The sequence below is a fragment of the Rana temporaria genome, chromosome 3 (assembly GCF_905171775.1).
Source record: "Rana temporaria chromosome 3, aRanTem1.1, whole genome shotgun sequence".
NCBI lineage: Eukaryota > Metazoa > Chordata > Amphibia > Anura > Ranidae > Rana > Rana temporaria.
In genome coordinates this window covers 167,701,325-167,845,503 of record NC_053491.1, presented here as the reverse complement: position 1 = coordinate 167,845,503, position 144,179 = coordinate 167,701,325, and the positions used below count along the sequence as shown (strand labels likewise).

Genomic DNA, 144,179 nt, shown 5'->3' with positions numbered 1-144,179 from the left:
GACAGGCATAGTAATTTTTGCAAGGGTAAAAACCCTTCCCTTCCCTTCCCTAAAGGTTTTCATCGAAGGAGGGTCTAACAGATTCTTTGCTATGAGGTCTCTGAGTATAGGAGCTCTTCTGTATATTAATCTAGGGAATGTAGGTGGCAACTGGGTTAGATGACGATCACCTGTCAGAAAATTCCAATGTTTTCGAATTTATTTATATATATATATATATATATATATATATATATATATATATATATATATATATAAAGAAGAAGGTGTGCATGAGCAGATATGCATATTGTAGGCAAGGCCATGGCCAAAGTCTTATTCTGATTCCTCTGAACAGGTCTTCAGTGATAATTACTTTACAATACTGCCTTGTTTTACTGTGACAGGTTGGCGTACAGTTTTTTTTTACATGCCTTTTTACTTGGCACATGGACATTTCATTGCTTAACTAGTTGGTCGCATTTGTCTTTAGGATTTTGTTTGTTATCATTTGGATGTTCACTTCACTCAACAATTAGATGGCCTTCACCAAATAGTGACAGGAGACAGACGAGGTTGTATCTATAAGTTGTTGTGTCACTACATTGTAAGCCTGCACCTATTCTACTGCACCTACGATACAAAATTAGCATCCTAGTTGTAGTGCTCTATTGTGTTTTATGACTATTTGAGCCTAATCTGATCTGAAAGGATAAGTTTACCTCCAGTAACATGTTACATGTTCCACGTTTTCACGATGGAACAAGTAACATGTTCACAATCCTGCAGCCACTTCCGAATCCCCGCACTCCCTGTGGCAGCAGGCCCGGGATCTTCTCCTTGTACCCACTATCACTATTTGAATAGAGTGCAGCTGTGCGGGGCTCCGCCTTCACAGCTACGTCATTCATGCACAGAGTTCTGTTCATAAATTAACTACAAGTACCGACCATCTTTGTGACTGTCGGGACTAGGGCCGTGTTGAGGGCACTAGTAGTTTGTTGATTCTTCCTGTCTTTGTGAAGCTGCCTGCCCAGATAATGTGCAAGTAGACAGCTGACACTGACAGCCTGCAGGAGTCCTGCATGGGTGCAATGCTTTCCAGGCTCCTAAAAAATTTTTTTTACCAGCACCTGCACTTTAAAACGTGAACTTATCATTTAACTTTTACATGTATGAAGGAGTCTAAGTCTGCTTGGCTGTTAGCAATAGATTTAAAGCATAAGTAAGCAGAGGTAATGTGCCTCAAATATAAGCATCATTTATCCTCCCAAAGTTTTTATCTACAGGATTTGTGGATGGTTATAGCATTTCAATTGTGCGAAACATAAAGGAGAACAGTAATAATGCTGTCCCTTACGTATAATTTTCAGTAACAAATGGCTGCTGGGCCATTAAAGGAATAAAATGCTGTTTGAAAGACAGCCATGGAAATATTAAGCATGCAAATATAACTTCAGCTGGAAGTAGAATTATATAGCATTGCAGCTAAGCTATGCATAATAATATAAAAAGTGCATCTTATTTTGAGTCCTACACACTTGTTCAACAATGCAGTTATTATACTTGATTTTCAAAATTTTGAAGTGAGGGAAGGTGAACCGAAGTAATGTGTACCTGTACAATTCTGGCATCCATATATGTGCAGAAGCATAGGAATAAAATATAGAAATATAGAATCATACTTATGTTACTGATAGCTTGAAGTGAACATAGATTCACTTCACCTCACTTAACATTTTCTTTGTGTGTTTATTTGGCCTTGAGGCATTTGAACTATTCTCTTGGAACTGCATATGCAATACACATTTTCATAGTCAGGAATACAGAGTGCACCAAATATCCATGGTACTGTCTATGCTTCTGAAAAATGTATGTCTATAGAGCTTACAGCCCCTATTTTAATTTGTAGTTAAGAAAAAATTGAAAAAATGCTGCCTATTGATAGAGCATAATAGCGATGTGTCATTTGTTATTTAATTTTTTTACCTGATTACCTATGTATTGTAACTATTTTATTTAGTGCTATCACAGTGTTGCACAATGACCATGCTACATAGTAAGGGTCCTGCTACAGGTTTTATAGGACTGATCATTTTGTCCAAGCATTTGTCAGGCTTTGTTGATATTTCCCCACAGTTTAATTCTGTAGGGAATCTGCCTTCAGCTGGAGTGTCTCTACTAAATTTAGTATTTGTACCTAGGCTTTATATATTTTTTTTATCTGTGTTTGTTGGGTGTCTTCTACTCTCAGGATATATATTGTGTTCCTACTTGCTGATGTTGAGTTGTCTCCAGTAGTTAGTGTAAGGCCTCGTACACACGGCCGAGGAACTCGACGTGCCAAACACATCGAGTTCCTCGGCCAGTTCAGCACTGAAGCCGCCGAGGAGCTCGGCGGGACGAGAGCTCCCATAGAGCAACAAGGAAATAGAGAACATGTTCTCTATTTCCTCGCCGAGCTCCTCGTCGGCTTCCTCGGCCAAAAGTGTACACACGGCCGGGTTTCTCGGCAGAATTCAGCCAGAAACTCGGTCGGAAGCTGAATTCTGCCGAGGAAACTGGTCGTGTGTACGGGGCCTGAGAAGTAACAAAGTAATATGAAGATGCATCTGTTTTGGCCAATCACAGAGGGTTTTATTTCAGTGATGTGGGCTGAAGGGAGAGGTTAAATATGTGGAGCCACCTTCTAGAAGAGACTTCCCAGGCAGGTTTTTGCCTGGAAAGGAAACCAGTGGGAGGTCTTTTTCTGGGCTAGTTCGAGTTGGAGATCTGAGCCAAGACACAAGGAAGGAAGATGACTGACTGTTTGGTGCATCTTTGATAGGGTCTGCTATGTAGAATAATTTAAAGAGTAATATTCCACTTTTGTTGAGAAAAAAGCAAACCTCTCTGGGTGAATATTTTACATTGCAGAGATTTTAACAAATTTTGATTCAGATTCCTACCTGTTCTGCTCTGAAGGAAAAGCTGTTGGTTGTGCACAAAGTTATCTGCATAGAAGTGACTTTTTCATTATTAATCAGCTGATGCACTTTCAGAGTTCTAGTGTTTAGAGTTTTAGGGTCTTGATTTCTTTAGAAGTTATTAACCATTTGGAATTTTCCCACCGATAAATACAATTTTTGTTGCAAAGAATGGCTTAATCGGACATGTATCTTAGTGCAGACTTTTGGAAAAATCAGTGAGCCAATCACACTTGTGGGAAACTACATTTCTGAAGAAGTTCTTTGCACTGAATTTTTTCAGAAATTTACAACTCTGCAGCTTGAGGCTGGGTTCATGATCCGCATGTGGCTCACAGCAGGGAGCGTCCTGGTTCACCATTTCAGGTCCAATTTCAGCCAGAATCTTGGGCTGAATTCGAACCTGAAATGCACTAAAAGACACCATTTTGTGCAAATCGCACCGGACCCGCTGTGGAGATGTGTGAACTGGCTCCATAGGGAGCCGTTCAAAATCTCCTGTTATTGCAAATTAATAAGCAATGGTGTGAACCCAGCCTGAAAGGGAAAGGTTGTGGGAAGTTGCAGTTCCAGTTTCTATCAGCAGGTGTCTCACAGCAGCCAGTAGTCTCCAGCTGATGCTGGTTGCTGGGAGGGTATATATGTCCTCCTCTGCTATTAAACTGTGAGTCAGTGTTTTGATTTTTCTCGTCTAATAGCCTGATTTTGCTGTTGCCAGTAATCCTGATCTTGCTCATGCCCTGTACCTTGTATCCTGCTGCCTTGTACCTTCTCTCCTTTTTTCCTGGACCCTAGTTTTGGTTCCTCTTTCCCATCTGCTCCCTCCACCTCCAATGTTCCCTGTTTCTTTCTGTTCCCCATGTTGTATGTATTGTATATATATTTAGTGATTGGTTAGGATTCCTGTTCGTTTACCATATTATTTTATATAGGTATTACAGGGATTCACCCTATACACAACATATATATATATATATATATATATATATATATATATATATATATATATGAAGACCATCTACATATACTAGTAGAATACAGTATATATTCTTACATATCACCAATGCATATCTATGAAAAGAAAAGTGAAAAAATGGCAGAGAAAGAGAGGGAAAAAAGAAAGGGGTACTCCACTTTAGCTTATAATACCGATCGGGTAACATTCCAAGCAAGAGAGAGGAAAAAAAAAACAGGGGAAAAATTGTAAAAACATTAATAATTATAATCACTCCAACGTAGCTAAACACTGGTAAGATTTCCTTTAACTCAGATTAGAAACTCAGCTGACTGTCGAAACTTGGACCAAACGGACCAAGTATGGGAGAACTGTTCTTCTCTTCCCATTACCTGTGCCAGCAGACCTTCTAGATCTCTAGTAAAGTCCATTTCAATTGTCCATTCCCCCAGGGAGGGTACTGTTGTTGATTTCCAGTGTCATGGGATAACTGCTCTGGCTGCAGCGAGGAAGTGTCTAAGCACATCCTCCTTTGCTTTCTTTAAAGATCCTGGAATCATGGTTAAGAGAGCCACTCTGGGTGATGCGTGGATTGTTATATCCACTAGTTTTCCATATAGGTCAAAGATATATTTCCAAAACCTTCTCACAGGGGGACAGTCCCACCAGATATGGATCATATTTTCCTTTGACTCATGACAACGCCAACAGATATCAGATATATCCTGGTTAATTTGATGGATGGAAAGGGATTTCTCTGTGTAAACAGAAAAAAACACTGCGCTAACGTGTAAGATCAGTTAAATGTCAAACCATGTGAAATGAAAATAAGAAGCTGCCAGTATTAATTACTAAATACCATAGTAAACAAGAAAGCAAAAAAAACTAAATAATACAGCGCTACTAACTTGACCTGTGACAAATTTGTGTGTGAAACAAATATTAATTGTGAACGTAATAAGTGAGTTATAAAATTCAGAATGTAAGACCCATCCAAATAAATAAATGAGTATAGTATATAGAATAGTCCATAAAAAAATCAGTGAATTGAGTCCATCTAAGTAACCACCAGTATCTGCGTTTAAAAAGATCCTCCACCGGAAATGAAGAAGAAAGACACCCAATGTGTGGGAATTGAAATCTCCTTACCAGAGAAAAAGACCGGGCTTTCAACGGTCTTATAAGATGTAAGGATGTTTAAAGTCTTCCCTGAAAAGACTACTCCAGATACTGCTACTACACCAGCACAAGAACTCCAAAGGACAAGATCCTAATCAAATCCACTTTTCCCACTTCCTTTCCTGGTTCAGTAAAATAACGACCAATTTTGGATGCATCTGGTATCCATCTTCGCTAAATGAGAGGTTTCGACCCTCAAATGTTACATTCATCAAGTACTGAGCCTTGTAGTCCTCCAGAAATCTGGTCCCCAGACATGCACACCAGCTCCTCACAGACCTTAAATAGGTCTCTACAGTGGCCTCCAGCTTTCCAGTATAAAATAAACCTTTTCACGAAAAAACAGGCTTTCTGTGCCCTGTAGTTCCTCGGCAGGCTCCAGGCATGTCGCTGAGCATCCATCACTAATTTGATGGATGGTAGAGGGACACCTGTACCATCTACTCACCAGTTTATATATATGCCTTCTCTTGCGTTCTTGTAGCTATTGACATTTTATGGGTCAAAATGAAGCTTTTTTGCCAGTCCGATAAAGTTACAGTCTCTTGGAGGTCTTTTTCCCATTTCCGTGTATACGGGAGGAGATCTGAATGATATGATAGCAAAAGAATAGAGTATAATACAGGGACCGAGTGTGATATTGGTTCCTCTTGCAGGAGCAAAGATTCAAATGCAGTTGGTTTAGCATAGATATCTTGTTTTGATGGGATCGATCGTATATAACATAAAGCTTGATGTCTCTGTAGCCACTGCGCAGGGTTATGAGAGATCGTTGTAGATGAAGAGTCTACCATTAAAATGAATCTGACTGGAGAACTTGAGCAATTCTTCTATGTTACTGTTTGTACCAGGGACCAAACATAGTTGAGTGTAAGGCTGGTAAAAAGTCTGGCGTTCCAAAGAAGGAAGTCATGGGGCTCAATTGTTTTGATATTCTATAGATGGGTATCATACGATCCCATATGTATAGTGTTTGCCTAGTGAGATCTGCTGGAATTGAAAGGCCCTTTCGTAGAATAGACAAAGTCCACGGAAGGGCACAGAGATCTATAGGATTTATGTGACCTTCCAATTGTACCCATAACTTGGATGAGGAGTGGTGAAACCAATCAATAATACGTGTTAATATGGTTGCTTTATGATAGATAGAAACATCTGGTACCCTTACTCCACCTTTGTTTTTCGGAAGGGGTAATGTCCCAAAGCTAATTCTAGACTGGGTTGAGTTCCATATAAACTTAGAAAATAACCGGTGTATTTTACGGAAGTACACGGCCGGGAGATGAATTGGGATTGTTTGAAACAAGTATAAAAGACAAGGGAGTATATTCATCTTAAGGGTATTAATTCTACCAAACCATGAAAGTCTCTTAAATGCATAAGATGTCAAAGTCATTTGAATTTTTGGAGCATCGGGAGAAAATTTAGAGAGTATAATTGTGATGTTGAGGCTGGGATATTAATCCCTAGATATCGAATCGACTTCAGACAGGTCCTGAAAGAAAAGTTCTTTGATATTCGCTTAGGATTCCTGTTTGTTAGGTTAACTAGTCAGGTATTCTGTTACTGGGGTTTTTGTGCACATTATTTTTATGTTTGCTGATGGATTTTATTTCATTGTAAATAAATCTCACCTAAAGCATATGCTGCCTGGTCCCAGTTTTCTGGGTGTAGCCACACAGATCTGGTCCTCTCTGCTGCTGAATTCTGACAAAAATATTGCTTGTGTAGAAATGTTATATGCTACATTGTTTATTTGCTATATTTTTTCACACAAACGTGGAGCTACTCTCTAAGGAAAGCTGCTGATGCAATGATGTTACATAGATACCTCATTACTAAGCTATTCACATATGAAACATATGGCTACTCTTCTAGAGTCTGAGTGCCTATTTATATTGGCTGCTACTGTTAAAATTTGCTCCAGGAAAATGCCTTCCTGATCTCCCAAGAGGTTCCTGATCCCCCAAGAGGCAATCAGATATTCCCTGGATGAACTTTACCTAGAAATATTAGTTTCCAGTTATATTATGTGCATCTAGGAAAGAATCCATACCTTTTTTAACCACTTCAGCCCTGGAAAGTTTTACCCCTTTAACGACCATGCCATTTTTTGCGATACAGCACTGCATTACTTTAACTGACAATTGTGCGACTCTGTACCCAAAATAAAAGTGATGTCCCTTTTTCTCACAAATAGAGCTTTAATTTGGTGGTATTTGATCACATCTGTGTTTTTTATTTTTTGCGCTATAAACAAAAAAAGACAGACAATTTAATATATATATATATATATATATATATATATATATATTTTTTTTTTTTTTTTTTTTTTGCTATAATATATATCAAAAAAATAAAATAAAATGTCCTCATCAATTTAGGCCAATATGTATTCCTCCACATATTTTTGGTATAAAAAAATGCAATAAACGTATATTGATTGGTTTGCTCAAAAGTTATAGCATCTACAAACTATTTCAAACAACACCCCAGGACACCATACACATACTATTATGCTACAGACCACAGGAACCAAAGACACACCTCCTCACACCTTTCACCAAATGTATCTCTACACACACCTTGAAAACCAAAAACCTCCTGCTACTCGGGGACTTCAACCTCTGGGCTAACTCCTCCCAGGACCCCATCGCCACCGCCTGCATCAACCTATTGGAAGAACTAGGTCTGCACCAACTGATAAATGCTTCCATGCATGTTTTGGGCCACACCCTCGACCTCATTTTTAAACAAAACATTGACATTAACACTAGACAACACGCCACTGCCATGGACTGACCACCATGCCATCAAATTCAAAATAACTACCAACATCATTTGCCAAAAACCAACACTCTTAACAGCAACACACTGGACAAGATCACGGAAGAAACTACACTCACAACTCTTCAAAACCACACTATCCAACAAAATAACGATGCTAACTTAAAACTACTCAACTGAAGACACACTGAACTCCCTTAACACAGCACTATTACAGACAGCAGACACAGTCACACAATACGCAGAGCACACACCTGCAAAAACAATTCGGGCTGGTTCAACGACTCTCTTACATTACTGAAACAAGGACGCAGAAGAGCTGAAGGAGCCTGGAGAAGGAATTCAACAACGGAAAACCACACAAACTATAAATCACTCACCACAAAATACCACAAAGCCATCTTCATAGCAAAAAAAGAACACTTTTCCAACACCATCTCAAAAGACATAAACCGCCCCATGCGAACTCTTCAAACTACAAACCAGTCGCTCAGACTATGAACCCCACCTGTCTAGAGCCTCCAGCAAACGAAACACAAGAATTCTGCAATGAGCAATCTGATTTTTTCATTGATAAAATCACAAACAATCATCAAATAATTCAGCAGAACATAGCAAGCAACCCCACTTGGCCAGAGAAAGAGGCCTCCGAGACAGCACATCGGCAAACAACATTATTACCACAAAACTTCTGAAAGAATGTACCGACATTTTGGCACCCACCATTACACACCTCATTAAACCTATCATTTAAAGAAGGAATCGTTCCGATCTCCCTTAAGCAAGACATAATCAAACCCCCCCTAAAGAAGTCCAACCTCGATCCCAAAGACCCAAACTGCCGCAGACCTGTCACAAGCCTTAACACCATCTCCAAGATCATTGAGAAAGCAGTAGTACAACAGCTACAACCCTATTTGGACACCCACAAACTCCTGGACCCACTACAATATGGTTACCACCTTGGCCACGGGAAAGAAACTGCACTTCTCAAAATCTGGGATGCCCTCGAAACAGCAGATGAAGGAGAATCGTGTCTCATGGTGCTTCTGGACCTCAGCGCAGCTTTCAACACAGTAGACCACAAAGCCCTGCTCACTTGTCTCGCAGAAGTAGCCGGAGTCGCAGACTCAGATCTACTCTGGCTCACATCCTTCCTAGAGAACCAATCCCAGAAAGTGAAACTAGGAGCTTTCACTTTAGAAGCACGTAAAATTACATGCAATCAATACAATCACCCCATCCCTGAGGACCTTCCATTGGCTAGCCATGAAGGATCATGTTACATTTAAGACTCTTTGCCTCACTCACAAATGTACACAAGGAAAAGCCCTGCAATACCTCTGCAAAAAAATAAAGCACTACACCCCAAGTCGCCCTCTCTGGTTAACTAACCAGAACCTCCTCCACATTCCCAAGACCCACTACAAATCAAAAGGCGAACAAAGATTTGCAGTCCAAAGACTCCAGCTGTGGAATGTTTGGAAGAAAACCATCTGGCCTTCAGCAAGAAGCTTAAGACCCATATTTTCTGAAGACACAGGCGGACACTGGCTACAAAAGCGCCTTGAGGGGATTTAGTTCATGTTTGTAGTGCTATACAAGTTACTCATTCATTCAACTATGGGATATATTAATGGACTTTTACATTTTTTATTGTTTTTACTGGTAATGGTGGCAATCAGCAATTTTTAACATGACTGCGACATTGCGGCGTACAAATCTCACATTGTGACACTTTTTGGGCACTAGTGACGCCAATACAGTGATCAGTGCTAAAAAAATCATGAAGAAATTGAATTTTTTCAATTTATTTATTGGTTATGTTTTGTAGCAGAAAGTAAAAAATATATATTTTTTTCTAAATTGTCAGACTTTTTTGTTTATAGCGTAAAGAATAAAAACCTCAGAGGTGATCAAATACCATCAAAAGAAAGCTCTATTTGTGGGGAAAAAATACATACATTTTGTTCAGGTAAAGCGTTGCATAACCATGCAATTGTCAGTTATATTAACACAGTACTGTATAGCAAAAATGGCAGGAAGGAGGGTAAACCTTACAGAGGTCAAGTGGTTAAAAAAAAATTCCTGCAAAAAATCATCTATGTGGTCTTTTAATAAACTCTCCAGTATCTTCTACAGTATATTCTCAACTATAGAAGTTAAACTAATAGGTCTATAGTACCAGTCCCTAAAAATGGAAATAGAAACAATGGCATTGAAATGATAGAGCTCAATCCCTTTAGGATCTGTGGTTGTATGCCATTTGGTCCAGGTGCTTTACTCACCTTTATTCTGTCTAAATATTTCTATCAGTTTTGAGCCATAATTGTTCATTTGGGGCTGTGCCAATATCATCCCCATTGTGGAAGGAGCTCCCCCATGCTCCATTCTATACACAGAGTTGAAGACTGTATTTAATAAATTTGACTTCCAATGGCTGGAAAAAAACAGTATGCCACCCCAAAAACCTCCCCCGTCGGTTTGTCAGTCGGTAGCACTTACTCCATCGCCGGCGATTTCCCCCTGCTTGGCAGCAGCGGTCCCCATTGGCTCCCGTGGATGTCAATCAAAGTCAGTGAGTCCATCAGGGGGAAAAGGGGCGGGGCAGGTCAGAGCTCAATGTCTGAATGGATACACGGAGGTCTGACCTGGCGCAGGTGCCCCCATAGAAAGCTGCTGGCTGTGGGTGCACTAGGTAGGAGGGAGGGGCCAGGAGAAGGACCTGAGAAGAGGAGGATCCAGACTGCTCAGTACAAAACCACTGCACGAATATGTTTGTTATATATTTTTTATTTTTTAAAGGAGACTTTACAATCACTTTAATCACTAACAGGGGCACTGACAACGGACAGTTTTTATTTATTTATGTAACACCTTAACCCCTATAACTGCTTATAAGTTTTAAGCTTTAATGTTATAGTCAAGTCCATTTAAATCTTCTAGTGCATCTAATACTACCGTCTCCACAGGTTTCTCCTCCATTCAGAGTGGAGATACCCTAAAATATGGAGTGTGTTACTGCCCAGATCACTATTTGAAAATAAAAGGAAAAATAAACCTAAAAAATAAAACTAAGCAAAGTAAATGCAGTAAAGAAGAACTTGACATGAAAATATTTTAACCTGCTATGTCACCCCCTGGATATACACTTTTTGTACACTTTCATTGAGCTTCATTAGTATAGCTTTTGCTATACTTATGCCTCGTTTCCACTGAGCGGATCGGTTCGGTTCGGTACGGTTCGGTACGGTACGCTATTTTGGGTGTTTCCATTATGAAAGCGTGCCATAAAACCAAACCGTACGGCACCATTCAGGGTCCTGCTTCAGATGTGGGGCCATAGAAAATGGAACAGTATGGTTAGAGCGGAGCTACTGGCATCACACGGTACCTTCCACTGATTGGTGGACAGAAAACATCAATGCTGACGTCAAAGCAAAGCGCCAAACAAACACCATGTCGCCTTTCAGTCCATATAAAGGAGAAGGATGCCGGCAAACAACAGCAGGGTCTGGTTATCTCAGGAACTATCTACTTTCTTAGCAATAATTGGTGATAGCGTTATTCAGAGTAAGCTTGATGGATCAGTGAGAAATTAAAAAAGGTGTATAAAGATATTTCTCAGCGGATGACAGCCGAGGGATTTGAACGGGTCAGTGTAGGGCAACTGCAATTCTCGAATCCATGGTAGACCCCTTTGGTAAGGCCCCGTACACACGACCAAACATGTATGCTGAAACTGGTCCGCGGGCCAGTTTCAGCATACATGTTCGGTCGTGTGTGGGCGCGAGCGGGCCGAATTCCAGCAAACATTTGCCCGCCGGGCCTTTTCCCAGCGGACAAATATTCCTGGACGTGTTTTAAAACCGTTCCCTGGAATCCTGCCCGCTCGGACATGTACGGTCGTCAGTACAGACCTACCGTACATGTCCAGGCGCCCGCCGTCCCTCGCATGCGTCGAATGACTTTGACGCATGCGTGGAAGCCTTTAAATGGCAGGCCCGCCCACGTCTCCGCGTCATCGCCGCGTCATCGTCGCGGCGACGACGCGGACACGCCCCGCGTATTGTTTACGCGCGGACTTCTGTACGATGGTGTGTACAACCATCGTACAGAAGCCCTCTGGCAGACATGTAAGGTGAAAACGGTCCGACGGACCGCTTTCACCGTACATGTTTGTTCGTGAGTACCCAGCCTTAGTGTTTTTTTTTTAAACTTGGCATAGGATATCGCTCTGCTAACCATTTGAAAAAAATATAATTGCCTGTGCTACACTGAAATGCCACGCAGTGTTGTCAGCCCAGCCCAGCCCAGTTCTCTCCTGATGTACTACAAACACATCCATTTTACAGTATGTTATGGAGAGTGTGCACCTATATTGTTATAAAAGGAAGACTGAGCGGGGTTGACAGCACTCTTTAGTGCAGCAGAGGCACTGGATTTATGACAGATCAACTGCTATTTTTCTGAACGTACAGAATTTCTGTAAGCACAAAATTGGAATATATGCAAATAATGAGATGTATGGAATATGTTTTTTATTTCTTCAAAGACATACACTTTAAGATAGGAGGAAAACTGATTGCTAATTTAGTGTCCGCTCAATGTAGTTGTTAAAGTGGATGTAAACCTGATTCATGAAATTTGAGTGGGGCACATCTATTTGCTGTGTTTTGTTATCTCTCTTCAAAGCACTTAGTCTTGTTGCTTTGTCCCGTTACGTTCCTCTGTTATCAGCCTGATAACTTTTGATAAGCTCTCCGAGAAGGGAGATCGAAGTGTATGTTGGGGGAGGTTGCTATAAATAGATTAGCAGACTGCTGCACAAATTGGAGGCAAGTTCTGCATGTGTGTGGAGGGGGTGTGTGCCTTTCATCCAATCAGCTGTCTTACAGTGTCTAACAATAATCCACTCCAATGGGGGAATGAGTAAGTGAAAATTCTAACAGGAGATTCACTTTCTAAACAGTATATAAATGTGAAGATGGCAGATATAGATGTACAACTTATGTAGGAGGATTTTTTTCATCCATGTGTATCATCTGAGGCTGTTCACTGGATATGTGAGGGTTTACATCCACTTTAATCTACAAATCTCTACGTGAAATACAATAACATAACTATAGAAGAGCAAGCTTGTAAAAATGTGATTGTCACAATTTATTGCATACAATCCTTTTGAAAACTCTTCTTGCAAAATGGAAAGAATCCATGCTGGGGCATCCAAGAACAACAGGAAGGGGATCTCATCACTGAAGCCTTAAAAAGACATGCAATGCCAATATGCTATTCAACCTACAAACATTTATCCATAGCATAAATATCAACAAAGCATATATTCTATAAACCAATGCATGTGTCACCATTTACAACAAAGCTCTGTAAGCAAGATCAAATAAAATGAAGAGTCATTTTCACATAAAAGTGGATGTCCTTGAAAGCTAGAATGTCTGTGTGATTGAATTGGATGTACCATATTAACTGTTTTTAAAGTATGCTATTATCCACTGCATTGTCTAGTAACATTTAACCTTGACCTTCAGGGAAAAAAAATGTCTCACAATGGATTATACATTCAGTGTTTAATGTTCATGTTACAGTCACATTTTGTTTCATAGGACAATACACTGCATACAGTTTAATATTAGAGGTAATTTAAGGGATCTATTGGCGTCATAAATCAGGAAAGGTCTGCTGAAGCACTTTATGAATAGTAGTAAAACTCTGAACCTGAACTGCATCATTATAATCAGGTGACACATATTGTTATTTATAATTGTCTCTACCAAATGTCTATTAAATGTTACTGCTTACAGGGTATTCTATTTTGATGATAAAAGATGATCAGTTTAGTCCTTGTAATATTATATGATGGGTAGTATTTCATATAAAAAAAAAATACAAGACCAAATCCTGGGTCTGAAATAGTGTTAATGCCATGTTTTGTAAAAGTACACAGTTATGTAGAATTGAAAAAAAATCTGAAGACTTGTGAAATATTACAGGAAGATGTTGACAAAATGGCAACACAGACAGTAATATTTTTACATGTAATATTGAAAATTATAACATTATACATCTAGGTCTGGGGAATAGCATAATCACTATATCATAAATGCAATTCAGACAATCAAAACAGATGTAGAGATAGACATATAAATACTTTTTAACAATAAGCTTAACGGCATCACTCAATGCCATGTGGCAGCTGCAAAATCAAAGAAAATATCAGATATAAGTATAACAATAGAAATAGAACAGTGTGATTATAGTTTAAAGTGTACTCTGTATCAAAAATGTGTAAGGTTCCATCTAGAATATAGGGACCTGTTTTAAATATATTTAAAAAAAAGGTTAACAGAGTTTTAAAGCAGCTTTAGATGTAGGCAACTAAATTAATAAATGGGGTACTTAAAAAGTGTACTTAACTAATATGTCTAAATATATCCAAGGCCAGTATAAAGACTGGGCAAATTAACCTTTTATATTCAAATGACTTTACAAGGGACAAGGAAATGTTAGTTGTGTTGAGAAGAATGTTTCCATCAGTTTAAGAAGGGGTCTTTACATTAGGAGTTTGTCCACTTTGTGAACTAACATTTTACACAAACCATCTCCTTATTCACAACAAATTTAACGGCACCCATTCCTGCACTCTGATGCTTTATATGAGCATTCAGTAATAGGAAATGTGTTTTCTGGGCTAGAGTTGATGCTAGAGACAATGAGGAGGCCAGATGATAACACAACAAATATATACTTTGAAATAAAAGGATGAAAATTGTAGTGGCAGGGGACAAATAAGCATGCCATCATCTGCTCCATCCAAAATATTCTTGGCTTCTAAGAATTCTGGTTTAAGGAATAGGTTCACCTTCTGGATGTGTTACACATGTCATTTGTATTTAGGGTGTAACATGTAACATGTTAAGCATCCCCCACCTCACCCCCACTTCACTGTGACAGTGAGTGGGAGTTCTTTTCCCAACACCCTAAAATTCCTAAAAAATGCCTAAAATTCCACACAAGATCTACTGATAGCGAGTGCAATGCTTACTAAAGGTGAACTTGGCCTTTAAGAAGATATTTATTATTATTCAGGATTTTTATAGAGCCAACAGCTTGTGCCCTGCTTTACAACATGAGCTTACAATCTAAAAGGAGGGTCAAAAGGTAGTAGCTGTGGAGGATGAGCTGATGCAGAAAATAAAAGTACAGTTGTTAAGTGGAGGCAGGATAGATTTCTCTAATGAGTAGGGTTTGCAGGTATTGTCTAAATGTAGACAGAGTAGGAGATAGTCAGACAAATGTGGGCAGGAAGTTTGATAGTATGGGAGGAGGTAACAATGGAGATAGAGGGCAGAAGGTCTTGGGAGCGGAACAAAGTGAAATATTTGGTTGGTATTTTGAAACTAAGTTAGTGATGTAGCTGGGGACTGAGTTGTGGATGGCTTTGTAAGTTGCTGTTAGTATTTTGAATTACATTTGTTGGGTGAGGCGGAAGTCAGTGGATGGATTGGCAGAGAGAAGTAGCAGACACTGAACGGCTGGTAAGGTGGATGAATCTGACAACAGAATTCATGGTGGACTGAAGGGAGAACTAGCCTATGTAAAGGTATGCCAATGAGAAGTAAATTGCAGGATGAATTGACCAGGGAGTGAATTAGATGCTTTGTAGTATCATTGGTTAGGAACATTTTTTATAGATGTTGTGTAGGTTGAGGCGGCAAGCTTTTGACAGTGATTAGATGTGGGGCCATAATGATAGTTCAGAGTCTAGGATAACACTTGGATAGAGAAGAAAATCCTGGACTGCCGCACTCCTTAAAACAATGTCTTTATTGTATAAATAAAATCCAAAAAATAACCAAAGCGATACAGTCAAAATGAAGTGAACAACAGGAAAAAGGTGGCTGACATGTTTCACATCATGTGATGCTTACTCGTAGCTTAGGATAACACTTAGCATCTTGGCATGCGGGGATGGGTTGATAGTTGTGCCATTGATCTTGACAGAAAAGTCAGCACGGGCAAGGAAATATTAAGAGCTTAGTTTTGGATAGATTGAGTTTGAGGAAACGGTGTGATATCCAGGCTGATAGTTCTTTTAGTAAATTAGTGATACATGTGGAGACTAATTGAGTGAGCTGACAGGTAAAGGGAGAGATTTGGGTGTCATCTGCATAGAATTTCTATTGGAAGTCATGGGAGACTATCAACTGATCCAGAGTGGAAGTGTATATCAAGAATAAAAGAGGTCCAAGAACAGAACCTAGGGGGACCCTAATTAAGAAAGGAAGAGGAGAAGAGAAACTAGAATTGTAAGTGATGCTGAGGGTGCGGTGGGATAATTAGAGAACCAGAGCAGAGTACAGTCATGGGGACAAAAGGAGTGGAGTTGTTTGAGGAGGAGGGAGTGGTCTACTGTGTCATCGCTATTAGTAAAGAGACAGAGCCAATGTATTAAATACAAAGCATAAAATATTAAACACATGAGCCTTAGGCTGTATCCTTTGATAGTCAAGAAATCACCATATGTAGCCATTGGCGGAGTCTAGTTAGGATGTACTAGCATCATGGATTGTGTATTTTGTTTGTGGAGCTCTTTGGCACTATGAGCCTCAATGGAGCTGAGTTCCTCCTCCTGGTAGTACGGTATTACAGATAAGTACATATAATAGGATTTTGTCCCCTTCACCATCCTACCCAACTGCACTTGCTGGAGCATGTTTAACCACTTAAGCCCCGGACCAATACGCTGTCTAAAGACCCAAGGTGTTTTTACAATTTGTCACTGTGCTGCTTTAACTGGTAATTGCGCGGTCATGCAATGTTGTACCGAAACGAAATTTGCGTCCTTTTCTTCCCACAAATAGAGCTTTCTTTTGATGGTATTTGATTGCCTATGCGATTTTTATTTTTTGCGATATAAACGGAAAAAGACCGAAAATTTAGAAAACAAAAGATTTTTCTTATAACAAAAAGTAAAAAATATCGAATAAACTAAATTTTAGTCAAACATTTAGGCCAAAATGTATTCAGCCACATGTCTTTTGTAAAAAAAATCGCAATAAGCGTATATTTATTGGTTTTCGCAAAAATTATAGCGTCTACAAACTAGGGTACATTTTCTGGAATTTACACAACTTTTATTTTATGACTGCCTATCGCATTTCTTGAGGTGCTAAAATGTCAAGGCAGTACAAAACCCCCCCAAATGACCCCATTTTGGAAAGTAGACACCCCAGGGAAACTGCTGAGAGGCATGTTGAGTCCATTGAATATTTTTTTTTTTGTCCCAAGTGATTGAATAATGACAAAAAAATAAAAATAAAAAAAAAATTACAAAAAGTTGTCACTAAATGATATATTGCTCACACATGCCATGGTTATATGTGGAATTGCACCCCAAAATACATTCTGCTGCTTCTTCTGAGTACGGGGATACCACATGTGTGGGACTTTTTGGGAGCCTAGCCACGTACGGGACCCCGAAAACCAAGCACCGCCTTCAGCATTTCTAAGGGCGCAAATTTTTGATTTCACTCCTCACTACCTATCACAGTTTCGAAGGCCATAAAATGCCAAAATAGCACAAAACCCCCCCAAATGACCCCATTTTGGAAAGTAGACACCCCAAGCTATTTGCTGAGAGGCATGTCGAGTCCATGGAATATTTTATATTTTGACACAAGTTGCGGGAATATGACAAACTGATTTTTTTTTGCACAAAGTTGTCACTAAATGATATATTTCTCACACATGCCATGGTTATATGTGGAATTGCACCCCAAAATACATTCTGCTGCTTCTCCTGAGTACGGGGATACCACATGTGTGGGACTTTTTGGGAGCCTAGCCGCGTACGGGACCCCGAAAACCAATCACCACCTTCAAGATTTCTAAGGGCATAAATTTTTGATTTCACTCCTCACTACCTATCATAGTTTTGAAGGCCATACAATGCCAAGATGGCACACAACCCCCCCAAATGACCCCATTTTGGAAAGAAGACACCCCAAGCTATTTGCTGAGAGGCATGTTGAGTCCATGGAATATTTAATTTTTTTTGCCCCAAGTGATTGAATATTGACCAAAAAAATAAATAAAAAATAAATTACAAAACGTTGTCACTAAATGATATATTTCTCACACATGCCATGGTTATATGTGGTATTGCACCCCAAAATACATTCTGCTGCTTCTCCTGAGTACGGGGATACCACATGTGTGGGACTTTTTGGGAGCTTAGCCGCGTACGGGACCCCGAAAACCAATCACCACCTTCAAGATTTCTAAGGACATACATTTTTGATTTCACTCACACAAATCTTGAAGGCGGTGATTGGTTTTCGGGGTCCCGTACTTGGCTAGGCTCCCAAAAAGTCCCACACATGTGGTATCTCCGTACTCAGGAGAAGCAGCAGAATGTATTTTGGGGTGCAATTCCACATATAACCATGGCATGTGTGAGAAATATATCATTTAGTGACAACGTTTTGTAATTTTTTTTTTTTTTTTGGTCAATATTCAATCACTTGGGGCAAAAAAATGTAATATTCCATGGACTTAACATGCCTCTCAGCAAATAGCTTGGGGTGTCTTCTTTACAAAATGGGGTCATTTGGGGGGGTTGTGTGCCATCTTGGCATTTTATGGCCTTCAAAACTATGATAGGTAGTGAGGAGTGAAATCAAAAATGTATGCCCTTAGAAATCTTGAAGATGGTGATTGGTTTTCGGGGCCCCGTACGTGGCTAGGCTCCCAAAAAGTCCCACACATGTGGTATCCCCGTACTCAGGAGAAGCAGCAGAATGTATTTTGGGGTGCAATTCCACATATAACCATGGCATGTGTGAGAAATATATCATTTAGTGACAACTTTGTGCAAAAAAAAATCAGTTTATCATATTCCCGCAACTTGTGTCAAAATATAAAATATTCCATGGACTCGACATCCCTCTCAGAAAATAGCTTGGGGTGTCTACTTTCCAAAATGGGGTCATTTGGGGGGTTTTTGTGCTATTTTGGCATTTTATGGCCTTCGAAACTGTGATAGGTAGTGAGGAGTGAAATCAAAAATTTACACCCTTAGAAAGCCTGAAGGCGGTGATTGTTTTTTGGGGTCCCGTATGCGGCTAGGCTCCCAAAAAGTCTCACACATGTGGTAGCCCCGTACTCAGGAGAAGCAGCAGAATGTATTTTGGGGTGTAATTCCACATATGGGGGGAGTATGTTTTGCGCGTAGGTGTAAGCGTTACTGGCACTAACTAGCTACCTAGCGGCACCAGCGACACTAATACAGCGATCAGAAAAATGATCGCTTAGTGATGCTGGCAATAGGGGGGTGAAAGGGTTAACTCTAGGGGCAATCAGGGGTTAAAACCTTTATTAGAAAATGTATGGGGGGTACCTAACGCTATAAAAACCTAGCGGGCGAACCTCAAAAAATAACTAGCTACCTAGCGGCACTAATACAGCGATCAGAAAAATGATTGCTTAGTGACGCTGGTAATAGGGGGTAAAAGGGTTAACTCTAGGGGCAATCAGGGGTTAAAACCTTTATTAGAAAATGTATGGGGGTACCTAACGCTATAAAAACCTGGCGGGCGAACCTCAAAAAATAACTAGCTACCTAGCGGCACCAGCGACACTAATACAGCGATCAGAAAAAAACGATCGCTTAGTGACGCTGGCAATAGGGGGTGAAAGGGTTAACTCTAGGGGCAATCAGGGGTTAAAAACCTTTATTAGAAAATGTATGGGGGTACCTAACGCTATAAAAACCTGGCGGGCGAACCTCAAAAAATAACTAGCTACCTAGCGGCACCAGCGACACTAATACAGCGATCAGAAAAACGTTCGCTTAGTGACGCTGGCAGTAGGGGGTGAAAGAGTTAACTCTAGGGGCAATCAGGGGTTAAAACCTTTATTAGAAAATGTATGGGGGTACCTAACGCTATAAAAACCTGGCGGGCGAACCTCAAAAAATAACTAGCTACCTAGCGGCACCAGCGGCACTAATACAGCGATCAGAAAAACGATCGCTTAGTGACGCTGGCAATAGGGGGGTGAAAGGGTTAACTCTAGGGGCAATCAGGGGTTAAAACCTTTATTAGAAAATGTATGGGGGTACCTAACGCTATAAAAACCTGGCGGGCGAACCTCAAAAACTAACTAGCTACCTAGCGGCACGAGCGACACTAATACAGCGATCAGAAAAACGATCGCTTAGTGACGCTGGCAAAAGGGGGGTGAAAGGGTTAACTAGGGGGTGATCAAGGGGTTAAAAGTGTTAGGTCCAGTGTAGCCCCCTACCCCCCCCCAATAAAGGTTTTAACCTCTTGATCACCCCCTAGTTAACCCTTTCACCCCCCTTTTGCCAGCGTCACTAAGCGATCGTTTTTCTGATCGCTGTATTAGTGTCGCTCGTGCCACTAGGTAGCTAGTTTTTTTTTTGAGGTTCGCCGCCATGTTTTTATAGCGTTAGGTACCCCCATAAATTTTCTAACGCTATAAAAACATGGCGGCGAACCTCAAAAAAAAACTAGCTACCTAGTGGCACGAGCGACACTAATACAGCGATCAGAAAAACAATCGCTTAGTGACGCTGGCAAAAGGGGGGTGAAAGGGTTAACTAGGGGGTGATCAAGGGGTTAAAAGTGTTAGGTCCAGGGTAGCCCCCTACCCCCCCCCCCAATAAAGGTTTTAACCCCTTGATCACCCCCCTAGTTAACCCTTTCACCCCCCTTTTGCCAGCGTCACTAAGCGATCGTTTTTCTGATCGCTGTATTAGTGTCGCTCGTGCCGCTAGGTAGCTAGTTTTTTTTGAGGTTCGCCGCCATGTTTTTATAGCGTTAGGTACCCCCATAAATTTTCTAACGCTAAAAAAAACATGGCGGCGAACCTAAACAAAAACTAGCTACCTAGCGGCACGAGCGACACTAGTACAGCGATCAGAAAAACGATCGCTTAGTGACGCTGGCAAAAGGGGGGTGAAAGGGTTAACTAGGGGGTGATCAAGGGGTTAAAAGTGTTAGGTCCAGTGTAGCCCCCTACCCCCCCCCCAATAAAGGTTTTAACCCCTTGATCACCCCCTAGTTAACCCTTTCACCCCCCTTTTGCCAGCGTCACTAAGCGATCGTTTTTCTGATCGCTGTATTAGTGTCGCTCGTGCCGCTAGGTAGCTAGTTTTTTTTGAGGTTCGCCGCCATGTTTTTATAGCGTTAGGTACCCCCATAAATTTTCTAACGCTATAAAAACATGGCGGCGAACCTCAAAAAAAAACTAGCTACCTAGCGGCACGAGCGACACTAATACAGCGATCAGAAAAACGATCGCTTAGTGACGCTGGCAAAAGGGGGGTGAAAGGGTTAACTAGGGGGTGATCAAGGGGTTAAAAGTGTTAGGTCCAGTGTAGCCCCCTACCCCCCCCCAATAAAGGTTTTAACCTCTTGATCACCCCCTAGTTAACCCTTTCACCCCCCTTTTGCCAGCGTCACTAAGCGATCGTTTTTCTGATCGCTGTATTAGTGTCGCTCGTGCCACTAGGTAGCTAGTTTTTTTTTTGAGGTTCGCCGCCATGTTTTTATAGCGTTAGGTACCCCCATAAATTTTCTAACGCTATAAAAACATGGCGGCGAACCTCAAAAAAAAACTAGCTACCTAGTGGCACGAGCGACACTAATACAGCGATCAGAAAAACAATCGCTTAGTGACGCTGGCAAAAGGGGGGTGAAAGGGTTAACTAGGGGGTGATCAAGGGGTTAAAAGTGTTAGGTCCAGGGTAGCCCCCTACCCCCCCCCCCAATAAAGGTTTTAACCCCTTGATCACCCCCCTAGTTAACCCTTTCACCCCCCTTTTGCCAGCGTCACTAAGCGATCGTTTTTCTGATCGCTGTATTAGTGTCGCTCGTGCCGCTAGGTAGCTAGTTTTTTTTGAGGTTCGCCGCCATGTTTTTATAGCGTTAGGTACCCCCATAAATTTTCTAACGCTAAAAAAAACATGGCGGCGAACCTAAACAAAAACTAGCTACCTAGCGGCACGAGCGACACTAGTACAGCGATCAGAAAAACGATCGCTTAGTGACGCTGGCAAAAGGGGGGTGAAAGGGTTAACTAGGGGGTGATCAAGGGGTTAAAAGTGTTAGGTCCAGTGTAGCCCCCTACCCCCCCCCCAATAAAGGTTTTAACCCCTTGATCACCCCCTAGTTAACCCTTTCACCCCCCTTTTGCCAGCGTCACTAAGCGATCGTTTTTCTGATCGCTGTATTAGTGTCGCTCGTGCCGCTAGGTAGCTAGTTTTTTTTGAGGTTCGCCGCCATGTTTTTATAGCGTTAGGTACCCCCATAAATTTTCTAACGCTATAAAAACATGGCGGCGAACCTCAAAAAAAAACTAGCTACCTAGTGGCACGAGCGACACTAATACAGCGATCAGAAAAACGATCGCTTAGTGACGCTGGAAAAAGGGGGGTGAAAGGGTTAACTAGGGGGTGATCAAGGGGTTAAAACCTTTATTGGGGGGGGGGGGGCTATCCTGGACCTAACACTAACTGCCTGACACTAACTGCCTGTCACACTGAAACTAAATGCAGTGATCAGTAAATGATCACTGCAATTTAGTGACAGTGTGACAGGGGGGGGGCTGGTGGGGGCAATCGGGGGGTGACCGGGGGGGGATCGTAAGCCTATGTGTACAGGTGTCAGTGTAGTGCTTGTGTACTCACTGTGTGATGTCTCCGCTCCTCCGCCGGACGAAAATACCGGCGGGAGGAGCGGTGACATCACTTCCTCCTCTGCCTGTGTTTACAATGCAGGCAGAGGAGGGCGGGGGAGGAAGCTGATTGGCTGGGGAGCGATCCGGAGGGGGCGGACAAAAACGAACTGCCGCCCCCGCATCCCGGATCGCTCCTGAAGATTACCGACCCGCGCCATGTACCGGGGGGGGTCCCGATCGGACCCCCCACCGCCGTCAAGCAGAGGACGTACAGGTACGTACATGTGCCTGTCCGTGCCATTCTGCTGACGTATATGTACATGAGCAGGTCGGCAAGTAGTTAACTACTAACCTAAGCAAGACATCTAAAAAAAAAATCTTATAGCAATCCAATGTACATTAGAACATGCTTAATTAGAACATGCTTAAAGAATGCCATCTTCGCAAAACTGATTCAGCTGTTCAAAAGAATGATCAATTCCTTACAGCTCAAACCATCATAGAGTAAACCTGTTGCTTTATTTTCATATTCTCAAAAAGTCGTAAATGAATATTAAAGCTCACGGACCTCTGTAGTTGCAGGCACTGTGGAGCAGTACATTTTAAAATTTCATAGCAGAGGCACTGACTTTGATTTCTCACAGGGCTTGTTTTAAAACTCATTTACTGAATATTTAAATGCTTAATTTTGCATGGCCTTGATGCACCCTCAATTTGTATGCCTCCCTCTCAACTCTTTTGTTATCCTTTCTTATCCATTTTAATATATATATATATATATATATATATATATATATATATATATATATATATATATATTAGGACCTGCCATGAACATAAAAATAAAAACGATCAAGCTTTGAGGGTCGTAACTCAGAGACCTGGGGTGAGCTACTTTCTGCATACTTTGATTATAAAACAAAACACAATAAAATAATGTTTTCTTACAATCATTTTAATACCAATGCCAAATCATCAGTTTACATAGACAGTGTAAAAAAAAGTTTGGTTTAGATTTAAAAAATGTAATAGATCAATGGACAATATAGACAATACAGATGTCGCCTTAAAAAAATAAAAAAACATTGCAATGAATATTTTCACATAAAGGTCTATGGTAAAAGTTTTTACCTAATTTCTAAAGCAACCTTTGCATTAGCTTTTTTTTATTTACAAGCAACATCATATATTTACTGTACAAAACAAAACAAAAAATAAAATGAGCCCCTTTAAAAGAAAAAAATAAACAAAGCACAAAGGCATTAAAAAAAACAACATAACAATAAAGTACATATATAATTAAAATAAAACTGAAGAAATATAAAACTGCATGGAATAATCAAATTATAATTTTAGAGAAAATCTGATCATATATGTACATTGTAATGATTTATGGTTTGTAAATCAGTATTTAAGGCAATTAGTTCATGTGTATTTATTGGAAAATCTAGAAATACATTTCACAAACAGGTTGTAAGAAAGTCATACAAAAACCTCAAAGCACTTTAATCAGATTTTTGAGTTAGGTTTATGTACCACTTCTCAAGCATGTAGCACTCTGCACATGCCATAGGATGAAAAATAATAATGATGACCAAGTATCTGGTCATTAAAAGTTGAACATCAAAACATTTTGTACCACTCCAGATGTAAACTTGTTCACAATGTATCTAAATAGATTTTACAACCCTTTGTTCAGATTTAGTATTTATTATAACATTTTTAAGTAAAGAAAACCAATAAATACTAAAACATATTTACTGCAATCCTTGACATCATAAAAGAAGACACACCTATTTCTTAAAAACAGTCTACTGTAACAGCATAACTTAATAGCAATTGCATATATGAAGCATAATGATTATAAGGGTTAATTATTGCTTGAATACATCTAATTTCTAAAAAGTGTTTTACTTACTTAACAGTAAGGATGAGCTCCGGCAGGAAGTCGGCACTGCGCTAATCACAGGCAGTGAGACATTATCCCGATGCGTGACTGCAGAGATCGGGAAATGTCTCACTGCCTGTGATTAGCGTAGTGCCGACCTCTAGGTGGGCTCTGTGAACACACAGGAGCTCATCCTTACTGAACAGTACATGCATAATATGGCTTATAGCACATCCTCACACATAATGTCTACAACATTTCTGTTTTCGACAGTTTGAAAGATTTTACTTTAATTCCTTTTACAATGATTAAAGTATAACTAAAGGCACCATTATCACTGGAAGTGAAAAGAAAAGAAAATCACAAATTGTGGGTGGTCCCCAATAAAATAGTAGAGGGAAAATCTTCCAATGGGACACTAGTTCTGGTGACCTGGGAGTCGCCAAGGATTTCCCTGATTTGCAGGGATTTCTTCTCACTTCCTGTTTGGCGATGGGACAGGATGTGAAGGGAAGTCTCCACAATAGAAACACAGATGTTGAAAAAAAATCTGAAAGATTTTGCCAAAATAAAAAAAGTTATGCCTAAAATTCTTCTTTAACCGTATTCTGCTCCAATGGATTTTTGGTACCTTTTTGGCAGTTATACTCATAAACACTATTTTACATCAGGTTTACTGATCTCCATTTTCATCCCACAAGTTTTTTTTAGCCTTTGTGGATTCATGTTATTACTGTGCAAGAGCTTTCTTGCTTCACTATAAGTTCTAATAAATTCTTTTAACTTCTGATTAATGTCTTGATGTTATCTTGAGCTTTTTGGAAACACATAAACAAAGCACTCTTGCCAGTACATGTAACAAGGTTAACTTAATAAGTTAACCATTCGATGTTCGTCAGCGGCTTGGGATTGCAGCGAGGAGAGGCAGAACAGGGAGATGTCTATGTAAAAAGGCATGTCTCTGTTCTGCCTAGCAACATGACAGGGAGCTACTGCTCCCTGTCATCAGGAGCAGTGATCTATGTCATGTTCTAGTGAGACCATCCCCCTTACAGTTAGAATCACTCCCTAGGACAAACTTAACCCTTTGATCGCCCCCCCTTTTCTGCCAGTGTCATTTACACAGTAATCAATCGCTAGTTGTAGCTCTGAGCGCTCTATAAATGACTATGGTCCCAAAATAGTGTCAAAAGTGTCTGATGTGTCCGCCATAATGTCGCAGTCACAATGAAAATTGCAGATTGCCGCCATTACTAATGATAATAAAAAAATGCCATAAATCTATCCCCTATATTGTAGATGCTATAACTTTTGTGCAAACCAATCAATCATACACTTATTGCAATTTTTTTACCAAAAAAATGTAGAAGAATATATATCAGCCTAAACGGAGGAAAAATTATGTTTTTTATATTTTTTGGAGGATATTTATTATAGCAAATAAAATATTGTTTTTTTTCAAAATGGTTGCTCTTTTTTTGTTTATAGCACACAAACTAAAAACCGCAGAGGTGATCAAATACCACCAAAAGAAAGCTCTATCTGTGGGAAAAAGGATGTAAATTTTGTTTGGGTGCAACGTGGCACGACCGCGCAATTGTCAGTTAAATCCTTCTGGGGCTGAAGTGGTTAAAGAGAAAAGCTCTCTTGCAATTAGAGGGATGAAACAGACAGACCCTTTAACACTGACAGTGATGCTTAAAACATTTATCTCAAAAGGGAAAACTGATTATAAAGTATTAGCTTATTAGCTGGGGTTGAGCTTCAATTTGTTACTGTATTTATATCTGATAGTACTTCTAACACTCCCCTCCCCCAGACTGACAATGCTGTTGTCATATTCTGCCTCCTATTCTCCTTTATCCAGAGTGGTATCTGTTTAATACAGTAGGAGTGTTACTGGCCAGATCACCAGGGGAAAATAGAGGGAAGAAAACCCTGGAAAAAAGCTAACACAGCCCTTACATCTAATGAGTGGTAAGCTGCAATATATTACATTTTGGCTTTGGGTTTAATATAATTTTAGATATTGACAAAGCTATTGCAGAAAAAAAAAGCCCACAGTGGGAATGTAAAAACTTCTCTGGTCCATAAGAGGGTTAAATATGTGAAAGCTAATGTATTAAGGTCCATCTTTTGTAAGTTTAGTAAGGTTAATTCTGGTTGCTGCATTTAGCTTGTCATTATAAGTAAGTGCCATTGTGTGTCAAAAGCATGATTAATTGTTTTCAATAATAGAAAACATGACATGTTTGATATTGGTTAATTGAAAATAATGAGATAAAAGAAGCAAAACTACAAACATGGACTATCCATTGATGTGCTCAAAGTTTAGTGTTGAATGCAAATGTTCATGATTGTTGAAATGATGTCTTTTGTTCTCTATATAATTCCATGCTTTTTTCTTTTAATTCTACATGCTGACCTTGAAAAAAGGACGGATAAATTAGACCTTCACTGAATTAGATCATCTCAGAAAAGAATTGTAATTTAATTAATGATGAAACATTCAAATAAGCACTCATGATGACCTATGAAAAAGTATTGTAACAGTACAAGTGTTTACTAAGCTGTAAGTTACCCTTGCTTCTGGGCTATATTCTAATTTGTAGATACATATTTAAATTCGTACTTTGGATGTGATGGATAACTGAATATAGGTAATTGAACTTGTCAAACTTTTACTGAAAATTACATAATATGTACTGCTGCTTCATTTAATTCTCTGAGCAGAAAAAAAAAAATATAGGTGTTCATGAATATGTTTAGGTCACATAAGTTTTCATATTATATAAAAAAAAATGGAATCCTAATTTTTCTGTAGGCTGTCTCTAAGACCCCTTTCACACTGGGGCCGTGCGTGCAATCATGGTAAAGTGGCACTCGTTTTAGCGGCAATTTACTGCTGTTTAAGTGACACTTTCATGCAGCTTTTTGGCCGCTAGCGGGGCACTTTTAACCCCAAAAAAGTGGTCAATAACTTCCGTATTGCGCCGCTTAAGAAGCACATTTTATGCGCTTTGGAAGCACTGTCCATTCATTGCAATGGGCAGGGAAGTTTTGTGATTGTTGTATAAATCACTCCCGAACCGCCCCAAAGATGCTGCTTGCAGGACTTTTTCTAATGTCCTCCGCAAACACACTACCCAGGTGCGAAGGCACCCATTGAAATGAATAGGATGCAGTTTACAGGCGCTATTTCTAGCGCTAAAATGCCTGAAAACTCAGTGTGAAAGGGGTTTAAATCTCAGGTTAAAAATCTTCTTCTTGAGCAGACCCCTAATGGGATTGATATTAGGATTTCCAGTTTCAAGGCTATATTTTTTACCTCCAGCCCCCAATGCTGCCTGCCCTTCCCCGTGGTCTTACCCCAACTGAATAACTAGCCCCTAATATGGCCATACACCAGTAAAACTTCATTTGAAACCATTTGTTTTTTAATGCTCTGACAAAGGATTATTCATAATTTGCATTTGAACATTCAAACCAAATACTACTGGCTTATGGCCACCTTTATTATCACAGTAACATAATTGGGTATCTTAGCCACTAAAGTCACAGGTAAGTTCAATTTTGTGAGATTGAAAGCACTAATTTACCATTCTCGTGTCGGTACACCTAGAAAAGGGGAGAAACAGCCACCCTACTCATTAAGCATTTGTTTCCAAATGCATAGATTCAAAGTGGTAAGATTGTATACTAATATACAGTATACTATTCAATAAACAAATATATCCAACAATTTATACATAAATAGATAGTATTTTATTTACACAGAAATGGGTTCCTGACAGTCATTAACAGGATTTGTGTCTACTGCCACTGGGGGCCATAGCCACAAACCAATTACTTATTATGGTGAAACAGCAGTCATAGTGATTGATTTACTAAAGGATTGTTTTATGATCCTTTTGAAAAGAACATGTGTTCATGCCAAACACCCAATCATGTGAAGGCAAATTTTATTTACCATACTTTTTCTTTTTCTTGGTTTAGGAGATGAGCTTTTTGAATATTGTTAGCTAGGCAACTTAAACACATTTCACTGGTTATATAGAGAAACCAGAACAATGAAACACTGAGATCTTGTATTGTATGAATATCAAAACTATGCAGTATTGTTTTTTTATTAATAATTAATTAATATTAAAGTGTAATGCTGGACCATTCCTGCTTTTTGTAGTTTTGGCTTGAGTGGGAAGAGGTTAGGAACCTCTGTCAGCTTTTTTTACTGTCTCTGTCCCAAAAAATTCTAAATTTGGTCGTTATCATCAGTATGTGAATTGAGAGGAAATCTTCCAATGGGCACACATTTTCCAGTAATAACTGTTAAATGTGAGATTTCTTCCCATGGGATGCTGTCATGTGTTCTTGATGAAAAGTGTTGGTGTCACAGACAGTAAAAAAAAACATGATAGACATGATAACTCTTACTATTCTATCCAAAATTAGAAAGAAATATATGTTTTTTGTTGAAAATATAAATGTAGCCAATTTCATATCTCTGTTCTGGTTTATATGCTATACATTATTCTGTGAAGTGCTTATTAAAAAAAAATATTTAAAATTAAATATATTCTTTTCCTGTATCTTATAAACTTTCTTTTTGATTTCGGTATGAACATATACTGTATTTAAGTTCTCTTTTCTTGAACCAAACAATTACATGGCTACTGAAAAACACATGATTGCTCACAACATTTCAGAAATAAAAATTGTTCCTTAAAACACATGTGAAATTATTTTAGCATTTTAAATGCTGCAATAAATTGCAATGTATTCTCTATTTAAAAGCAGCACGTGTCTACTGTGTACATGCTTGATTAGCTAAACTATTTTTTTTTTTTTTTGTAAAGGTAAGACACATTTGCCGAAGTAGAGAAAAGAAAATTTAAAGTGTATCTATACCCAAAACCTTTTTTATTTTTTTTGGATAAGGGTAAGGATTGTCAGGCTTTACTGCCACCTGAAGCTCCATTGTAGAGACTACTTCACTTCCCATCTATATATATAATTATTTTGTTTCCCTGATTTCCCCTTACTTTTTCCCTCACAAAACAGAAAGTGTGAATAAATATCTCGAATGGAGCCATGGGTGGCAATAAAATCTGCCTGGGTTTCTAACCTTTACCCTTTCTATCCAAAATTAAAATAAAACATTTCAGGAATAGGAGCACATTTAATACAAATGTGAAATAGAGATGTCTATTATAATATACAAAGAGTAATTGAGATTTTTTTAGCATGCCATGTGATTTTAGAGGCCGGTAAACAGTGTGATCACTATTCACTAATTAGATAAAAGCACTTAGGGTCCCTTTAACGGAATGGGTATATGATATATGTTATCAAACCTGCTATTATAAAACAGATGCTTTCTTTAACTGGAGTGGTTCAGCGCGTGTTCGAAAATCACTGGTCAAAACTGTCCATAGTCTTTTAGTGAGGAAGCAAAAAACACAACAGATTAATGTCTCTTAGAAACCAGTCATTGTACTTATAGATCATCGTCATCATCTGTGCTGAAACTGCTCCTTCTGCTGCTTCCTTTGGAAAAATCTGGTGATGTCGCCGACAGGAAGGGGTCTGTTCCAAATGGAGACATCTCTTCTAGCATCTGTTCTTTTAAAGCAGCACTAAATGATAAATCTGTAAAGTGTGAGAGTGGATCTGAAAATCCCGTTGATCCATCACACAGGTCATTTGTTTTCCCAACAGACAGAGGAAACTGGTGAGCATAATCTTCTGGCATATTTTCTCCATATGCCTGCTGTTTAATAACTTGTGAGGCTAATTCCACGGTGCACATTGTTGGCATTGGCAGGCCGTGTGCTCGGGCCTGTATTTCAAGTTCCTACAATAGAATAATGGGAGTAAAATAAATAAATAAATAAATATTACCTTTTAAATAAACTGCTGCATTTAAATTAGCAACACTGCACTTAATCTTTTTTTTTTTTTTTTTTTTTTTTAAGTAAAGGCCTGTAATGGACCCTCAAAGATCATATACACAGTTAGTGCCTATGCTCTAGCAGGATTTGTCCTCATATGTCACTGAACCAGCAGGGATGTACTGAATTTGATCAGGAAAATATGCTGTTCATTTATCAAAATGAATGTTTATTTAGCTTAGTAAAAACGGTAGCACTGTTTTCACTTTAAATAACCAATTGTCTTCAAGGCAAAACGGGTATGTTGCATCTAGTATGGTGGAAGGGGCTTTTAAACAGGTCACAGCATCGTGCCCCAGATATTTTTCAAAAGCATCATATGAAAGAACACATCCCTTGGATCTGCCCGCTGGCAACTGGGTGCTGTGCAGTCTGCTAATTGGTTGCTTTTGAACATGCACATTTAAATGGATGCTGGGATGTGTTTTTTTTTTCACATAAAGCTCCAGAACAAAATTATTGATGGCAAATAAAGATAATAGCTTTCAAAGGAGGGCGATGACACATGGATCACGCAGACAAGTGATTGATGAATGAATGAAGTTGTTCAGACAAGAAATTAAGGTGGGCGCAAAATAGCTTCTTTAGCTTCAAAGTGTTATATTGTGGAGATGCAAGTTTGCAGGGAATTGAAGTGCAATAATAACTCACATATACACTATAGTAGTAAACAGTCGTAAAATAAACATTTTTCAGACTTCTGTGTATCAAATCAAAAATTATTGCTGAATAATTTGAAAAGAAGAGCGGCTCGGGGATCAGGATACTTCAAACGATAGCAAATAATAACAAGAGAACAGATTCTCACTAATCTTCTCTAAGTAATGTTTCCTGGAGGTAACAGGGGATGGCTAGTATACCTAATACTCTGTAGGAGCAGTTCCAGTCCATATAGCATCCTCTGACAATTAGTACACTTCCAGTACATGCACACCCAAAAGTCCACAGCAAGGTCTTCAAAGATAATGTCCCTGTAGCTGTCTGACACCCAGCATCCACAGCTGTCTGTCTCCAGCTAGGGAGACAAAATATCCTTCACCAGACCAGGACTCATGGATGATGCCCTCCTGTAAATAATCATTTAGCAATCTTTTCCAGGCCCTTATCCCAGACTGCAATTTCTTGTCTCAGTAGCTATCTCCCAGGGAAGTAATTCCAGAAGAATTGGAACCTCCTTGGAGTGGAAAAAGCACCCTGTACAGGTCTCCCAAACATTTATCACCTCTCCAGCCACCTTCTAGACTCCTCCTTCCAGAGATTGGCTGGGGCATGATGAATATTCACACTTGATATTTGACTTTCCCTGCCCTATATTTTGGAATCTTCTCCCAGAATGAGTTGAGCGAAATCAAACACCCAGTTGGGCAAGCTTGACCAGACAAGAATAATAGGTCACTGCTCCACTGACTGAAGTGAAACCAAAAACAACATTTCGCCTAGCGTCCCAACTAGAGTAGGACACTACATCAAGGTATCCTTTAATTGCCATTTTAACCTGTGTGTGATTTCTGTTATCATTATGATTTAAAAAGGATAACTGGCTTCAAGTGATTACTATCCTTAAAGCAGTTGTATACCCGCAATATTTTTTTTTTCTTTTACACCTGCAAGGCAAAAGGCATAATGAGCTAGTATGTACTGCATACTAGCTCATTATGAAATACTTACCTTGGAACGAGGTGTAGAGAACTTACCTGGTCCACGCCGAGCAAGATGTCATCTTGCCTCGGCGTGTCTTCCGGGTATCGCCGCTCCAGCGCTGTGATTGGCTGGAGCGGCGATGTCGTCACTCCCGCGCAAGCGCGTGGGTGACTTTATTCCGACAAGGTCCGGCGGCTGCCGGCCCTTTAGCTGAGGATCCACGCTGCACATGCGCCGCTGCAATCAGCGGCGCATTGTGAGGGGAATATCTCCTAAACCGTACAGGTTTAGGAGATATTTTTTTATACCTACAGGTAAGCCTTATTATAGGCTTACCTGTAGGTAAAAGTGGTAGTAAAGAGTTTACTACCACTTTAAATACATTTTCAATATTAATGACTGTATATGTATTAAATTGCCATCTGTTTACACTGAATAGTTTAAATGAGCATAGCAGACTTTGGGGACAAATAAAAATGGACAAAGGTATTTTTATTTTATATGCTAAAGATTCTTTTTATTCCTGTCTGGCACTGCAAAAAACTATGTTATCTGCCCCATTTTGAATTCTACATGTATTCCCTTTTAACTTCCAGAAAGGGGAGATAACATCAGTGCTTGTAATAAAATAAATGTTAGGCCCCCGTACACACGTCCGAGGAACTCGACGGGCAAAACTCATCGTTTTGCTCGTCGAGTTCTGTGTGAAGCCGCCGAGGTTCTCGGCGAGCCAACTTTCCTCATTGAACAACGAGGAAATAGAGAACATGTTCTCTATTTGGCTCAACGAGGAACTCGTCGGCTTCCTCGGCCGAAAGTGTACACACGCCGGGTTTCTCGGCAGAATTCAGCTCCGATCGAGTTTCTGGCTGAATTCTGCCGAGAAACTCGGTCGTGTGTACGGGGCCTAAGATGTGCCATCCTGTTTGCAGCCAGTTAGTGGTGTGAATCTTTTACCACTTTTTCCAGCATTTACTTCAACATCCATAGGCCATTGGCGCTGAGTGTGGGTCCGATGTGTAATGTCCATCCAAAACATTATTGTTGCTAGAATTATTACTGTAAAATCAAAGCAACATAATGCTAATCTGCATATTGGCTAAAATAAATGTATGTATATATACTAAAATTGCTATCATTGTTTACACATAACAATTGACAAATAAAGAAGATTGCAAAAATTATTTACTTTTTCTCAATGCAAATAATATCTATATGCCAAGGCTAGAATTATAAGTTAAAAACAAACCATTTAATAGAAATAGAGATAGACAGATGTCTATCTAGCTAGTCACGTTTTTACAACTACAAGGTGACAGCTAAGGTATGAAAAAGTTTTAGCTAATGTACTTTTGTATGATCATTTCTGAACAACCTTAAGTAAATTGTTTCCCATGATAATAATTATGTAATTATTTATCAAATGTGTGGTCCTGACAAATGTGGTTTTCAATTTTCAGATTCAGTGTTTCATAATACCCTAGGGCAGCATTTTTCAACTCAAGAAGTATCCTAAAAACTTGTCTTTAGTCTCCCCTAAAAAAAAGCAATGAAATTTCTGGCACGTGACTGTGCCTAGGTACTCATGTGCCAAAGCTTCATATGGGCTGTGTGAGAAACACTGCTTCCTCTGACTGCTGGTCTCACACGATTTGGAGACATGATATCATTACTGTATTGCTCACTTTTTTCCTTGCTTCACAAAAAAACTGCACCTGAGGACCTGCTTCTGCTTCGTTTATTTGTGCTTCCTATACCTTTCCTGCCGCTTCTTAAATTCAGCCCCCCTCAATTTAATAGATCCCCAGCCACCAGGAGTCAGGACAGAAGCTCTGACATAAGGATGCAAATCCCTGTTCCTCTATCAAGATGGCTGTCTCCACATTGACACAGTGTGGAACAAAGACATAATAGGACCATCATGGGCATAAGATAAGCAACTTGGTAACTAGCTGTTTGTCCTTTTCTTGAAATTGGGCACACCCTCCACAATACAGGTCCTCTTTAAAATATGTTTATAAGTGCAAATATTTAAAGTGCACCCCCTGGTGTGGGTCACATTATCTCAAGAGCCCTTAGATATTTTTATTAACTCAATACCGGTAGCTTTGATTTTGAGTAAGGGTTACCAAATAATTCATTAACAGTTTTAAATAACTGAACATATTTACTCACATACATTTTGTATAATACTTGGTATTTGCTTAAACTCCAACTATTGTAATGAATTTATATTACATTTTAGTATGTAAGCTACCCCATATGCCATATGCTTATGGCTTTACCTTCAGAACTATGTCATTGAAGAAAGTGTCACATGAAATTTAAGAAAACACTAAGTACTGCAAGTTTTTATACCATAATCCTCCACACCTTAAATCATTTGCGAATATATTCATCTAACTGATCTTTTTAAAAGGTTAAGCACATTTTGGAGTTGCAAAATGGCTCCAGTGCGCGATGAGAATAATAAATAAAATATCATCTGATAGAATTGATGGGGATGATTTCTGGAACTTTTTTTTTAAATATTTAACCAACCTGAATACGAAGCAGCAGTCTCCTGTTGGCCTGCTCTAATTTTTTCTGTCTGTGTTCTAATTCTCTGCCTCTTTGTTGTTCTTTTTGTAGCCATTTGATGTATTCCACTGAAGCCTTTAAAATAGTTCCTTTGTTCCAGCGCATATCACTGCAAAATGGAGAAATAACCTTTTCACAACTGTGCACATCAGCAGAATTCCTAAGAACTTACAAAATCTTTTACATTAACCTGAAATAATGATTTACATGACTATTATTCACTGTTAGATATTATTGCTTCTGAATGGAAATTTTAATAGAATAGTTAAGAAGTCCTTATATAGTAAAATTGATCCTGGAATGAAAATATGTGTCAAAAGAAACTAATAGAGAGACTTTTTTGTGAGAAAGCTAAATGTATTATCATGATTCCACCATTACAGTTTTTAAATTTTAAGTGAAAATTGCTTTTATTATTAACTCTCAGATTAAAATCTATGTTCAGTACTTATACATTAATGGAGAAGAAAATGTACATTGCCAAGGACTTCAGATTACATTTTAAAGATCATTTCAAGAATAATATTCTTTATATGTGGCTCTTTTCAGGAAGAGGAGATGGTTCCTTTGTTCGGAATAAAATAAACTAAGTTAGGAATAGTGATTGTTATTTAAATTATTACATTATATGAAATTAAAATCTTGTCTGTCTATTTTATTTTTCACCAGGGATTACCAAACCTGTTTGGCTGTGTTTAATTGTATCTGTAAAATTAAAGAAACACCTAGTATGAATATATCTCACATCTGTTTCAATAAAATAAAAGCAAAAACTGGTGCTTGCTGATGCATCTTTTTTTTTCCCTGATATATATAATAATAATAATATAATATTATATATATAGTTTTCCCTTACTACCTGGTTTGATACTTGTTTTCTTTATACACTCACCGGCCACTTTATTAGGCACATTTTGCTAATACCTGATGGGACCACCTTTTGCCTTCAAAACTGCCTTAATTCTTCATGGCATAGATTCTACAAGGTGGAAACATTCCTCAGAGATTTTGGTCTATATTGACATGAGAGCATCACGCAGTTAAAAATGGGTGTACTTGCAGGCTGCTATGTTATGCTGTTAAGTGCTATGAGACTACAAAACATACTCAGTGGATCACTCAAACCTATACACACTCTTTAAATGTATATCAATGTGCAAAATTATATTCAAAAAGTGGTGCCGCGCTCCCTAACACTAATGTCTTAGTATCCCTTTAAATCTGCTTGCATAGCAATTTCCACAGTTTGAATTAGTGGCAAGGATGGGAAGTGTCATCATAATGGGGGATTGTTATTAGCAAGACATAGACTGGGTGGAAGGAACCGTGGATTTGTCTAAGACTCGCCAGTTCTTAAATGTCTTGCTGGACAATTTAATGCGTCAGATGACAGATGCACCAACTAGAAAGAAAGCATCACTAGATCTACTGATTACCAACAATACAGACCTGATCATCAGACCTGATGAAGCTATGAATAAGCACTGTATGGTAGTGTGAAATGTGTTAGCTCTTTTCCTGATTTTTTGCTGTGACATATTCATGTTGTGACCAGTTTTTATTAAAAGGAACACATTTTTATTTTTGGAGTGCGGTCATCCCGGTTTTTCTCTACACATTTTTACAGACCTGATCACGGTTGTGGAAATACTGGGCAATTTGGGAAACAGTGATCACAGGTCAATTAGTTTCAGTATAAATCACACAAATGGGAAACATAAGGGGAATTCAAAGACACTGAATTTCAAAAGAGCCAACTTCCCTAAACTACAAACCTTGCTAGAAGATATTAAGTGGGATAAAATCGTAGGAACAAAGAACATGGAGGAGAGATGGTTTTGATTTAAGAGCATATTAAAAAAGGGCATTAGCCAGTGCATCCCACCGGAAAATAAATTTAAAAGAGCGAACAAAAGTTCTGGGTGGCTTAACGCCAATGTAAAAATGCATATAAAGGCAAAGGAAAAGGCCTTCAAAAAATACAAGGCTGAAGGATCATCATCAACATTCAATCTTTACAAAGAATGCAACAATAAATGTAAGGGTACAATTAGGGTGGCTAAGATAGAACAGGAAAGACACCTAACAGAGGAGAGCTAAAAAAATTCAAGAAATTCTTTAAGTTTATAAACAGTAAAAGAGGGAGGACAAACCATATTGGCCTCATAAAGAATGAGGAAGGGAATTTGGTTACAAAGGTTGGTGAGATGGCAAAGGTAATTAATTTATTCTTCTCCTTAATCTTCACAAGGGAATCGGGGGGCTTCAGTAACCAAAATTGCAGTGTTTATCCTTATGCCACATCACAGGAAAAGAGACTTGAAAAACTTAACATCAATAAGTAACTGGGACCAGATGGCTTGCACTCGAGAGTCCTTAGGTAACTCAGTCAAGTAATTGCCAGACCATTGTTCCTAATTTTTACTGACAGTCTACTGACTGGAATGGTACCAGCTGATTGGAGAAAAGCCAACGTAGCACCAATATTTAAAAAAGGGCCAAAATATATCCCTAAGAATTACAGACCAGTTAGCCTAATATCAATAGTATGCAAGCTCTTGGAGGGGATGATAAGAGACTATACTCTATATAAGATTTTAGTAATACAAACTGTATCATTAGCAGTAATCATCATGGATTCATGAAGAATCATTCTTGCCAAACCAATCTATTAACCTTCTGTGAGGAGGTGAGCTGCCATCTAGATAAAGGGAGGCCCGTAGACATGGTGTATCTGAATCCATGCTTGTTACTGCTAATGATACCATTTTCATTACTAAAATCTTGTATATGAGCCTGCCCCCCCCCTTTGTCCCCACTGGCATCGCTAGGAGGGTTCCTCTGGTTCCAAAACTGGGAGAACAAGCGAGCTTCTTTGGAGCTTGGGCAGATGACAGGAATAACTGTTGGCGCTGTATAATAAAATCCTGTTTAATAATAATAATAATAATAATTCCAGCTGTGGTAAACTGCTGAGAGATGGCAAAATGATACCCTTTGAATCTCTGGAGGGTAGGACTGGGAGACCTCAGTTGAACTTATGGTGATACAGACAGTTGCACCACTATTTTGAGGTACATGGTAGCCCCATAAGAGATATTAAACTGCTTACACCTTTTGAGGGGCTGTTCACAGCGGAGGAACCAATCCTGCTAATGATTTTGGAGCTCTACCTGCTGCTGGGGTCCTCGGCCCCGGCCTCCAAACCCAACACTGATTCACTCAGACCAACCTAGGCGATAGTCAACAATATGCACCCCCAGACCGGAGCATAGACTGCGTGCATTGCACATTCACTTTTTACAGGAGGGGTGGCTGCCTGGCGGCTGATGGTCCGGAGCGGGCCATGTCAAATCCTCATAAACTCAAGGTGAGATCCTGTCTTTTTTCCTCCAATCCTCTGCCCCATCCTCCCTTTTTTTTTTCTCTTCTTCTCCCTCACACTCTTTCTCCTTCTCCTCCTTTTCTGCTTATTAGTTGTTGCCGCTAGAGGGTTTTGACATTAAAAGGCCTGATGCCAGGCACCCTAAGATGACTAGGATAACGTGAAGCGGTAAAGGTCATTGACCAGCATGTCCGTCACATGGGGCCCCGGGAGCTTGGGTGCAGCATGAGGTCGGGTAAAGCGCTGGAGGAGGTTAGCAGGAGGCTCTGGTTGCCCCCCTCTTCCGGTGTGGAGCCCGGGCAGGGGTGTTCTAGGGCAGACCCTGCACCACATTCTCCCCCAGTGGGTGGGATGGACACAGTGTAGGTGATGGGTTAAATAAAGGGACAGTGGGCCTAGTTGGCTACTGCGCCATAGGTAACCAAGTCCTTATGCCAGCAACAATTAGATGACAGGAGCGCTAGGGCCCTGTACTCTGAATATATGCATAACCTTCATAATGTTATATTCTACTCTGTTTCCATATGTTTCGCCTTCTATTATTGTTGCTGAACAATGAAAATGTTGTCACCGTTGAGCACATAATGTTCCATGTTCATAAAGCTGTGACCGTGTCTAATAAAAAAAGTTTATACAAAAAAAAATCTTGTATACAGTATAGTTCCTTATCATCCCCTCCAAGAGCTTGCATATTATTGATGTTAGGGTAACTGGTTTGTAATTGCCAGGGATGTATCTTGGCCCTTTTTTAAATAAGGGAAAGAGAAATTACCACTCCAGGTGGGTCTGCTGGACAATCAGTAGCTGCTCAGGAGACCAGGAGTGCCGGCAATGCACAAGGCAAAATTTAGAAACTGAAATGATGGACAGCCACACCTCCAAAAAAAACCTTAGGTTGTCTTTATTTTAAAAAATTGGATGAAAAATGCACTACAAATAACAGCAAAGGGTGAAATACAGCCTACGCGTTTTGCACTGCGATCAGTGCTTAGTCATGGCTGACACTGATCGCAGTGTGAAACGCATAGGCTGTATTCCACCCTTTGGTGTTATTTGTAGTGCTTTTTTATCCAATTTTTTTAAACTAAAGACAACCTAAGGTTTTTTTTGGAGGCGCGGCTGTTGATCCTTTCAGTTTCTACATTTTGCGCTTTTTTAAATATTGGTGCTACATTGGCTTTTCTCCAATCAGCCGGTACCATTCCAGTCATTAGGCTGTTCGTAAAAATAAGGACCCTCGGGTGCAAGCCATCTGGTCCAGGTGATTTATTAATGTTACGTTTTTCAAGTCTATTTTTAATTCTGCGAAAAATGGCATACATTCACCATTTATACACACATTGATACCAACCTGGCACATTAGGCATGCAGGCTGGTATTTCCATATCAAAATGGCTATGAATGACTCAGCCAACAACCTGCTCTATTACTGCTTGCCTGTATGCTCTTAAGCAGGTTTAAAAAAAAAAGATACAAGTATTGGAGTTACCCTTTTAAGTTGGGGCAGCCAGTTTTTTGTGTGAGGGGTACAGATTTTTTCCTGGAGGAAAGTGTGAGCAGTTTAAAAGGACATCTTGTAAACAAAACACAAAGTCCATCAATTAAAGATAATGCATGGTGGTTTGAAAATTCTTGTTTTCAAGAGTTTAAAACATTTATGGATTAAAAAAGAATATAGTATGAAAACCACTTGAAGGAATGATAAGGGACTGTATTCAAAAATGTGATGATGAAATAACATTAGAAGTAACCAACATGGATTTATGAAAGATCATTCTTGCCAGACCAATATTTAACATTCTATGAGGAGGTAAGCTGTAATTTGGATAGAGAAAGGAATGTGGATGTAGTTGTGATTAGGGAACCCCAGGTCTCTGTCCCGGGACCAATTCTGTTCAAATCGTTCATAAATAATTTTAATGTTTGTATAAATAGTTTTATCTCAGTGTTTGCTGATGATATAAAACTAGGCAGCACAATAACTTCACAACAGGATGTAACAACTTTACAAGAAGGTGTGGGCAGCTATATGGCAAACCAGGTTTAATGTTAAATTTTTTTTAAATATACATGCAAGTTACTCACTAGGGCGAGATACTCTGGGGGATTTGAGGATAGAAAGGGATCTGGGGGTCCTAGTAGATCACTGACGAAGCAATACCATGCACAGCACTACCTGCCTGGAGTTTGTATGTTCTCACTGTGCCTGCATGAGTTTCCTCCGGGTACTCTGGTTTGCTGGTAGGTTAATTGGCTCCTGTCTAAATTGGCCCTAGTATGTGTATGTATGAATGTGAGTTAGGGCCCTCAGATTGTAAGCTCCTTAAGAGCGTGGTCTGATGTGAATGTACAATATGTGTAAAGTCAAGTGCTGTGTAAATTGATGGCTCTATATTAGTACCTGCAATAAATAAATAAAATACAATTTGTGATCAATGTAAAAAAATGCACACAGAACTCAATGAATCGGAGAAATAACTTATTGCTTTGTTTAGTAGATGGCTCAATCAGAGGTTTCAGTGAAAGACAGTTGTGACTAAGTAGGAGTTACTTTAATTTTATATGACATGTTTGAAGGACCTAGGAGAAACTGAGCTATTTTCAAGGAAACATTTCTTTCTCTACTTGGCAGACCTCCAAAGAATGCAGGAAATGTGATCCAAGTATATCGTACATCGGCGCATGCGCAGAAGAAATCCTTGTATGGGCAATTGTAAATATCTCCTAAACCGTGTAGGTTTAGGAGATATTTGCAGCACCTACATGTAAGCCTTAATCTAGGCTTACCTGAAGGTGAAAGTGTGTTGTAAGGGTTTACAAGCACTTTAAGTTGTCAAAATAAAGCAAAACAACAATTAATATCATACATTTGTAGATAGAGCATCCTCTGTTTCAGAGAGTAAACTAACCTCTGAAAAACTCCCCTAAGTTACACACTTTGGCCCGGATTCACAAAGCACTTACGCCGACGTATCTCGAGATACGCCGCATAAGTGCAAATATGCGCCGTCGTATCTGTGCGCCGTGCCCACAAACTAAGATACGCCAGAAAATAGGCTTCATCCGTCCGACGTAACTTGCCTACGCCGGCGTATCGTGGGCGCATATTTAGGCTGGGCGTATTTGCCGCTCCCATTGATTTTCTAGGCACATATGCAAATGAGGGAGATACGGCAATTCACGAACGTACTTGCGCCTGGTGCATAATATACGCGGTTTGCGTAAGTCGTACTTCCGACGTTAAGTTATTCCCCATATATGAGGCGCAAAGGTATGGACCAGGGAACACAAGCCGTCGTATTTTACATTGTTTACATTGTACGTAAATATGGCTGGGCGTAGGTTACGTTCACACCGTAGGCAGTGATCCGTTGTATCTTAGGCATTCGTTCCGACGTGATTCTGAGCATGCGCACTGGGATGCGTCCACGGGACGACGCATGCGCCGTTCGTTATTCGTAGCTATCTGGCGCTTGGCCCATCATTTGCATGGGGTCACGCCTCATTAGCATGGCTCACGCCCACTTCCACTTATGACGACTTACGCCTAAGAAACCCAGCGCAGATTTGGCAGTACTGGCTTTGTGAATCCAGTGCTTGCCTCTCTGCACTGCGCCAGCGTAGCATAAAAAAGATACGCTACGGCGGCATAAATATGCGCCGATGTATGTGAATCCGGGCCTTTTTGTTTATTCAATTATAGGGTTCAGCTGGGCTTAAAGCAGGGAATGAAATTGTTTGAGTTCAGCTGTCAGTCCCGACTTCTGGGCGATTTCAGAGACATCTCTGTGGGTTGCTGCACAGATGTCAATGTAAATCGCACCCCAAACTACTTTTGGGAATCGCAAATGCAGTGTCGCACCGATTCGGACGTGCCATTGCAGGCAATTGCCGCAGATTTGACATGCGTTTTGACATGTCAAATTACATGCCAAATCTCTCCAATGTGAACCAGGGCTAAAGATATAAAAATACTTTCGATAATTATATACTGTATATACATATACACAGTTCACTTGAGCGACTAAAGTAGGGATGATGTTTATTTCCCCTATGTTTCACAGTAAGCTTTGGCAAGAAAATATAGGAAATATGTTATGTATTTTAGGGCCAAATACATACAGAAGACTGCAGGTCCATACCTACAGCTGCCTCAGTCCAGTGGAGAACCTCAGGGAGAGAGTAAAGCATCCTCAATATTATATTCCAAGGTACCTGTCTTGTATGTATAGTATCACAACCAGATCAAGCTTCTGAATGTACCCAGTTCTTGTTCCAATTTGCCTAACTTCTTGAGACCTCCCCAGCACATTTCTCTGCTATGGATTAAAGGGGTTGTAAAGGTAAAAAAAAAATCCCTAAATAGCTTCCTTTACCTTAATGCAGTCCTCCTTCACTTACCTCATCCTTCGATTTTGCTTTTAAATGTCCTTATTTCTTCTGAGAAATCCTCACTTCCTGTCCTTTTGTCTGTAACTACACACAGTAATGCGGCACTTTCTCCCTGGTGTGGGGAAAGCCTCTTGAGGAGGGAGGGGGCAAGCAGGATTGTCAGGACGCTATCTACTTTGCAGATAGAGAAAGGAGCTGTGTGTTAGTGGGTGTCCTGACACTCCTGCTCACCCTCTCAAGAGGCTTTCTCCACACCAGGGAGAAAGTGTTGCATTACCGTGTTTTGTTACAGACAGAAGAACAGGAAGTGAGGATTTCTCAGAAGAAAAATAAGAACATTTAAAAGCAAAATCAAAGGATGAGGTAAGTAAAGGAGGACTGCACTAAGGTAAAGGAAGCTATTTAGGGAAAACATTTTTACCTTTACAACCCTTTTAACACACCTTTTTGAGGTGGACTAAGGAAGAGAGACAGCTTAGAATAAAGAAGCACTATTAATTAATTTATATTATACTCTACTTGCTTATGACCACCAACAGACATATCATTGATTTAGTGATTTAAGGCATCCTTTGAAATTATACAGTGACTGTAACAGAGATGAGATTGCAGATGTCTATGGATAAATAGTGAGTTCCCATAAATGTGCTCTATTTAGGGTATCAATACCTCGGAACACAATATTGGGAACTCTTTACTCTCCTCCTGCGCTCCCCCACTGGACCGAGCGAGATGTGGGTATGGGCTTGTAGTATCCTGTATGTATTGGGTTTTAAACTACATAATATCGTACCTCTATCTTCCTGGCAAAGCTCACTGCAAAATGCAATGAAGAAACAGAAACAACCTTTACTTGAGTCACTGAAGCTAGCTGGGCAGATAAGCAAATATCCTGAAGTTTTATAGACTCTCATTTACAAATAAAATTGAGCAAGTTTACTTTGCACAGTAAATTTTTACTTTGCAAGGAAATTTTAACTTACAATAGCTTAATTAATAAAGAGAAACATCTAATAACATGCAAGCAAAAAGTCTGCTTTAGTTGGGTATTGTTTTGAAAGTCAATTATCACCATGGCTGATCCTCCCTATAGGCTCACTATGCAAGCCGCTTAGGGCCCCGCAAATCTGCAAAGGGCCCCCCAAATTACTAGAGGCCCCGCCTGGTGAGAAGTCATTTTTGCCCCCTCACCCCGTTTCTAAACTCGCTGGCTGAGTCATTTCCGACAGCAGAACACCCCCTCCCCCGCTTCTCAACTTTCTTTAATGTGACATGTCACTGTCGTCAGCGCCCCCTGCTTCTCATTTTTAATGTGCCATGTCATTTTGCTTAGGGCCCCAGGGAGGTCAGGATCGGCACTGATTATCACCACAAGGAGAAAATTTCCTTGCAAGGTGAACATGCTTTCTTTCTTCAGTAAATCAGGGTCGACGTGTGATGGCAGATAAAGGGGGTTGATTTATTAACCGTTTAACGACCGCCGCATGTACATATACGTCGGCAAAATGGCACGGACAGGCAGAATGACGTGCCCGCAGACGTGGGTCGGAGGTCCGATCGGGACACCCCCAGTACATGCGGCGGTCGGAAATCGTCGGGAAGCGATCCGGGATGAGGGGGCGGCTATTGGTTTCTAGCCACCCCCTCGCGATCGCTCCCCAGAGCTGAAGAACGGGGAGAGCTGTATGTAAACACGGCTTCCCTGTGCTTCACTGTGGCGGCTGCATCGATCGTGTCATCCCTTTTATAGGGAGACACAATCGATGACGTCAGAGCTACAGCCACACCCCCCTACAGTTGTAAACACACACTAGGTGAAACATAACTCCTGCAACTGTCATTTTCACAATAAACAATGCAATTTAAATGCATTTTTTGCTGTGAAAATGACAATGGTCCCAAAAATTTGTCAAAATTGTCCGAAGTGTCCGCCATAATGTCGCAGTCACGGAAAAAAATCGCTGATCGCCGCCATTAGTAGTAAAAAAAGAATAGTTAATAAAAATGCAATAAAACAATCCCCTATTTTGTAAACGCTATAAATTTTGCGCAAACCAACCGATAAACGCTTATTGCGATTTTTTTTTACCAAAAATATGTAGAAAAATACGTATCGGCCTAAACTGAGGAAAAATTTTTTTTTTATATATATTTTTGGGGGATATTTATTATAGAAAAAAGTAAAAAATATTGTATTTTTTTCTAAATTGTCGCTCTATTTTTGTTTACAGCACAACAAAATAAATACCGCAGAGGTGATCAAATACCACCAAAAGAAAGCTCTATTTGTGGGAAGAAAAGGACGCAAATTTCGTTTCGGTACAACATTGCATGACCGCGCAATTACCAGTTAAAGCAGCGCAGTGCCAAATTGTAAAAACACCTCTGGGCATTTAGCTGCATATTGGTCGGGGCTTAAGTGGTTAAAGGCAAACATATTTTTACAAGGGATGTTGAACTTTGCAAGGGAGTGTGCCCTAGAGCTTAGTGAACGAGGTGAAACTCTGCTGACTTCCATCTTCCAATCAGTGCAAGCAAACATTCGTTGTTGTTTTTTTCTTCAATGCGTTTGGGTATTCTTTGCAAAACTGAAATCTCACCACATTAACTAAGCTCTGGGGAAAATTCCCTTGCAAAGTGACCAGACTCTATTTCTTTATTAAATTGATTCAGTAGGTAAGAGCAAGGAAAAAATTAAAATAATTGAAGGTTCTAAGTTTGCAATCTTTACAATTTGCTTAGACAAAACTTCTAGAAAATGTATAACCTCCATGCTAAGAATACAAGTTATAAATTAAAACATGTATCTTCTATTTTCTTCAGCTGCAGACACATTAAAACTTTGTACTCACGGATCATTTGACTTTGGGATCATTGTTCCAAGTTCTTTAATCCTGTAGTTAATGTTATAGCGTCGTCGTCGTTCAACTGTTGAAACAATACATTTTAATAATGGTTTGTTAATCGATATTAGTACATTGAGCATTTATCTATCTATGAATATGGTTTTGTCCAGTTCAGCAGGAACCAGCTGAATTTTGATCTGTGTATAGCCCTCTCTGTTAAACAGAAGCCAATCGTTAGATCAGTTTCTGTTGAAGAGAGTTGGGCAAATGATTTGGCTCGGGCTCGAGTCCTCCCAAACATCGCCTGTTCACCCATTTGGCAAACACCCACATTTGCGGGGCACTCGGAGGGATGTTTGCCCATTGAGCGCCCCACAATGCACTGCGCACTTCACAGTGCATTCTATGGCCCTAAATGGATGAAGCAATGAACCTGGCCTCTGGGCTTTGCTCAATCAGGACACAGAGCACTGTCATGATGACTTTGCCCAATCATGGCTCAGTGCTCATAGTCCCACCCCACACTATAAAAAATGTCTTCCCACAGGAAACTTTTGCAGTGTGATGGTGGACTGGAGATGTGTTCTGCAGCAACAGCCACCTGGAAACTGGTAACATCACAAACCAGCCAACGCTGTAACCTGGCCTAGGCCAACAAGGCCCAGGCCTAGAGCAGCACTTTGCAGTGGGCAGCACGGAAAGAGTACCCGCCGGCTTGTGATACACTGTTAGTGTAGCGCCAGTCATATGGGGCGGACTGGGCTGAGAGGGGCAAATTAGTTTAGTGCCCCCATAAAGTGGCTTCACTGCTTCCGGTATGCGGGCAGCCATAATTCCACAACCCTCTGCTTCTGATTTTGACTGTTCTATCATCCTGGACCACAAACCTTCCTCACTGTGCTATATGTTTTCTGCTGCACCAATGGCATGGTTATATCTTCTTAGTCCGCTCCATCAAATTATCAGAAATGTGTGCTTAAAGTAGAACTATAGGCAACACTTTTTTTTTCATTTTGGATAGAGTAAGGGAGGGTTATAGCCCCTGTCGGTTTATTTTTTACCATCCCTGTCCAATTGCAGAGATTTCTCTTCACTTCCTGCCCCATAGCCAAACAGGAAGTGAGAGGAAATCTATGCAAATTAAGGGAATTCATTGCCCCCCCAAGCCCTCAGAACTAGTGTACCCACTCTCAAACAAATCAAATTGTGAATTTTAAAACGCCAAACGTACTACACCAAGAGGCCCCCCCATCCCGCATCCACATATTACTGGAAATGCTGGAGAAGGAAGGACCCTCCCCCACTTCGAAGGACCTAGCATTCCACCATATCTTTCAATGCTGCTTACCTTACAGCAGTAAGGTAAGAAGGTAGTACACCCACGGGTGTTACTTACACCGAAGAGCCACCTCTCACAGAAGTCACAGTGCCATCTGTGAGGCCTCGTACACACGACCAGTTTCCTCGGCAGAAGGAGGAAACCGGTCGTGTGTACATTTTTCAGCGAGGAAACTGTCGAGGAACTCGTCTTGCCAAAAAGAGAGCATGTTCTCTTTTTCCTCGACGGGAATGGAGAAAATTGGTTCGTCGAGTTTCTCGACAAGCCTAACAAGAACTCGACGAGGAAAACGATGTGTTTCCCCCGCCGAGTTCCTCGGTCGTGTGTACGAGGCCTCACTGTTACAGAGTACCAGCAACACTACACTCTGCACCCTGGATCCAGAGGAATTGATTTTCCCCTTCTGAGATTCACCAGCACTACACTCACAATGGACTTTATTTCCATGTGTTTCTAATTCTACACGCATTGTTTTTTATTCGAATTATTATCAATTTTTGAATATTTATTATCATTGCACTTTATATCATTGCACCTGTAGTCACTTGTTTGCAGCACAGCAGCACTTTATATATTTATTTATATAATTTTATATAATTTATTCTCTCTGCATTCATATATCTAGGTTTATATGTTATTTCATGAGGGAGCGCAACACCACGATTTGTTTTTTTTTGTGATTGTTTCGTGGGTAGTGTTTGACCCTTACTGTGTTTGCGGCACCCTTGAGAAACTCTTTTTACCCATAATAGTGCAGGAATACTCCCGTTTTACACTCAAAACTTTTTAGGGTGGGTCTTAAAAATCAAGGGGTGTGGCCTTGACAGAAAGGGGTGGGTCATATTTAAATTAGGGAGTGCATGAGTTTAGTCAGGCCTAGGGCAGCACAAAACCTAAATACACTACTGAGACCAGCATACATATTTTCTAGGGTTGTCCTGATACCGATACTAGTATCGGTATCGGGACCGATACTGAGCATTTGCGTGAGTACTTGTACTCGCGCAAATGCTCCCGATGCTTTCCCCCCCGAGAGCGGGTGGAGAGGGGGTGGAGAGTGGGTGAAGAGCGGGCGGAGAGCGGAGAAGAGCAGTCCTCGGGTATGGAGGAGAGGAGAGCTGCTGCCGCTGCCACCTAGTCCCCAAAGAGAAAGCCAAGCCCCCCCGCCGCTGTCGTCTAGTTGAATGGCGCTCGGGGAACATAACAGCTTTCATTTGAATAGCTGTGTGTTCCCCGCCGCACCTCATCATATATAGCCCCTCCCCCTTGTCCGGGCACTTTGATAGACAGATCACCCTTCCCAGGATTGGATGGGTGATCTGTCTATCAAAGTGCCCGAGCAAAGGGGAGTGTCTATATATGACGAGGCGCGGCGAGGAACACACAGCTATTCAAATGAAAGCTGTTATGTTCCCCGAGCGCCGATCAACTAGACGGCAGCGGCGGGGGCAGGGGGCTTGGCTTTCTCTTTGGGGACAGAAGGCTGCATTTAGGGACACAGGGCTTCATTTAGGGACATGGCTGCATTTAGGGACATGGCTGAATTTGGGGACACAAGGCTGCATTTAGGGACATGGCTGCATTTAGAGACATGGCTGCTTTTAGGGACATGGTTGCATCTAGGAACATGGCTGCATTTAGGGACATGGCTGCATTTAGGGACAAGGCTGCATTTAGGGACATGGCTGCATTTAGGCACATGGCTGCATTTGGGGACACAAGGCTGCATTTCGGGACATGGCTGCATTTAGGGACATGGTTGCATTTAGGGAAAATGCTGCATTTAGGGACATGGCTGCATTTAGGGACAAGGCTGCATTTAGGGACATGGCTGCATTTGGGGACACAAGGCTGCATTTAGGGACAAGGCTGCATTGGGGGACACAAGGCTGCATTTAGGGACATGGCTGCATTTAGGGACAAGGCTGCATTTGGGGACACATGGCTACATTTTTTTAAAAAAGTATCGGTAATCGGTATTGGCGAGTACATGAAAAAAAGTACCGGTACTTGTACTCGGTCCTAAAAAAGTGGTATCGGGGAAAACCCTAATATTTTCCAAAAGGATCTTCAAGTAACCTCCAAAAGTTTTTACTCAAGGAGTGCAATGTTTAAAGGCCACGCAGGACCACTTCCTCAGGCATGTGATCCTTGAATAAAAACTTTTGGATGTTATTCAAAGATCCCTGGTGTTCTGCCAAATATGTACATTGATTTGTTCAAATATTTCACCCTTAGTCTGTGGGTTCATGCACTAACTAAACCTGTTAGATTTTTAAAACACAAACCGCATAATAACCAAATGTATTCCATAATACAGATACCAGATTAACCCCTTATTTCAGTACATTCTACATTTTATAACAAAGATATGGTGAACAGAGACAAGTAATTTGCCACAGGGTTTATGACTGATACCTGTTTCTGACATTTGTCTCTGTCACCATAGAAGTTGGTCCTTTCTATCTCTGCCACTCATCTGCTGCAATCTAGCTCAAACTCTCTTGTCAGATGACATTAACTATTCCTTATGACAAATTCTGTTGACCTTTTTTAAAAGCCCAAAGGCCAGATAAAAGATTTGATAGTTTCAAGTCATAAACATATTTCTGTTTAACTATAAGCAGTTTAAATATTAATGCATAATCATTATATTTTCAGATGAGCTATCAACAAGTTATGATTGTCACTGAATTATTCCTGCAATTGGAGATAGACATGCAATACTTACTAAGATTATGATTGTCTTTTTTCTGCCTCTCTTTGGCCATTGTTCTTGTATCTGTTTCTAACAAAAATGTCAGCATTAATACAGGAAGCTTACGCATGTGTAACAAATAAAATACACAATATGATTGGTATATCAAATATTATCTCAGATTTTGCTTAACAGTGGTCCTCCAAATGTATTTGACCAAACAGTCAGAACTGAGTTTAGTGAAAGGTAAATTGTATTGGCTACTTTTGGTTTCTGAGCTTTCCTCTTTTTGAATAAGCTTGCTAATTTGTCAACGCAGCTGTGCCTGGCCAAAAAATTATATATATATTTTTTTTATTATTACATTAATTTCCCAGTTGATCTTATTGAAGAGAAATAAGGAATGATTTGCCGAATAGTAAAATATGGAAAAAACTTTTCTTTGTGCAATCTAAAATCAATTTGGTGTACAAGTAAAGCTGCTGGTTTACTCCTGGCTTTGCCCAGCTTCCTCCCTTCACATTACAGTAATGGAACTGCCAACAAGCAAGTGTTACAGCAGAGACGTTTCATTTGCCACCTACAGAAGAAATATGACATTCAGGAGTCCTGCTGAAATTGTAAAGCAAGCAACGAGTGGCTAGGAGTACTACTATAAGTAAATTCTGATAATATTGAAGAAAATCCTGTAATGACTGGCTGACCGAAATAAAATATCTTTGTTTTTTTTAAAAGGGTTAAAGGGGTTGTAAAGGTTCATGTTTTTTCACCTTAATGCATCCTATACATTAAGGTGAAAAAATACCTGGCAATAATGGGCCCCCCAGCCCCCCCCCGTTATACGTACCTGAGCCAGTTCACTTGCTCAGCACGTACCCGGCATCCTCTTCTCCATAGAGTCCTGGCTTTGACTGGATAGATTAATAGCAGTGCAGCCATTGGCTCCCGCTGCTGTCAATCAAATCCAATGACGTGGGCCCCCGGGGGGGCGGGGCCGAGTCATATACTCTGCGTTTATGGACACCGAGTGTATGACACAGGAGCGTGCCTGCAAGGTAACCCCATCGGGAGAGAGCTTCCCAGAGGGGGTTAGCTAATGCGAGGAGGAGCTGCGAGAGCCGCCGTGGGAACCCAGAACAGACGGATTGGGGCCACTCTGTGCAAAACAAATTGCACAGTGGAGGTAAGTATGACATGTTTGTTATTTTAAAAAAAATGAACCTTTAGTACCAGTTTAAGCAAGCCATATGTGGATCAGTTCAATGTAGAAGTGGGAATCCTCCACTGTGTCATTGTATTCTGATGGCAGGGAGTTGCCTATTGCGTGCAGTGCTGATTGAGTAAAAATATACAGACAGGGTGGTTGAACTCGATAGATAAACTTCTGTTCAACCACAGTGGCCACACATGGATCAAAATTCAGCTGATCCTTGTTGAACCATCCAAAAATCCATATATGACCAGCTTTAGAATCAAGATGGCATTAAAACTGTGATGGTTCAGTATGAATAAACCATTAATAAGGCAGAAATATGCACAAAATATGACTATAGTAGTGGTTTGCGTTTCTTCTTCATTCCCTAAAAAGCAACCCTAAAATAACACAACTTCTCTTGGTTAACATTTCCATTTAATCTAAATGCAAAAACTATTGGAAGGGGGAAAAAATAGCTTTTCTTGGCAGATAGTCAGATTTATAGTTTGTTTCCTTACACAAAGTGTATTTAATCATCCCGCCATAGCTCTGGCTTCTTGCATTCCCTAGTTCAATTCTAATCAGATTTCTTACATATTTTTACTGAAGGAACTCGTGTTTCAATTCCATGACATTAATAAACAGTAAAGGGTTTTGAGAATGCTGAGTACTAATTGAATGTAACTTTTCAAGCTGTTAATCCGCTAATATAGATACTTATTGAATGGATTTTTTGTAAGCTCTAAAAAGCCATTTGTTCTATCATGAAACGCATTTAATAGGAGATAATTAATTTATGCAGTTGATCTGAAGCCAACATTTGAAAGAATCTTGTGTTTCCCAAAATAATTTGATTTGAAAAATGCATGATGTTCATAATGAGCACAAGGGAGCTATTGTTCATAAGTTTCTAAACTAAGAGCACCGAGTAAACATGCTTGTTGATCTTTGATCTGTCTTTACTAAAATAGCTGGCTTTAAAAATGAGCAGCTGTCATTTTATAGATTATTAGTATCATTCATGAGCAAAAAGCACTATTTTGATGGTGCTGTATAGTTATAGGGAGATATGCTCGGGTTCAATTCCACAATGGTATGTTGAATTTTGGTGAACCCAAACATAGAGCTGGATATTTTTAGGGCTAAATGGCAAGCTAGCAAAAAATGCAAGGGATGCTTGAAACTGCCATAGGGGACATGTACTAATGCAAAATAAAAAATAGAGAATTGTATACATTTTTCTATACAGTGTGGAGAGGGTTTTTTCATGTGGCTTGGATGGCAACATACATACATACACAAACCTTAAATCTGTATGGGACATCATGTTGAAGTAAATTTTTTTTGAATAATCACAGGGACAGCATACACTAGCAGGCCATATTTGACTGTGGAATTGATTTTTTTCTTTCACAATTATCTTTCTTACATAGAGAAACACTCCAATCTGTATCCTTTCAGTTTTGAAAAAATATTTTTCAGGTAGTTTTAATGGCAACACATGATTTTTCATCAAATCGTAATAGTGTTATGACTGGCTGATGAAAGGGGCAGAAAAAACAAATTTGCATGAACCTACTCACGTACCCATAGGCATGGCCTGAGTTCCTTGTTTTGGAGTTTTGGGCTGTTATAAAAATGTGATGCTGTATAATGCTATGTTCTGAGTAGTATAGAGGTGGGCTTTTTGGTTCTGTTTTACCAATTCAACTTAACTTCATTGGTTGAACTGTAGTTCAAAGTTGCTATACTTGTTTTTATTGATGCAAAACCATCCTGCCGCTAACCAATTTCTATCTCTCAAAATCTCTCAAGAAATTGCATACTATATAGTGGTGTAAAATTGACCAGCAGCAGGGATATTTTAAGGAGAAAAAGAAAAAAGGTTGAGGCTTTACTATAGGATTTACGATAATGCAAAGGATACACTAATGTAAACTTGGCCAGTAGCAAGATAGTTTTAATCAGGGATAATAGACCAAAAGGTACTATAGGCAAGAAAATGTTTCCTTGGCTTAGTGAATAAATTGAAGCTCTGATGACTTCCACTATCCAATCATGCACAAGCAAAAATAAATCTTTTTGTTTTCCTTGCATGTGATTGGACAAAATTTGCAAATTGAATTTACATCCCTTCACTAAAGCAGGCCATACACAGTTCCAATCTCAGCCGGTTCAGCAGGATCAATCAAAACTTGGGTACAACTATCATGCCAGGTTTTACCTTCGATTATCGCTAGTGGCTGCTATAGTACAGTAACATATGGATTGCACAATAAGCACTCAAAACATAACAAAAAGTCAACATCAAATACAAATATAAAAATCCACAAAAGAAATGAAAACCCCAAAATATCACCCCCCTTTTTTTTCCAAAGGGAAGGCTTGCAGAACAAAAGTTTTCTTTGTGATAAAATTGACCACTGAACTCAAATCAACCTCCAAATGAAAAGATAAAAGAAAAGCAACTGACCCTAAAATTTCCCAATGTTTTACGTTCAACAACTTTCAATTCAGTGATATTATGACTGCTCTATGCAACTCCCCCATTTTACATGGGTGGATTATTGAACTTCCTATTCCTGTTGGCCATAATTTTAAGGACTTGCAGCACATTATTATAACTTATATAGCGCTGTAAATTTATGCAGCGCTTTACATATACATATTGTACACTCACATCAGTCCCTGCCATCAAGGAGTTTACAACCTAAGGTCTCTAACTCACATTCAAGCATACACATACTATGCCCAATTTAGACAGTAACCAATTAGCCTACCATCATGTCTTTTGTGGGAGGAAACCCACGCAGGCACGGGAACATGCAAACTCCAGGCAGGTATTTTAACGGATGACCCTAGTGCTTCTAGGCAAAAGTGATAACCACTTAGCCCCTGTTATGGGTTTAAAAAAAATTCTCCTGGGGGAATCTGCACAAACATTTACTAGGATCATTTTTTTAATGACTTGGAACCCCCTAAACATTATATATATATTTTCAGCAGAGACCATAGAGAATAAAATGGCGGTCATTGTATTTTTTTAATGTCACACAATTTTTGCACAGTGTTTTTTCAAACGCAATAAAAAAAATACACTTTAATAAAAAAAAAAAAAAAAAAGCATAATATATACTCCAATTTTTTTGTATAATATGAAAGATAATACCTAACATGTCATGCTTTAAATGTGTGCCTGCTCGTGGAATGGTGCCAAACTACGGTACTTATAAATATCCATAGGTGACGCTTTAAAAATGTCTACAGGTTTACAGTTACAAAGGAGGTCTAGTGCTAGAATTATTGCCTTCACTCAGAGGTTTTGCAGCGATACCTCACACCATTTGCATACGTCGGCATGACCTACATATGCATTCACCACTACGCACAAGCACACAGGGATGGGGCACTTTAATTTTTTTTATTCTTATTTTTTATTTAAATTTTGACCACTTTTATTGATATTCCTTTGTAAAGAATGTAGGGATGTAAACATCCCTTGCGATAACAATATAGCATGACAGGTCCTCTTTATGTAAAGATCTGGGGTCTAAAAGACCCCACATCTCTCCTCTACCCTTAAAAGCAAAAAATGTGATCGGAACCAGAAGTGACAGCATTAGGATGCTCTGGTCCTCCTAGGCTATAGAGAGGCCATCTTTCCTTCGCTCATCTCTATGCCCAGCCACGACCAGAAAGCAGCGGGTGACCCCTCCCACCACTTCTACAAGTGACCCAGTTGTGAATCCGACGCTCGGGCCACGTTTTTGAGAAAGTCTGCGGCCTGAGGAAAAAAATTATATCGGGGATATGGCATATAGTTGCAGCCATAACTCCAGCATTTAACGTCAAAGTAATGAAGTATTTTCCCAGTTTGTTGATTGGCAAGTGGATATTACATATGAAAGCTACCATTGCTAACTTGTTTTAAAACCTACAAGTTTCCAGGACATTAATTTCATACTCTAGTTTCCTGATTTCTGCTCAGAACAAGTGTTTTGGTTGTGAGTTCTGACAAGTACTGAAGTAGTAACTATGAACTAATTAATGAAGCTAGAAGATGAGAATAACATCTCATAAACTTGCAGGTCTTAAAGTATAACTAAAGGCAAAACATTTCTTAGTTTTTGGCTAGAGTGGAGAGGGCAGGAATGTACTGGCCATTGGGACTACAGGGAGTTTCCCGGTGGGCCGATGGCTCAGCTGGCCAGTTTTGGTGACAGCCTGTCAAAGTTATGGCTGAGCGGCCCATTAATTTGAGCACAGCTGTACTGCCTATAGGAGAAATAAAATAGAACGGATAATGGCCAGTGAATGGGGGGCTTGGGTGGCCAGTGAGGTTGGCTGGCCGGGGGGGGGGGGGGTTCTTCCGGCCGGCCGTTATAGGATTGACCTGTCATCCGCACTGCCCATCACCTCACTTCATAGTGCCTAACCCAGGTATCGCTTCATTGCTGAAAGGCAGCCAATGGCTGTGCAGCAATGCCAATTTCTGAAATTCCAGCCAATGAGGCTGTAGCAATTTTCCTGAATGTTGTTAGCCCTCCCACTTCACTTGTTTTTGTGCATGTTTACACAATTAAAGTGGGCTGGTCTGGATGAAGTCCAAGGCTAAATTTTTATCCCAGTCCAGGCCTGAGAGAGGGATTAAAACACTTTTTTATTGCTGTCTGTGCCTATTTATTAGTCCTGTTTACCATTATCATTGAAAGTGAAAGTAAACGAAAATACCAAATTGTGGGATGTCCCCAGAAAAGTAATAGAGGGGATATCTTCCAATGGGCGCACTAGTTCTGGTGACCTGGGGGTTCCCCTAAAACTCCCTTAATTTGCAGGGATTTCCTCTTATTTCCTATTTGGCTATAGGACGGGAAGTAAAGGTAAATCTCTGCAATGGGAAACAGATAGGGAAAAAAATATCTGACAAGGGTTACAACCCTCCCCTGCTCTATCCAAAATGTTGGATCAACCCTCCCCTGCTCTATTGTAGGCTATTGTTTGCATTTTATTTGAAATTAAAATGTTGTCCACCATTGTAGGAACCAATAATCTGTATTAGTACAATTCCAATAATATTACAACTGCCATATTGTTTACATGCATGTATGTAAAGTGTTTACAACGGGTTACTGTTATAGCTAAAATTTTGTTTCATCCACCAAACACAAATTACAACAGCCTAATTTGTCACAGGAGGACAACAGCTTTTCTACAAAACACTTGGATCTTAAAGGGTTTTTTCAATAGGAACATTTGTTCTGGTGACAACTGTTTAACTTTTTTGGTATATGCTGATAAATAGCAAGCGGTGGCATTCCCAAATAAAGGGAAAAGATTGTTGTAGAAAGTGGGGATAATGCAGATATATTGACAAATCCGTCAAGGATGTTGAAGAGATTTGGTATGGAGATGTGGGAAGAAGAGAGAAAAAGTAAGATGTTAGACCTAATAGGTCACGTCAATGGCTCTATGGTGAAGGGGCAGTAGTTGGAATCCACGCCTTGTGCCTCTGGCTATTGGGAAGTATTTTAGTACAATTTGTACCCCAAGTATTTCAGGTAAGCCTTCAGGTGAGAATAAAGTAATGAGATTCACCTTGTGGAGTGAGGGCCAAATCTCCAGTGTCTCATTATACAGTGCAAATAGAGCCAGGAGACAGGCATCCAAATTCAATATGGGAAATTGGTCTATAATTTGACCAAGTTGTTCACATGTGTTTGGTTTTGGAATCATGTTGATGATTGCCATTAGGAATTCTTGTCAAAAAATATCCTGTTTCAAGTGTCTGTTAAGCACCTTTGTCAAAAGCAGAGCTAGTGTATCAGCAAATCTTTTGTAATACATAGTGGGTAAGCTTATGTGGGTTTAGGATTTTGATGGCTTGCATAACTTCCTGCATGGTCATAGGGCTGTCTAAGGCCCCTTGCACATGGGAGTAAAAAATGCAATTTTTTTTACTGTTCTCTAATAAAATGCTTTTCTGTCTATGGCATCTTGCAAACTCCTGAGTAAAGATCAGTACAGCAGCGCTGAGTACAGAGGTGTAAAAAAAAACATTTGTTAAAGTGGGAAAAATTACATACTCAGCCAAATTGAAAGAGAAGTCCCCAGCTCTTATGTATAATTCAGATATGTGTTTCTGAAACACCTGTAATATTTTAACAGGGCAAAGTTACTCGTGGAGTGTCTTTAGCCATTTTCAGTCTGATCTGTTTGTTTGTGTGGTTGAGTTTATGGACTTTATGTACATAGAGAGTATTCAGTTTATGTGCTTTGACATAGTTTTTGGATCTGCAAAGTAGCTTTTCAGAAGACTCAGCAAATGATATCGAGCTTGGTTCGTGCTTTGTCCAACAAATGTTTATTAGTTACAATGCGGTGTGACTGAAGTGCATTTTTCATTTTCCATTATCCCCTTTAGTTAGCCTTTGACATATTCACAAAGTGGTGTAAACTATTCCTTATATTTAATTACCAATAATTGTATTGGTAGATGTACATAAAACTCTTTCACATATTTTCTGGTCGAGTGCAAATAGTAATAATGGTGTGCAGAAAGCACTAGCGCGAAGCACCATCAGAGATTTGAAATCCCTAAAATAAGGTGAAGAGAAAATTTACTCTTAAAGGTTGCTAGGATTTACTGGATTTTTCACATCACTTTTTGCCATGTTGGATAAATCTGCTTTTGAGTCAGTACAAATACATTACCTGGTACTTCTCTCTTTACACCATTACTGCCTGTGCAAGATGTATTGGACAGCACCATACTGGATCCTGAAATGTCTTGATCAGTATTGTAAACATCCAAAATATTATTAGATAGGGAATGCTGAAAGAGAACAAAGAGAAAGAATGTAAAAGATGTTATAATAATTTCCATAGGAAATTAACAAATGTGGTTATATCAGCATTGAAAATGTTCTTCCAATGGTGGTTAAATGCAATTTGGTGAGGGAAATACCAGATAAGCAGATCTCAGTTATGAACATTTGAGAGAAAATTTGTCACAAACAGAAAGTTCTACCAAAATCTGAATTTCTATTTTACTCTTCCATTCTGTAAAGGGAAATTTTGATTTCTTGCTGAAAAATAATGCAACCTAGTTGTGAGATTTATTTCCTCGTCAGTTAAAAAAACACCTCTGTATTTTGTTCTTAGCTAGATGTAATATTGCAAATATAACAAAAGTGTGGTTACACATATGCATAGCATATATTGTGGGGGAAGTGGATTGTTAAACGGGAACCTGCAAAAAAATACCTCCCTTCTAAAGCCCAATTTCTTTTTTAGTTTTAATTACACTTGGGAAGAATATATATTTTTGTCAAGTTTTCATGGCCAAGACCCAATTGCAAAGATCTCATCTCACTTCCCGTTCCTGTGACAGTAGGAACAAAAACAAGTTAAAGGATACAGGATTGCAGTTAAAAAATGTTACTTTTATTATTTTTGCTTCTAAGGTGCCTGCAGAGCATTGCACCTGCGATCAGCAGATGGCGGGTGCAATGTCCAGCTCCTGCAGACTATCAGCATAGCTGTCTGTCAGTATCTCGTACGGGCAGACAGTTATCCGAGAGCAGGAAGGTCAATTGAGTACAAGGGCCCTCAGTGCTCTTGCAACTCATTGAAAACTACAAGCCATCAGCCGCAGTAGCATTCATTCACGAGAACTTAAGAATAATTGACACGACCATGTGGGCGGAGCCCTGCACGGCCAAGCTGTTTTGAAAAGGTGACACTGAGTGTGGGGAGCAGAACCCTGGCCCAATGTCACAGTGAAGGGGAACAGCAGGGAGGGAACTGCAGATGCTGTAACATGTTACAATATTTACAGTATTTATAAATGCCATACTACAGTGCCTTGAAAAAATAATTCATACCCCTTGAAATTTTCCACATTTTGTCATGTTACAACCAAAAATGTAAATATATTTTGTATTTTATTGGGATTTTATGTGATAAACCAACACAAAGTGGCGCATAATTGTCAAGTGGAAGAAAAATGATAAATGGTTTTCAAAATGTTGCAAAATAGCTCAAGCTCTGTCAAATTGGACGGAGAGCATCTGTGAACAGCAGTTTTCAAGTCTTGCAATAGATTCTCAATTGGATTTATGTCTGGGCCATGACTGGTCCATTCTAACACATGAATATGCTTTGATCTAAATCATTCCATTGTAGCTCTGGCTGTATGTTTAGGGTCGTTGTCCTGGTGGAAGGTGAACCTCCGCCCCAGTCACAAGTCTTTTGCAGACTAGCAGGTTTTCTTCTGAGATTGCCCTGTAACTGGCTCCATCTATCTTCCCATCAACCCTGTCCCTGCTGAAGAAAAGCATCCCCACAACATGATGCTGCCACCACCATGTTTCACGGTGGGAATGGTGTGTTCAGGGCGATGTGCAGTGTCAGTTTTGCACCACATATAGCATTTTGCTTTTAAGATAATTTTGATCTCATCTGACCAGAGCACCCTTTTTCCACATGTTTGCTGTGTCCTCCATGTGTCTTCTTACAAGTTGCAAACTGGACTTCTTATGGCTTTCTTTCAACAATGGCTTTCTTCTTTCCACTCTTCCATAAAGGCCAGATTTGTGGAGTGCTTGACTAATAGTTGTCCTGTGGACAGATTCTCCCATCTGAACTGTGGATCTCTGCAGCTCCTTCAGAGCCATGGACCTCTTGGCTGCTTCTCTGATTTATGCTCTCTTTGATCAGCCTGTCAGTTTAGGTGGATGGCCAATTCTTGGTAGGTTTTCAGTTGTGCCATTCTCTTTCCATTTTCAGATGATGGATTGAACCACAACTTTATCCCTGACCTGTGTGGTGTGTTCCTTGGCCTTCATGATGATGTTTGTTCACTAAGATTATTTAACAAACCTATGAGGGCTTCACAGAACAGCTGTATTTATATTGAGATTAAATTACACACAGGTGGACTCTATTTGCTAATTAGATGACTTCTAATGGCAAATTTCAAGGGGTATGAATACTTTTTCTTTTTTGTTTACAAAAGTTTTTTATTGAAGTACGTAAATTGGTATACAGATAATTTGCAAAGAGCATACAATCTTTTCAACGGTATACAATGATTAAAGTAACATGCAAGGTAATAAAGGAATACTTTACAGTGATTGAAACCTATGGAGGTGAAAGTAAAAAAGGTACATGACGATACGTCGTAAAAGGTCGAAGTGTTGTAAGAGTGAATAGAGCAACCACAAGACATATATTTGGTCTCAAATATATGTAGGCTATCATTGATTGTATGGTATATTCTCTCTGAAAGTTTCAAAAGTTCCATTCTATCTAGCACCTGTGACCATATTATTTCCCCATATCTCCAATTCAGTGCTATCATCTACTGTACTGAACTGCACAGCGAGTGAAGGAGTCTGGTACAGGGGAGTGGGATGTCAGGGACATCACTGTACAGAAGGCAAATCTGAGGGGTGAGGGAGATTTTTTGTTTAGAGGATTCTTCAATTCTATTAGTAACCTCCCTCCAGACTTGTATGAATACTTTTTCAATGCACTGTATGTACAGTATACCTAGGCAGGCATGTTGTGTTTATTTTTGTGAGTTTATTTACCTGATGAGGTAGCTACTTTGCTTACATAAATTGTATTTAGTCACAGTATAAGATATATCATGTATACTATTAACTAGGGATGTCCCGATACCGATACTAGTATCGGTATCGGGACCGATACCAAGCATTTCCCCGAGTACAAGTACGGAAATGCTCCCGATGCTTCACCCGATACTTGAGCGGGCAGGGGAGTTGCAAATCTTCTCTCCCCCATGGTCAGTGTTGTCTCCCCCCCTGCTGTTCACTTCCCCTTCTCCGTGCTGCTCTCTCACCTCCCCCCGTCCGTCCGTGCCGTTCTCTCCTCCCCTTCCCCTGTCCATGCAGTGCTCTTTCCTCCCCTTCCCCCGTCCGTCCCGTTCTCTCTCCTCCCCTTCCCCCGTCCGTCCGTGACGTTCTCTCCTCCCCTTCCCCCGTCCATGCAGTGCTCTTTCCTCCCCCCCCCCGTCCGTCCCGTTCTCTCTCATCCCCTTTCCCCATACGTCCGTCCCGTTCTCTCTTTCCCCCCGTCCATGCAGTTCCCTTTCTCTTTTCCCCCCGTCCGTGCCGCTCTCCCCCCTCAATCTGTCAGGGGGAGAGCGGAGGTAGGAGCCGCTAAGCCCGGCTCCTACCTTTTCCGAATGAACAGAGTCGGTGGTCACCGACTCTGTTCATTCATATAACTCAGCATCGTAACCTCCTGTGTTTACGATGCTTCAGTTTATGAATGGAGGAGCTTCCCTCCATTCATTTCAGCTGAAGCTGCTGAGAAAGGGACTGGGGAATCTGTTTCCCTAGTCCCTTTCTCTGTCTTAAAGGGGAGATGTCAGAGGTCTGTTAAGACCCCTGAAATGTCACCAAAGCCCCCCAACAGGGCTGATAAAAATTAAAATAAAAATTTGCAATAAATATTAAAAAATAAATAAAATGTAAAAAAATAAATAAAATAAAAAAACACACTGACAATTCACCCCCCCTAAAAAAAAAAAAAAAAAAAAAAAAATCACTGTAAAAAAAAAAAAATAGTAAAAAAAAAAAAAATACTGCCACTGTCACATGACATTAAAAAAGTATCGGTATTCGGTATCGGCGAGTACTTGAAAAAAAGTATCGGTACTTGTACTCGGTCTCAAAAAAGTGGTATCGGGACAACCCTACTATTAACCACTACACTACTGCAAAAATAGCCTCCAGGGAGCAAGTCCATAGTTAATGTCAGTAAACTAGTCCATCATCGGAAGACTCCGTTCACAGTCACTGTGAACAGCATTGCTGTGATTTGTCAAAGAGAGACAGTGTGTGTTTACATCTGTGAGCCGGTCCCTTCCTTTTACAACAGAGGAAATGGGGAAAGCAAAACTAATGAATCAATAATATATATGTGAAAGATCTACAGCGCTACTATAGTGAAAATTAATTATATCACTTAATCAATAAATAAATGAAAAAGCAGCAATTATAACGGTGAACTAAAACCAAGCAAAATTGTGAAAAAGATAATGCGCTAAATCAACTGATTAAATAAGGTGTCAACACATAAAAATTACTGGAGGAAAAAGACAAATTGATACAAAGAATATAGTTCCAAATTCTATATGTATATTGTCCCTTGTTGCTGTAATCCTGAAGGCAACTCAGAAACACTTTGCCAAACCACACGCGCACATTGTGTGAGATATCACCAGCTTGATGAAATGATCAAACTTGTCAGGTCAAAAAAGTGCTTTCCACCAGGTATTCACGTATTCAGATATGCAAAGAAAGGGAGACAGAGAAAAGACCGATAGTGTGATACCGTTAATGAAACATCAGCGTCTCACAACACTCAGAACATCACTCACGAATCCCCGGTAATAGTTAGGCTTCAGCGTGTGTGCATGTAAGCTGCTCAGCTTGTCAGGCTCCTCATCCGGCACCTCCGTGCGTCCCGTCACTCAAGCTCCTCCCCCACGCGTATCGTCACTAGACACGTGACTTAATCATGGGTCAATGTGTGACTGGGGCTTACTATGGCTATAAATAGCCAATCACACACTCGCATCAGCGCGAGCGGACCAATGGGGAGGCACCAATGACTACATCATTGCAGATACACCACAACATTTTCAGCCAGTTGCGGTTTACATAAATGTCTAATAATAAGTTTTAATATGATACAAATTGAGACAAAATAACTTTTAAAACCGCTGTCTTGATACAAACAACAAAAACAAATGTAGTCTATATCAGAATCTGCTACAGACACATCCATGCAGCTCAGACTCATCAATTTAACATATGCAGACAGCATCCCGTGGTTTTCATATGGTATTTCTACCACATAAACCAAAATTAAAATTTAAGAAATAAATATAAATATATAAGGTTACTGAAACACATATATGCAAAATATTCCACCATATGAATGTTACATATAGATCAGAACAAAACTATCGGTCACATGTCCCAAACTACACCAAGAGATAAATAGCATCACAATCATAAGTTACATTCCAATATCTGCAACAAACACTAGGTATAGGAGCACCACACCACTAGCCAACAAGTGGGTACATGCTCACAATGAAATAGTAATAAATTAACAATTTGAGAGATGTGTGAAATGTGTATATATATATAAATAAAAACTTTATAAAAACTTTAAAAAAGTTTAAAAAAGATTTAAAAAGGAGAGATTAAAAATCAGATATAAAACAGTTAAGATCAAAGTCAATATTTAAACCATTTGGAGAGAGAGATCCCATCTCATGGATCCATCTCGATTCTGCTTTACTGATCTCTCTCACCCTATGGCTTCCTCTCCAGTGGGGGCTATATTTTTGTATGCCCCAAAATTTCAAACCCTTTGGGTTCCCTTGATGACATAGCTCGAAATGACGGGAGACATTGTGTTTCGGGTATGCTTTTAGGATATTCTGTACATGCTCTCTTAATCTTTTCCATAAGGGTCGTTTTGTGCGACCTATGTATTGTAAGGAACATGGGCACTCAAGAACATACACAACACCCTCAGTTCTGCAGGTAATAAGGTCATCAATGTTGTACTCCTTCTTGGTGACGTTTGAAGTTTTATGTGGTAGAAATACCATATGAAAACCATGGGATGCTGTCTGCATATGTTAAATTGATGAGTCTGAGCTGCATGGATGTGTCTGTAGCAGATTCTGATATAGACTACATTTGTTTTTGTTGTTTGTATCAAGACAGCGGTTTTAAAAGTTATTTTGTCTCAATTTGTATCATATTAAAACTTATTATTAGACATTTATGTAAACCGCAACTGGCTGAAAATGTTGTGGTGTATCTGCAATGATGTAGTCATTGGTGCCTCCCCATTGGTCCGCTCGCGCTGATGCGAGTGTGTGATTGGCTATTTATAGCCATAGTAAGCCCCAGTCACACATTGACCCATGATTAAGTCACGTGTCTAGTGACGATACGCGTGGGGGAGGAGCTTGAGTGACGGGACGCACGGAGGTGCCGGATGAGGAGCCTGACAAGCTGAGCAGCTTACATGCACACACGCTGAAGCCTAACTATTACCGGGGATTCGTGAGTGATGTTCTGAGTGTTGTGAGACGCTGATGTTTCATTAACGGTATCACACTATCGGTCTTTTCTCTGTCTCCCTTTCTTTGCATATCTGAATACGTGAATACCTGGTGGAAAGCACTTTTTTGACCTGACAAGTTTGATCATTTCATCAAGCTGGTGATATCTCACACAATGTGCGCGTGTGGTTTGGCAAAGTGTTTCTGAGTTGCCTTCAGGATTACAGCAACAAGGGACAATATACATATAGAATTTGGAACTATATTCTTTGTATCAATTTGTCTTTTTCCTCCAGTAATTTTTATGTGTTGACACCTTATTTAATCAGTTGATTTAGCGCATTATCTTTTTCACAATGAATCAATAAGCTATTCATCATTTTCTGAACACAAAAAAGTGGCAGTTGTAGATTCAAGTAAAGTTTAACCCTTTTAACCCCTTCTCTCTAATACATATAACCTCCAGCCTGTCTCTTTAGTAAAATGTATAATAATCTTTCAGCTCTCTCACCCTGCATATCTGCACATTAACCCATCTCCATAATTATAACATTAGGTGTTGCGCTTACATCAACATTTGTTACTGTGAATACAATAGTGCCAATGATACCTAGTACACACCCTAATTAATTAGGAGGTATCAATCAATGTGCAACAATAGTGAAAGAACAAAATAAAATAAAATTAGGAAAAACAGTGTCAGGTTCCTAGACATAAACCAATAGTGTCACGCTAATTTGCAGCATGAATCCTTCAGCAGAAGAAAAACCCCACATTTGATTTTGCATATGGAACAAGGGAACTAGTCCTTTGCTGTTATCAGTGTGAAGTATACTTCACCCCCTGATCTCCTATTCATCCAGGGTAGGTCAGCTCATGCAAGGAGAGAGGAAACAAACATAGTGCAAAAACGTATAAGCAGGATCAAACAAGATAGGCAATACAGTGATTGCACTCACGAAACCCCAGATCAAAGCTCAGCTTCAGAATTCAAAAACTGCTGCTCAGTGTCTGCGATCTCCTCATTCGGACGGATCTCCCGTCGATCGCGACACTAGGCTCCTCCCCCACGCGTTACGTCACTCGACACGTGTATGCAACCTTTACATTAACCCTTTCATCTCCTCTTTCTCTTTGTTTGACCTATATGCACTGTATCTAGTGTGCCATTACCAAGCTCCATGTTTAACCTCCCTAAATGCCAACATGTTCCAAAAAGGCAGCAGTGTTAGAACACTTTCGTGTCTATTTTCCAAAAAGGGGTCATTTTGGGGTCTTTGTATAGTCTTGGTATTTTTATGTTACCAAAACGTAAGTGAAACATTGTTTTAACAATTTTTATAGTACAACTCAGTGGTTACTTAAACCATCAAAGCCACCAAAAGAAAGCTCTATCTGTCTCAAAAATTATATAAAATTATTTTGGGTACAATGTTGCATGATGGAGTAATGGTCAGTCAAACTACCACAGAACTGGAAACTAAAAAAATTGCATCGTAATAAAGGAGTATCGCAAGCTGTTACACAAGTGGTTAGGGGATTTTTTATAAAACCCAATACCAGGACATTGGCTAATGTAAAGAAAAAGTGCAATGATGGGCAATGTGCAATAACCTGTAGCAATCTATTTGTACCTTTAGTTATCTGAAGAGTCATCACAACATGAAAAATATATATTATTGTTTATACCAGTTGAGGGAATTTTACTTTGCCTTTGTAAGCTCCTTATAAACAAAATTGCATAATCATTTTAAATCTATCAGTAACCACAGTATTATTATTATTATTATTATTATTATACACAATTTATATAGCGCCAACTGTTTACGCAGCACTTTACAATGTATTGGGGGGGACAACATAATTACAGTACAGTATGTAGTATAAGTGCGTATGATTGGGTACAGATTAAATAAGCCCTCACAGAGTTTTGGGAAATTAAAGAAGTTTGTAAAGGGACTGAAAAAGAACTCCAGCCAAACAGAATACACATATAAAACACATTTGGGTATATGACAAAATTATCCCTTTTCTTTGTTATCCCTAGCATAATAGACACCACAATCTAATCTCCTGAAGAAGCTCAGCTGAGCGAAACATGTCGAGAAAGTGGTATTGTCTATTCAAATGTATTTTCTAGGGAACAAATTATGTCTTTATTCTATTGTCTCATGTTTTTTAATGAATTTTGTAATATCGTTTTTTTTTTCAAATTTCTATTTTGAATCTACCATTGACCCCATTATTGCCAACTTGACACCTTTAAAGTCCCAAGGCCAGTGACCTCTAGCTCCTCCAATGTTGTCTCCTTTATTGGGATGTGGTGTCTGATTTTTTGATAACTCATTCTTACCGCTTTTCTAAACATTTGGGTATATGTTTACATGCCAATTTCTGCCAATCTAATTCAGAGAATTACACAGCTCTTCCCCACTGCAAAGACCTCCCTGGCACGGCAGAAGACCTAGTTTTTCCCCAGTGCAAGTCAGTAACACAAACAAATCTTCTCTTCACTTTGTGACTGGACAGGAAAAGGAAAAACAGCAAACAGATGATCTTTTCACGCTATCACTCAATGCTGTCTCCTCTTTTTGACATGCTCCTTGCACTATAGCAAACGAATTGGCTTCTTGTGTTTCTTTTTTCTTTTCCAGTCTGAACTCTGCTTTATAGGAGCTATAGGGGATTGCTGTGTTAAATTGTACATTTTATATGGGATATAGGATAAGGGGAGTCTTCCAAGGTTTAAAGTGGTACTAAAGCAAAAAACAACAATGACGTCTGCCACTAGCACTAAAAAGGCAGTTTTTGTTTTTCTTGAGTAACTTATTTTTTTACCTGTTTATCCTGCTGTTATTTTTCAACTTCCTTTACCAGACCAAATTATTTTTCTTTTTCTGAGTAACTTATTTTTTTACCTGTTTATCCTGCTGTAATTTTTCAACTTCATTTAACAGACCAAATTGTGCAGGAAAAGTGGAAGTTAGAGGGATGAGACAAACTAGTGCACACTGACAGAGGTGATTCATTGCTGTAAGACCTTTATCCCAAAAGTAGAAAAATGTTTCTGTAACTGCTTAAATGTTAGCTGGAGTTAGGTTTAAATTTGTTAGTCACATATAAAGTCCATCAAAATCTATTATGCCCTGTACACACGACTGGTTTTCCTGTCGAAATAAACTCAGAGGATTTTTCAGATGGAATTCTGCTCAAGCTGTCTTGCATACACACGGTCACACCAAATTCCGACCGTCAAGAACGCGGCGACATAAAACACTACGACGAGCCGAGAAAAATGAAGTTCAATGCTTCTGAGCATGTGTTGACTTGATTCTGAGCATGCATGGTTTTTAATCTGTCGGAATTGCATCCAGACAAACGGATATTCCGAGAACATGTTCTCTATCTAATTCTGTCGGAATTTCCAACGTAAAAAGTCTGATGGGGTATACATACGGATAGAATATCCAATGAAAAGCTTCCGTCTCACTTTTTCCGTTGGAAATTCCGCTCGTGTGTACAAGGCATTAGTCTATCTAAAGCCTGGTATACATGGGCAGAATCTCAGCCGATATCGGGTGGTTCAACAGAAACCATCTGACATTCGGCCGGTGTGTACACCACGGTTTCTTTTGAACAGGCATGTTGGAAAACCAGCATCTGAGCAGCGCTAGCAGCCAATGGCTGTGATAGCTGACTGTTGTGTTCTGGCGCAGGGCACAGTCCCCCTGTCCAAACATAATAGCTCAGCGGGGAGGCAGCTGTACTAACATCAAATAGTTAGTACAGTGAGCTTCTCCCATTAATACAGCAAGCTACTCCTAATGGTATCCCTGCTTTCCACTGCCGGTAATCCAGCACAGATCATGCTTGATCATTTGACTACAATAGTTGGAGAACGACAGCTCTGAAACTGAAAGTGATGAAATCCTCATCACTTCTGGGTTCATTGCAGAGGGGATTGGGGAAGGGATGTTCATTGATATCCTCTGTATCAATTATTACTGACATTTTGCTGTGGTATCGGACTCCCTTGAGGAATGAGCCCAGGAACCACTGCAGGCAGTGCCAAGGGGAAGCAAGCCCTTTCCACTACAGTAAAATTGATTGTTACTTTTTCACATGACTATACAAATCTATAAATTTAAAAACTTGCCTATAGTCAGTGTGTACAGAACATTTCCATCAACCTGAATGTTCTGTAAAAATGAATTATAAGTCATTATGAGATTATAGAGTTGTACGGTCATGTGAAAAAGTAACTACACCCCATGGGAACTGTTGGATTTTTCAACATATTTGAACAGTGAGTTAGGGACCTTAGCCACTTGCTTACTGGGCACTTAAACCCCCCTCCTGCCCAGACCACTTTTCAGCTTTCAGCGCTGATGCAATTTGAATGACAATTGCGCGGTCATACAACACTGTACTAAAATTACGTTTTTGTCATTTTTTTCACACAAATAGAGCTTTCTTTTGGTGGTATTTGATCACCTCTGTGGTTTTTATTTTTTGCTAAACAAACAAAAAAAGATGTAAAATTTAGAAAAAAAAATCATGTTTTATATTTTGTTATAACATTTTGCAAACGGGTAATTTTTCTCCTTCATTGATATGCGCCGATGAGGTGGCACTGATGGGAACTGATAGGCTGCACTGAGAGGATGTCTATTGACGGCCTCCCGGCAATTCAGGTCTGCGCTGTAGCTGTCATTCAGCTATAGCGTGGACACCAAGTGGTTAGACTGTAAACTCTTTGAGGGCAGGGTCTGATGTGAATGTACAATACATACAGTACAGACCAAAAGTTTGGACACACCTTCTCATTCAAAGAGTTTTTTTTCATTTTCATGACTATGAAAATTGTAGATTCACACTGAAGGCATCAAAACTATGAACTAACACATGTGGAATTATACATAACAAAAAAGTGTGAAACAACTGAAAATATATTTCATATTCTAGGTTCTTCAAAGTAGCCACCTTTTGCAGCAGACACATCTCTAGAACTGTTAAGAGGAGACTGTGTTAATCAGGCCTTCAAATTGACTGACTGCAGTTCTTCATATTTAAAAAATATAAAAAAAATGAGCCAACAATGAGCCAATGGTGAACATCCTTGTAGCTATATAATTTTCTAAAATATTTATATATATATATATATATATATATATATATATATATATATATATATATATATATATATATATATATATATATATATAATCTATCAAGGTCAAGAAGCAAAGAAAATATATAAATTAAACAAATGAATTTGGAAATTTTTCAGTAATGGGCATTTAAAGCTTTTTTACAGTTTGTGCAAAACATCTCCTTTCCCCTATGTACTAGCTTGCTGTTCAGAATTCATTGATAACAATAGCAGACTCTGATCTCTCCAAGTACATGACTATATTATTTGAATTTCATATATCCAATTTTTTTAGTACTAGTACAGATTAGAAAGGCTATTTATTATTTTATATCTACAATAAAAACTAATACATTGTTTTCTTACCTGAAGTTTGTTACAACTGTGATGTCTTTGGTGCCTTCAATATGTTAGAAAATGGTTTTGTTCTCTGCAGCTAGATGAACTTTGCTACCTCTTGTAACTTTAGATTCTTGTTTTTCAAACTTACTTGCTAGGCAAATTGTCATGTTAATATTTGTCCAGTTCCTCTTCTGTGTGCAAGTACTCTCAAGGCAATGTGTATACATCATTGTATGCTAATTTCACATGCTGAGACATGCTGAGAATTATCTGATATGCATATATTTTCCTACATTTTATAAATAGTTTATAGTTATAAATAACAAAAAGATATTTTGCGAAAAATGTAAAAAAAAAAACATTATTTTGTAAATGGCTGTTCATTAGTCTAAGACATACAGTGCTTATTGCAGATAAATGAAGTTAAGGAACCATGTTACACTGTTATGCCCCAGACTTTTAGAACATTTACCCAAAGTTGCTGTATACAAAATAATCTTCATGGATGAATTAAAATTACGGTATTTACAGAATATGGGGTTGGTTTATTAACCTCCCTGGTGGTATGATTCTTTCAGAAAAAAGGTGCTGAAAGCGGTACAATTATTTGCAAGGAAATTTGGTGATTTGTACTGTAGGCCTGTAATTCTTAGGAATAACTCACTTAAATCTGACCAAACAAGAGTCTTGTAGGCATCCCGGGTATGACATTTTTTTAAAAATAAAATTATAAATTATAATATAATAAATAATTATAAATAATTATAACAAATAATAATATAATTATAATAAAAATTATTCAATAATGTAATCAACTCAAAATCACTGAAATTTGCTCAGTTGCAGAATTGTCGCTGTCATTACTTTTATTTTTTTATGACGAATTTCCCCACATATCGCTATCGCACAATTCTGCAAGTGATTATAATTTATTATCGCTGTTTTCTAGCTGCTCTAAAACCATTTTTGACATAAAAAGACACTTTTGGTTGCTATGGACAATCTACAGTTTGCAGGGAGAAAGAACCGTTTTTATTATATAAAAGTACATGTAGGACACTGGGCAGACCACTAGGGACAAGGGGGGTATGTAATTTTTACATACAGTACTGTAATCTATAAGATTACAGTATACTGTATGTAATGTGTTTGTTTACGTTTTTGAATTTAGCGCCCTTCTCCGCTCCCGTGCGTCGTAACGTCGCAGGGAACGGAGATCGGCGGCACAGGAGGACGCTGTGTGAATCGAGCGAGGTCCTGCTTGCTCACACAGCGCGGTGGCATCACTGGATCCAGGGACAAGGTAAGTAAACACTGTCTGTGGATCCAGCGAGGCAAGCCTGAGTCTGACTCGGGGTTACCGATCCTAGCACAAAAAGTCAGACTCGGGAATACCGCCAGGGGGGTTAAAGGAGTGAAAAGTTAGCTCAATAAACCAGTGCCCACTTAAGCCCTGGTTTACATTGGAGCGATTTGGCATGTGATTTGACATGTCAAATTGCATTCCAAATTGGCAACAATGGCACCGTACGAATTGGTGCGATGCCGCATTTGCCCCAAAAGTCGTTTCTGTACTACTTTGGCAACTTCGAGGTGCGATTTCTAATATATATATATATATATATATATATATATATATATATATATATATTAAAAATATCCCCCCAAAAAATTGAAAAAAAAAAACAGTTTAGGCCAATATATATTCTTCTACATATTTTTGGCAAAAAATAGCAATAAGCGTATATTGTTTAATTTACACAAAAGTTATACTGTCTACAAAATAGGGGATCTATTTATGGCAGTTTTGTTATATATATTGTAGTAATGGTGGTGATCAGTGATTTTTAGCGGTACTGAAACATTCCGGCGGACAGGTTGGACATTTTTTTGGGACCAGTGACATTTATACAGCGATCAGTGCTAAAAATAGCCACTGATTACAGGCATACCCAACTTTTAGGTACACAATGGGGTTTATTTACTAAAGCTGGAAAGCGCAAAATCAGGCTCACTTCTACATAAGAATCAATGAGCTTCTAGGTTTTATTACCAGGCTTAATAGAACAAGCTGGGGTTAGAAACTCATTGGTTTCTATGCATAAGTGAGCCTGATTTTGCACTTTTCAGCTTTAGTAAATAAACCCCATTGTGTACTTAAAAGTAGGGTATGCCTGTACTGTATAAATGACACTGGCAGGGAAGGGGTTAACACTAGGGGGTGTTCAAGGGGTTAAGTGTTCCCTAGGTGTTTCTAACTGTGGGGGGAGTGGACTGACTGGAGAAGAGAGAGATTGCTGTTCTGATCACTAGGAACAGACAATCTCTCTCTACTCCCCTGTCAGAATGAGGATCTGTTTGTTTACATTGACAGATTCCCATTCTAGCTCTTTGTGGAGCAATTGCAGCTGGCCAGCGGACATCGTAGCTGCCGGCTATTGCACCTAAAGTGGCCGCAGTATAACGATGGCGGCTGGTCGGCAAGCTGTTAACAAAAAGTGTAGCTGCTGTCTTTTAACAAACACGCACTCACCTGTCCCATGATCCAGCAATGTGCTCACCTGAGCCACCGCTTGTCTCTCTCTTCTGTCTCTGACTGGCTTTTCAAATGTGGGCACTCGGCTGTGACACCTTGCAGCTTCACATGTGTGAGTTGCAGGATGCGCTGGACATCTAATCTTACAGATACAACCGGCCCTTTTGAGGGCAATCATAATGCTGATGCGGCCCACAATGAAATTGAGTTTGACACCCTTGGCCTAGGCTGACAAAAATTACATGCCAAAAGTGGCAGGGGAGGGGGAGGAGTACTTAAAGTGAAAATTCCTCTTTTGGGTGGAGCCCCACTTTAAACTGGTTGTTAATAAAAGCAGAAAGACCATGCTTAAATTTGATTGGCATTCCCAGTTCATTGACCTTTAATGGTTTTGCGTAGTACATATTGGTCAGTGATCTATTAACAACCTGCTGCCTGGACAATAAAGGAGCAGTGCTACAATAAAGCGATCATCAGTCTGAGTTTGCCTCTTGTTAGCGAGTTCCTAGTATTAGACTAAGACCAGAATGCAATGCAGTCTCCAAGTTTGAGTCTTGCAATTCCAAGTCTTGCATCTTATATCCCTTCTATCTAAACGTACATTTATTGAGATTTTAATTACTCTAGCAAACATTGGTCTTTCATAGTGTAGCATCCTCTATCTTAGGTAGTTAGGTAGGTAGGTAGGTGCCAAGTGTAGTTTTTTTTTGCTTAAGCTGCCAGAACAGGTAAATTTAAGCAGGCATATGCTGTGAACTAGGCCTGTTTGTTTTGATCTTGGGGCATGAGAGTGGTTTAATATAACAGTAGTTGACTGACATGTGCCTCAGTTCTTGGGCGCCTCCTCTGTTTCCAGGGAGAAGGTTCTGGAAAAGGGGTAGGGCAAAGAGTTTAAGTGACATGGGGTGCATGTGGGAGCCCTGATCAATCCCCAACTAGGATTGGCAGGGGGCAGGCCTCCTACATATAACCATGGTCAGCCTGCTGGGGGGAGTTGTTGCTTGGGTGAACTGGATGATGGAGTGTTAAGCCCCATACACACTATCAGTTTTCCTGCAGCTTTTTCTCTTCAGGTTTATCAAAACCATCTAATATGAGGTCAAACCTCAAGAGTTTCAATTTGTATGCAATCAGGTTAGGCCACAAACTACTTTCTTGTGGATGTTTTTTTTCCATCCCTAAATGTTACAGAGTGGTGCCCTAGTAAAGACTTTTCTAATGTCTGTAATAACTTTTCAGAAGTCTTCAATTTCATTGGAATTAGTATTATAATGTAGACAAAAACTGTATTAAAAATGAAATGCCAGTGTGGATAAATGTAGGAGGTATAGAATAACTTTTTCCAATGAGAGAATCTGGCTGCACCTGAGTGAACTGATATTTCGTTTTTCGGATTTGTAATAAAGAAAAAAGTTGTACAAGTTTGGTTAGAATAATAAAGTAAACTAAAGCAGAACATTTCAAAGGTAAAGATACAGTAAACTTTAAAAGGTTATCTCCTGAAAAAGCCATTTAAAACAATATGGGCAATTTTTTAAAAGAGGTATACAACCAAATCACCAAAATTACCAAGCAACACCTAGATCTCAAGTCAGATCAATTTCTCCTCCATCTTCAATTTTCCCATTCTCAACTGTATTACAAATCTCTTGCCCATGATTATGATAAATTCAGCCAAAATGTGCACCCCGAGATCCTGGTATACCCCAAAGTCCGTTCTATATTTGAATGGTACAAACAAATAAAAAAAAAATTGTGGAAATGGAACGACTCATTGCTGTAGCACGTAACCCCCCCCCCTTTAAATATGCGACAACGTGGGCAGATTGGTCTCAGTTCAAACTCTCTGATGCATATCACAAATCTATGGGAAACAACCCTTAAAACAAATAAATTATCACAAACATATCACATCACCTTTTCAACAAGGCAGCGGTCGTTACACACAACCAAAAAACTCCAAGCCCACAGATGCCTCTAATTCCTGCTCACTATCCACTATCCTACTCCCCCCACCCCCTTATTTATTTTTTTGCTTTTCTTTTTCATTTCTCTTTCTGGGTGTGCTGGCCACACACATAAACAAGAGTATCATGCCCCTCTGCATCAATAGCAACAAATCTGGCTTTAATAATTAATTTGTATACTTGCATTAAACGATTAGACTAAGGAATGTATCTAAGCTGTGACTATACACTCCTTAAACTCATTATTGATCTTTAACAAACTGTTAACCTGGAACTATTCACATTAGACATACTTAATATATGTTTATTATTGACACACCTCAAAAAAAAAACTACTTAAAAAAGTTGTTCTACCTTGGAATTTGATATGTTCACCGATTATTCAATGGCCCGGATTCACAGACACTGGCGTATCTCCTTTACGCTACGCCGACGCAGCGCAGAAAGGCAAGCACTGAATTCACAAAGCACTTCCTCCCGAATCTGCGCTGGGTTTCTCAGGCGTAAGTCGGCGTAAGTGGAAGTGGGCGTGAGCCATGCTAATGAGGCGTGACCCCATGCAGATGATGGGCCGAGCGCCAGACAGATACGTATCGCCAACTGTGCATGCGCCGTCCTGTGGGCACATCTCAGTGGTATTCTCACAATCACGTCGGAACAACTGCCTAAGATACGTCGGATCACTGCCTACGGCGTGAACGTAACCTATGCCTAGTCATATTCACATCCTACATAAACTACGTAATATACGTCGGCTTGTGTTCCCTGGTGCAGCCCTTTGCATGGATGCTGCTGAGTTACACCTCATTTATGAGGCATAACTTTATGCCGGACGTATGACTTTACGCACACTGCATCGGATGGACGTACGTTCGTGAACCGGCGTATCTCCCTCATTTGCATATGTGAATAGAAAATCAATAGGAGCGCCAAATATGTCTAGCGTAAATATGCACCCACTCTACGCCGGCTTAGGCAAGTTACGTCGGTCGGATGAAGCCTATTTTCAGGCGTATCTTAGTTTCTGAGTCCAGCACATAGATACGACGGCGCATATTTGCACTTACGCGTCGTATCTCAAGATACGTCAGCGCAAGTGCTTTGTGAATCCGGGCCTATATCTATATGCCTCATTGTTCCCATCAAACACAATTTCTATGAAATGTCTTTATTCATTCATACTTATGTCAACTGTTTTTGCTCTTTGTTCTTTTCAACATTTCTGTTACATATATTATTTTCCAAAAACATTTTTTAGAAAATAAATAAATATGGGCAGCTACTGTAATTATTGTGCAATAAGATGAGCGGCTGACAACGCACCTTAACACAGTAAACAATGGACCTGGCCCTTTCTTTTTTAATGCATCTGCATGGTGTTGTATGGGTACATTGGGGTAATAGTGGTTTGTCCTCTATTCAAAATAAATAGCACAGAAATGCACCGCAGATTACTATTACAATGCCAAAATGGCTCTAATTTTAACTAGATCAGCTCTCCCGCCTATGTATCCCTTAGGTACTAAAGCATATTTTTTTTCGGTACAAAAAAAGCTTTATCTTGTCAGCATTATCTTGAAAACATATTTTATTTTCTATGCAATCAATAGACAAAATATGCAACAAAATGAAAAAAAATATATTTTTTTTTTTTCTAGTTTGAGCAACGTTCAATTTAAAACAAAAACATAGGAAATAAACATATTAGGCAAATTACAGTAATTGTTCATGTTGGCTGTGTGAATGGTTGAGACATTCTCACAGGTAATTATTCATATCTATAGACCCCCAAGTGTTCCTGTCAATAAAAAGTTCATAGTATGTTCCATAATTTCTCCTATGTATAATGGCACAGAATTTTGCTTTATGTGCTGATTTTGATCATACAGTTTAAATAAATTGGGTCTGTGAAAACATGTCAGAAATCATCTAAAATGGATATAAATACACTTTTCTAAAATTAGTATCAAACATGAAATAAATATTGAGCAATTGCATCACCTCTCATGTGAACATATTCTGAGGAAAGGCTGGCCACAGTGCAATACACTGGAATAGTGATGAACAAACCAATTCACTGGATTTTTATAGAAAACTTGAGAAAATCCCAAACCCTAAATATAGTGTCTTAACCCCGTTTAAGTATATGGGAGTCAAATCTTATATTTATTTTTGGCCTTTTCAAGGCCAATTTGTACGCTTTTGGTAAAAAGATAGATCTGGGCACTGCCATGTGAGACATAGCAATACAAAAATTTGTATTACTGTATTATAATACTGTTCCACGGGCATGGGTCTTTTCTGTTTAAAGGGCAACATCAACAATATACAAATCTTTTAAATACCATGCTTTGTGGACGACTAAAACCTGCATATTAAGTGGTGCACTTGTAGAATGTACTCCAGCAAAGTGAAAAAATAAATAAAATAACAATTCAGATCCCTGGCCTGCGCCTGTTTATAAGCAGAGTGGTTGGCAATATCTGGGTGATGTTGTTGACCACATATGGTTATGAATGTTTTTGTGGTGGGAGTGTTACAGAAGAGAAACGTTTGTGTTTCCTGGGTCATCGGGTGTCACTCATCATGATTGAAAATAGATCTACATCACTGAATGCCATGAATGACAGAGGATTTACATCATGGGACAAGTTTTTTTTGTGTGTGTTTTTTTATTATTATTATTACAATACTTTTCTACAGTGTCTGTGTGTCTATGGGGAATATCTGGCCCACTTTATCCTAAAGTAGCCTCCATAATCTAATAAGTACCCCCTGTAGACCCTCACATCTACTAAGTCAGGGATGTGAGTACAAAGCCCTTGTCCCGATCAGTGTGGGAACAAGGTGCCTTGCCAGGCCTAACAAAGTACCCTCTGAATGTTGAGGACATCTGGCCTAGTATGGTTTAGGAGGTTCAGCACACTTCTCACTGCCCCTTCTTTTCCTAGCTACCAAAGCTGTATACCTGGATAAGGGTCTGGTATAGATTTTGGGGTCACCTCAAAAGATTTTTTTTTTTTCTTGCATTGGGTCGGCCCCTTAAAAATCCATACCAGAGCCATATCTAAAATACGTCTGGGATTTTTAAGGGGGACCAAAAATCATACATGTACCCCCTTCCCCTATGAACTATACCATTCCACATATCCTCAGCATTGGGATCGTGCCCTGCTAGGGAAAGACATCTTGTCTTCATGTTAATGGGGACAAGGACCTCATCACCACACCTCTGGCCTGATGGACATTAGGAATCATGGGTGGAACTTATCAGAATCTGGAAACCCTCTTTAGAATAAGTTTGCCCCTATATAGCCAGCTCTGCATGAGTTGCATAGTAATTATTTTTACTTAGTAACCAAAAAAAGTAAACAAAGTAAATAAACACACAGAGATACAGGGAAAAAGTACTATATTAAAAAAAGTACCAAGGTCCATTACATCAATCAGTGATGAAGATCTATCACAAATTACATGAATGGCCGACCTACCGACCGACTGATACAAACACGATGATCCATGCTGACAATTTGGTAATTTAGTTCACCACTTTGCAAACAGCTATGGTTTGGGTCAACCCCAACCAGAAGCTCATCCCTACACTAAAATAGTTATTGGTGGCAAGACTTGGATTTGGACTGGTGCATGGTATGAGAAAACAATAATAATAATAATAATAATTCAATAGTCTCTCTACATATCGATCAATGGTTGAGAGCATTGACCAGAGTGTTCTGGCATGGGGGCTGTCCTCCTGTTAGAACACCATAGCACAGCAGGGGAGATTGATGTTCTACCATGGCACAGTTAGTACAGTGGCTCTTCCTTAGCTATCAGGTTTTTTTTGTTCAGCCCGCTGGGTTGAATGGAAAAAAAAAACCAAGTGGCGTGTACCAGGCTTTAGTTTAGGGTTATTTTCAGTAGTAATCTAAGGATAGCTACAGTATTCCCACTAATTTCTGCAATTGAAACCTTGATCCAAAAGATACAGTCAATAGACTCCCAACATAAGAATAACAGTACTGCAATGACATTACTAATGACTTAACCATGCAGCAAGGAAGCCCTGCACTGACTTACAATCAGTAAACATGATGCATACAAGTAATAACATGAAAAACAAGCCATGTTCATTTCACCAGGCAAGCACAGAAATCTCTCAGCATCATCTCATTTAATGTACTTTTATAAATATTTGTCCTTCATTTTTCAAAAACAATTTAATTGCAATACTTTAGTACCATTATGTTATAATTCTGCTTGTAGAATACATTAGTATATTACACACTTTGTTTGCAATCCTTCAATGGTCTCAAAATCAAATACAATTGTGATCCTACATATATGAAAACTGGCCCCTCTGTTCTGATAACAAAACTTGAAGCCTCACTTAAACCATATATACACCTTATTGCTTAAATCACATCAGTCATATGAAAAATAATTTAAATTCTGTCAATAAGTATATTTTAAAGGATAATAAAACATTTTGCTAAGTTGGGGACAGCTGTCATTATTACCACCATTCTATAAACACACACTGCTGACCTCAGACCAACTAGCAACCTACACCAATGGCTGTAGCTTATGCTTGCTCTGGTGACCAATGTTCCATTGTATACAGCACACAAGAGGCTTTTCTCCATGTAATGCAAGATTGCAAGTGGACAGCTCATCCATAAGGATCTATGGGGAAAAAGCCTCAAGCCTCGTACACACGACCGAGTTTCTCGGCAAAAACCAGCAAGAAACTTGCTGGGATTTTTTTTTGCCGAGGAAACCGGTCGTGTGTACATTTTTCGACAAGGAAACTGTCGAGGATCCCGTCGAGCCAAAAAGAGAGCATGTCTTCTTTTTCCTCAACGGGAATGGAGAAACTTGCCTTGTCGAGTTCCTTGACAGCCTAACAAGGAACTCGACGAGGAAAACGATGTGTTTCGCCCGTCGAGTTCCTCGGTCGTGTGTACAAGGCCTGAGTTGCAAAGTACACTGTCTGTCTGAGTAGTGCAGTGTACATTTTGTAAGATACCAAGAATAAGGCAAAGTTCCAGGAGGGTGCAACTCGAGGAATTATGTTATCAGTGGCCACCCAATTACCAAAGAGAGAAGATGAGGAGCTGAAAGAAGCAACAGTGACGATGACAACATTAGGGATGGAGTAACAAGGGAGGAAAGCTTTCAGCACTGTGGCATCCCAAGAGGTTATTTTGCCATAATATACAAGTATGCTGTACATTTTTCAACATTATGCACAGCCTTGCAACCACACTACAGTTTTGTTTTAAAGAAGTAGATTAACCCTTGAATAACACAGAGGATCAGCTAACATCATGGCTAGAACAAATAAAATGATATCTGCATTAATCCCTGAAACCACACTAATAACTCCAGAGAATAACAATAAACGCAACCTAAAAGGAATAAAAGGTGCAACTACCATTCTTAGATCCAGAAAAAAATGTTGGCCCTAACAATATACACCTACCAATAGCTCATGTAGAATTATTCATATACAATATATAGGAAAACACAGTTAAACATAAAAAAATGGCAAATAGAATTAGAGAGAGTGCGATCAAAGATCCAGCCATAGGTGTGTGCAGCCTATGGCATTAGGATGTGCACCCCAAAACTCATACACACATGTCTTTCTCTGTATCCTCAGCTGCATGGGGCAGTGAATAAATGAGAAGTGCTCTGCTTCTGAGTGGCTTCCTGTTCATTCACAAACTGAAGCATAGTAAACACAGTTTACCATGCTTCGGTTATGAATGGCCACAGTGAGCAAATGTGTTCATTTAGAAAAGAAAAGGGTAACCCCTTCCCCTTCTCTCCATCTTGAAACATCCCCCACAGCATCTGGGGGGAGAGTAGAGGAGGGAAGCCAGCAGGACTGCAGGGCCAACAAGAGGGGGGGAAGCCTGGGCAGTAGGGGAAATCGCCACCATACATAGTGATTAGGGTGTGCCCAGGCACACCTGGCACACCCCCTGCGCATGCCTATGGATCCAACTACTGAAAACTGTTATAACATACTGTATACAATTGATACACAAGTACCATCTCAATGTGGATATTATGATCTACTTAAATGCCTAAAAAAGTATGTATATATATATATATATATATATATATATATATATATATATATATATATATATATATATATATATATATTAACTTGTTTACTTTCCCCCTGTTTGTATACCTCCATTACCACCACATATCTTGTTCAAGCATCCATGATTACCTTGGTACTTTTTTGAAAAGCTTACGCTTAAACTAGATTAGAGGCAGTTTTCAGGTGCTTTTAGAGGCTATCTGAAGCACTAAAACGCCTCGCGAAAGGGGTCTTAGAGGTTTCATACATTCTAAGAGTGTATGCGGTTGATTTACTAAAGGTAAATAGACTGTGAACTTTGTTACTCTCTGCAAGTGCAGTTGCTCCAGAGGTTAGTAAATGCTTAGTAAATGAGGTAGAGCTTCACTTTGCAAAGAATACCCAATCACGTGCAAGGATGATGGAAGTCGGCAGGGCTTTTGCTCATTTACTAAGCTCTGGAGCAACTACTCTTGCCCAATCTCTTGCAGATTGGTTTGAGGAAGGAGCGACTGGGCATGATTCGAAACATGTCCTATCCACCCTGACATCACTTTCAGTTGCCTGTATTCCATGCTGGCCCTGACAGCACGACTCTCCATTTTGGATCAGAGACACAGTGGGGGTTATTTACAAAAGGCAAATCCACTTTGCACTACAAGTGCAAACTACAAGTGCAAAGTGCACTTGGAAGTGCAGTCGCTGTAAATCCGAGGGGGACATGCAAGGATGATAAATGCAGCAGAGCTTCCCCTCATTTCAGATCTAACCCTCAGATTTACAGTGACTGCACTTTCAAGTGCACTTTCAGTGCGATTTCAAATGCAGTTTGCACTTGTAGTGCAAAGTGGATTTGCCTTTCGTAAATAACCCCCAGTTTCCCACTGCTGGTCAGCTGGAACTTCCACCTACAGCTGTCTTTACTCCCCGGAGGCATCCTGCTGGACTCTATGGGGGTTATTTACTAAAGGAAAATCCACTTTGCACTACAAGTGCATTGCAAGTGCACTTGGAAGTGCAGTCACTGTAGATCAGAGGGGGACATGCAGGGAAGATAAAAAACAACATTTTAGCTTGCACATGATTGGATGATAAAATCAGCAGAGCTTCCCCTCATTTCAAATCTACCTTTCATATTTACAGTGACTGCACTTCCAGTGCACTTGTAGTGCAAAGTGGATTTGCCTTTCATACATAACCCCCAATGAATTCATTTACACGACTGTTTTTCAATTCCATCTTGTAAGCATTTTTAACCCTTCATTGTCATTCAAGTGTTTTATTACTGCACTTCTCTGCTCTGTTTTTACTCTTGCAGAATCAACTGCACTTTGCAAAGTGTATTTGCCTTTAGTAAATCAACCCCTATATTTCTAAAGAATACAGATGGTTTGTGGGTTATAATAAAGGTAGACTCTCCAACTTGCCTAGAAAATAGAAATATACTATCCCTTCCTATTAGTATCTTAGGATGATTAGATATGCATAACAATGCATATGTATGTTGTGGTGAGATGCATTACAAATAGGATCATGTCAGGTTTTTGTTTTTTTGTTTATGCATTAAGGTGTGCTGTACTTAAGAGTCTAACAAGTGCATATACCTATAGCAATGCATGGGACAGAAAGACAGAAATAGCAGGAAAAAAAAGTTGCTAGAGGATTTAACCGTTCCTTCCTATGAATGCATTTTTGTTTTCTTCTATGGGATTTCACATCACTTCCTGTTCTGGCAAGAAGTGAGCAGAACTCTTTCCAACAATGATCCATATAATATTTTTTGGGACATTACTTAAATTATAAAGTTAAAATGTTTATATTTACAGGTTAGTTTATCACTGTATGCTCATTTGATTATGAGTACCTCATTTGATTATGAGTTTTTATGATGCATTAAAATATTTTTACAACTCCGAGACCTACATTGTGCTGCACCTGATTAGGTCAGGTCTTTGCAATTGCACGTAGAAAACAGTTCTTCACACAACAGAGTGGAGAGGTACAAGAAAACACTGTGTGTCTGCATTTTTCAGCACCATGGCCACCTAAAGCATGGTGTCCAACCTACGGCCCTCCAGCTGTTGTTGAACTAAAAGTCCCTTTGAGGAATTGCAAGGGTAACACTTGCAAGCATGGCTCCCAAAGGCAGAGGCAACAGCTGGAGGGCTGCAGATTGGACACCCATGACCTAAAGTCTCCATACATCTATGCACCACAGCTCTGCTAAGTAAAAAATCCCAACCTCCAGTACAGAATGGACTCCAGCCTGCATTGGGACTGATGTGAATGAGCCCTTACTATTGAATGTGTATAGCTTTTAGCACACAAAGGACTATTTAATAGCACAAACATAAGCAACCCACAGAAACCAATAACAATTCAAGTTTCAGTCATTTTGAATTCCAAGAGTAATTAAAGTCCAAATTCTGGGCCAACTTTAAACCCCCCCCCCCCCCCATCATATGTTAAAAATTAAAGTGCTGTCCTCCACAGTAATATCTGTTTTCCACTAGATGACTTTATTTTTCAGGATTGAATGACACCCTGAATTATTCAGCTGGGAAAATTGAAGTCAGCACAGTGCCCTGCACTCACAGTAAAATAGCACATTTCTGATGTCATTACGCTCTCTACATTATTGAGGACTGCCCAGTCCATAGAATTGGCAAAGGGGAAGAGCAGCCTGTGGCTTCATGTGACCAGACTGAAGACATTTGGAAAAGTAAATATAATAAAAATCATAAAATACTAACTGGGAAACCTCTGGGTGTAGCTGTGGGCACAGGGGGCAGGAGCTCCGAGATGGCTTTAACCTGCTTGGTTGCCATGGATTACTGGATAAATTAGCTTTTTACACTTCATGGTAAAATAAAGCTGCACAACTATTACAAATTAAAAATGTAGCCTCCATGTGTTTTTCTCACTCAGGCCTCGTACACATGACCGAGTTTCTCAGCAAAAACAGCAAGAAACTTGCTGGGAGATATTTTTTTGCCGAGGAAAACGGTCGTGTGTACATTTTCGTCGAGGAAACTGTCAAGAAACTCGACGAGCCAAAAAGAGAGCAAGTTCTCTATTTCCTCGACGGGAATGGAGAAAATTGGCTTGTCGAGTTCCTCAACAGCCTAACAAGGAACTCGACGAGGAAAACAATGTGTTTCGCCCGTCAAGTTCCTTGGTCGTGTGTACGAGGCTTCAGTTCATTGAGCTGTAGGAGAAGATATGATGTATCTGAGAAATACTAGAATTTATACAAAAATAATGATGGTATAGATTTGATAGCTTACATTATTTGGCATTAGCATTGTAGATTCGGTGCAGGTCACGCCATCATCATTGAAACTTGTTTCTAGACTAATTATGTCATCAATAACATCATCCATCTGTTAAAAAGTAAATACAATTAGTAATTAGTGTGATTGTTTAGGCTAAAATATATTCATAGCTTGCATCATATGAAAAACCCCAGTGTTCCTTAGCAATTACTAATTAGGAACTAAATATAGAATATGAAAAAGTAAATTTTACTATAAATTTCCTGTGGTGTAAGCTTGCTGCAATGAAAGAGCGGTGCCATTCATGTCTGCTTTTCACCTGCTTTGACTAAACAGGGACAGAGCAGGACTTAGCCCCCATTAGCCTGCATTCACACCTGCAAAGAGTGTATTTAGGGTGATTTTGAAGCCTTTTTTCAGGCATTTTACAGGATTTTTATAAGCTTTGTGCAAGCGCTTTTGCACGTGTATAAAGCTTCAGGTGTTTGTTTTCTGGGCTGTTCAAGGGGAGGAGAGCATTTCTAGAGGAGGAGAGGAGTTCTTTGGATGCAGAAATGTGCATATTCCCATTTACAGGAAATCCAATTAAAGTCTATTTGCCCAAAATTGGCTGAATAAAAAGCTTATGTACTTTTTGGAGAGTAGGGCATGGAAAGTAGGATGACTGAGCAAACAAGAAGGAACAGAGACAATTAGAAAGAATGGGATTTTGCATGATGAGTGTAGTCAGGCTGAAAGATTGTCAAGTGTAAATGAGGGCTCAAAGTCATTCTCTGCTAAGTCACAGTGGGCAGGCAGAAGAAATTATGTGGAATTTTCAAATTGCAACATCAGAAATCAGCCTTAGTTTGACATGTTTCTTATGTACTCTTGAAGAGAATTACACATAAGAGGGCACTCTTTAAGTAAACTCTCCTGAGGAGTTAATACTAAGCACATGCAATTGCAAACGCAGAACAGACTTATCAAAAAATTTGTTTTCACTAATAACATAAGACTAACATTAAACGAGAAGTACAGCCAAAGCTTGTTTGACTGTACTTCTATTGATCACAGGAGTGCCGTTCAATCTGCAATCCTGTGACCCATTTTCAGCAGACAGCTGAAGCCTGCTGTTGGCTGACATCACAGAGCCAGTCCAGGCTAAGGAAATATCACAACCATATGGTCAGAATCCACCTAAATGCCTGAATCGGCATCTGGCTCAGCCTCTCAGTGACCTACGGAGAGGCTGAGCTGGTCAAGCCCCTCCACAGGCCAGCAATCTATTGAGCATGGGGGGGGCAGAGCAGAGAGCTAGTGACTGACATAAAAAGCCTTCCATGTGCAGCAGCTCCCCTCGGCCCCCCTAATACTCACCTGAGCCACATCTCTATCCAAATATGTTGCACGAGAGACTCGGCTGTCCAGGGTTCTCCCTCCTCATTGGTTAAGAAAGTAGTAAAGTGTGGAGAGGGGGGCCGGGTCAGGGTCGGCTCAGGTACCCCATAGCAATCTGCTTGCTATGGGGGGACACAACAGGAGGTAGGGGCCAGGAGTGCCAAGGAGGGACTGCTCTGTGCAAAACCACTGCAACTGGTAAGTATAACATGTTTGTTAATTTTACCAAAAACAAACAAAAAAAAGACTTTAGTATCACTTGAAGTGATCAAGAATACCAATGGGCTGAGAAATTAGTCATTTTAGAACATCAACTGTCAGGCCCAATTTCTAAAAAAATATGTCTGCTGGAATTCCTTTTGTTATTGGGCCTGGGGCAATCACATTTTCTGAGCTAGAAACAAGTACGGCATTTTGGCAGCAATTGTTTTTGTTTAAAAGGTAAACAATGGAATATAAGAGCCGGTTCACACTTCCGCGGCACGACTTCGAGGGCGACTCTGCAAGTTGTCCTGAAGACGATTTCAGAGGTGACCTGCAAAACGACTTCTGTATAGAAGTCAATGCAGGTCACCCCGAGCCGTCCCCGAAGTCGTGCAAGAACCTTTTTCTAAGTCGGAGCGACTTGCGTCGCTCCTATTAGAACGGTTCCATTGCATTGAATGGGACGCGACTCGTCAGGCGGCTCAGCCCCAGTGTGAACCGGCTCTAAGAAGAATCTTATAATAATAGATATACTAGTCTAAAGACTTCTAAATATATTCAATTCCAACTTATCACAATACCACTCATGCACATTATTTTAAAATGCAGTTTAAATCCATTTACTTTGTATAAAACATTAAGGAGAAGCATGGCCAGGCTATTTTGGCCACATTTCTTCTGTGGGTCCTGTGGGACAGCACTTAGTTCTGCACTCCTGTGACCCAAATTTAGCTGACAGCGGGCTAAAGTTCACTTTTGGATGACGTTACAGAACCGTTCCAAACAATAATGTCTGGATCCATCTCGATGCCTGACTGGCAGCGCACTGCTGAGACCCTGAGCCAGCCGCTCCTGCCCCTTTCCTTGCCCATCGTTTCAGTGAGCACTGGAGGGCCAGAGCACAGAGCCGGCAACTGACAGTCACTGCTCTGTGCTCAGAGTGCACCTGAGAACTGGTCTTTGATCGCTTAGTTCTTGGTGTAGGGCTGGCTGGGGACAGAAATTTACAGTAGGTTTGTTTTTTGGATCCCGCAATTCTAATAAAATGTTCTTAAAAAAGGAAAATAAATGAAAGCCATTGTTTATTTCATTGCTAACCAGCCTAACCTTAATGCTGATCCTACATTTGGCAGGTGGTGGCAAACAGGTTTCACCAACAAAACAATCAAAACTTAGGTAAAAAACAAAAGAAACAACCCAAGTCACTCATAAGACATTGTGGATTAATTTGTACCCAGTTATTGCTGTCCCAACACTTGAGATCAGGACATACAGTATTTGTGATTGAAAGCTGATTCAAAGTGACAAAGTTGCCCAAAGTATGGCAACATAAGTTATATTTCTATCAAACAGTATTCCTGATAGGTTTTCATTTGGCCTTCTCCTGTGATGCCACCATACAACATAGGAATATTATAAATTAAAGTCTGTGAATCAAAGCCGAAGTCTATATAACTACCAACTAGACTATCAACGTTTACTTCAAAAATTGCATATTTATTTAGGGCTATGTAGGGCTATGTACATGCAGCTTTTCATCCAGCTTGTTTAGAGGTATTTGTTATTTTGTTATTCCATTTAGGGGGATTAAATACAAATGGTTAACAAAGAAGCAGTTAGTAAAAAACAAATCATAAACTACGTCTGGAATTTTAATTGTACAAAACACTTATCGTGGTAATGTAAATGCCAATATCCTGTTGAAACTTACATTATTAAATAGTTTTCAATTACTTTTAAATCTAAATAAATGTTAATATAGTTAGAGTTTCATTTTTACTAGCCTAAAAAAAAAAAATCTTAACAAGCAATGTTATTAGACTCACCAAATGATTCAGCAATATAATAAACAGGAGTCATCATGCTTTAACAGACCAGTGGTGAAAACAAAGCTAAATATATACTACATAACAGTTCATCCATGTCCAATCAGATCAATGGACATAGGAATGAACTAGAACCTTAACTGGATCTAGAATTGGTGTTTGGAGGATACAAAGGTGTATTGTGCGGCAAACTATAGATTACCACTGTGTATTGTTCTTCAAATTATAGCTACCACATTGTTATGGTGTTAAAAGCCTAATTTGTTTACGTGTATAGAGGAAATGTTTTGTCCGTCTAGATAAACTTTCCTTTCTTCTGAGACCCAATACAGCAAAAAGAGAGTTGTACCTCTTTTCATGCAGCACTACTAGTAGTTTAGACAGAATACCTCGTTTCCGTGACAGGAATCCAAAGTTAATAGCTTTGACACAGTATCATTTGCTGTGCAACTTTCAGCCACAGGAGACATATTTCCATTCCTTACAGGTGGTGTAATTCCTACTGGCTGAATACTGTGTGAGCGTGAATATGATAGAGTCTGCGCAGAAAATTTGGTCCCAAGTGTTAGGTACTGTTTTACTTGTTGCCTTTGTGCTTGTTGCAGATGATACTTTGCTGGGTTTTCCAGGTGTGTTTGAACCTGTAATAAAAATAGGTAAATTTATGTAACAATTACTTTCATACACAGTATAAAATATGATGCAGGATTATTGTTTCATTTTTATCATTTGACAAATATATGGCTAAGATTTTGATCTGGAGACTGATACTAGGTAAGCTTTAGAATTGATTTACCAAAGGAGTAGAAGCTGTTCACCTAATAAACTGAGTGTTCAATTTTCAAAGTGTATATTGACTTAATATACTGAATTACATAAAGTTGTGTTACCTTAAATAAATACATTTAAAAAAAGGCTTGGGCTTTCATTTGACTAATGGATATGAAACCCAGCTTTATCTTAAAATATAGCAGCACACTATATTCTAAACTTTATTGGAAAGATTACACATGAGTCAGATGACAAAAGGTTTTACAAAAAGTGTAAAAAAAAATTACAAACGCATAGCTCAGTTCAAAACATTTCAAGCACCCTAAGTAAATTAAGAGTATCGATCAATGCCAGCGGTTCATACAAATTGAAGATAGTATATATTAAAGGGAAAAAAGCAATAAAAAGGAAAGTTCGTTCTGTGTTTTTTTTTTTTAAACACAAAATACAAGTTTTTCTAGTTTAGTAATACAATTATATCTATGGTAAACATTTTTTGGCATGTTTTTTATGTGTTAATGGTTTATGTAAAATATACATACAGTTCAAAAACACATAATAATTCAATAGGAAGGGAAAAAAGCGCATAACTAATTACACATTGCTAACATGTTCAATACTATTTGCATGACAGTCAATGATATGTAATTTATATATACTTTTGCATATATGCATATACGATAGGGTACATTTTAAAACAAATTAGAAATAACAGAAACCAGCATTTCTTACCTCATAGTAGGAACAGTCAGTTAAATGAGGCATTTTTTCAACAATTTTGACAGAAAAGATCTCAGTTAGGTCCTAGCATTGGAAGCACCAACTACACAGTCCTCTAGAGGTTGCAGTTCAATAGGGACAATGTTTGAACTCAGTAGGACTTTATAATCTTACTAAGCATGATAAAGGATCTAATTGGCTACGACGAAGCAATCCTTTGATTGCAAAGATTGACAGTTACTTCAAATAGATCTGCTTCTGTAGATGTCACATTCCTTTAATTTAACCACGACAGGGATACTATATCCAACATAAACTGTATTGTCAATTGATTCTTGCATCTTTAGTCCAGTGGGCTTACTGATGGTTAATTGAAAAGTTGTAGTAATAAATTCTCCTTAAATACCCCAAGTGTAAGTATTTTTAATACGCTTTTAATGATCAGAAGTAGCAATGCTTGATTTACAACATGTATTTATTTCATTGCTACCTAATTACACAAACTATTTAGAATTCCCTTAACATACATTAACATGCATAAATAATACACATGAAGCACTCTGCATATTAATGAAGCTCATTTTGTCATCGCTTTGTAATAGTTACTCAGTTATTCACTTACTAGGTGCTTGACATCTTTACTGTTATTTTAATTCTTCCTTAGAAAATGAATTACAAAGATCCATGAAAAAGCTAAGTTCCCTAATAAGTATTAAATGTGTTTATGCTTACACTACTTAAAATTTTAAGCATACCACTTTTCAGCTAACTAATTTAGAGGCTGTTGCACACTATATATAATCTACAGTATAATGCAGTCAATTTATGCAGCGCTTTGAATATATGTTGTACATTTACATCAGTTCCTACCCTTCATGGAGCTTACAATCTAAGGTCCACAGCTCACATTTGTACAGGCGTACCCCACTTTTAAGTACCCATTTGGGCTTATTTACTAAAGCTGAAAAGCAATGAGCTTCTAACCCCAGCTTGTTCAATTAAGCCTGGTAATAAAACCAAGCTCAATGGAAGCTCATTGGTTTCTGTGCAGAAGTGAGCCTGATATATATATATATATATATATATATATATATATATATATATATATATATATATATATATATATATATATATATATGTTGTAAAGCTCTGCGTAAACTGTTGGCGCTTTATAAATCCTGTATAATAATAATAATAATAATAATAATAATAATAATAAATATATGTAAAAAAAATTGTTGTGTAAATTTGACCAAACAAACAAAATATAGTGAGTGTGTGTGTAAATACGGTGACAGATTCACTTGTCTAATTATATCCCCTATCATTAAAATGATTCTGTGATTCTGTTATTTTTTGGATATGTGAAGGTATGAGCCATGAATGCTTCTAAAAGACTTTAGTGTGCTATGCACTAATTCAGTTGGAGGACTGTTCAAATGTTTTAGTTCCTTCTCATTATAACTTTTATAGTTATGCTGTCTCGCTGAGTCCCATGTCCTACTTTACAGAAGATGTGGTCCCCAACGCTGCACTGATGATGGCTAAAAAATTCTGAGACAGTTATTTGCAGTTTGGAATGAATAGTTCTATAATATGAGGCTGCATTCCAGTGGTTTTGGATGTACATCTGGCTGATGGGGCATAAAGAAATGTTATGCATGGCTTTGTCCACTGTCTTAAAATGAGGAATAATCCTCTTATACCACTGCAATTGTTTTCTTTGCTTGCACATTTGTTTTTACAATGCATAGATAAAGGACATTATCTTTTCTCTAGATCTGTTTGACAATTTCTTCCCCTTATGTCCCCAGACTTTCTTTGCACTTGATATGTCTGATTGTTTTAGGTAAAAACAGGTTAATTTCACCTTAATTTACACTTTAACCTCCCTCGTGGTATGATTATGTCAGATTTTACCATTATATGGCGTTTTATATTGTAGGCCTGTAATTCTTAGGAATAACTCACTTAAATCTGTCCAAACAAGAGCCTAGTAGACATCCCGGGTATGATAACGTTTGAAACACAAAATCATAAGTTATAATATAATAAATAACGATAAATAATTCTAACAAATAATAATATAATAATAATAAAAATTAATCAATAATGTAATCAAATCAAGAACACTGAAATTTGCTCAGTTGCAGAATTGTCGCTATCATTACTTTCAGTGTTTGATGACGAATTTCCCCACAAATCGCTATCGCTCAATTCTGAAAGTGATTCTAATTTATTATCGCTGTTTTCTAGCTGCTCTAAAAGCACTTTTGATTTAAAGGGACACTTTTTGGTTGCTATGGACAATCTCCAGTTTCCAGGCAGAAAAAACAGTCTTTATTATATAAACGTGCATGCAGGACACTGGGCAGACCACTAGGGACAAAGGGTAATTATTATATACAGTACTGTAATCTGTAAGAATTTTCAGTACTGTAATTCAAAATGTTCTTTTTTTTTTGCTTATAGCGCAAAAAATAAAACCCGCAGAGATGATCAAATACCACCATAAGAAAGCTCTATTTGTGTCGAAAAAAGGATGTAAATTTTGTTTGGGATCAGTGTCGCACGACTGCACAATTGTCAGTTAAAGCGATGCAGTGCCGTATCGCAAAAAATGGCCAGCCAAATCTTCCGGGGCAGCAGTGGTTAAAATACCGTAATGCAGGACAGGTAGAGAGCACTGGACGTTTTTGCCTTTAATAAATCAACCCCAAGGTGTGTTACTGGAAGGTGAAATGAAAAATAATGAGAAAACGAGAAAACAAATGCAGCCCCATCATCTGCAATATATTATTTAATGTTTTAAGTTTTAGAGAGGCTTTATGTCCTATAAAACTCTCTGCTTCGAGCATTTTTCAGACTAAATATATATTGTGTACAGTGTTTGAATAATATATGCATATGTTGATTATATGAATGATGTTTATTTATTACAAAAAAACATCCTGTATCATCTATCCTCTTTGTTTCAAATTGTACTTTTACACAGTTCCTGGCCAGCCCTGAATACTGCTGAAGTAGAAAAACTGAGCAAGCATATTGCTCATTTGTTCCTGTCTGGTTTCTCATTTCCTCTCAATAAGAACTTCAGCAATTGCACAGACACCTGTAACTTGTACTGTATTGCAAAGTCTATACTTTTTTTCCAGTCAGCAAAATTATTTAGTGCTTATTCAATTGCAAGACTTCCTTTTTCAAAATATAGAATCTGTACAATTTATGTTCACTTGTCAAATTGGCCTGATAAGATAATTTACAATCATTTCAAATGAGAGGAGTTTTGAATGTTATTTTTATTAGTAGTAGTAGTATAAGTAGGTTGACCTTTCCCACTTTTCAAGCAATTTATTTTTCAAATGATAAAAAAAAAAATTAAGAACTTAATTAAACCAGCAAGTTATTTCTCATCACATTAGATTTGTGTTGTTATGAAACATTTTTCACTGTCATTTCTAGTGTAAGTGTTAAAACAGTTAGGGCAATGGGAATTCTACATGGTAACATTGAGAAAGCTGAGTCTGCAAGACAATGGTGTGATACATATAATGAGCACTGTCTTCCTTAGTCAGATTCGGAGACATCTGACTGCAATATCTGCTGCTGACAGTTCTGGTTATGTCTACATAATCTCCAATGGTTGTCAGTGAGTGAGCATTAAGTGTACCAAGTTTCTTACTGACAGTAAGATCAGAATTCTGCATAGGAATTGCACACATACAGTATGAGCAACTTTTCTTGTTGTTAGATAAGCTTAAAGGGATTGTAAAGGTACCATTTTTTCCCTAAATAGCTTCCTTTACCTTAGTGCAGTCCTCCTTCACTTACCTCATCCTTCGATTTTGTTTTTAAATGTCCTTATTTCTTCTGAGAAATCCTCACTTCCTGTTCTTCTGTCTGTAACTCCACACAGTAATGCAAGGCTTTCTCCCTGGTGTGGAGTGTCGTGCTCGCCCCCTCCCTTGGACTACAGGAGAGTCAGGACGCTCTTTACGTTGCAGGAGCTGTATGTTAGTGGGCGTCCTGACTCTCCTGTAGTCCAAGGGAGAGGGAGAGCACAACACTCCACACCAGGGAGAAAGACTTGCATTACTGTGTGGAGTTACAGACAGAAGAACAGGAAGTTAGGATTTCTCAGAAGAAATAAGGACATTTAGAAGCAAAATCGAAGGATGAGGTAAGTGAAGGAGGACTGCATTAAGGTAAAGGAAGCTATTTAGGAAAAAAATTGTACCTTTACAACCCCTTTAAACTGTAGAGCCCTAGATTTGTTTTAAAAATGGTAAATTGTTACTGAACATCCTTCCAGAATATTGCAAATAAACAAAGTATTGGATTTAAAGTGTATGTAAACCCAATATCTTTTTTGTCTGCAACCCTGGACTGCTTTGTGTGCCACTCAAGCTCACTGGCGGGGTGTAAATCCCCAAATCCGCCACTGGGAGTACTGACAAGGGAAGGAGCTCATCCCAGTTACTATGATCACTAAAAATGAAGGAAGGACTCCCTGGAGCCACACATCTATGCTGTCCCTATGCTGGCTATGTGAATGGCAACCTCAGCCTGGACTCCAACCAGGCCATGTCCCCAACGCATTTCGCTCTGCCCCTTGGAGCTTAGTCATGGATAACTATCTTTTGGTTGTTTGTATTCATGCCTCACTGTATGCAGTTTTTGTAAAAAAATATATATTTATGTGAATCTGTTGTAAATTTTCTTAACTGGACATCCTCCCAGTAACATCACTTCATGCTGCAGGCTGATAATGCTAAATTGCTGCTTCCAAATTGGCAGCAGCATTGATAGCCTATAATACAGCTGTTTCAGTTGTCTGTTGGGCTGCTATCAGGCCTATCAGATGGGCAGCCAACTTACTAATGCCGTGTACACACGATCAGTTTATCCGATGAAAACAGTCTGACGGACTTTTTTCATCTGACAAACCGATCGTGTGTAGACCCCATCGGTCTTTTTTCCATCGGTGTAAAAAATAGAACATGTTTTAAATTTTAAAAAATCGATAGGAAAATACGATCGTCTGTGTGAAACTCCATCGGAGAAAAATCCATGCATGCTCAGAATCAAGTTGACGCATGCTCGGAAGCATTGAACTTGATTTATTTTTGGCTCGTCAGAGTGTTGTACGTAACCGTGTTTTGGCACGGTCGGAATGTAGTCTGATAGTGTGTATGCAAGACTGATAAAAGTCAGCTTCATCAGATATCTGACAAAAGTATCCATCGGATTTTATTCCATCAGAAATCCGATCGTGTGTACACGGCATTAGAGGAGAGTGCATAGCAGGATAATAATGATATTGCTAATTGTGAGGCAACGCTATAATGTTGTGAGTTTGCAACAGAAAGTGGTGTTACTGGCAGGATCTCCAGGTAAAAAAACTTTGCAAAAGATTCATTTTTTTTTATGAATACTGTATACAGTAAGACATAATGCAAAACATACTGAAAATAGAATTTGGTTTACATTATTATTATTATATCATTGATATTATTATAATACGAGATTATAATTAGCACATGGCTTTCCATATTAAAGGGACACAGTACAATTGCAATACAATTTAAAACCAGAGGGTTAGGAGGGCCCTGCTTCTGATAGCTTACAATCTAATACCTTTTCAGTAGACATAAATAATATCTGAAACAATTATCTAAAAGATATTCAAAGTTAGGTTACATCCAAGAACTGCTTAAGTTTGTATACTTACATGATATCTACAATTAAAGTGATTCTAAACTTACTTTTTTGTTTAAAAATAACAAATATGTTATGCTTACCTGCTCTGTGCAGTGGTTTTGCACAGAGCAGCCCAGATCCTCCTTTTCTTAGGTCCCTCTCTGGCCTTCCTGACCCCTCCCTCCTTCCGAGTGCCCCCACAGCAAGCAGCTTGCTATGGGGCACCCAGGTCAATCTGCTGCTCTGTTTGTCCATTCAGACATAGAGCCACAGCTCGGCCCACCCCCTCTCTCTTCTCATTGGCTCACTGACTTTGATTGACAGCAGCGGTAGCCAATGGTCCCACTGCTGTGTCTCAGCCAAAAAGCAGAAAGAATCCCAGACAGCCAAGTCTCTCATGCAACATTGCTGGATCGAGATGGAGCTCAGGTAAATTATTAGGGGGACTGCTGCAAGGTTTTTTATCTTAATGCATAGAAAATCCTTCTGCCTTTAGAACCACTTTAAAGTGGAATTAAAACCTAACACTAACTATTCTTAGAAATACTTTATTCCCCCTTCTTATACCTATCCCCCATACTGTGTACAAAATGTTCACTAAAGTTTGCTCCAGTCAGGTCATGTGATCCTTCAGCTCCGTCTGCCCCGTGTCAGTGGGCAGACCATGGGTGTTGTCAGGGCACTTGGAATTCCCAACCATTATTGAGCAAGTATACAGAGCCTTTGTTACACTGGGTAGGCAAAATAGGTAGGAGAAGGGGGCAGGGATTTTTTTAAACAATAGTTAGTATTGGGCTTTAATTCCACTTTAAGGATGAGTTTCCAGAATGAGAATGACTTTGTTCCTTTAGATCAGTGCTGCCAACTGCCCGTAAAGGGCACTTTTCTCCTGCTCGCAAATGTCAATAGCAGGAGAAAAGTGGCATGCGCAGTTCCAGGAATTGCCAAGAAGATCAGATCCACGAGTGCTGCCTCTGCCCGCCGGTGCCCCGTGATGATGATGTTTCCTCCTCCTGTATTCTGTCCGCAGTCTCTGACCATCTCCTGTAACATGTCTACAGCCTCCAATCATCTCCTGTATCATGTTTACAGTCTCTGAAGGTGAGTCTGGAGAGGAGTCAAGAGTGGGAGCGCTGTCACGGAAGAAGTCAGACATGTGTGGCCTGTGGAGAAGAGACTATAGGATAAAACCAAAGGCACCAAGCTGGAGCCATCTGAATGAGCCCAGCACGGTGCACCTGAGAGGAGGCCAGTTACAGCTCCGCCAGGCCATTCTGGGGGGGTTGGCTGATGTACGGGGGAGTGAATACAATAATGTAAGTGGGCACTGGTATAAAGGTTCTCCCCCTATCTTAGATATTAGTGACCCCTCCCCCTTTACCTTAGTGTATTTACTCTGTGGAAGGTGGTCATTGGTCACCAGAGTGCCCCCCACATCATAGTTCCTGGTGTTCCCCTTTTCATCAGAGTCTGCAGCATTCCCCCTTACAGTGCAAGGGGGAACACAGTCTGCGGACCTTGATGTAAGTGGTAACTCTGATGTAAAGAGAAAGCAGTGGACTCTGATATAAGTTGGTCTCTGTTCACCAGAGCCACCCTCTACATTAGAGTTCCCCCTTAGATCATGATCTGCAGCATTCCCCTCAACATAAAGCCCCATACACACAGTTTTCCTGCAGGTTTTTCTCTTCAGGTTTACCAAAACCATGTAGTGCAAGGGCCTGCCTGATTGCATACAAATTTTAACTTTTAGGCCTCGTACACACGATAGGATAGCCAGAGGACAACGGTCTGAAGGACTGTTTTCATCAGTTCAAACCAATCATGTGTAGGCCCCATAGGTTATTTAACCTTCGGTCAAAAAAATTAGAACTTGCTTTAAAATGTAACCAATGGACTGGTAATCGATAGTGTCGTTGTGTTTTACGTCACCGCGTTCTGACACGATCGGTTTTTTAACTGATGGTGTGTACGCACGATGGACCATCAGTCAGCTTCATCGGACCGTTCTCATCGGATGGACTGATCGTGTGTACGAGGCTTTAAGGTTTGACCTGCATGAAAACTTAAACACATTGCTAATAGCACTAGCTATTTGTTTATAGTTTAAATATTGATATTTGAACTGTTTGGCACAGAAAACTGTAATTTTAGGAACTTTTTTGCAGTGTCAGTAAAAAATGTGGTTCTGTCAATAAATGTCAGGATTTTTGTCTGAAAAAAATTTATGCCGTTTGTAAATTTTGGCATCCTGCCAGTAAATTTTGTTTTGGGGGGGTTGGCAACACTGCTTTAGATTATAAGCTCCTTTGGACAGGGTCTTATATCTATTGTTTGATATAGTAAAGCAAAGTGTTTAGTACTATGATAAATAGTAATAATCTGATTATTTCTATGGGTTTATTGCCTTTATTTATTTTGGAACTCATAATGAGTTTTTAGAATTTTAGAAGCAATCTCCTATTTATATGTTTAGTATTAACTATTGCATTTGCCATTCATTTATATTGAAGTGCAGTATCTCATTATAAATAAAAAAGGTTACAATGATTAATGTGTGCATTCTAGTGATTAGTTTACAAAGATATGGATCATCATTAAAAAAACAAATGCAAAGAAAAGAAAATGCAGTGTTGTCAAAGTGGCTTCCTACAGCATCACATAATCTAACGAAGCAGTTTGATCAAACAAAATAAATAGATAAAGGAAATTAAATATTATAAATGATTATTTTGGTCATTTAAACCAAGGTGACATATGCATTTCTTATTACCATATATATCTAAAAAAAGTTCAAAAAATTCACATTTCTTAAATTCTTTCAATGTCAGCTGCAAATTAGCTGTCTCATGCTATCCACTGAAGACTTAGCATTACACTTTTGAATTAGTCTAAATCCTTGTCACCAACAGTTCACATCTAAAAGGAATGTCTTTTATCTACCAGGTAGATCAGTGGCTGAGACAATGTCCTACTCTTAGCTAGAGCATAATTCTAAGCTGGCTTTGATTCTTATTTCTGTAACATTTAGAACATTTTTTCTCAGTTCATTAAATTCACACTTCATAGAATAATTTAAGGATAATTAAGCTGTCTTTTAACAAAAAAAACAAACAAATCCTAATTTTTTGTTACCTAAATCAAATTTGTATTATGTACATGTTCTGTTATAGGGAAGGCTATACATGAAGGCTTCCAATAACCTCTGTACACAGCCCATGCTTTAGATGTCTTCTTCCATTATGATAAATTGTGCAGAGAAATACTGAGCACATGGTATTTATTTCAGTGTTTGTTAGTCAAAGCCACGTTTCAGTATTTTAAATACAGTATGTTACAGGCATGTCACTCAAAAAAAAAAAAAAAATCACATATATATATATATATATATATATATATATATATATATATATATATATATATATATATATATATATATATATATATATATATATATACATATATATATATATACATATATATATATATACATATATATATATATATATATATATATATATATATATATATATACTGTATATCCACATATAGTAGTTGTTTATGTGCATTAAAACATACATACACAAATACATATGCATACCATGGCTGAGACAAAGCCTGCCACCTGTACAAATGGTGTAATTATTTCAAAACATTACATTGTCATCCCATCCCACAATAAAAACATGAAAAGTGGCTGAATGCCTTGTTGTCTATTATTGCTATAGGGGCAGCAAGGTGATTAACCTGTGCCTTTTTTTTTAGAACCATGCTGCCATTCAGTCCTCCTTGCAACCAATGTTCCTCTAAGTGCAATGAGCAGCACTTGAGGTGGTGGCTTAATGTTTCCCTTCATATATAGTCAGGTTATAGCTGAAAGCAATGAAGATAGATTTAAAAATAGTTGTGGCTGTTACAGTGGCAAGCATAGTGTTACTGGCACATCTAATATGGGAATAGTGTGGTTGGACATTTTTTTATTGTTCAAACATCTTTTACACTAAGGCTTAAAGGGGTTGTAAAGGAAAACAATGTTTTTCCCTAAATAGCTTCCTTTACCTTAGTGCAGTCCTCCTTCACTTATCTCATCCTTCGATTTTGCTTTTAAATGTCCTTATTTTTTCTGAGAAATCCTTGCTTCCTGTTCTTCTATCTGTAACTACACACAACGTAATGCGAGGCTTTCCCCCTGGTGTGGAGAAAGCCTCTTGAGGGGGGAGGGGGCGAGCAGGCAAGTCAGGATGCTCTCTACTTTGCAGATAGAGAAAGGAGCTGTGTGTTAGTGGGCGCCCTGACACCCCTGCTCGCCCCCTCCCCCCTCAAGAGGCTTTCTCCACACCAGGAAGAAAGCCTTGCATTATGGTGTGTAGGTACAGACAGAAGAACAGGAAGTGAGGATTTCTCAGAAGAAATAAGGACATTTAAAAGCAAAATTTAAGGATGAGGTAAGTGAAGGAGGACTGCACTAAGGTAAAGGAAGCTATTTAGGGAAAAAAATCCTTGACAACTCCTTTAATTTACACCTGTGCATTCCAGAAATGAATTCCAGAAAATAAATATATGTTTCTGTACATATTCCCTAGAACATGCGAAAAACACACCAAAACGCATGATGTGCTTGCAGTGCCATTAATGGCACCCTAAACATGGCTAGCAGTCACATGTTTTGGCACTCGAAAAATGTGCTAAAACATGTAGTAAAAAAAACATGCAAAGCTCACTGCCTTAAAAGGTGTGGGAGCTTCTTTGGTGCGTTTTTCTCGTGTAGGCCAACCCATTCATATGCGACACAGGAAAAATTAGGAAAAAAAACGCAGGAATGGAAAATCCCACTATGCCTACTATGAATGGGGCCTAAATCAGGATGATACTGTTATGGGCAATATATGAAAACTGTCTCAAGGTGAAAAGAAGACATTACAGAAAACAGAGGGGGTATTGAAAAAGATTAGACTTGGTAACACAAAAAAATTATCATTCCAGTAATATGGGTAAATTAAGTATTAGCCTATTATAGGCATTGTTTTTTATATTTCATTTTTATATGTATTATTTATATATATAGATACATTTTTTTTTGTATAATACACTGTATGGTCTTTGGTCCATCATTGACATGGCAATATACACACTAGGTCTATAATGTATAGACCCTGGTTTATGGTCACTTACACCCATTTAATATGAGGTATCAATTAGTTTTCCCACTAGGGGTCGCTAGTCAACAGCGCAGCATTAGGTCAGCTTTGCTGTGCTCGGGTTTAAACAAAATATGTTTTTGGTCATATATTAGTCAGGTTTGTTGGTGGTAATCTGCCAAATAACTGCCATCTCCTATTAAATACTGTCCCTTTGGGTGAAGGGCGCATAGCTAACTCCCATTGGTGAGCGGTTCCATTATCAGTGTGGGCTGGAATGGACCTCTTTCCCATAGTCAATATGGCGTTTTTCGTTTGCCACTTCCTTGCATGTCAGAACAAGGTTTGGTTATTTATTGCAGTGAGTCAGTGTACTGCCCATCCCCATTGAAAATGTCTACGTATGACGAAACGCGTCTGGGACGGCGGACAGTGACGTCACTGCACTCGATGTGAAGGAGGAAGGGCTCCTATAGTGCCGGCTGGTATTTTTTTATGCTTTTTACCATCTCTGTTTGTAAGTGCAATATTCCTTTTTTTAATAAATTGGCCTAAACAATATCACACTATGGTCCATTTTCTTGTTACTGAGCTACGGAGAGATTTAGCAACTATATGATCTGAGGTTACACTGTTGGGGCTCCTGTCGACCAGTGGTTCTACCTGTGGACGGAGACTGCACTTTTCATTGCTGTTTAAACCTGCCATTTCGGTAAGCGGCTTTCCATGTGGTGGCGGTCCCTCACGGATGTTTTGAAGCTCACTGTGGTGTTGTTTGTCTTGCGTACACCAACGCAATTTAATCAGCACAATTTTGGACACTATTTATTTATGTGTTTAATATCCACATTCATTATATATAGCCTTTGGTTGCTAGTATATTTTTTTGGCGCAGTTTTCTCTTTATTTATATTATTTGTGTTTATACCACTTAATTGCAGCCTTCTGGTTTATCATTGCCTGTGTTTATTTGTTAAGGTTAGCGCTGTTTTTTTTGTATTAAATAAATTAGAATCACTTGCAGAATTGAGCGATAGCGATTTGTGGGGAAATTCGTCATCAAACAATAAAAATAATGACAGCGACAATTCTGCAACTGAGCAAATTTCAGTGTTTTTGATTTGATTACATTATTGAATAATTTTTATCATAATTACATTATTATTTGTTATAATTATTTATAGTTATTTATTATATTATAATTTATGATTTTGTGTTTTAAACTTTATCATATTTGGGATGTCTACTAGACTCTTGTTTGGACAGATTTAAGTGAGTTATTCCTAAGAATTGCAGGCCTACAATATATATCACCAAATTTCCATGCAAAAGAATTGGACCGCTTTTGGTACAAAATTCCAGACATAATCATACTGGCAGGGAGGTTATAAAACCCCAGCAGAAAACATCTTAATTTCATCACCTGTATGATTCCATTGTCTTTCATCAAAATGACTAAGTTTTATCTAAACCTACCATTTTGTTTTGGACTTTCAGGGAAATAAAACCTCCTAATTTCACTCCTCACTACTTAAGACAATTATTTAAGAAGTATTGAAGAAGGATATCTGCTGAGTTTCCTTTGCAAGAGAAAAGAAGATAGATAGATAGATAGATAGATAGATAGATAGATAGATAGATAGATAGATAGACAGACAGACAGACAGACAGACAGACAGACAGACAGACAGACAGACAGATAGATAGATAGATAGATAGATAGATAGATAGATAGATAGATAGATAGATAGATAGATATTTTCTTCCTTTACTGCTGCTTGTGCTAGTTTAATGTGTATAGCTATAGATTTCAGTCTACTGGTAATATAGCATACTGATGCAATAGAAATTTGGTACTTCTGGAACCTAATAAATTAGTCTATACACATGTTTTCTAGTTTCATTCAAAATATTTCTCTGTGCATAGAAATGTGAGTCTTCAAAGTTATTTATGAATGCAGATAATACGTATGTGATCACAGATGCATAATGAGATTTTTCACATGAGCAAATACAGTAGCTTGCTTACGCAGGCTGGATCTGTAAACAAAACTTTCAGTCATTCATATGAGTGCATAAATACTAAGTCTATGTATGTTTTGCATGTTCTATTGAGATATTATTTAACCCCATAACATTAAAGTTCAGCCCTTTTAAGAATAGCTTGACTAAAGAAGCAGCTGTTCTATGTTTTTCTCAACAAAGGTCAAACTTAAAATATCTTGCATCTATGCTGGTGCCTCATCTATTTCTGAATATGAACGACCTAAAATAATTCCAGCAACTATAAATGATGAAATATGACATAAAATCTTACAATATCAGTCATGCCTGTCAGGCATATTAAAACATATTATATATGTATTTATAGGTTTTCCCACCAGCAGACTCATGTGTATTTTTAGATTCTATATTTATATATTAACTCTCTTAATTTATATTCATGTCAGATGTATTCACACTGTACTGCATTCAATTTTTCAAGGATGAATAAGATAAAAAGAAATCTATTTTTGGTTCAAAGTCTAACATTTCTCAGTAGAAAGAATTAGTAGAAGTAGTGGATACTGGATAGAAACAGAGATGTACAGGAACCGATTTGCTAAGCAAGGAGGCTCCCTGGTAGAGAATTCTGGTGAAGTCAGTAATACAATGTTTAACATACACACAAATGTACATTCACAAGAATTCCCCCTTTTAAAATATACATATTTTCTAATTCATATAACTATTGTGTAAAATATCCCAAATGTATCTAACTTTGCAAAACTAAAATCTATTATCAACATTAGTTATTGTAGTAGATTTGTGTGGTCAAAGAATGACCAAAATAAAATATTTTGTCCTTGTTTGTGTAGAGTATTTAAGCTGTGTCTTTTTGCTCAATAAAGCTGGCCATACACTTACAGTATTGGAATTTTGCAGTACAACAGGGACTAGCTGAATTTCAATCAATGTGTATCCATCCCCTCCAGACAGAGGTTGATCATTTGATCAATTTCTGTTAAATGGTAAAATGTTCTGACTCCTTTTACACTGAGGCAGTTTTCAGGCATTTTAGCACTAGAAATAGTGCATGTAAAGTGCCTGCACTTGCGGAACGTTAGAAAAAGTCCTGCAAGTAGCATCTTAGGGGTGGTTTGGGAGTGCTGTATACAGTGCTCCCAAAATGCCCCTGCCCATTGGGCAAAGCGGTTTCGAAGCACTGCAACACAGGAGTTTTTAACCCCTTTTTTTGAGTTAAAAGCACCCCGCTATCGGCTGAAAAGCGCTGCTTTAACAATGGTAAAGTCCTGCTAAAACAAGCAGCGCTTTACCACAAATGCATGGGTGGCCCCAATGTGAAAGGGGTCCTAATCAGTGTCTGCAGCCAATCATCTTGACCTGCTGATCAGTGTATTCAGAGAACAACAAAAGAGAACAGAAGACCATGATGTCAGAATACAATGCTACAGCAGGAGGGATTTTCCCATCCACCTAGTTATGTGGATGGAGTCATCTGTTAACAGTGTATGGTCAGATTAAATCACACTGGTGCCTGTGTATGATCTGTTCCCTTGTAGATATTCCATTGATTATAAATTGGGTTCAACTGATCAAATCTCATTGCGAAACCTTAAATTTCCATGACATTATCTAATAATTTTATCTTCAGACAGGTAAAGTCACCAATGAACAGATGTAGTAATCTAAATCTCCACTCTTAAGGCCCATACACACTATCGGACAATCAGACCGTGTGTACGCTCCATGGGACAAATGTTGGCTCTTTTTCATCGGACAAATGTTCGCTGTGAAAACAGACAAACTTTCTGGTAACAAATGACCGATGGAGGATAATCCGATCGTGTGTACACAACTCCATCGGACTTAAGTCCAAAGTACAAGCACGCATGCTCAGAACCAATGCTAAAGATCAGACAACAATAGCAGAAGTTGCCCAAAGGGTGGCGGTAAAGAGCTGAAAAACCATGTGATTTGGTGAACGTTGGCTGAAAAAGTCCTGCCGTTTGTATGCATACAAAGTTCACAGTATATGTGAAAAATACAGCGCAGGTCTATAAATATAATAAATGATGACGTAATGTCAAAATCTATTAGTGTATAGCTGCTGCAGCAAAAAAATGTTAGATGAACAAATGGTATAAAGTATAAAAAGAATGATTGCTGCGCTGCTAATATGGTAGGCGTGTGTAAATCATTACTGACATGATAAAGTGAACAATTATACACATCACAAGAAAAGTGCTTATGTGCTAATAAATACAAAAGTGAAATAGTGCACAGAAATATATAGAGTCCATATAGCTGTGGTTAGCTAGAGGTTGATTGAACGTGACAAATCTTCATATAAGCACCGAGTTGTGTTGGAAAGAAAATCCACAATAAGTGAAAAACAGCTGATTGAAGCACCTCCACCTTAGGTAAAATTTCCTGCTTACCGAACACCAATTAATAAATCACATGTAGTACTGATAGGTAACCTCCGTTCCCCAGCTAGGTTCTTCCACACCAGATGAAAACAATGGGTAGTCCTTAGCCAGAACGCACTCATGCGTTAAACCTGTTTGCTGGTATGGATGGGCGCTACAGGAAAAATGTTACACTCACAGGTTACCTATCAGTACTACATGTGATTTATTAATTGGTGTTCGGTAAGCAGGAAATTTTACCTAAGGTGGAGGTGCTTCAATCAGCTGTTTTTCACTTATTGTGGATTTTCTTTCCAACACAACTCGGTGCTTATATGAAGATTTGTCACGTTCAATCAACCTCTAGCTAACCACAGCTATATGGACTCTATATATTTCTGTGCACTATTTCACTTTTGTATTTATTAGCACATAAGCACTTTTCTTGTGATGTGTATAATTGTTCACTTTATCATGTCAGTAATGATTTACACACGCCTACCATATTAGCAGCGCAGCAATCATTCTTTTTATACAAAGTTCACAGACAATGCCCTTCGGACAGAAATCCACAGAAAAGTCCGATCGTGTGTATGAGGCTTTAGTCTGTTATTATAGTGCAGCATTTCCTCTACCGATTTTTCTGTATTCTTTCCAGAGACAAAGTGCCAGATTCACAGAGCAGATACGACGGCGTATCTCCTGATACGCCGTTGTATCTGTTGTTCTATCTATGCGACTGATTCATAGAATCAGTTACGCATAGATAGCCATAAGATCCGACAGGTGTAATTGTTTTACACTGTCGGATCTTAAGATGCAATACCGCGGCCGCCACTGGGGGGAGTTTGCGTCGTAAACCAGCGTCGGGTATGCAAATTAGGAGTTACGGCGATCCACGACGGTTTTTCGCGTTCGCTACGTCGCCGCTAGTCTAGTTTCCCGTCGCAAAGTTAGTCGTTTTTTTTGGTGCCTTAACTTTACACAGCTATTGTATTGCTGTATAAAGTATGGTCGTCGTTCCCACGTTGAAATTTAAAATTTAACGTCGTTTGCGTAACACGTCCGGGAATACGGAAGTACGCTACTTGCGTCGCCGTTCGAAAAAATGACATCACGGCACGCAAAGCACGACTGGAATTGCGAAACGGAGCATGTGCAGTAGGTCCGGCGCGGGAGCGCGCCTAATTTAAATGGCACACGCACATTTGAATTGGCCCGCCTTGCGCCGGAGGCTGCCAGCGTAGTTTTCATCGCAAGTGCTTTGTGAATCAGGCACTTGCGATGAAAACTTGCGGCGGTGTAACGTATCTAAGATACGTTACGCCGCCGCTCCCCTACGTGAATCTGGCCCATAGTGCCAAGTTATAGGAACATCTTGTCCCCTAGCTTACCTCAGTGCTGATAACAAGCATTTAAAAACTGTCATATAACAATGTTATTGTCAAGATTATAAAAAAAAAAAATGTTACCTGTCAGCTTTACCTAACTCCATCAGCTCAGACAGAGTTATTAGTTATTGATCATGAGCTTAGCCTCTAGGGGTCCATGCAGCCTTAACGTGTCATTAAACCCAGACTTTGAACAACGCTCATTACCTACTATGTAACAGAGTGTTAACACTCTCAAAGCCACTAAAGCATTCATTTTCTGTAGAGTGAACTATACCTGGTTGATCCTGCTATCAGTTGACCCTCCCATTCTTACTGTGTCCCCACTGCCGGCTGAGATTGTGTAGACCAGCTGGTGTCCTCTACTTAGCATGCTCATATTGCAGTTCCCTTCTAAGCTCTTAATTTCCTCTTATCTGTGCAGCCCATGTGACTATAGAGTCACACATGTGGGTGTATACACAGTGGTAAATGATACTCTCCTCCCTCCTTCCTCCTCCACGTCCTCCTATTGCTAAACACCATAGGGGTGGGATATAGTATGCTGATTGATTACATTCACCAAGAGACTCACAAAAAAGCTTAGTTTAAGTAAAAATAAATATTAAATGTATTCAAATGTAATACTAATGCCTATAAAGTAAAAAAGAACCTGATGTAGGAACAAAATGAAAGCTAGTGTCAGTCATGTTTGACTCCTCCTACACCATATTAATGCACAAAAATACACATTTGATGTTCAATATAGATTTATAGGGAGTTATAAAATAGATTTTGATATGTATAATTCAATTAGGCTGGCCAGAAACAGACTAACACTGTAGAGAGCATGCATCAGCAGAGTAATAGAAGCCCCTCCCAAGGATCTTTCCCCGCATATGCCAAAAAACAGGGATCACACAACAGTGCTGCAGGAATAAGGTACTTAAAGGATTAAAAAAAAAATACTGTGGCATCATATGTATGATTTATGTGAATAAATTCAAGCAATTAATATACGTCGGCACAATGTCTCGACTGGGCATATGGGCGTACAGGTACCTCCCCTTTAAGGTGTGGCATTGTTGGCACCCGCGTGCCGCAAGCTCAGTGAGTGTGACCGCGGGTCCCGCAGACTCGATGTCTGCCGGGAGTCCTGCGATCGTCTCACGAAGAGGAAGAACAGGGAAATACTGATGTAAACAAGCATTTCCCCGTTCTGCATAGTGACAGGACACTGATCACAGCTCCCTGTGATTGGGAGCGGTCATCAATGTTGTGTCACAGGTAGCTCATCCCCCCTACAATTAGAACACATCCCTAGGACACCCTTAACCAATTCAGCGCCCCCTACTGGTTAACCCCTTCACTGCCAGTGTCATTTACACAGTAATCAATGCATTTTTATAGCACTGATCGCTGTATAAATGACAATGGTCCCAAAATGGTGTCAAAAGTGTCTGAACAGTATTAATTAATTGTAGACGCTATAACTTTTGCACAAACCAATCAATAAACGCTTATTTTTTTTACCAAAAATATGTAGAAGAATACGTATCGACCTAAACTGAGGAAAACATTTTTTTATATATATTTTTGGGGGATGTTTATTATAGCAAAAAGTAAAATTAATGTATATGAATCTATCCATACTACACACAGGGGGAGTGGCGTGACAGAGGGTGGCTGCGCCCATGCACTCTTGGACGAACCGCCACCGAGGTATAGGAGTAAAAGTATTGCTGAATTAATTTTCTCTCTGATTTGATTCAATATATTTGTCCCTGATCCTGTACCAATCTGCCAATATTTACATTGGGTGTAACAGATGATGTTAAAACAGTTGATAATAGGACTATTAGTTTATATTGCATAAAACTTACATTCTAAAAGAAACAAAAAGCAGTAGTCAAGCTATGCCACAATGAAACAACTATTGTGTTATGTTCAAATATAAAAAAAAACTACAGTATAGTGCCAAACCAAAAAAAAATGCAAAAATAATTGATACGTACTGTACACAAATAAAGAAACAAAGTCTGATTTTCGGATAGATTAAAGGCAATCTATTCTTATTAGCAACGACGGTATCTTAGAAAACCAATGTCCTTATTAAGTGTACTGCTTTTGAGTTAAATCATTCCATTACCAGCATTACAGTTTTCCCTCTGTGTTTTGCCATGCTGTGTTAAAATAGTGATTTCAAGGTTTTGTGTGTTATAGCCGAGTTCAGAAACGTGATGACCCACAAGCATGCAATGAGTTTCCTGTTCGGGATATGTGGCAGTATATCTTTGCACATTCCATCTGGTCTGTCATTTTTAGCTGGTTTAAACAATTTAACATGCATTTTTGAATGTGTTGTACTGAATACTGGTGCAGTAAGCTAATTCATACACATTATACAGCAGGATGTAGAAATAGTTTCCATCCTGCATCAGTGTTAGACCTCAAAATGTATGGTTTGTTCTTTTGCTATAATCATTTGGCAGGAAGTTTAAAAGTTGCCCAATACTCAGAATTTTTGTTTAGGAAACAATTTTTTTAGGTACATTTTCCATTTTTAATTGATGTTCTGTATTTATATACTACTTGTATGATACTTTGAAGTCTACAGAGAATACTAACACACAAAAACAGTTTCTGCCCTAGCAGACTTAACAATTTAACGTCACGACTGTAGTGAAACAAGCACTCACACACATTAGGCCACTTTCACACTGAGGTGTGGGAGCGTTGGCAGTAAAGCGCCACTAGTTTTATTTTTTTTAAAACCGTCGTTTTAGAGGAGCTTTTGAGCACTAGCGGGGCACTTCTAACCCCCCAGCGGCCGAATAAAGGGTTACAAGCGCCCGCAAAGCACCGCTTCCACGACGCTTTGCAGGTGCTTTGGCGGCACTCCCCATTGATTTCAAAGGGCAAGGGCGCTTCAGGAGTGGTGTATACACCACTCTTAAAGTACCTCAAAGATGCTGCCTGCAGGATTTTTTTTAACGTCCTCTAAGCACACCACTCCAGTGTGAAAGCACTCAGGGTTTCAGACTGGAGTGACAGGAAAGGCACTTTACAGGCGCTTTTTTTAGTGCTTTAGCGCCTCTAAAGCGCCTCAGTGTGAAAGTAGCCTTAGTATTAATCAGAAGTTAATTATGCTGTCACAATCAGGGCCGTTGCAAGGATTTTTGTCTGCTTAGGCAAAGATGCAGACCATGTTCCATCAGCTGCTTCCCCCAGCACTGATCCTGGAGAATGACAGCTCCAGTCCAGGAAGTGATATCATACATGTCATTTCCTGGTCTGTGTATAGGAGGGAGGCTGAGCAGATGGAGGTACACTGAGCTCCCCATCCCCTGCCACTCTTCCCAGTGACACATGCCATGACAACACCGAGCCTGCAGGTGGGACAGCCAAGCCCGGTGAACATGGCTGGGGTGGGGGGGTGGCTCATCACCGCAGTGGTGGCAGTGACACTTGTCTCACTTTCACATAAAAAGCCGACAGTTGAAAAGCTGAATCCCTAGCAAGTGGCTGGGGATTCTGATTTTACTGCCCTGCCTATCCTAGCACACAAAGGCAGCTGCTTAAGCTGTCTTATGGTAGTGACAGCACTGGTCACAATATTTGGATGTAACCCAACATAATAGCCTTAAAGTTATTGTAGGCAGAAGGTTTTTTATCTTAACCCATTCTTTGCATCAGCCCCCCTAATACTTACCTGAGCTCATCTCTATCCAGCAATGTTGCACGGGTGCTTCAGCCATCCAGGACTCTCCCTCCTGATTGGCTTAGATACAGCAGCAATGCCATTAGCTGTACATTCAAAGTCAGTTAGCCAATCAGGAGAGAGAGGGGGAGGGGCCAAACTGAGGCTCTGTGTCTGAATGGGCACACAGAGCTGAAAATCCGCTTAGGTGCCCCAATGGCAAGCTGCTTGCTGTGGGGGCACTGAACAGGAGGGAGGGCCAGGAGCGCTGAAGAGGGACTCAAGAAGAGGAGGATCTGGGCTGCTCTCTGCAAAACCACTGCTGGTAAGTATAACATGTTTGTTTTTTAAAGAAGAAAAAAATAGTCTTTAGTATCACTTTAAGATTACAACCAACTTCATCTACTGTGACAATGTCTATTGAATTGTTTTTTCAGTGTGCTGTGTATACAAAATATCTGCCATGTGTATAGTGCATGTATCTTTTTGCTTTTCTTAAAAAAAACAATAAAAATTGTTAATTTAAAAAAAGATTACAACCAAAATGCAGTGGTGACACAAAAGTATTGAATGACTCCTAAAGATGAGACTAAGTGGAGAATTATGCCGCGTACAGACGATCGCAAATTCCAACAAGAAAAGTCCGATGTGAGCCTTTGGTTCGGAAATTCCGGCCGTGTGTATGCTCCATCGGACTTTTGCTGTTGGAATTTCCGCCAACAAAAGATTGAGAGCTGGTTCTCTATTTTTCCGAATGAAAAAGTTCCAATCGGAAAATTTGCTCGTCTATATGCAATTCCAACATGCCTATTGAACTTCATTGATCTCAGCTCATCGTACGTGTTGTAAGTCACCACGTTCTTGACGGTCGGAATTTCCGACAAGATTTGTGTGACCATGTGTATGCAACACAAGTTTGAGCCAACATTCCGCCAGAAAAAATCCACGGTTTTCTTGTCGGAGTTTCCGATCGTGTGTACACGCCATTAGAGAAACTCAAGGTCAATGCAACAAGTGTCGGGTGGAGAAAAAAAATATGTCCGGCCTCGTACACATGAAACATCGTTTTCCTCGACGAGTTCCTTGGTTGGCATGTCGAGAACCATGACAAGCTTTTTTAGCGTACACACTATCAAGACAAAATCTCATCGTTCTCAAACGCAGTGATGTAAAACACGTACGACGGCACTATAAAGGGGAAGTTTGATTCCACTGTTGCCACCCTTCTGAGCATGTGCAGGGTTTCTAAGCATACACACGAACGTGTTTCTCTACGAAAACCAGCCCGATGAGGAACACGACAAGGAAATTGAGACTCCCGACGAGGAAAAAGAGAACTTGTTCTCTTTTTTTCTCATCGAGTTCCACGAAAGGTTTCTCGATGAAAAACATACACATGCCCATTTTCCTCTGCAAAAAAAGCTCTGCCACCAAGTTTCTTGATGGATTCTGTCGAGGAAAACGGTCGTGTGTACGAGGCCTCCCTCTTCCCCTCTGACAGCAATTCTGACCGAAGTTGCTCCTGTTTCAGGAGATATTGAATTGTGTATGAGGGACATTTGAACAACAAAGGGTGCTCGCATCTGTGATGTGTTTCTCTGCAAAACTTCTGGGGTGCCACAAAGGGCCTACAGGTATAGAATTTACATTAACAAATCTTTTTCAAAATTGAACTGTAACCTACTGGGGCCCATTGAATGCATAGTCAATTGTATTCAAAAGATAAATGTAGCTTTAAATAAACAGACCCTGCCTCTATATAATGGAACAGGAGTAGTCAACTGCCTACCTCCAGATTGCAGTGGGCACAGTGAGGTTGGGCACATTGAGGTTGCAATGGGCACAGTGAGTCATACAAATGGGCATTGTTGGCCCTCTTTTCCACTTACAGTAGCTGCTGCATTCTCACCCTAGGCTTACACTCGAGTCAATACGTTTTCCCATTTTTTTTGTGGTAAAATGAGGTACCTTGGCTTATACTCGGGTCGGCTTATACTTGAGTATATACAGTAAGTGCCTTTTTTACTGTGTTGTTCATAAACAATAAGGTAGGTCAAGAAAAGTAGTGATACTGAGAAGCAATAAAAACAAAGGCATTGTACCCCACCATTCAAAGAGAGATGAAAACTTCTTGACATCTGCTACTTGTGGTGGCTCAAAGTGTAACTGTCATAATAGATATTTGTTGGCTACCATTGCTGACTGTATCTGACTTCAAAACATTTGAGTAACAGGCCAGACCAGAACAAGCATACAGAAGCAACCAAAAATTCAGAATCTCTCTCCATGTTCCTGTGAGGCCTCGTACATACGACCGAGGAACTCGTCAGAAAAGACACATCGTTTTCCTCAACGAGTTCCTTGTTAGGCTTGTCGAGGAACTCGACAAGCTTGCTTTGCGTACACACTGTCAAGAAAAAATCTCCTCATTCTCAAACGCGGCGACGTACAACACATACAATGGCAGGGGAAGTTCGATTTCACTGGCACAACCCTTGGGGCTGCTTTTGCTAATCTCATGTTACTGCGTGTTAAGAAAAAGTTTGGTCGGAGATGATTTGCACTTTTCAGTCTGTTACAGCGTGAAAAATGTGTTATCTCTATTACAAATGCTACTTTTACTCCCGTCTCATACTTTATTCTGAGCATGCAAGGGTTTCTTAGCATACACACCATTGTGTTTCTCGTCGAAAACCAGCCTGACGAGGAACACGGCGAGGAAATTGAGACTCCCGTTGAGGAAAAATGTTCCTTGACGGTTTCCTCGATGAAAAACATACACACGACCGGTTTCCTCTGCAAAAAAGCTCTCCCACCAAGTTTCTTGATGGATTCTGTCGAGTTTCTCGGTCATGTGTACGAGGCCTCAGTGACTGAAAAAGTATTAAAATCAAAACTTTAACATGGCAGAGAAGCAAGAAACAATTTTAGAAGCAGAGGTCAGCAACTGCAGCATGTGTATCCCTGTCATTTCAGGTTTATTTCAAGGATATGGCTACATTCACAAATTGATAGTAACTGTAGGGAATCCCATTTTAACTGCATGCAGGATGGAATGTATTTGATTGTTTAAAGATTGTCTTTCAAGGTTCACCAATTCCAAAACTGATCACTGATTTGTGTCGTATTGTGCTGAATGCTCGTTTACAGGTTGCTGTACTATTTTACATGGTACTCCAATATCAAGCTAACCAAATATTGCCTTAGATACTGAGCACACATGAGTTCAAGCGCTTACGTTGGAATATTATTTCTAATGGATGTTGTGGGTCAAGAAAAATGCCAAAAATGTTGTGGATGATTTTACGCTGGCTTTGAGGGGAATCATGCTATATAAGGATACCACATCAATTGAGACTAATACGGCATTTAATGGTAACTACTCCATGCTGGGAAGTTCATTTGAAATGTTTATTTAGTAACAAAATTGCATCTTATATATAATTAACGGCATGTTGTACTTTTGGTTGATGCCTTTTATTTACAATTCCTGTTAGCTGACTAACAATTTTTAGCATGTTACATTGTCTGAGATTTTTGAATGCCCATAGTTAGTAAGAGTGGTCTTCCTACATGTCTTGTATACACTGGGGCACATACAAATCTCAGACTGTAACAGAAACATTTTAGGATGTTATGCAAGATGCCTCAACAAGTTGGAACTCAGTGAGTGTGCTATGAACTCTGTTTTTCAAATTTAATTACTTTATGTACTCTTATAAAAATCTATTTCAACTTTAACACAAATCTGATATTTATTTTGTAGAAATCTTGAATGGCTACCTACTGAATTTCTCTCATGAGTTAAGTGGAGAATTCCTAATTATGTTCCATGTCTGTGGTGCTTTCAACATTCCGTGATACTTCACACTACCACAATGTATCTACTATTGTGAAAAATAAACAAAAATTACAGAATTCATCTACACCAGACATTTATGGCATAATAGGCCAGACTAACAATGCAAGCCACTGCACATATTTACAACATAGTCATGAACAATATATTGCTTTTTTGCAAGTTATCTCTTTAAGGCCGCGTACACACGATCGGTCATAACCGATGAAAACGGACTGAAGGACCATTTCATCGGTTAACCGATGAAGCTGACTGATGGTCTGATGTGCCTACACACCATCGGTTAAAAAAACGATCGTGTCAGAACGCGGTGATGTAAAACACACAACGTGCTGAAAAAAATGAAGTTCAATGCTTCCAAGCATGCGTCGACTTGATTCTTTTGACCGATGCCTTTGCATACTAACGGTTTTGACCTATCGGTTATGCATCCATCGCTTCAATTTTAAAGCAAGTTCTCTTTTTTTTGACCGAAAGGATAACTGACCGATGGGGCCCACACATGATCGGTTTGGACCGATGAAACGGTCCTTCAGTCTGTTTTCATCGGTTTTGACTGATCGTGTGTACGCGGCCTAATACTTAAATCTAACATGGAAACATAACTGGGAAATTATTCTCCCAAAATGTGTCCCGAACCTTTAAAACTTAAGTCTTACATCTTAAGTAACCAAACGCTAACCATAACATTGTATGATAAAAAAATGATAGTTTTTATTTTTGACAAAATTTATAGACAGCTCTGCATTCACCTCCTTCTCCACCCTTCAAGCATCATATTATATTCCAAATAGGAAAAAATTCTGGTTCCTTCAAATTAGACACTACTATACCACACACTTCAGAACGTCTGACATTGGATCCCCCTCTTTTTATAAAACTCTTTGTCACAGAACCCCAAGGGGAAAAGGCCTTATATCAGTGATTTACGGTCATCTGGTGATTATGAACCCCCAAGAAAAGCTACCATATATGCACAAATGGGAATCAGACTGTAACCTGTCTGTACCTCTGATGACTGGGAAGATTGCATAGTAAACCTTCGTAAATGTACTAGATCACTTACCATTCAAGAAACTGCTATTAACCTTTTTACCAGTGTTATTTTACACCCACCAAACTGCATGCCACATGTCCATCAGTTTCCCTTGTCTGTTTTAGATGCTCCTTCCCCATATTTTTTGGAAATGTGAGAAAATATCACATATTTGGTCAACTAGAATTGTTTGCTACAACTATAAGGCCTCGTACACACGACCGAGAAACTCGTTGGAAAAGACACATAGTTTTCCTCAACGAGTTCCTTGTTAGGCTTGTCAAGGAACTCGACAATCTTGCTTTGCATACACATGGTCAAGATAAAATCTCCTCGTTCTCAAATGCGGTGACGTACAACACATACAATGGCAGGGGAAGTTCGATTCCACTGTCACAACCCTTGGGGCTGCTTTTGCTAATCTCATGTTACTGCGTGTTAAGTAAAAGTTTGGTAGACGATTTGCACTTTTCAGTCTGTTACAGCGTGAAAAATGGGTTGTCTCCATTACAAACGCTACTTTTACCTAAGGTGCGCTCCCGTCTCATACTTTATTCTGAGCATGCACGGGTTTCTAAGCATTTCTAAGCATACACACCATTGTGTTTCTCGTCGAAAACCAGCCCGACGAGGAACATGACGAGGAAAAAGAGAACTTGTTCTCTTTTTTCCTCGTCGAGTTCCTTGACGGTTTCCTCGATGAAAAACGTACACACGACCGGTTTACTCGGCAAAAAAGCTATCCCACCAAGTTTCTTGATGGATTCTGTCGAGTTTCTCGGTCGTGTGTACAAGGCCTGAGGCCCCGTACACACGACCAGTTTCCTCGGCAGAATTCAGCTTCCGACCGAGTTTCTGGCTGAATTCTGCCGAGGAAACTGGTCGTGTGTACACTTTCGGCCGAGGAACCCGACGAGGACCTCGGCGAGGAAATAGAGAACATGTTCTCTATTTCCTCGTTGTTCTATGGGAGCTCTCGGCCCGCCGAGGTCCTCGGCGGCTTCAGGGCTGAACTGGCCGAGGAACTCGACGTGTTTGGCACGTCGAGTTCCTCGGCCGTGTGTACGAGGCCTAACAGGTAACCCTATTCACCTTACCTCAGCCAATTGTTTGCTGTTCTCTCCTATTCCAGAGATTTCTAGGGAAAAGGGGAGTTGCCGCTCCAGGCAGATCCGTTGTGTGATTATCCTTCACTCAGCAACCACAGGTGCAGGCAATGCATATAGCAGACTAGAAGTAAAGAATTCTGGACAGCCGCACTCCAAACAATCTTTGCCTTGAGTGGTAAAATCAGGAAAAGTACTACAAGCCACAGCAAACTGAACAGCTGACGCGTTTCACACTATATTTAGCGTTAAATCATAGCTTATGATTAAACGCTAAGTATAGTGTGAAACGTGTCAGCTGTTCAGTTTGCTGTGGCTTGTAGTGCTTTTCCTGATTTTAGGAATAAAGGCAAAGATCGTTTGGAGTGTGGCTGTCCAGAATTCTTTATTTCCATTCTCCAGAGATTTCTACTCCCCCATATAAGACTCATCCATACCATCTGTGTTGCTATACACTGGCTTATAGCCAATCATTGGAAATCTGTTTCAGCTCCTATTACCCATTTGAAGGCGAGAGTAAACTCCATTTGTCCTATGAACAAAAATATTTAATTCCCTCTATAATTCAATGCCTTTTTATAAAACCAAATCCATGATTTGAACATTCTGAGGCTATTCTTCAAATTACAGATCACTAGTTTAGTTCTCATTAATGACTCTTTACTGACTATTCATTCATGGTTCATTCCAACTACATTATGCTATGTGTACATTGATATCTTTTTTGCTCATGTCATAGTATTGTGTCATATTTCTTGCTAAGGTTCTATGAACCCTTTCAGTATACCCTTAGTACCGTACTTCTATTTAGATTTTATTTTGTACCTAAAATTCCTATTTCAGTGTATTTACTTCTGTAGAGAAACCAATCAGCTTAATCGAACACGCTGAGCTTAGAATCTGATTGGTTTCCATGCAGAAGTGATGATTTTGCATTCTCCAGCTTTAGTAAATAAACCCCAGTATTTGTTTTCTCAGTCCTTCCAGCAACAATTTTATTACCTACTCATCCTACCAATAAATCCATTATTTCCCAACTTCCTGTTATGGGGTGACAATCCTGTAAATTTCTAAATCACACAGCAGCATTGTCACTATGTGGACAGAGTAGTTTTAGAAGGACATGTAGTTTTAAATGGACTTTTAGTTCAAACACATTAAAATCCAACTTGCAGTTAACACATTTTAAAGTAGTAGTAAACTCCTGAAACAATGTCGCGGGCCAGAGCAGGGTACAAGGACCGCTGCGGGGCTTCGATCTAAGGTAAGTAATTCATAATGAGCTAGTGTGATATGCATACTAGCTGATTATGCCTTTGTCTTGCAGTTTTTCTTGTGGGTTTGCAACCACTTTAACTGTTTGCCAACCGCCATGCGCACTTTTACGTTGACAGAATGGCATGGCTGGGCAAATGGGCATGTCCTCTTTAATTTGCCAGCCGTGTGGTCACCTGCGCGCCCCTTATGCGAGCTCCGTGACCATGCCCGCGGGACCCACGGACCCACGGTGTCTGCCGGGTCACAGATCTGCAGAACGGGGAGAGGCAAGTGTAAACATGCATCTCCCCATTCTGCCTAGTGACACTGTCACTGATCGAATGTTCCCTGTCATCGGGAACAGTGATCAGTGATGTGTCACACACAGCCCATCCCCCCTACAGTTAGAAGCACTCCCTAGGTCAGCCTTAAACCCTACAGGTTAACCCCTTCATGCCAGTGTCATTTTAACAGTAATCAGTGCATTTTTATAGCACTGCTCGCTGTAAAAATGACAATGGTCCCAAAATGGTGTCAAAAGTGTCCCATGTGTCCGCCATAATGTCGCAGTCACAACAAACATCACTGATCGCCGCTATTACTAGTAAAACATTTTTTTTATAAAAATGCCATAAAACTATCCCCTATTTTATAGACGCTATAAGTTTCGCACAAACCAATTAATAAATGCTTATTGCGTTTTTTTTTACCAAAAATATGTAGAAGAATACGTATTGGCCTAAACTGAGGAAAACATATTTATATTTTTTTGGGGGATATTTATTATAGCAAAAAGTAAAAAATATTTAATTTTTTACAAAATTGTTGCTCTATTTTCGTCTATAGCGCAAAAAATTTAAACTGCAGAGGTGATCAAATACCACCAAAAGAAATCTCTATCTGTGGGAAAAAACATCAATTTTGTTTGGGAGCCATGTTGCAAGACCGCGCAATTGTCAGTTAAAGCGACGCAGTTGCCGTTTTGCAAAAAGTGGTCTGGTCTTTGGCCAGCGAAATAGTCAGAGGCTGAAGTGGTTAAGCAGTTACTGAAACTTATTTTTTTTCTATTGGAAAAGATTAAGGCCATACAAGAAATGTACTGTTATATGTGTTTTCCCAACCCGGTTGTTGTGGTAATGCTAATGGCAAACTATATCATAAATGTATTTTTTATTTTGCCCAAAGTTTTACTGCAAAACGACACTGTTATCATATGATTGCAAAAAAAAAAAAAAGAGATAAAAGTTTACAATACATGTTGTGGTCCCATACACACACTTTCATTTTTTTTATATTAAATGTTGAAATTTATGAAAAACACTATATTGCATTATATTAGATCATGAACAAACCACTAAATATTATATCATATCACGCAACCCCACCATCCCATATCGATTTTGTACATAGACAACATTTTTTTATTGGCTTCTGCTTTCCAAATGACACATTTTGAAACACAAAGTGTGCATTGATTGCTTCAGAGCACAACAAACTTTAGGTTAAAAAACTGGTAAACATAAGCAGTTTTAGTTCTTTGTTTTGTGAATGGTTTCTGTATCCTCAAATGTCATCTTGACCTATAATAAAATGATGCTTAAAGAATAACTAAAGGCAAAACTTATTATTATTTTGTTTATGATTTTGAAAAAATGGTAAGGCAATAGAACCACAGTCATTTTTTTTTTTGCATGTATAAGGACCCTTTCACACGGGGCAGATCAGTAATGATCCGCCTCCGTGTGTCCGTAAGCTCAGCAGGGATCGCTCCGTATATATCCCTGCTAAGCCGGCGGCTGACAGGGCGGTCCCCGCACACTGTGCAGGGACCGCCCTGTCTTTACTCCGCTCTCCCCTATGGGAGATTGTATGAACACGGACTGTGTGTCCGTGTTCATCCGATCTGCAGATGGAAGAAAAAATAGGGTTTTCTTACGTCCGCAAAATCGGATCTTTGCGGAGGCGGATGATTACGGGTGTCAGCGGATGTTTATCCGCTGACACCCGCAATCACATAGGGACCAATGTATGTCCCTTTTTCATCCGCAAACGGATGGATGAAAAAGCGGACATACGGTCCGCACATGTGAAAGGGGCCTAAGAGCCCTTTCACACTGGGCGGATCAGTAATGATACACCTCCGTGTGTCCGTAAGCTCAGCGGGGATCGCTCCGTATATCCCGCTGAGCCGGCGGCTGACAGGGAGGTCCCTGCACACTGTGCAAGGACCGCCCTGTCTTTTCTCCGCTCTCCCCTATGGGGGATCGGATGAACACGGACTGTGTGAAAGGGGCCTAAGGAGTTTTTTTGTTCTTGTCCACTGAATCAGCATATATAAAAATGTGAAATTTGTGTACTGCACTTGTAAAAAAAATATTATTTGAAGAGCAATAATTACAAAAATATTGCTGTCTGTTAAGCCCTGTACACACGATCGGTCCATCCGATGAGAACGGTCTGATGGACCGTTTTCATCGGTTAACCGATGAAGCTGACTGATGGTCAGTCGTGCCTACACACCATCGGTTAAAAAAACTATCGTGTCAGAACGCGGTGACGTAAAACACAACGACGTGCTGAAAAAAACTAAGTTCAATGCTTCCAAGCATGCGTCGACGTGATTCTGAGCATGCGTGGATTTTTAACCAATGGACGTGCCAACAAACGATCGTTTTTTTTTTCTATCGGTTAGGTATCCATCGATTAAATTTAAAACAAGATTGCTTTTTTTTAACCTATGGATAAATAACCGATGGGGCCCACACACGATCGGTTTGGTCCGATGAAAACGGTCCATCAGACCGTTCTCATCGGTTCGACCGATCGTGTGTACGCGGCATTAGGAAGAGTCACTTTCTTATTGTCCTAATAATTGTCACAGGGAATGAAAGTGAGGGTAAAGCCACATTTTGGAGTTTCCAGCACAACAATAAGGGGTAAGCTTCACTGGGAACACTTATTCCCATGATAACATTTGAAGAGGGATTTCTCTCACATTGAAAATATATCATTTCACTTCCTGGTGAATCTAAAAGACAGCAAATTAAGGGAATTCTCCCTAACGAAACATCAATGAAAAAACTGACAGTGGTTATAACCCTCCCCTGTTTTAAAAGAAAAATGTATCTTAGATATATATTAAAGCATTTCTAAAACCCAAAGAGTTTTTTATTGTAGTTTTGCATTGGTTAGAACCTTTGTTAGAGTTTTATAGCTGACTGTGTCCATGCTTCGGAGATTCGCTCTCTCTCTATTTGTACTTGTGACCATTGTTACCAGCATAGAAAATGAGTTGAGTTGTCACAAGAATAAGAATAATGGGAAGAAACTTCCAATGAAGACACTTGTTCCAGTGACAATTATCCAAGCAGTTACTTTCCATATTTTAGAGAGAGTCCGCAGGACCGAAAAAGTGATGTAAAATCTCCCCAATTGTAGTAAAAAGAAAACCCAGCAGGGTGTTACCCTTTCCCTATTCTATCCAAACTGAAATGCATGTTACTGACTTATATTCACAGCATCAAAGTTAGCTTCAAAATTTGACATTTTTAATTAATTATAATAATACATATATATATTATAATTGGCGAAGGTTGAGATGAGAATATATTTGTTTATGTTTTTGCATAATAAAAAAAAGCTTCAGGTTAAAGTAATTGTAAAGTATCTTTCTTTTTAAATAAAACATATATAGAATCAAAGAAAAATTTGCCTCTTACGAGATAGTCATGATCCTGAAATTATAGGAGATCATGACAAGCATAAGATAAGGGGGTATCCTGTGAACAACCTAATCTTGTTCTCAGCACTCAGCACTCCTCAGAGAAGGATCGTATGCCCAATGTAGTTTTTATTTTTTTATAATTTTATTTTTTTACATTTTTTTTATTATAATTTTTTACTTTTTATTTTATTTTTGTTACAATGCTTTCTTTTTTTGTCAGTGTATTTTTTTATTATTATTAATTTTACAATTTAACCTTTTCAATATTTAATATTTTTTATTAGCCCTGTTGGGGGCAAGATTTGCCTGGAGTCCATGCAGGCAGACCGGCATCAAGCTGCCATGTGTGGCCGTGATGGTATATTCAGATACCGGATGTCATTTAGGCTAATGAAGGAGGATTAATTAAGCTTCCGAAATACATCCCGATTGGCTCACACAGCGGTTGGACTGACAGCTCCTCTCACTACTCCTAGCTGGGCACATCATCTTTGGGCAGACATCCGATTTCTGGATATATTATCACTGCAAAACACAGGGCAGCCTGAAGACGATCTCCCTGCACGGACTCCAAGCTCATCTTGCTCCCCACCACAGCTGACTTCTTCTTCATCCACTGCAGACTGTCATCCTCTCTCTCCCCCTCGCCCGCTTGTGAGCTCCATTTGTTTTATATGGTATTTTAATTAATAAATTGTGCTACACTATGCCGGTTTGGCACTTTCTTCCCTTCCTATTTTACAGATTGTGTATTTCCAGCCCACATATGAAAGCAGCCTTGCCAGCACCACAGTGTCAGCCATTTTCTACCAACTGAAATTTGTATTCCTTTACCTCCAGGAATAAGTATCTTTCAAAACTTATTTTTTAACCTGGTACACGATATTTTATTACTATAAGATGGGCACAGTGTCAGCGCTGTAGTGTTTTTTGGTCATGTCCATAATTAAAATAAAACAATTGCACTTACAGATAAAAAAAACATATAATTAAGCGATAGAGAGAACATCTGACCACAGGGCACACTGGCAGGTTCAGACCTTGGTGACGTCACAACTCCTGTCTCCTACCGACGCGGTTTCACCGTAAAAGATATCATCTGGGAATGGAGATTTGATGAAGCCCCATTGGAGTTTTTTCATCGGAAATTCCGATGAATTCCATGAGAGTTTAGATATAGAACATGTTCTATATTTTTCCGATGAAATTCTGTCGGAATTCCGATGTGATTTGGCCGGGCAAAAGCCAGATCGTGTGTACGCAGCATTAGAAGTTTGGATGCTGAACCAGAGCCCCACTGAAATCAATTAGAGCTGAATCTGTCAAATCAAAAATGCCCATTTTCTGGGGTAACAGGCAAAGGGTTGTCAAAAAATAGCATGAAGCAAGTGAATGACAGCTGGTATATACAAAGATATGGGGTCTCCCAGTTGATATTATTGACCATATATGAACATGACCATATTTAGCCACTGACATCGTGGGCTTTCAGTAATGTAATTTACCAAATATGATCATATCCAAAGTGACATTACCCAGGAGGCCTTGCCCCTTTTTATATAACAGCTGGCATCTGCCTTGGCACAAGAGAAGCAACAGAACAAGATATGTGTCTTTTGGGGGATCAGCAGGGTTGGTCATCTTGATTGATATGATCTACATCTCTGAAGGATGTGATTGATGGTATGTGTACATTGCACCCCCTTTTTTTGTCTAATTAAAGGGCTTCTTAAAAACTGTGTCTTTTTTTTTTTTTGCACTTACATCTTTTGTGAATGATTATGTAACCCTTACTCATTTACACAGGTATACCATTTTCTAGGTCCCCACTTATTTTTAAAGGGGGCTGCCTGATTCAGATATGCCCCCCATCTACAGACACCTAAGAATGCATGCTTGCCCCCCACCCTTTTTCTGACCAGCCAGATTGCATGTTGGATAAGTGATGGTATTTTTTTTTTTTTACGAGGGACCTCAATCTTTTTTATTCCTTAGTTTTTGCATGGGGTTCCCAATGTATTATTTTTTTCAGCTACCTGTTCTTATAAGCTTATCACATGCTTTTTTCAACATCAGCTGATTTTTAAAGCTGTATAGTAACTCCAGGCCTTGGTGTAAATTCTAAATTCTCCCACCCATTACACCAGCACAAGAAATTAATGATGAGTGTTGTGGTTTAGTAGTTATTTTTTTTTACTAGTAGTAGCAGCAATAATATTATTAATAATAATCATCATCATCATAATTGAACTATATTATGACATAATTATATGTGCTCGTGTACACTTTTACATACTTTTTAACAGAAGTACATACCTCAGCTGTTTTTGTCAGTTTTTAGCTGAGGAGACACTCTGGAACTTTATAAAACCTCAGGAAGACTGAGGTTAATTTTTGAGTGGTTGCACTGCATGAAAGGCAATGAGGACAATAAATCGTCTTCTAGATCAGGAGGGGAACTGGTCTGTACAGTTGCTTTCTGCACAGAGAGATCCAGGGAGACTGTGACCCCACTAGATGAAAGACTGTACTGAATCTATGTTATCTTTACATGTACAGATTTTCTATGTCTAATTTACCCTAATGGGACCCCCTCTGTCTTTTAAGCAAGGCTGTAGCTATGCTATTGATTTTAACTCCTATGCTTACATGTAATGTTCTTTATTAGGAACTAGTTACCATAACTGTGAAGTAACACTGCAGGCTTCCTTTTAAATGCTGCCACTAAAACAAGCATTTTTTTGTAGATTTGATGCTGTTTTCATGTTCAGGAACCATGTTGTGCAATTTCTTCCACTTATGGTGTGTGCTGTAAACTTGCATTCACATTTTTTTGCCTGGTTTTGACCTTTCCAAACAGCCCCCCCCCCCATACATCAACAAATGAAGAATGTTCTGTTATTAAACGTTCCATTGGATATCTGATGGAATCTAATCCGATGGATTTTTTCATCAGATATCCGATAGAAGTTCAATGCTTCCGAGCATGCGTCGACTTGTTTCTGAACATGCAGGGATTTTTGACTGATGGACTTCCCCACAGATGATCGTTTGTTTCTATCATTTTTTTATCCATAGGAAAAATTTAAAACAGGTTCTATTTTTTTTTCATCGATGGATAAAAAACCGATGGGGCCCACACACGATCGTTTCATCCGATAAAAACGGTCCATCGGTCCGTTTTCATCAGACGAACCAATCATGTGTACAAGACTTTAGTCATGTTCATGACAGTGTTAATAGGAACAGCTTTATCACCATCTAATAACAGAATTCACTAAGGAATCGATTGTATTCTGGCTTCTACTAATATCCAGTGCAATATAAACAACTTGAATGGAAAAGTCTACACCTGTCAATCTTTTGTTTTGCTCCCTTGCAGCTATGTCCTTACTGTATATCTTTGCTTCCCAGATTTATGTCCAAAACATTAAGTGGGGGTGTTGTTTAATTTGTGATGGTATTAAATGTATGCATTATAATAGCACATAATTAGAAGCCAGTTATACCTAAATGAACAAAAACTGACTGTATGCTGTATTTTTCAGCATACAGTAATTGAATTTGCACTCCTGGACAACAATAAAATTAGACTTTTCAGCAATTTGCTTGAAGCCTTTCTAGATACAGGAACATATTTTATATACAATCAGGCCTATCAATCACTGTGGCTCACTAAACCAGGCAGAAAACACAGGGTCAATAATTTAGCACAGTGTCTGAGTAGGTCCCATGGGTCCAATGAAACACATAGGGTACGGCTTACTTGAAATAGACTGTATCCCCTCAGGAGATCAGGAGAGTAAATGAGAGATTCACATCTGTATCAGTACAGGTAAAACACCAATGTATTTTTTTTAACTTTCATTTTATAGAAAAGTTTAGAATAATACAGTACTGAAAAAATTTCAAATTTACAATTAGTTACATGTTGTAGTTACAGACGTATTGTAGAAAAATAAACAGCGAATATCAACATAGAGTAGCATATACAGTAAAAACTTGGTTTGAGAGTAAATTGGTTTGAGAGCGTTTTGCAAGACAAGCAAAACTGTTTAATTATTTTTGACTTGATATACAAGCGATGTATTGATAAACAAGTAGCATTATGTCACAACTGAGTATAAAAGAGAAGCGAGGCGCCAATAAGTGTAGCAATATGGTTACATTTAATGAAGGTACAACATTTAGCAACATATTGCTACACTTAGAGCCCATTCACACAGGGGCAACACGACTTCTAGCACGACTTTGGGAGGCAACTTGGACACGACTTGAGTATGAATCATCAGGCAACTTCAAGTCACCTCCAGGACAGGAGGCTTTCCAGTGGCCAATCAAACAACAATCAGCTCTGTGGGAGGGAGGGGGGAGGAAGGGGGTTGCCTGAGAAATGTATGTTCTCTTCCTGTATTGTTGCTTCAGTTAAGACAGTGATCCCACTTCTGAGGCGACTTCCATTGAAATCAATGGGTACAAGTCGCCTAGAAGTCGGAATGAAGTAGTACAGGAACCTTTTCTGAAGTCGGAGCGACTTTAGTAGTGTACATTAAGACGGCTCCCATTCACTTCCATTAATTTTCTCGACCGCATGACTTGGGGCAACTTGGGGTGACTTGAAGTCGGATCCCAGGTTGCCCCAGTGTGAACCGGCTCTTAGAGGTGCCTCTCTTCTCTTTAATACTCTGTAGCTCCTGCTAGATTTTGCTTCTAATCCCCTTGTGGAGGCTGCCATTTGTGGATGGACATTTTATGATTGCACAACCTTATCACATTGCTATAATCTTTTTATATGGACTATAAACTGAAGAACCTATGTGGAATGAATCATTTGAGTTTACATTATTTCTTATGGGAAAGTTTGCTTCGATATACAAGTGCTTTGGATTACAAGCATTTCTGGAACGAATTATGCTCGCAATCCAAAGGTTTTACTGTATTATATTTTCAAAGGGAGGGATCATAAAGCAAAATTTATGACAGCCATACATTTCCCTGGAGCAAAATCTTCATAATAAAGATTCAGCAAAGTCAAAACATAGAAAAAAACAAACAAAATGTAATGCGAAACATGGTCTAGTTCATCAGCACTAAGACATAGCTCTAGGCCATAAATAGACCCTCCTAGGGAAAATATCTGCATAATGGACTCTCTTTAACCACTTCAGCCCCAGACCATTTGGCTGCCACATGACCAGGCCACTTTTTGCGATTCGGCACTGCGTCGCTTTAACTGACAATTGCACAGTCGTGCGACATGGCTCCCAAACAAAATTGACATCTTTTTTTCCCCACAAATAGAGATTTCTTTTAGTGGTATTTGATCACCTCTGCGGTTTTTATTTTTTTTGCTATAAACAAAAATAGAGTGTACATTTTGAAAATATTCAATATTTTTTATTTTTTGCTATAATAAATATCCCCCAAAAATATATAAAAACACACATTTTTTCCTCAGTTTAGGCTGATACGTATTCTTCTACATATTTTTGGTAAAAAATTGCAATACGCGTTTATTGATTGGTTTGCGCAAAAGTTATAGCATCTACAAAATAGGGGATAGTTTTATGGCATTTTTATTAATAATATTTTTTTTACTAGTAATGAGGGGATCAGTGATTTGTATCATGACTGCGACATTATGGTGGACATATCGGACACTTTTGGCGCTATTTTGGGACCATTCACATTTATACAGCAATCAGTGCTATAAAATAGCATTGATTACTGTGTAAATGTGTCTGGCAGTGAAGGGGTTAACCACGAGGGGGCTAATGTGTCCTAGGGAGTGATGCTAATGGTTAGGGGGTGTGGCTACGAGTGGCACATCACTGATGAGAGGGAGCATACAATCAGTGTCAGTGTCACTAGGCAGAACAGGCTGGGAGATGCTTGTTTACACTTGCCTCTCCCCGTTATGTGACTCAATCGCGGGACACCGGTGGACATCGAGTCCGTGGGTCCCATGGGCATGGTCACGAAGCTCGCGGCAGGCGCGGGGCGGCAAATTCAAAGTGACGTAAATATACGTTGATTTGCCTGTCCGTGCCATTCTGCCGACGTATATCCACGTGGTTAAGGTACCAGCATATATAGTATAATAAATAAAGGTTACTGAACAGATAACATACAAAGGTAAAGTACATTATGAGTAATGAAGCCCTGGTGCCCATAAAGAATAGAATTTTGGCAGGGACTGGTCTTTTTACATGAACATGAATTCAAAGTGCGTTGTTAGGTTATGAATGGTTAACAGAGTCAGAAATAAAAATACAGGAAGGTTTAGATGCTTCCACAGTCTAGTAATACAATGCCTGGGTGCTGTTAAGCTATGAACAATCTTTCCGATTTTTCACCTTTGCACCCAGCCCCAAAAAGGCCAGTTCTTATAGGAACATCATACCCTACCACAAAGGAGATAAATAAAAAAGTTTGCAGCCAAAAATGTGTCAAACTGGGACATGTCCACCATATGTGTAATAGTGTGCCTTTATCTCCATGACCTTGGGATATAGAACCCTCTGTGTAAAATTGTGTGTGGTGATTCTCATGAGATTCTTTGAGTAAAAAAAGGCACTTGACCACAGTTTTTCTGTGATTTTGGTACCCAAGACACCTTACTATGTTTTTTAACTGAGTAGTGGCTGTGTGGTATTTTAGAATGTTGGGGGCCAATTTTCAACTCTTTTTTCACACAAAAAGAGCTTTCTTTTGGTGTTATTTAATAACCACTAGGTCTTTATTTTTTAAAGGTATTTTTTCATTCCTTTTTATAAAATGTTGCAAATAAATAATAATTTTTTCATACATTTAGGTCAACATCTTTACTGCTACATTTCTTTGGTGAAAATTATCCAAATTCCAAGTGTGTAGGTAAGTTATAGAATCCACACACAGTCCAAGGTATTTAGTAAGCGACATGGCAAGTTTTCTAAAATTGTAATTTTTTAGTCCCAATTTTTGGAAAGTTAAGAAATTAAAAAACGATTTTTGTCACAATTTTCTTATTTTATTTTTTTAGATACTGTCATTAGTGCAGTTCAAAATCATCATATAACTGGTTTGGTGGTGATCAGGGATACTAACTTGTGACAGTATGTAAATATATATATATTTACATTTTTTTTTATTTTTTATTTTATTTAAAAAAAAAAATACTGGAGCCAGAGCTGGGGATGTGATTGTAATGTTTTTTTAACAACCAATGATTGCTGATAACAGTAAATTCCACTATTATATGCAACCATTTTTTCAGAAATTAAATCTATTAATTTAGTGTTTTCTATTGTGATTATCTGTAATTGGCCACATCTAATCACATGGTACAGATGGGCTCTGATTGGCATTGTCTGTACCATGCAATTACTGTCACCAATCACAGAGATCAACACAATAGTACACAATGAATGGCATGAATGGAAGCCATCCATTGTGTACAATTGTCATGTGATCTGCTGTGATTGGTCAGAGGTAAAAGCAAATATATTTCAATAAAAAAATTGTGTAATCAACACGGATCTCCCCCGGCGCATCGTATCTGAGATACGCTACGCCGCCGTACCTTACCTGGCTTTGGTTCGAATCCATAAAGATTTTGCGCCGTAAGCTACGGCGGCGTAGTGTATCTCAAGCGGCGTAAGGGCGCGGAATTCAAATTGGGCGGGTAGGGGGCGTGTTTCATTTAAATGAAGCACGTCCCCGCACCGAACGAACTGCGCATGCGCCATCCCTAAATTTCCCGCCGTGCATTGCGCTAAATGACGTTGCAAGGACGTCATTGGTTTTGACCTGGACGTAAATTACGTCCATCCCGATTCACGAACGACTTACGCAAAAAAAAATATTCAAATGAAACGCGGGAACGACGCCCATACTTAACATGGCAAGTCTATCTATACGCCACAAAACAGCAGCTTTAACTATACGCCGGAAAAAGCCGACTAGAGACGACGTAAGAGAATGCGATGGCCGCACGTACATTAGTGGATCGTCGGAAATAGCTAATTTGCATACCCAACGCGGAAAACGACGAGAACTCCACCCAGCGGACGCCGAAGTATTGCATCTAAGATCCGAAGGCGTACGAAGCTGTACGCCTGTCGGATCTAACCCAGATGATCTTGATTTGAGGATTCAAACCAAAATACGACGTGGGAAATTTGAAAGTACGCCAGCGTATTCTCTTTGTGGATCTGGCCCATTGTATGCAGCTTGGTGTAAAATACACAGTGGAGACGATTATGGTATGTAAATAAGAACTGAAAAAAGTTAAACAAACCGGTTAGCTCATACAGAATATCTCTACCAATTCAACTTTGGAAGACAGGAAAGTTTATTAAAATGGGACGTCTCAGCGTTCCCACTGTCAAAGAGGTGGATTGTATCATGCAGAGTGTGATGAATATGTTCAGAGAGTTTGATCATCTCCATCCCGGCCAAAACCTGTGACCAGGATACAGAGGAGGAATGCTAATTCTAGGCAGTCACCCAATGAATGGCTACAAAAGCTGTGTGTATCAATCTCTGACATGAAACAAGAACGTCTGAATATGCACATCTGTGCTGTCAACGTAAAAAGGTGACCAGCTATCTTGGATGCCCACAAAACTGCCTGTTGCCAAATCAGTTTAAGGTGTTTGTAACAAATGTGGAGGAAGGAATCTGAGGGCAGCCGTGAAAGCAATGGGGATACAGCTGGTAATATGGTGTGGAGCTTGGCAGGTGCCAAGTACCATCTGGTATTTAATTTAATTGCAGTTTCACAAGTAGACAGAGATCTTGTATTTTTATACATGTTTTCTAACATCTCTTCCCATTCAGGAGATGAAAATGTGAGATCAGTCTCCAACTCCCAACTGGTCTAGTTTTTTAGTCCAGAAATGCCTTGTTAAGAAACCTGTATATGCGTGAGATTACTACTCTATCTCTAGAAGTGTATTCACAGATAAGTTCAAATTGAGTGTCGTATCTGGAGATAGCTATAATATTCAGAGGAAGATATTTTGTGTTCGGCTTGGAGTTGGGTGGATGATTTAAATTGTGTGCCAGATTTAAAGGATGCAAAGGTAGTCAAGCCTTTGGAGCTCCACCTAACCACACTGTCAAGTCTTGATTTTTTTAAGTGTTATTTAATATATATATATATATATATATATATATATATATATATATATATATATATATATTTAATTAATTATTTCAGGCACCTGTAGATTTATGTGTTTAGGAGTGGGGCATATCAGGCATGATTTATTGTTTTGTGTGCTTATTATTACCTAGCATAAAGAGTTAGGAAAGCACTGGGCATATTGGAAAATTTTGTTTTTATCACTTTTGAAATCAAGCACATATTTATATATATTTAAAGGATAAGGTAAAGATTAGGTAACATAGAGTATTATTAATTTATGAATTTGGCACAATGCACTGCACTGCATTACCTACTAAATTTGACAAATTGCAACCTACTGCTGCAAGATCCCACACACTGGTGTGAATTAAGTAAAACATGTGCACTCTGAATCTGGTGCAGCTGTGCATGGTAGCCAACGAGCTTCCAACGTCAGCTTGTTCAATTAAGCTTTGGCAATAAAACCTGGAGGCTGATTGGTTTCCATGCAGAGCTGCACCAGATTTTGCACTCTCCAGTTTTAGTAAATCACCCACACATAGTCTACTGTGGGGTCAAGGCTACTATCTTCTGTAAAAGCCAATTTACATGTTTAAATTTGAAGAATAAAGTTACAGTAAGACCACCACCGTTGTGTCTTTGATACCCTTTCCCTTCAGTGATAATTATGAACTGAGCTGGCTTATGTCTTGACATGCCCCCACACACTCATTTCCAACTGATTGTGTCAGGTCTATCTTGAACTAGTGGATTTTTGTTGGCATGTGGGCACTCAAGGGCTCTGGTCTTTGTTTTGGACTCTGGTTTCTGGTACTTCTCCACACTGACTAGCACTAATCTAGTGAGTTTTCAAGCTCTGGAGGCACAGACTACCAACACTGACTGGCATCCCCCTGTAAGGCTCGGGCCCATAAGCTCTGGTCCTCCTGCTTTTCCTTTCAACAGGTCTGTTAAACTGAGCTTCTAATTTGAATAGAGTTTTCTGGTATCTGGTGTTATTGATTGGACACACTTCAGCTGTGTATAATTTAAAAAGGTGATTGTTGGATGGGATTACTACAAACTGAAAAACTAAACGATTAGTGTGGGACAAAGAACACAGATATAAAATCAGAGGTAGGTATAATAATACATAGATAATTGTATGACGTATAAAGAAGTAGTGAGATCTACGAGTATAGTATAGGGCTATGGCTACTAAACAGTGTACTGAATTATTAGATATCCATCATAGCTTGAAGTGCAATACAATTTTAGTAAGATACAAAATACTTCTTTCATTTCATGAAGAAATCTGCAGGACACAGGAAAAGGAGTTGCATATTAGCAGACAGGAGATAGTTTGTGGTTGACCTAGGTCAAAGCTATGAAATGTATTGCTGTTTTTGACTTCTTCAGGTGGGATAGCAATAGTATTGTTTTTCAGGGTAATTATTTTTCAGACTCCCTGGAAAATATGTATTTCTTGTCCTAGTCATCTATCCATTAAAATGATTGTATGACATATTTACTGTATTTTATACAATCATAACAGAGGTTACTTTGAAATATTTTTTTTCTAAATATTTTAAATGCATCATATTATATGAAAACAGTATTTAGCTGCCATTGTTTTTTTTTCAAGTAACAGAATTATGTTCAGTATCTCATGTGACCAGGGTCATATTATTTTATTAAGCATTCTAAGCCAGTCCCTGTCAATGTTTCAGTGCAGCCTGTTTTCTGAGTTTTTTCCCATTTGTTATAATTGCATCTTACCCTACTGTACCCCATTATGGCCTCTGATTGGCTGGTTCTTACTGCCAGTCAATACAAGGCCAGAGTCAGAGAAGCCTGCTGCTACATTGCACAATATAGGAAGTACTAGACAGTCCTCATTTAACTCCTAAATTAAAGTACAGCAGGGGTAGGCAACCTTAAAGAGGTGGAGAGCTACCTGAACAGCATGGGAAAAGTCAAAGATCACTGGGCACAGTATCACTTCTTTACACCTGATATAAACCTCTAAATTGCCATACTACCATTTCACAATTGCGTGGGGTTTAAATCATGGGTTTAAATTCGGTAGGGAGGAGGCAACATATCACCTCCTCACCTCCTCGCCACCTGTCAGTGCCTGTTGCACTTGTGAATGAGCCTTTATTTGCATTTGGCAGTGGCACCTTTAGGAATCATTAACACATAAAGTTGGGGGTGGCAAAACCCTGCGGTTAAGACACGGTTTAACCGCCCCCAGTCCCTACCCCCTTTAGCTGCTGGGACAGCAACAAAGGTGTACACATGCCACAGGAGGAATTAAGCCCCCTACTAGGAATAGAAAAAAATTATTGCTGAAGGGCAACAATTGGGCAGACTTTAGAGGCAAGACGGGAACAACAGGATTAGAAAAAATATATATTTATTACAAAAAATACAATTGATATATAAAAACAATTTGGAATATGCAATAGTGTTGAAATTAACCTCTCGTCAATGAGTGTTGGTAATGAAGACCTAAAGATGAAAAGCGGCGTCTCGAACCCCAGGGGATTGCCTATTTCGTATAGCACAGGCTATCCCCTGGGGTTCGAGACTCCGTTTTTCATCTTTAGGTCTCCATTACCAACACTCAGTGGCCACTTCGCATTGGACAATCCACACTGGTAGACTGTGGCTACTCTATATGGATATATTTCCTACTGTGGCTTTGGAGCTCTCCTCCTGCCCCGGTTATACATGGTTCTCTGGTTACTTATCAGATTTACTCCCGATAAAGGATTTAATGCAACCATGATCTCAACATAGATGAAATCCCTTCCTTGTGTTTGGCATTCCAAACCCCTTTCTAAACTACGTATAAATCACTAAACGATTGATGTGGCATCTGCGATGGAAGGCTGACAACCATCTACAGGAAGGGAGGAGTCTGGAGATGGCGCGGTCAGTGTGGAGGGGTAGCTAGACGGGACGCCCGCTCTCCAGCCCTGCTCCGAACTCACGCTGATATGAACGGGAGCCGGATCCCCCGCTCCCTCCGCTAAGGCATCCCCCCTTCCCCCCCCCCCCGGACCGAAGCCCCTGGTCGGAGCGGACTTGCAATACCTTTGCGTGATCTGCGATCGGGTCTCCCCGAACTGTTACCTTGCCACGTGGGTTGGGCGGCTTCCCCGGCTTCCCTGGCCCCACTGGCTGGCGGTGCGGCGTGGTGTCAGGCTGCGCTGCGTCTTCCTGGTTCCCCGGAGCGTGCGGGCGGCTGTGCTGTGGAGGTGTGCCGCGCCGCTCCGGGAGAGGGGCCAGGGGGAGGGGGTGACGCGGCGCCAGGCAGCTCTGCAACCCTGCTGCCCAGGCGAAGTGAGGTGTCACATTTTGGATTTAAACTAAGAAGACCGAGTCTGTGGCTGGCCCCACCACCAATGCCATCAATAGTAGGTACAGAAACATCTTGAAACCCATCGCAGCAGCTCATATGTTCTTTCTATCTAGAAAGCCATTAGACTGGTGAGTACATTTTTGAGCGCACTTCATCCATCAGAGTGGTGAGTACAAACGTCCTTTTAAAGAAATAAGAACTAAGAAAAATAAATATATCAATGGGACATTTTTTTTTTTTTTTTTTTTTTTTTTTTCTGAGGAGAATGGCAAATGGATGTGACTGACATGAAAGCAGGAAATAATGTGATATAAGGGATATGAGCTCATCACTGTCATTTTGTGGCTGTAAAGATGTCGGTAATTTCATAGTTTCTCTGGTGGCTCCCCCTTGACATTTTTTCTCTTCCTATGGGGAGTAATTAAAAATACAGTGAGAATTTTTTTTTTTATGCGCAGGACATATGGAACTCTTTTCGCATTATATTTCAGCATCTACAGTATAGATATGAGTTGGCAGAGAACGGGACTAAAAACTGGCAGATATAATGGTAAAAGTACAGCATATAGTATAGTTAATTATACTACAGCGCCCTGAAAACCTGTCAAAGTCTTTGAGATAGACAGGGCACTGGAGACTGACAGAAGAGGGGGGTCAGTATACGTGTTTGGCGCCCCGAATATCTTCAAGCCAAAGCCAAAGAGTAGAAATACTATAGCAACTTTAAACTGTGATATAAGAAACACCAAAAGGTATTGTCTTGTGCAGTATACACCTCTCACAAGTGCAAAACGGTCTTCCTATAAAATCTTTGTAAAGTGTCGCAGTTACAACTCAGGCGCGAGGATGACCACAAGGGGAAAAGTAGTGAAAGGTGGGGCAATTCCAAAGGTCCCCCGCTTAAGTCAAAGCCCAGGCCCGATGTGCAAATTTGTGACCCATGGGACAAATGGAGATAATCAGCAGATAGAAAAACCATCAACTGGCAGAGGAGGCCAAGCAGAAAAAGAAAAAAAAAAAAGATAAGGAAGGCTGACAACCATCTTGATAAATTAAATATTTAATTTTCTACTGCTAAAATTCTCCTACCTCGTCCTGAGGAAGCCCAAAGGCAAAACGCGTAGACGAGAGGATAATTTCAACACTATTGCATATTCCAAATGGTTTTTTATAATATATATATATATATATATATATATATATATATATATATATTGTATTTTTTGTAATAAATATATATTTTTTCTAATCCTGTTGTTCCCGTATTGCCACTAAATTCCGCCCAATTGTTGTCCTTCAGCAATAATTTTTTTCTATTCCTATATTTTCAGATGTTGGCAAATGTGAGTGCTTTTTTGTTCCCCTTCTTCCCTAGTTTGATTAAGCCCCCTACTACTTTTGGTGGGTGCTAATGCCTGACAATTATGACCCATTCAGGAAAAAGGGGCCACTCTGCAACTGCATGCTACTGCGAGGTCCAAGGGGTTAAAGCAGATGGTGAGAAAGCAACACAATTCTGCCTGCTTTAACCCCTTGTTTACTGTACAGCAGAAGGTTGCAAGTCACTTGTAGAGTGGCCTCATTCACTTGAATGGGTCATATTTGGCATATACTACACCCACGAACCATGATAAGGTGTAAAACTCAGGCTGTGGCTGCGACATGTGTACTCCCCTGGCCACTGCAGCTAAAGGGGGTGCAGTTGGGGCGGGGTGATAAAAGCATATCTTAACCATGGGGCCTATAAGGCTGCTTTCACACCTGCACTGTGGGTACAGCGCATTGCATCTGCAACTTTGCTGGGTTAGCTGAGCTAAGTGAGTGCACTCACTGGAGCGCAGGGGTGTCGGACTGGTCTTGTGGAAGATTGACGGTCAGGTAAGTATATGTCTTCCTTAGAACAAAATGAACAGTTAACCCATGCAGTGCAGGCACAACTCCACTGCACAGGGAAAAAAATTGGCTGAAATTCTTCTTTTCTAATAATTTCACCATCTATTTGCTTACATACTCTCTACAGCAAGACGTGGAGTGCAGGTCATATACAGTACATACTTCTAATAGCAAAAGTTGGATTATCACCATGCATGGCACTACCTAAGGTGGCTACAGTGGTGGGGACAGTTTTGTTTATAAAACTGAGGGGTGAATGATGGGAAAGGGGGCACAGTGGTGGGAATAGCTCAGAAAAGAGAAACAGCTGGGGGGGCACAGTGGTACTGAGCAGGGCCGCCATCAGGGGGGTACAGGCAGTACACCTGTAAGGGGCCCGGAGGTCCCCAGGGGCCCAGATGGCAACCCCCTTTAAAAAAAAATATTCTTTTATTTTTTAGGGGTCCGGAGGTCCCCAGGGGCCCGGAGGCCCACAGGGCTCCAGATGGCAACTCCCCTTTTTTTATTTTTTTTTATAAAAAAATAAATAAAACATTTAATATATTTTAAATTTTCTTTTTTATTAAAGGGACAATTTTTTTTAGAGGTCCAGAGGTCCTCAGAGCCCCGGATGGAACCCCCCCCCCCCCTTTATTTATTTATTTTTTATAAAAAATATATATATTTTTTCTAATATATTTTTATTTTATTTTTTATTAAAGGGTGAGTACAGTATATGCAGAGATAGAGCATGGCCAGAGAGTAGGCTCAGAGAAGAAGAGACATAGTAGAGTGATCTGTCAAATATCAAACAGGATCAGAGTACTGATCAAGATATAAATTGCATTTACATTTTAGTTTAAGGCTACTATTGTCAAGTAATCAGCAATATAAAATGAACAATTTTAGTGTCTTCTATTTAAATATTTAACCTTATTGCACAAATCTGTAGCACAATGGAAACTCTAAATGATGTCTGCACCAGAGTAATTTTACAATATTATAAGGGGGGAGATTTACTTAAATTGGTGCACACAAAATCTGGTGCAGTTGTGCATAGTAACCAATCAGCTTGCAGGTCTAAGGCTGGGTTCACACTATACTACACAACAGCAGTACGACTTTCATCCTACTTTTCTCTGCAACATCTGTCCTACATTGGTCCTACATCCATCCGACTTTCATGAACAGGATACTACTTTGATCTGACTTTGTGATAGTCTGACTTGTTCTTTGACTAATCAAAACAATCCCAGAGTGAGATAAATTCCTTTTACTGCTGCTGTAATCACAATGTCGGATGTCAAAAGTCGGATGGTAAGGACAAGGGTCCTACTTTGGCCCGACTTCAATGATATTCAGTGGGCTGAAGTAGGATCAATGTCGGACCAAAGTAGTACAGGGAGCGTTTTCAAAGTCGCTCTGACATGTGTCGGACCAGTTAAGACAGCTCTCATAGGGAAACATTGTTTTTCACACGTCATGCGACATGAGCTCCCAATGTCGGAGCGTTTGTCGGACAAGTGTGAACCCGGCCTAATTGTCAAAACGTAATCGAACAAGCTGAAGCTAGAAACTGATTGGTTACTATGCACAGCTGCACCAGATTCTGTGTGCACCCATTTTAGTAAATACCCCGTAACACAGAGGCAGACTCGGTAATGTTAGTAATTAGTGGGCTGCTGCATGTAACTTCAAAGCATAAATATTAAATATATTAAAATGTATTAAACATTGATAGCTTTGCTCGGAGGGATTATATTACTTTCAGTTTAAAAAACAAGTGTCATTTATTTAAGTTTTCACCCTTCAGTGAAACTCTCTTAAAACAACAAACTAGGCAAAGGAGTAATTTCTTTGTTTTTATTTGAATGCGAACTGACACTCACTGGCCTGAAAAAACTTCAATAAAACCATTCCTTGAGTATCAGAGGAATCATTCATACAAAATGTGTAGAACAAACTATTAATACAAAAAATTACTAAATAACTTGTACCAAGGTGAAGCCCATACCCTTAACATTGCATTCATTTATACATGAGTATGTATCTTGTGTTCTCCGATGTTACATACATTACAAAACGATTGTACTGAGAAACCAAATGATCTAGGCTAGTAGCTATATGTAAATCTTAAATGAATCATTTGACCTGTAAGAAAAACTAGTTTTACCATATGACAGTTCAAGTACTTACAGAGAAAGACTGGATTTTCAGCAGGGTTACCATTTTGACAATGGTTTCACAGTGTGTTGCTGTTGTAGGCTCAGTGTTACAGGCATTATGAGTACTAATGTATGGGAGATTCAGAGTGGGAGAGAAAAAGAGAAGTGACTGGTATGTGCATTTCCTAAAATGTGTCTTACGTGGAAGGCATGACTATGCACTTTAAAAGAGAAAAATAAAAAGGTTTTGGTTAAGGATTTTTCATACCTTATTTTTAGAACTTTCCAGGAAATATGCAGAATATTTTATGTAGGGGATTTAATTTTCCTCCTGGTAGAATGCTAGCAGGTTACAATCATTGAATTGGTGCACACAATAATGCTTATTTGCAAAGGATATTTAGGAACCAAGTGGGAAAAATCATATCTTCTTCTAGTGTAAGGGCTCTTTCAGACGGGACGGATCCGTGATGAACCACCCCGTGAACCTCTGCTTGCTCAGCTCATAGGTATCAATGTATGTCCCTTTTTCATCCATAAACGGATGGATGAAAAAGCGGACATACGGTCCGCATGTGCGAAAGAGCCCTAACACTCTTTATCCTATACTGCACACAGACAGGGCACACTGCAGTTTGACTGAAACTGTCAACCAGCCCTTTCACCTTAAACCAGGGGACCCAGCTGTTGCAAAACTACAAGTCCCATGAGACATTGCAAGGCGGACAGCTACAAACCTGACTCTCACAGGCAGAGGCATGATGGGACCTGTGGTTTCCAACAGTTGGAGGGCCACCAGTTGGAGACCCCTGCCTTAAACCAATTTACCTCCCAGTTCCTGCAGGATACTGATCTTTGTTTTGCAATTAAGAGTTCTGACCCATTACATTTTCATACAGTCTTTGTTTTAGACTCATAGTCCAGAATTTTGTAAATGCTACACAGATTATTTAGTTCTCAAGATATTTAGAATATATTTGAGAAATAATTCCTTTAACACAGTATATAGTAAGAGCAGCGACCTAGCTTTATGTGCTTGCATTACATATTTTCTTCATGATTACAATACATTTATTACAATTCAATAGCCAAATTGAATTTTTTTAGGATAATTATGTGTCCTTTTTATTCATCACCAAGACACACTACACACTAAGGAAGATTTCAAATTGAAATCGAAACTGAAGTGTCATACCTTTTTATTACTTTATTGTCACATACTCCCTCATAATGTGAGGCTACGGCAGTATGCTGAGCCTGCATGGGATAGAGCAGAGGGAGAAGTGGGCTGCCGCGCTCTGGGGTAGTAACAGCCTCTGATTGGTCAGCTGCGGCAGCCCCCTTCTCTGATAGGTCCGTTCGCGTGAGGTAAAACCTGCACTGGACGAGCCTATATAAGGGAGAGGCTGAGGCGATTTGCTCAGTCACATCTCCTGACAGGCAGCATCGCCCGCCTCTCCCTCTCTCTCAGGATGAAGCGCGCTGTGCAGGACAGCCGTGAGGAGCTCTTATGTAGACTCCTAGAGAAGGCGGAGAGCAGGGGAGGTGAAGAGTGGCTGAAGCGTTGCCTGTCTGAGGAGAGTGGCTCTGTTTTATCTGTCAGCCCAGCTGCAGTACCAGAGATGAGCGTGGGCGCCCCCAGGAAACAGCCTGGAAGAAAAAAGAAATGTAAGACCAATAATTTAGCTCCTCAAGCTGAGGGAGCTGCAACAAGAGGTGCTTCTTGCCAGCAAGGGAGCAGCGCTGCCTCTTCCCCCCCTCCTGGGGACTTGGGTGAGCATGTTTTACCTGAAGTTGTTTTCAGTAATGTTAACCAGTTATCTGCATTTTCTAGTCTAATTGAATCTTTGTCTGTCATTGTGCAGCAGTTCAAAGGTATACATGATGCGGATTTTACCTCACAAAATGTAAATATGTATGTGCAACCAGGTGAGAGTCTGAGTACTCAGGCATGCACAGTAAGTCAGAGTGCACAGGAGACTGGTGCTGGAAATAGCGATAATGCTATTGATATGGAGGAGGTTGGTGTGGTGTGGCATGAGGCTGGTCATCCCTCTCTGCTAAATAAGGATGTTACTGTCAGATCGAGTGTGAGGTGTCCTGCTGTTAATAATACTTTACCCCTCAGATCCTCGGCTGCTATGGTCAGCGAGTCTTCCTTTAAGGAACCCCTCCCTTGCAGTTTATCCCCGCTGGGTTTTCATCTGTCTAAGTCAGTCAAAGAAAAAATTTGGAGGGGTGAATATCTCGATATATTATCACTTCTCCCTGCTTCTAAGGAGTTTTTGGCTAAATCTGACAGGCAGTCCAGCGAAAGAACAGAGGAAGATAGGAGGAGAGCGGTTCCTAAGACATTTCAAAACTGGCTGCAAGCGTTCTGTATCTATTCAGCAGTTATGGGAGAACGCTTCCCGGGGAAGTGCTCAGGTTTATTCCAACACCTGGATATTATTGCGGAGGCCTTTCGCCACTTTGGCGGCTCCGCATGGTTCTCATATGACGAGAATTTCCGTCAAAAACTAGCTGTGCACCCATCGCTGCATTGGGGGGCTAAGGACGTTGGTTTATGGTTAAACCTTATGCTGCCACCTAGGCCCCAGTTCACCCCTCGCCCCGCTTCAAATGGTCAGAGTCCAGTCAGGAAGGGTGTATGCTTTGCATTCAATGAGGGTCAATGTAAATTCTTATTGAATTGTAGATACAAACATGAGTGTTCTTATTGTGGCGGTACTCACGCGGCGAGCAGATGTTTTCGTAAAGCTGCCGCTAGTTCCTCTCATTCAGGACCCAAGGACACACATGGGAAAGGCCCCGACTCCGGTGAGCCTGGCAAGAATGCGCCCATGGCTCGAGCGCTATCCAGACCACAGGATGGCGGCTCTGCTAACTGAAGGTTTTGCCAATGGTTTCTTAGTGCCATCCTTTACTGGTTCAGGGTGTACACCAGTTAAAAATTTACTATCGGTATCCATGCACTCTAACTTAGTGCTTGAGAAAATTTGCAAAGAATTGGCTGAGGGTAGGGTGGCTGGCCCCTTTAATGACCCGCCATTCTCTAATTTCCGGTTGTCCCCTTTGGGCATCGTACCCAAGAAAGAGCTGGGTGCATTCAGACTGATCCACCACCTATCTTACCCACCGCATTCGTCACTCAATGACGAAGTTGCCTCTGTGGAGGCTCCAGTCTGCTACGCCTCATTTGATGAGGCTTTGTGTCTTTTGAGGCAAGCAGGGCAAGGGGCTGTGCTAGCAAAGGCTGATATTGAGTCGGCTTTCCGCCTTCTTCCCGTGCATCCACAAGGCTTCAATTCTTTGGGTTTTCAATTTTTGAATAAATATTATTTTGATAAATGCATGCCAATGGGGTTTTCTATGTCATGCTTTTATTTCGAGGCTTTTTTCCTCCTTCTTACATTGGGTCGTGTCAGTCGTTATCCCTCAAGGCCTTATCCTACATTATCTAGATGACTTCTTGTTTTTAGGTCCCCGGGGGTCATCAGTGTGTATGGAAGCTTTACAGGTTTTCTTTGACGTTTGTCATGACTTTGGCGTGCCTCTGGCCCAGGAGAAAACAGTTTTTCCCACGACAGTTATTGAATTTTTGGGGATCACGGTTGACTCCGAACGAATGGAATTCAGATTGCCACAACAGAAGATACATAAAATGAAGTCTATGATTGCAACCTTTCTTGTCAGTAAGAAGGTGTGCTTAAAGGAGGCACAATCTTTGCTGGGTCTTTTTGCTTTTGCAGCCAGAGTCATCCCTATGGTGAGGGTATTTTCGCGCAGGTTCTCGTTAGCCATAAAAGGTATGGTGAACCCGTACGCTCATTTCCGAATTTCAAAAAGCATCAAGGATGATCTAAGAATTTGGGATGCTTTTTTAAATGAGTTTAATGGTTCCTCGGCCTGGCAAATGGACTTTATTAATAGTTCTCAGTTGGAATTCTTCACCGATGCAGCTGGCTCTGCTGGGTTCGGGGCTTTCTTGGATGGGCGCTGGTGCGCCCAGTCCTGGCACCCTGATTGGCTCCAGAAGGAGATACTTCAAAATCTAGTTCTGTTGGAGCTCTTTCCAGTGATTGTGTCGGTGGTTGTGTGGGAAGACATCTTTAGGAATCGTAGAATCTTAGTTCATACGGATAATAAAGGTGTCTTTTTTGCCATCAATACTCTGTCCTCTAAGTCTGATCCCGTTCTGAGGTTATTGCGTTTCCTTGTACTTCATTGTATGAACTGTAATATATGGTTGAGAGCTGAGCATATTGCAGGTAAAGAAAATAACATAGCAGATTCTTTATCTCGTTCACAGTTCAAGAGATTCCGAGAGTTGGCGCCATCAGCGGATCAACATGGCACCCCTTGCCCAGACTTCCTCTGTGGCTTAATTTGGGAATAATATTCCGGAATCTCAAGGCTTCAGTAGCGGAAAACACCTGGAGGGATTATAGGCTTTCATGGCACAAATGGTGCTCTTTCTGTCAACCATTGGGTTTGGATCCACTAGATGTATCTTCTTACGTGGCTTTGTCTTTTTTGTCCTTTCTCATTCAGTCTAATCTGTCCCCGGCTTCCATAGGTAAAATATTGGCTGGAGTTTCTTTTTTCCTTAAGTTTGCAGGCCTTCCTGCTCTTACCTCTTTCTTTCAGGTCACTCAGGTTTTGAAGGGCCTCAAAAAGTCTAGGCCCTCTTTAGATAATAGGCGTCCCATATCTATCCCCATTTTGATCGATCTTCTTCAGATCCTTCAAGATGTCTGCTCATCCAATTTCGAATCTTTGCTTTTTAAGGCTGCTTTCTCTATAGCATTCTTTGGAGCCCTTCGGTTAGGTGAGTTTACTGCAGCAAATAGAAACGCTTTTTCATTTCTCCGTTTTTCTCATGTTCAGTTTGACGTCGGTTCTGTCCGTCTGTTTTTGTCCAGATCAAAGTCCTCTCAGGTTGGCCAGTGGTTTTCTTTATCCAGTTCTCCTAATGAGGCTATCTGTCCCGTGTTTCATGTTCGTAATTATCTTTTGGTCAGACCATTGAGTAACGATTCCTTTTTTATTCATGAAGACTTGTCCTCTCTAACTAGGTACCAGTTCTCAGCTGTTTTGGCCTCCTGTTTGAAGCGTTTGAATTTATCTGGGTACCAATTTTCTTCCCATTCTTTCCGAATTGGCGCTGCCACCACAGCTGATTCTATAGGTTTTTCAGAGAGTAAGGTTAAAAAAGTGGGCAGGTGGGGCAGCAATAGATATAAGTTATATGTTCGTCCCAGTCTTCTAACTTTATGATTCTCTTTCAGATTTATCCAGGAATATCGCTTGGGTCATAGGTCACTCCTACGTGTTCTGGGCTTACAAGCACTCCGGATCCAGATCATACTCTGCTAACCTGGGGCTTGATCCTGATTTATTTTTAATTTTATGGTCAGGTGTTAGAGGTATGCGGTGGCGCAATTTAAAAGACCACCTAGCTTATTTGTCTTCTGTCTGGCCTCAACCCCAAGTGATAGTTATCCACGTGGGGGCTAATGACTTGGGTAAATTCAACACATGGGACTTGTTATGTGAAATGAAAAGGGATCTCTATTCCATAACTCAAATGTTCCCAGGTTCAGTGTTAGTATATTCTGAGATGGTTCCCAGGCTGTTATGGTCGCCGCACGGCACCCTTTTCTACGTGGATAGAATCCGCAGACGGCTAAATAGGACGATTCATAGTTTTATGCCTTCAATTGGTGGCTCTTCCTTTCGTCATTCCGAGTTAGAGGGTTTTTTGCCTGGGTTGTTTCGGGTTGACCAAATTCATCTGTCAGGCATTGGCCTGGACATTTTTAATATGGGTATCCAGTCCATGATCGAATCAGCCACGGTGGTGGGGGGGCCTCGGCCAACAGCTTCGCGGTTGGCCCCGGCCGGTGGGGAGTAGTCGTCCAGCTTTTGCTGGATGGACAGAAATTTATTTGATTTTAAAGTTTTAAGTTTAGCCAATTTGGCCTTTTGTAATTTAATTTATTTATTGAGAAAATTTTTGTAACCCCGCCCCCACATTTTATGGATGACACCGTGGCCAATTTTACCAAAGTTAAATAAAAATGTTGTATCAAATTGTTGTTTGGTCTCCTTATTCAATACCTCTGTACTAGCCCATGTGAGGCTACGGCAGTATGCTGAGCCTGCATGGGATAGAGCAGAGGGAGAAGTGGGCTGCCGCGCTCTGGGGTAGTAACAGCCTCTGATTGGTCAGCTGCGGCAGCCCCCTTCTCTGATAGGTCCGTTCGCGTGAGGTAAAACCTGCACTGGACGAGCCTATATAAGGGAGAGGCTGAGGCGATTTGCTCAGTCACATCTCCTGACAAGCAGCATCGCCCGCCCGCCCACCCTTACCTGTCAGTTTGTCATAATAAGTCATGGGGTCGTCTGTATGGGGGGAGTAGTCGTCCAGCTTTTGCTGGATGGACAGAAATTAATTTGATTTTAAAGTTTTAAGTTTAGCCAATTTGGCCTTTTGTAATTTAATTTATTTATTGAGAAAATTTTTGTAACCCCGCCCCCACATTTTATGGATGACACCGTGGCCAATTTTACCAAAGTTAAATAAAAATGTTGTATCAAATTGTTGTTTGGTCTCCTTATTCAATACCTCTGTACTAGCCCATGAGTTATGATTGATTTGAACCTGGAAGCTCATTGTTTTTTATGCAGAAGTGAGCCTGATCATGCTCTGCTGGGGTTTTTTGCCTTCCTCTGGATCAACTGTGGGTATGGAGTTGGGTGTATGGGATTGTATTGTGTTTTTTATTTTGTTTGTTTATTTTTTTGAGGTTGAACTGGATGGACTTGTGTCTTTTTTCAACCTGACTAACTATGTAACTATGTAACTATGTAACTATGATTCACTTTCCAGCTTTAGCAAATAAACCTCATTGTGTACTTGGTTTTTGCACCCTCCCTCCTGCCAAGTGCCCCATACAGCAAGCAGCTTGCAGTGGGGGGCACCCAAGCAGGCCCCCCTTTCTGAGCAGCTGCTTTGGATGTCCATTCACACACAGCCACGGCTTGGCCCTCGCTCTCCCCTCATTGGCTTACTGGCCTTGATTGACAGTAGCAGGAGCCAATGATTCCCTCTGTTTTCTCAGCCAATGAAGAGGGAGAGACCCAGGACAGCCGAGGCTCTCGTGCACATCGCTGGATCAAGATGCGGCACAAATTTTTTGGGGGGGCTCCTGCTGCATTCAGAAGATTGTATTACATTCATGCATACAAATTGCTGCTGCCTCCATATCCAGTGAAAAAAGACAGACAGCACAGGCACAGCACTGCTTTCAGGCACAACGCTGGATCAAGATAAGGCTCAGATAAGTATTTGTTTGGGGGGGGCTGAACACAGAAAGTTCCTAGATCCCTAACAGGTTACAACCACTTTATAAGGCTTTAATCAATAAACATTATGGTCGGGATTCAGATACATTGGCGTATCTTTGAGCGGGCGTAGCGCATCTCATATGCGCTATGCCGACGTAATGTAGAGAGGCAAGTACTGTAATCACAAAGCACTTGCTCCCATATGTACGCCGGCATAACGTAAATGGGCCGGCGTAAGCCCGCGTAATTCAAAGTAGGCTGGTAGTGGGCGTGTTGTATTATAATGAATCGTGACCCCATGTAAATGAAGCGCCGTACGAACGGCGCATGCTCAGAATCACCTTCGAATTTACGCCCTAAGATACGACGGCTCAATGGCAACGACGTGAACGTAACCTACGCCCAGCCCCATTCACGTACGACTTACGTAAACGACGTAAAAATATACGCTTGTTCCGACGTGCATACTTTGCATTACCTGCGCCTCATATAGCAGGGGTAACTTTACGCCAGACGTAAGCCTTACGTAAACGGCGTAGCTAAATTCGACGGGCGCAAGTATGTTCGTGAATCGGCGTATCTAGGTCATTTGCATATTCAACGCGTAAATCTACGGAAGCGCCCCTAGCGGCCAGTGTAAATATGCACCCAAGATACGACGGCGTAGGAGACTTACGTTGGTCATATCTTGGCCAAATTCAGGCGTATCTGGTTTCCAGAATACGCTTAAAGATACGACGGCGCACATTTGGACTTACAACGGCATATCTGGGGATACGTCGTCGTAAGTCCTTTCTGAATCCCGGCCTAGAAGTCTAATTTTTGCTTACATTTGACCAAGAATGCTTTAGCTCTTGCAAAACTCAGGTTAAGCAATTTGGTTATTATGTTAATTATATTGCTGCTTTGTCATCTTCTAGCCCACCATGACTAGGATAGCATCCGGTGCTGTTGTAAAAATACTTTTACTTTTGATTGCACAAAGAATTCAGGTATTATGTTTATGTTTACAGTAAATAGGAGGGTTTAGGTGCTTTTGGTGTAACTTAGGGGCTCAGAAATGTCACATTTTATTAAAAAAAATTGGAAGAGAGAAAACATTTTTAAACTAAG

At 39.7% G+C, this 144,179-nt stretch overlaps 1 protein-coding gene across 3 annotated transcripts; it reads right to left on the bottom strand.

Annotated features, from left to right (window-relative positions):
- Positions 1-29,484: 29,484 nt before the first annotated feature.
- TFEC (transcription factor EC) lies at positions 29,485-135,890 on the bottom strand. Of its 3 annotated transcripts, none has more exons than XM_040343780.1 (8): positions 135,745-135,890; positions 86,794-87,045; positions 83,007-83,102; positions 57,214-57,334; positions 49,341-49,397; positions 45,277-45,352; positions 34,609-34,756; positions 29,485-30,329 (listed from the first exon to the last, which is right to left on the bottom strand). In XM_040343780.1, the coding sequence occupies exons 1-8, from the start codon at positions 135,775-135,777 to the stop codon at positions 29,973-29,975; spliced, it is 1,140 nt and encodes a 379-aa protein (XP_040199714.1). In that variant the 5' UTR covers positions 135,778-135,890; the 3' UTR covers positions 29,485-29,972. The 3 variants fall into 3 exon arrangements, with proteins under 3 accessions (XP_040199714.1, XP_040199715.1, XP_040199712.1); XM_040343781.1 differs by having other exon boundaries at positions 49,341-49,391; XM_040343778.1 differs by lacking the exon at positions 135,745-135,890 and adding an exon at positions 87,908-88,108.
- Positions 135,891-144,179: the final 8,289 nt, after the last annotated feature.

Bases quoted from the DNA above. Each gene is read 5' to 3' on its own strand.
- TFEC (XM_040343780.1), bottom strand. From the start codon at position 135,777: ATGGTAACCCTGCTGAAAATCCAGTCTTTCTCT. The intron at 57,335-83,006 runs GTAAGCTATCAA...GTTCTCTTTCAG, and splicing joins CAATGCTAATGCCAAATAAT to CATTCCCTATCTAATAATAT. The intron at 49,398-57,213 runs GTAATGTATTTG...CATTTTTGTTAG, and splicing joins TGTAAAGAGAGAAGTACCAG to AAACAGATACAAGAACAATG.